The 144,179-nt window shown below is 43.5% G+C and overlaps 4 protein-coding genes across 5 annotated transcripts; 2 read left to right on the forward strand and 2 right to left on the reverse strand.

Moving 5' to 3' along the window:
- The first annotated feature begins 25,418 nt into the window (after positions 1-25,418).
- On the forward strand, positions 25,419-30,517 carry LOC135506784 (uncharacterized). The gene is made up of 2 exons (XM_064926161.1): positions 25,419-25,555; positions 27,392-30,517. Exon 2 carries the CDS (start codon positions 27,406-27,408, stop codon positions 28,444-28,446), a length of 1,041 nt encoding a protein of 346 aa, XP_064782233.1. The 5' UTR covers positions 25,419-25,555; positions 27,392-27,405; the 3' UTR covers positions 28,447-30,517.
- A 14,916-nt stretch (positions 30,518-45,433) lies between these two features.
- LOC135506785 (pericentriolar material 1 protein-like) lies at positions 45,434-87,919 on the forward strand. The gene is given in 41 exon segments (XM_064926162.1): positions 45,434-45,601; positions 48,615-48,738; positions 49,538-49,789; positions 58,369-58,692; positions 59,344-59,514; positions 59,873-59,992; positions 60,351-60,531; positions 60,662-60,771; positions 61,154-61,282; positions 61,284-61,440; positions 61,727-61,919; positions 65,028-65,237; positions 65,569-65,735; positions 65,851-66,062; positions 68,437-68,573; positions 68,761-68,890; positions 69,093-69,278; positions 69,530-69,717; positions 69,912-70,115; positions 70,593-70,869; positions 72,651-72,796; positions 73,394-73,623; positions 74,536-74,707; positions 76,793-77,112; positions 77,780-77,944; positions 78,110-78,166; positions 78,787-78,959; positions 79,214-79,342; positions 80,162-80,297; positions 80,466-80,618; positions 82,140-82,243; positions 82,628-82,762; positions 84,359-84,589; positions 84,712-84,768; positions 85,158-85,260; positions 85,543-85,688; positions 85,768-85,843; positions 86,148-86,350; positions 86,518-86,610; positions 86,739-86,862; positions 87,085-87,919. Coding segments are annotated over 40 exon segments (6,432 nt in total). The 5' UTR covers positions 45,434-45,601; positions 48,615-48,633; the 3' UTR covers positions 87,111-87,919.
- Positions 87,920-88,141: 222 nt separating this feature from the next.
- LOC135506786 (acid ceramidase-like) lies at positions 88,142-93,862 on the reverse strand. Its single transcript, XM_064926163.1, has 14 exons — positions 93,705-93,862; positions 93,530-93,576; positions 93,091-93,181; positions 92,906-92,992; positions 92,702-92,780; positions 92,504-92,578; positions 92,322-92,367; positions 91,959-92,103; positions 91,738-91,792; positions 91,566-91,647; positions 89,980-90,111; positions 89,149-89,272; positions 88,980-89,036; positions 88,142-88,854 (listed from the first exon to the last, which is right to left on the reverse strand). The coding sequence occupies exons 1-14, from the start codon at positions 93,768-93,770 to the stop codon at positions 88,765-88,767; spliced, it is 1,176 nt and encodes a 391-aa protein (XP_064782235.1). The 5' UTR covers positions 93,771-93,862; the 3' UTR covers positions 88,142-88,764.
- Positions 93,863-94,409: 547 nt separating this feature from the next.
- Positions 94,410-112,293, reverse strand: LOC135506787 (protein FRG1-like). Of its 2 annotated transcripts, none has more exons than XM_064926165.1 (9): positions 112,164-112,293; positions 111,877-111,944; positions 111,653-111,775; positions 98,236-98,293; positions 97,822-97,936; positions 97,418-97,522; positions 97,093-97,184; positions 95,509-95,619; positions 94,410-95,102 (listed from the first exon to the last, which is right to left on the reverse strand). In XM_064926165.1, the coding sequence occupies exons 1-9, from the start codon at positions 112,220-112,222 to the stop codon at positions 95,066-95,068; spliced, it is 768 nt and encodes a 255-aa protein (XP_064782237.1). In that variant the 5' UTR covers positions 112,223-112,293; the 3' UTR covers positions 94,410-95,065. The 2 variants fall into 2 exon arrangements, with proteins under 2 accessions (XP_064782237.1, XP_064782236.1); XM_064926164.1 differs by having other exon boundaries at positions 111,644-111,775.
- Between the last annotated feature and the right edge of the window lie 31,886 nt (positions 112,294-144,179).

Raw genomic sequence — 144,179 nt, forward strand, 5'->3', positions numbered from 1 at the left:
GTTTGGCTTCCACCGCTTCTTCAATAACATAGAGGACAGTGATGTCTAAGGTTGCTAACTGCTCCCAAACCAGGATTTACCGTACTAAGAGGTGGGCAGTTTGAATGAACTAGGGTCTGAGAACCACAGACATTATTTTTTGTTACATTTTTTGTTTAAAAAATGTGTTAACTATAATTGTTTTTAAATTGTGTGTGTGAGACATACTGTCAGGTTTATGGTCTGTGTGTGTCGCTTCAAGAGAGAGTGCTTAGCTTCAGAGCTTGAGATTCACTGTAGGGCTGCTATTGAACTCAACCTGAGAATACTTCATTCTTTATTTTCAGAAACATTTTCAGTGTAAACAAGAACACAGACCCTGGCCTCCTGTCTGGCAAAGACCCCCTCCACAGCTGTCAGAAAGGAGTTCATCTTGGGACTTCACGGGAACATTAATCAAAGCAGATATACCTCTTGAGAAGAGGCCCAAGTTCTACACATTTCTGAAGAAACACTGCAAGCAGAGAGGTTCTATCCCAGCGCCATCCCATCTGCGCACAGAGTACCTTCCAGAGCTCCATCCACAATATCCAGCCCAAGTGGTAGGGGCAAGAAAGGACAATAAGGACTATGTCCATGCCATCCCTGCTCTGAGCCAGGTATCTGCAAAGGAGTGGCACAGACACATGGGTATCGACAAGGCAGACGCTATGGAAGTGAGTGCAGTGGGCAGCAAGGCAGGACAGGATGCTCGCCTTAGATCACATTGTTCCTCCCCACTACCTCAGTGCATGTAAGTGAGACTTCTCTTAAATTATCAGATGCTACTTAGTCAGCGTAGAAGGAGCCTCACATATAATCTTTTAAAGATGTTGATGGCAAAGGACAAAGCATTGAGCACTAAAAAGCATGTCAGTCACACACCTACCAACTCTCCCAGTTTTTCTGTGTTTTGGTTTGAAGCAATTTGATAATAGTTATATGGTGAATGGAATGACGAGACAAAATTGTTAATCTAATATATTTGGTGTTTATTGATGGATTCATCAATGTATTATTTTTATTTATGTACCTTTGCACTTTGTTGATGACGCTCTATTTCTTATCATATTTCTTATATTTTTCCATAAGGAAACGTTTACAATAAAAGGATCATATAAAGATTGTGTCTGTGTCAAGGTTATTTTTAATTGAGCTTTAGTAGAAGGATATCCACAGGTTCATGGTCCTCTAATACACAAACTTAAGCATTTATTTACATCAAATCATGTTCCCAATGTTATTAAATAATGTTAGTACTTTCTCCCCAGGCCAAGGTCATAAAACAGGCATCGGTACACTTAATTTCTTTTGAACCTAATATCTGATGTTCAAATTCAAAATCTTGAACTTATTTTTTTCTTCTTAAAAATGGTTAATGTTGTGAGAAATTTTGATAAAGGGTCTTGTTTTCAGATCTTTCACTTCCTGCCACAGTTAATGTTTTTTTTTTGTCTTTCCCCAACCATTTCACCTGCAACAGTTGTGTGTGTTTGTGAATTCAGGATTGGGTACTAATGGCAAAGTTAATGGAGTACAACTGTTCTGATGGGAGGGAAGCAGCTGTCATTTGTCTGTTATGGTTTATGCTCTTAAAAAATACATATATTAGATCAGCATCTGGGGATAATTTAATCCTACTCCATACAACCCTCAGCTGCAGAGATAATGCTACTCCACAGCACCATGAGGCGACAAATTAACAGTGATACGTTTTGTGGTTATTTCAAGTGAATAGAGATACAGTGGATTGCTTGCAGATTCCATCTCTAGACTCTGAGGTCTCGAGTTTCCATCATTGTTATTAAAGGCCTAGTGCGGTCAAAACTGTGATTTACCTGTGTTGTATATATCGCCACACTATGAGGTTGGAATAATAAATTAAAATAGTGATATTGCCCTTTTAGTGTAAAAGCGGTTTGAAAACATCGGCTGAAATTTCAGCCTGACATCACTAGTTAATAGACCAATAAGAAAGATATCTCTAAACCTTTCTGCTAACAGTTTGTTTTCAGTTTTCCCCTCCCCACTCAGATCACCCCAACACAGTCTTAGCAAAAATTCTTGCCTGAGAAATTGGTCTTTGCTAAGCTATTTTTGTTTATCTTTGACCATTTTAAATGAAAACAACAAGAGTAAGGTACTTAATTGTTACGCAGAAATGATTTGATATTGAGATCAAAACGGCTACATTGGGCCTTTAAATCTCGACTCGAGAACATAATAGAACAGTGGTCCTAAAGTCATTCCTGGGGGACCCATAATGAGTGCACATTTTTGTTTTATTGGAGCACTATTATACATGTTCATAATAAAATGCTTTATTAGTTCATTAGTAGTTAAAAAAAAGTTCTCTCAATCACCTTAAGAGACCGGGAAACTCCTGTTTCGAACAACGTGAAAACATCCACACCATACTTTGAACAACAGCCTGTACTGTTTGATCATTATTCAAATAAAAGCAAACATGATTTACATAGAACATTTTACAAAATTAAATGGAATCACATTATCAATGTATTTGAAACCTACAAGATGAATGACCCAGAGCTGCTTTGCTTTCTTAACAGTCTTGTCCATATCCTGCTTCTTATTCTCATCTCCTGACAGAAGATCTTGGTGTTTTAATTGTCTTTCTTCTTTCCACTATCTTCCTGTTTTCTTTCTTTGTGGATGAACAGCATATGCCTGTTGAGGTTAACCTTGTAATTGAAGCTTTTTCCACATTCTCCACATTTAAAAGGTTTCTCTTCCATGTGAATCATTATATGTTTGGTTAAGTCACTCTTTTGCTTGAAGCTTTTCCCACAGTCACCACAGGTAAATGGTTTCTCTTCCGTGTGAGTCAGTAAATGAGAAGTTAGGTTCCTCTTCCTGTTGAAGCTTTTCCCACAGTCACCACAACTAAATGGTTTTTCTCCTGTATGATTCTGGATATGATCAATGAGGGTCTCCTTGCGATTGAAGCCTTTCCCACAGTACCCACAATGAAATGGTTTTTCTCCTGTGTGAATCATTTTATGTCTGTTCAGGGTCTGCCTGCGAGTGAAACTTTTCCCGCAGTCACCACAACAAAATGGTTTCTCCCCTTTCGCCTTTCCATTTTCGCACTGTGTTCCTTCTTTGTGGACAAGCAGTATATGCCTGTTAAGAGTAAGCTTGCGATTGAAACTTTTTCCACAGTCACCACAGTTAAATGGTTTCTCTCCCGTGTGAATCACTATATGTTTGGTTAGTTCTCCCTTCAGCTGAAATCGGTTCCCACAGTCTCCACAGCTAAATGGTTTCGCCTCTGAATGAATCCTCGAGTGCATCTTCAGTCGGCCAACCTGAGTGAAGCATTTGCCACAGTCAAGGCAGCAATGAGGTTTTTTAGACGTGGTGCTGCTTTTTGTATGTTTCCTCAATGGTGGGCTGCTGTCAAGTCCTAATGGGTTGCTGCTTATGGCCGAGCTGTGGCTGGAGGTATTACCTTCATTATCTAGAGGGTTACACGAACTGTCAATACCCTTTATGTGAGCCACAGTGCCAAAAGGGTTGTGATCCAACAGTTTAAAGTCACTACCCCTGTCCTCCACGGTTTGGGGAAGATCACATTCACTTTTCACACAAGGAGGAGTGAATATGAACTCTATGGTGTCCGTCTCCAGGCCTTGAAGCTGCCCTACCTCCTGACTGGTCCAGATTTCCTCCTGTTCCTCTTTAATCTGTGTGAGCGCTGGTTTCTCCTGACTCAAACTGGGGCTCCACTCCTGCTCACAGTGCTGCTGCTCAGGGTTTTCTTCCTCTTTTATCTCTGTTGTGATCCGCAGAAGTCTCCGTAGCCGGTCATTCTCCTCTTTAGATCGGGAAATTTCCTCCTGGTACTTGGCTACCACTTTCTCTACAACGTCAAAAATCTCCACAGCCGCCACTGTTAAACGCTCATTAACAAATACACTCAACGACTGGAGTTTAGCCATTTTCAGAAGACTGCGAATTCGGTATTAAGTTTCGTGTCTTCCTTGGTCGACACAATGACTGTTCGATATCAAAACAAACTCGCTTCCAAATCGATTTCCGTGTTTTCTTCTTCTTTTATTCTTTCAGTGGGTGCCGAGTCCAGAAAAGGAAAATAGCGCCAACAGCTGGATGGAGTTCTGAGCTGCAATAGGTGATATTGTGAGTGTGAACCAAGAACCGGATAGAGCCCCACGGTGTAAGTCTATAATACCCATGAAACCTAACGATCAAACAGTGAAATGGTTCTAATCGATTTCCATCATTCATTTTTCACATAGGGAATTTTAGAAACACTTCAAATCAGGGCTGTGTTTTGTGTAGGCTTACCCTAGCGTGACGTTTTGATAACCGTGTAAATCTCTCTCGGACAAGGATGCTTTTAACAATATATTCGGCTTTATTTACTCTGTTTTGAAAAAACCCTAATTAACATCAAAGTAGACATTATGCAAGACTACAAATCCCTGCAAGCTCCTGCACATCATCTGTAGCTGACATCTTTGCTAACAGCTATTGTGTCAGTTGAAAACTTGCACAAGACATTTCACAGAATATTCCATTTAAAGAAATGTTGCTAATTTCTACCCTGTCGCCCGTATTCACATCCTACCATACCTTTGTCTGTACATTATACCTTGATGCTATTTTATCGCCCCCAGAAACCTCCTTTTACTCTCTGTTCCAGATGTTCTAGACGACCAATTCGTATTGCTTTTAGCCGCACCCTTATTCTACTCCTCCTCTGTTCCTCTGGCGATGTAGAGGTGAATCCAGGCCCTACAGTGCCTAGCTCCACTCCTATTCCCCAGGCGCTCTCTTTTGACGACTTCTGTAACCGTAATAGCCTTGGTTTCATGCATGTAAACATTAGAAGCCTCCTCCCTAATTTTGTTCAATTCACTGCTTTAGCACAATCTGCAAACCCGGATGTTCTAGCTGTGTCTGAATCCTGGCTTAGGAAGACTACCAAAAATTCTGACATTTTAATTCCAAACTACAACCTTTTCAGACAAGATAGAACTGCCAAAGGGGGCGGTGTTGCAATCTACTGCAAAGATAGCCTGCAGAGTTCTGTCCTACTATCCAGGTCTGTACCCAAACAATTTGAACTTCTACTTTTAAAAATCCACCTCTCTAAAAACAAGTCTCTCACCGTTGCAGTCTGCTATAGACCACTCTCTGCCCCCAGCTGTGCTCTGGACACCATATGTGAACTGATTGCCCCCCATCTATCTTCAGAGCTCGTGCTGCTAGGCAACCTAAACTGGAACATGCTTAACACCCCAGCCATCCTACAATCTAAACTTGATGCCCTCAATCTCACACAAATTATCAATGAACCTACCAGGTACCTCCCCAAAGCCTTAAACACGGGATTCCCTCATAGATATCATCCTAACCAACTTGCCCTCGAAATACACCTCTGCTGTCTTCAACCAAGATCTCAGCGATCACTGCCTCATTGCCTGCATCCGTAATGGGCCAGCGGTCAAACGACCTCCACTCATCACTGTCAAACGCTCCCTGAAACACTTCAGCGAGCAGGCATTTCTAATCGACCTGGCCGGGGTATCCTGGAAGGATATTGATCTCATCCCGTCAGTAGAGGATGCCTGGATATTTTTTTTTAAATGCCTTCCTAACCATCTTAAATAAACATGCCCCATTCAAGAAATTTAGAACCAGGAACAGATATAGCCCTTGGTTCTCCCCAGACCTGACTGCCCTTAACCAACACAAAAACATCCTATGGCGTTCTGCATTAGCATCGAACAGCCCCCGTGATATGCAGCTGTTCAGGGAAGCTAGAAACCATTATACACAGGCAGTTAGAAAAGCCAAGGCTAGCTTTTTCAAGCAGAAATTTGCTTCCTGCAACACTAACTCAAAAAAGTTCTGGGACACTGTAAAGTCCATGGAGAATAAGAACACCTCCTCCCAGCTGCCCACTGCATTGAAGATAGGAAACACTGTCACCACTGATAAATCCACCATAATTGAAAATTTCAATAAGCATTTTTCTACGGCTGGCCATACTTTCCACCTGGCTACTCCTACCCCGGTCAACAGCACTGCACCCCCCACAGCAACTCGCCCAAGCCTTCCCAATTTCTCCTTCTCCCAAATCCGTTCAGCTGATGTTCTGAAAGAGCTGCAAAATCTGGGCCCTTACAAATCAGCCGGGCTAGACAATCTGGACCCTTTCTTTCTAAAATGATCTGCCGAAATTGTTGCCACCCCTATTACTAGCCTGTTCAACCTCTCTTTCGTGTCGTCTGAGATTCCCAAAGATTGGACAGCAGCTGCGGTCATCCCCCTCTTCAAAGGGGGGGACACTCATGACCCAAACTGCTACAGACCTATATCTATTCTACCATGCCTTTCTAAGGTCTTCGAAAGCCAAGTCAACAAACAGATTACCGACCATTTCGAATCTCACCATACCTTCTCTGCTATGCAATCTGGTTTCAGAGCTGGTCATGGGTGCACCTCAGCCACGCTCAAGCTCCGAAACGATATCTTAACCGCCATCGATAAGAAACATTACTGTGCAGCCGTGTTCATTGATCTGGCCAAGGCTTTCGACTCTGTCAATCACCACATCCTCATCGGCAGACTCGACAGCCTTGGTTTCTCAAATGATTGCCTGGCCTGGTTCACCAACTACTTCTCTGATAGAGTTCAGTGTGTCAAATCGGAGGGTCTGCTGTCCGGACCTCTGGCAGTCTCTATGGGGGTTCCACAGGGTTCAATTCTTGGAACCGACTCTCTTCTCTGTATACATCAATGAGGTCGCTCTTGCTGCTGGTGAGTCTCTGATCCACCTCTACGCAGAAGACACCATTCTGTATACTTCTGGCCCTTCTTTGGACACTGTGTTAACTTCTTGAAACTCCCCACCCCGGATCCGGGTTTGTGACTAAAGCCTCAGGCTCATTAGCATAACGCAACGTTAACGATTTCTGAAAATCGCAAATAAAATGAAAATAATGCGTCTGCTCTCAAGCTTAGCCTTTTCTTAACAACACTGTCATCTCAGGTTTTCAAAATATGCTTTTGAACCATAGAAATTGACTAATTTGTGTAAGAGTATGCAAAGCTAGCATAGCATTTTGAGTAGCATTTAGCACGCAACATTTTCACAAAAACCAGATAACCAAATAAATAAAATCATTTACCTTTGAAGAGCTTCTGATGTTTTCAATGAGGAGACTCTCAGTTACATACCAAATGCGCAGTTTTTCCTGAAAGCGTCTGTATGTAGGAGAAATCGTTCCGTTTTCTACATTGCGTCTGGCTACCGAAACGAACCGAAAATTCAGTCACCTACAACGTAAAACTTTTTCCGGATTAACTACATAATATCGACCGAAACATGGCAAACGTTGTTTGGAATCAATCCTCAAGGTGTTTTTTCACATATCTCTTCATTGATATGCAGTTCGTGGAAGCTTGCTTTCCTCTCTGTATCCCATGGAAAAATACTGGCAGGTGACTTTTGCGCACCAATTTCGGCGCAGGACACCGGGCGGACACCTGGTAAATGTGGTCTCTTATGGTCAATCTTCCAATGATCTGCCTACAAATACGTCACAATGCTGCAGACACCTTGGGGAAACGACAGAAAGGGCAGGCTCATTCCTCTCGCATTCACAGCCATATAAGGAGACAATGGAAAACAGAGCCTCAAAAATCCTGCTCATTTCCTGGATGCCATCTCATCTTGGTTTTGCCTGAAGCTCACGTTCTAGGGCACGCACAGAGAATATCTTGGTAGTTTTGGACACGTCAGAGTGTTTTCTTTCGAAAGCTATCAATTATATGCATAGTCGAGCATCTTTTTGTGACAAAATATCTTGTTTAAAACGGGAACGTTTTTCATCCAAAAATGAAATAGCGCCCCCATAGATGCAAGAGGTTAACAACCCTCCAGGCAAGCTTCAATGCCATACAACTCTCCTTCTGTGGCCTCCAATTGCTCTTAAATACAAGTAAAACTAAATGCATGCTCTTCTACCGATCGCTACCCGCACCAACCTGCCTGTCCAACATCACTACTCTGGACGGCTCTGACTTAGAATATGTAGACAACTACAAATACTTAGGTTTCTGGTTAGACTGTAAACTCTCCTTCCAAACCCATATCAAATATCTCCAATCCAAAGTTAAATCTAGAATTGGCTTCCTATTTCGCAACAAAGCATCCTTCACTCATGCTGCCAAACATACCCTTGTAAAACTGACCATCCTACGAATCCTTGACTTTGGCGATGTCATTTACAAAATAGCCTCCAATACCCTACTCAACAAATTGGATGCAGTCTATCACAGTGCAATCTGTTTTGTCACCAAAGCCCCATATACTACCCACCATTGCGACCTGTACGCTCTTGTTGGCTGGCCCTCGCTTCATACTCGTCTCCAAACCCACTGGCTCTATAGGGTCTACAAGACCCTGCTCGGTATAGTCCCCCCTTTTCTCAGCTCGCTGGTCACCATAGCATCTCCCACCTGTAGCACACGCTCCAGCAGGTATATCTCTCTAGTCACCCCCAAAATCAATTCTTTCTTTGGCCGCCTCTCCTTCCAGTTCTCTGCTGCCAATGACTGGAACGAACTACAAAAAGCACTGAAATTGGAAACACTTATCTCCCTCACTAGCTTTAAGCACCAACTGTCAGAGCAGCTCACAGATTACTGCACCACCTATATTTTAGCCCAAACAACTACCTCTTTCCCTACTGTATTTCATTAATTTATTTATTTTGCTCCTTTGCACCCCATTATTTTTATTTCTACTTTGCACATTCTTCCATTGCAAATCTGCCATTCCAGTGTTTTACTTGCTATATTGTATTTACTTTGCCACCATGGCCTTTTTTTGCCTTTACCTCCCTTATCTCACCTCATTTGCTCACATCATATATAGACTTGTTTATACTGCATTATTGACTGTATGTTTGTTTTACTCCATGTGTAACTCTGTGTCGTTGTATGTGTCGAACTGCTTTGCTTTATCCTGGCCAGGTCGCAATTGTAAATGAGAACTTGTTCTCAACTTGCCTACCTGGTTAAATAAAGGTGAAATAAAAAGATACAAATAAATTGAAGGAGATTATCAGTGGTCTTGTATGTCTTCGATTTCCTAATAATTGCTCCCACAGTTGATTTATTCAAACCAAACTGCTTACCTATTGCAGATTCAGTATGCCCAGCCTGGTGCAGGTCTACCATTTTGTTTCTGGTGTCCTTTGACAGCTCTTTGGTCTTGGCCATAGTGGAGTTTGGAGTGTGACTGTTTGAGGTTGTGGACAGGTGTCATTTATACTGATAACAAGTTCAAACAGGTGCCATTAATACAGGTAATGAGTGGAGGACAGAGGGGCCTCTTAAAGAAGAAGTTACAGGTCTGTGAGAGCCAGAAATCTTGATTGTTTGTAGGTGACCAAATACTTATTTTCCACCATAATTTGCAAATAAATTCATTAAAAATCCTACAATGTGATTTTCTGGATTTTTTTCTTCTAATTTTGTCTGTCATAGTTGAAGTGTACCTATGATGACAATTACAGGCCTCTCTCATATTTTTAAGTGGGAGAACTTGCACAATTGGTGGCTGACTAAATACTTTTTTTGCCCCACTGTATATAGGTGGGTGCCGGTACAGAGTCAATGTGCGGGGTTTAGTTGAGGTATTATGTAAATGTAGGTAGGTTTAGGGCCATGTTTTAGGGCCTTCCTCTGACACTGCCTGGTATACATTTACATTTAAGTCATTTAGCAGACGCTCTTATCCAGAGCGACTTACAAATTGGTGAATTCACCTTCTGACATCCAGTGGAACAGCCACTTTACAATAGTGCATCTAAATCATTTAAGGGGGGGTGAGAAGGATTACTTATCCTATCCTAGGTATTCCTTGAAGAGGTGGGGTTTCAGGTGTCTCCAGAAGGTGGTGATTGACTCCGCTGTCCTGGCGTCGTGAGGGAGTTTGTTCCACCATTGGGGGCCAGAGCAGCGAACAGTTTTGACTGGGCTGAGCGGGAACTGTACTTCCTCAGTGGTAGGGAGGCGAGCAGGCCAGAGGTGGATGAACGCAGTGCCCTTGTTTGGGTGTAGGGCCTGATCAGAGCCTGGAGGTACTGCGGTGCCGTTCCCCTCACAGCTCCGTAGGCAAGCACCATGGACTTGTAGCGGATGCGAGCTTCAACTGGAAGCCAGTGGAGAGAGCGGAGGAGCGGGGTGACGTGAGAGAACTTGGGAAGGTTGAACACCAGACGGGCTGCGGCATTCTGGATGAGTTGTAGGGGTTTAATGGCACAGGCAGGGAGCCCAGCCAACAGCGAGTTGCAGTAATCCAGACGGGAGATGACAAGTGCCTGGATTAGGACCTGCGCCGCTTCCTGTGTGAGGCAGGGTCGTACTCTGCGGATGTTGTAGAGCATGAACCTACAGGAACGGGCCACCGCCATGATGTTGGTTGAGAACGACAGGGTGTTGTCCAGGATCACGCCAAGGTTCTTAGCGCTCTGGGAGGAGGACACAATGGAGTTGTCAACCGTGATGGCGAGATCATGGAACGGGCAGTCCTTCCCCGGGAGGAAGAGCAGTTCCGTCTTGCCGAGGTTCAGCTTGAGGTGGTGATCCGTCATCCACACTGATATGTCTGCCAGACATGCAGAGATGCGATTCGCCACCTGGTCATCAGAAGGGGGAAAGGAGAAGATTAATTGTGTGTCGTCTGCATAGCAATGATAGGAGAGACCATGTGAGGTTATGACAGAGCCAAGTGACTTGGTGTATAGCGAGAATAGGAGAGGGCCTAGAACAGAGCCCTGGGGGACACCAGTGGTGAGAGCGCGTGGCGAGGAGACAGATTCTCGCCACGCCACCTGGTAGGAGCGACCTGTCAGGTAGGACGCAATCCAAGCGTGGGCCGCACCGGAGATGCCCAACTCGGAGAGGGTGGAGAGGAGGATCTGATGGTTCACAGTATCGAAGGCAGCCGATAGGTCTAGAAGGATGAGAGCAGAGGAGAGAGAGTTAGCTTTAGCAGTGCGGAGCGCCTCCGTGATACAGAGAAGAGCAGTCTCAGTTGAATGACTAGTCTTGAAACCTGACTGATTTGGATCAAGAAGGTCATTCTGAGAGAGATAGCGGGAGAGCTGGCCAAGGACGGCACGTTCAAGAGTTTTGGAGAGAAAAGAAAGAAGGGATACTGGTCTGTAGTTGTTGACATCGGAGGGATCGAGTGTAGGTTTTTTCAGAAGGGGTGCAACTCTCGCTCTCTTGAAGACGGAAGGGACGTAGCCAGCGGTCAGGGATGAGTTGATGAGCGAGGTGAGGTAAGGGAGAAGGTCTCCGGAAATGGTCTGGAGAAGAGAGGAGGGGATAGGGTCAAGCGGGCAGGTTGTTGGGCGGCCGGCCGTCACAAGAAGCGAGATTTCATCTGGAGAGAGAGGGGAGAAAGAGGTCAGAGCACAGGGTAGGGCAGTGTGAGCAGAACCAGCGGTGTCGTTTGACTTAGCAAACGAGGATCGGATGTCGTCGACCTTCTTTTCAAAATGGTTGACGAAGTCATCTGCAGAGAGGGAGGAGGGGGGGGAGGGGGAGGAGGATTCAGGAGGGAGGAGAAGGTGGCAAAGAGCTTCCTAGGGTTAGAGGCAGATGCTTGGAATTTAGAGTGGTAGAAAGTGGCTTTAGCAGCAGAGACAGAGGAGGAAAATGTAGAGAGGAGGGAGTGAAAGGATGCCAGGTCCGCAGGGAGGCGAGTTTTCCTCCATTTCCGCTCGGCTGCCCGGAGCTCTGTTCTGTGAGCTCGCAATGAGTCGTCGAGCCACGGAGCGGGAGGGGAGGACCGAGCCGGCCTGGAGGATAGGGGACATAGAGAGTCAAAGGATGCAGAAAGGGAAGAGAGGAGGGTTGAGGAGGCAGAATCAGGAGATAGGTTGGAGAAGGTATGAGCAGAGGGAAGAGATGATAGGATGGAAGAGGAGAGAGTAGCGGGGGAGAGAGAGCGAAGGTTGGGACGGCGCGATACCATCCGAGTAGGGGCAGTGTGGGAAGTGTTGGATGAGAGCGAGAGGGAAAAGGATACAAGGTAGTGGTCGGAGACTTGGAGGGGAGTTGCAATGAGGTTAGTGGAAGAACAGCATCTAGTAAAGATGAGGTCGAGCGTATTGCCTGCCTTGTGAGTAGGGGGAAGGTGAGAGGGTGAGGTCAAAAGAGGAGAGGAGTGGAAAGAAGGAGGCAGAGAGGAATGAGTCAAAGGTAGACGTGGGGAGGTTAAAGTCGCCCAGGACTGTGAGAGGTGAGCCGCCCTCAGGAAAGGAGCTTATCAAGGCATCAAGCTCATTGATGAACTCTCCGAGGGAACCTGGAGGGCGATAAATGATAAGGATGTTAAGCTTGAAAGGGCTGGTAACTGTGACAGCATGGAATTCAAAGGAGGCGATAGACAGATGGGTAAGGGGAGAAAGAGAGAATGACCACTTGGGAGAGATGAGGATCCCGGTGCCACCACCCCGCTGACCAGAAGCTCTCGGGGTGTGCGAGAACACGTGGGCGGACGAAGAGAGAGCAGTAGGAGTAGCAGTGTTATCTGTGGTGATCCATGTTTCCGTCAGTGCCAAGAAGTCGAGGGACTGGAGGGAGGCATAGGCTGAGATGAACTCTGCCTTGTTGGCCGCAGATCGGCAGTTCCAGAGGCTACCGGAGACCTGGAACTCCACGTGGGTCGTGCGCGCTGGGACCACCAGATTAGGGTGGCCGCGGCCACGCGGTGTGGAGCGTTTGTATGGTCTGTGCAGAGAGGAGAGAACAGGGATAGATAAACACATAGTATAGAGGTCCTGGATGGCAGGAAGCTTGGCCCCAGTGATGTACTGGGCTGTTTACACTACCCTTGCAGTCGGAGGCCAATTAGCTGCCATACCAGGCAGTGATGCAACCATGCTCTCGATGGTGCAGCTGTAGAACCTTTTGAGGATCTGAGGACCCATGCCAAATCTTTTTCCATCTCCTGAGGGGGATTATGTTTTGTCTTGCCCGCTTCACGACTGTCTTGGTGTGCGTGGACCAGGTTAGTTTGTTGGTGATGTGGACACCAACAAACTTGAAGCTCTCAATCTGCTCTACTGCAGCCCTGCCGATGAGAATACGGGCATGCTTGGTCCTCTTTTCCTTTAGTCCACAATCATTTCCTTTGTCTTGATCACGTTGAGGGAGAGGTTGTTGTCCTGGAATGTACCGCACCGGGCTATGCACCCGCACCGGGGACACCGTGCGCTCCACAGCATAACATGGTGCCTGCCCGGTCCCTCTCGCTCTCCGGTAAGCACGGGGAGTTGGCGCAGGTCTCCTACCTGGCTTCGCCACCCTCCCCGTGTGCCCCCCCAATACATTTTTGGGGCTGCCTCTCGGGCTTCCTACCGCGCCGCCGTGCTGACTCCATTCGCCGGTATCCCTCCTTACACTGCTCCAGAGAATCCCAGGTGGGCTCTGGCACTCTACCTGGGTCGACCGCCCACCTGTCTATCTCCTCCCAAGTAGTGACACAGTCCAGATCTCGCTCCCATGTCCAGAAATCCTGACATCGCTGCTGCTGCTGCCCATTACCACGCCGCTTGGTCCTTTTGTGGAGGGTGATTCTGTCACGGTTGTCGTCTGGTGATAGAGAGGAGGACCAAGATGCGGCGTGGTAAGTGTTTGTCATTTTAATGGGAAAACTGAACACTACAAAACAACAACGTGACAACCATGAAGCTAATGCCCAATCGTGCTGACACAAACACTACACATAGACAATCACCTACAACCCACAATGACAAAACAGGCTACCTAAATATCATTCCCAATCAGAGACAATGACTAACACCTGCCTCTGATTGAGAACCATATCAGGCCAAAGACAGAAACAGACAAACTAGACATACAACATAGAATGCCCACTCAGATCACACCCTGACCAAACAAAACATATAAACATACAAAGCAAACTATGGTCAGGGCGTGACACATACACTCAATTGGTATTTAGTAGCATTGCCTTTAAATTGTTAAACTTGGGTCAAACATGTCGGGTAGCTTTCCACAAGCTTCCCACAATAAGTTGGGTGAATTTTTGGCCCATTCCTCCTGACAGAGCTGGTGTAACTGAGCCAGGTTTGTAGGCACCCTTGTTCGCACACGCTTTTTCAGTTCTGACCACAAATTTTCTATGGGATTGAGGTTAGGGCTTTGTGATGACATTTTTGTCCTTAAGCCATTTTGCCACAACTGTATCGGAGGACGCATGACTTTCAACCTTTGTCTCTCCCGAACCAGTACGGGAGTTGTAGCGATGAGACAAGATAGTAGCTACTACAACAATTGGATACCACGAAATTGGGGAGAAAAAGGGGTAAAAAAAAAAAAAAAAAAAAAAAAACTTAATGTATGTAAACTTCTGACCCACTGGAATTGTGATACATTGAATTATAAGTGAAATAATCTGTCAGGACCCGGTTACGAACCTGGGTCTCCGGAGTGAGAAACAGTCACTTAACCAACTGAGCCACGAATAGTCAGCAGAACCCAGAAGATGAGGCAGACACAGCAGTACTTAAGACGGTGTATTTAATAAAGTAAAAAGGAGAAGTTCTTCAATACAAAAAATGGCAAATCCAAAAGGTGGTAGGAATAGCACAAAAAAGCCTCAAGAGATACTCGAAAACAAAAACAGAATCCACAAGAGCATCCACCGGAATCGACAAGAATACACAGAACACTAGGGCTGGGTGCTAACATACAAACACAGAGCACAAAACTGAGGGAAACTAAGGGTTTAAATACAATCAGGGGAAACGAGGCACAGGTGCAAATAATAATGGGGAACAAGGGAAAAAACATAAGGTCAAAAAGCACAATGGGGGCATCTAGTGACCAAAACCCGGAACAACCCTGGCCAAATCCTGACAATAATCTGTCTGTAAATAATTGTTGGAAAAACTACTTGTGTCATGCACAAAGTAGATGTCCTAACCGACTTGCCAAAACTATAGTTTATTAACAAGAAATTTGTGGAGTGGTTGAAAAATGAGTTTTAATGACTCCAACCTAAGTGTATGTAAACTTCTGACGCAACTGTAGGTGTTCCATTTGTCCAGGTGGGAAAGGGCAGTGTGGAGTGCAATACAGACCGCATCACCTGTGGATCTGTTGGGGTGGCATGCAAATTGGAGTGGGTCTAGGGTTTCTGGGATAATGGTGTTGATGTGAGCCATGACCAGCCTTTCAAAGAACTTCATGGCTACAGATGTGAGTGCTACGGGTCGGTAGTCATTTAGGAAGGTTACCTCAGTGTTATTGGGCACAGGCACTATGGTGGTCTGCTTAAAACATGTTGGTATTACAGAGTCGGACAGGGAGAGGTTGAACATGCCAGTGAAAACACTTGTTCGTTGGTCAGCGCATGCTCGCAGTACACGTCCTGGTAATCCGTCTGGCCCTGCGGCCTTGTGAATGTTAACCTGTCTAAAGGTCTTACATCAGATGCGGAGAGCGTGATCACACTGTCTTCGGGAACAGCTGGTGCTCTCATGCGTGTTTCAACACACTCTCACCATGAATTTATAGTACATATAAGATTTTCTGCTAGCTGTGAAGTCTGTATTGAAATGCAAATTCCTTGGCAGTCCTCTTGAGGACATCACAATTTAGGCTCAGTAGGTTGATCACGTGATTGCCTGTTTAATGACAGCTAAAATATGAAAGGGAGAAGGGATTTTGTATTAGGATTTTTATTTATAATTATATGTTGATTAATAAATAATAACCCAACTGGGATACATTCACACTACCCATAACCCCAATACTGATCTGCCATTGATGATGAAAAACATCTCACCCTATCGAATTGTCTTCTGTCCTAATACTAGGCTACCTGTTCCTTAGGTCCACAGTCCCTCAGTATATTTGCAGCCCACAACTTCAGTCTGCCTGTAGTGTCCTTTTCTAGTCCTAGGACCTACTGTATGTCTCATGCCCAGTTAGGCTCCTAGTCTCCAGCAGTTTGTGCCCTTAGTAATAGCTGGCTATGAGTCCCTTGCCTTGTCAGGCCCTAGGCTTCCCGCCCTGCTAGGGTCTCAGCCACCTGACTTGGGGTACCCACCATTTACTGACTCGGTGGGCCTGCTGCCTTCAGGCATGTGCACCTGTGCAGGTACCTTCCTGGATGCATGGTCCCGAGAAATTATACTACTTCTCTAGTTTTACGGCCACATGCAACTTGACTGTCCTGCTGTTGCCCACACATTTGATTATATCCCTTTTATTGTTCAGATTTCCATTGAAGGGAGGATAGGCAGAACAGCAAAAGGACCATAAGGGTGAAGTCCACCTCGAGTTAGTGTTTGTTTCTGTCGTGTTGAGAAGAGGATGCAACCATTTTCTCAAAGACCACTCTGAAGAGACAATGACAGAAAAGGTCCAAACAGTTAAATAAATGTTTCACTCAAACCCACTCTTATTCTCTCTTTCTGTCTCTCTCTCCATCTTTCCACCTTGCCCTCCCTCCTAAGGTGTTTGGCTTCCACCGTTTCTTTGACAACATAGAGGAGCATGATGGCCAATGTAACCAACTGCTACCAGACCAGGGTTTACCATACTACCAAGTGGGAAATCTGAAAGGCCCACGGTCTAAGAACATGCCGGATTATGTCAGCCAAAACCACACGAGACAAAATGACGACAGCAACATAGACCGAATTATCATTAGCCTCAAGTCAGACCTGGTGTTGGACAGAATCTACGTGACCCAACATGATCATCACAGAGGTGCTTTTGACCCCCAGCGCACCTATCGCATCAGTAAGGGGTTGATCATTATCATCCGTAATCTGGACCTGGATGAGCTCCTGGAGAAGACTGGATACTCTTAAGACTTTTCCCAACTGGCCAAGGGAGTATAGACAGAGGCATCGTACACATAATCTGATGGTCAAAATCAAGATCTTAAAATTAATTATTTTCTTAAAAATGTATACTAGGCATTTGTGTTTGCTAGACTCACATAAGTTGCTTACTGACCAAGATCCATTTTATTTCAGTAACTTTAACTCAAGTCTAAGGCTGGGTTTCTTCTAAGTTTACACATGGAATTATTTTAAGATCGTCATACCAAGGATCATTTAGCTATTTAATTTGGACTTTTAGTACCCTTTTATGTATCAAAATATACAGTATATACTGAACAAAATTATAAACGCAACATGTAAAGTGTTGTTCCCATGTTTTACGATGTGAAATAAAAGATCCCTGAAATTTTCCGTTTGCACAAAAAGCTTATTTCTCTCAAATGTTGTGCATACATTTGTTTACATCCCTGTTAGTGAGCATTTCTCCTTTGACAAGATAATCCATCCACCTGACAGGTGTGGCATATCAAGAAGCTGATTAAACAGCAGGATCATTACACAGGTGCACCTTGTGCTGGGAACAATAAAAGGCCTCTCTAAAATGTAGAGTCAGAGGTGTAAAAAGTACTCAATTGTTTATTTAAAGCATAACGCACCAATCCACTCAGTGGCCTTGGGGTTAGTGTCGGCCATGAGACTGGAAGTTTGAGTTCGATCCCCAGTTCATTCATACCAAAGATTCTCAAATGTGGGACCAAATGCATCTCTGCCTGAAACTCCGCATTAAGCAGATGGATTCGGTGTAAGGCATTGTGATAGACTAGCTTCCTGTCCAGGGGGTATACTTGTGTATTAAGTTGCTTTACACTACTGAAACAGGAGATAGGCTTCTGTCTTATGGGCTGTTATGACAGGGAGAAGGCTAATTATAATGCACCCAGAGGTAACGTTTTTTCCCCATACATTTTTCATCAAACCTAAACTTCTTAAGCTTGTTGATTTATCTTTATTACGTGAAATGCAACATTTTCAACATTATTGACACCAATTGATGGTGAAACTGAATTCCGACTGCGGTACATGCTCTGGAAGCAGTGTCATTGGTCAGGTACATGCTCTGGAAGCAGTGTCATTGGTCAGGTACATGCTCTGGTCTTGCACACCCCGCCAGCCTCAGACTGCAGTTGTCCTTTCACTACACGAGCAGATAACCAGCCTGCAGCGTGAGAGTGCTGTTCCACTGAGGACCATATGCCTGTCATTCAATTTTCCTCATAGGACACTAAGTCATCCCTTTTATAATCTGATTCTATAATGTGTCTACTTTGTTTGCAAAGGTTCATAACCAAATTCCTGTTTTGATAAACAGATCTGTCATAGAAGCCAAGCGCTACTTATATGTGAAGATGCATTTGCTGCATGTGTCGATGTCCTACTCTGATGGAATGCAGTAATGAATCAAGAGTGTCTTTAAGTAACTCTGTTCATTCACTTCAGGGAAGAGACTTGTATACTGCCCGAATGTAATATGCACTGCATCTTAACAAGAACTTCCACTTCCATTGTATGTATTGCTGTTTCTAACTTAAAGTGAAAGCTAAACAAGTATATATTGGTGATGGTATCATTGTATGAACGTTGTGGTGGAAATTCTACCTTTAACTAATAATGAGGAGAGGCAAAATCAACAATCAATCAAGGTATTACTTATTAAAAACGTATTATAAATCAGGAGGCTGGTGAAAACAACTGGGTGAAAAGGTTGCCTCAGTCTGTTCCAACTGAGAGAGGACGACAGGGGCCAGAATGACAGGGAGTCACTCCAGATACACTTCCTCTAACAGTAGCTCAACGGTTCTAGAAACAGGCTCCAAATAGATTAATAGCTTTATCACTGGTGTGCAGAATATAACACTTTTCTCTGTCTCCAGTTAAACTAAAAGGAACCAGTTAGTTTCTGTCAGATCTTGGCTGAGCGCCCAGGTATCATGGGGTCATTCTACACACACAGAACAGTTAGATCGGGCCTCTTATTAATACACACACTTTTCTGTCTATTATGAGTTAGTTTCTTCAACAATCTCAAGCCCAATGCCTAGGCTTAAAGAAGTATATTTTAGTACACAAGCATTCGTAATGTTCAACAGAAAATGTCCTCACAACGCCCTCACAAGTGTCAGGACCCGGTTACGAACCTGGGTCTCCGGAGTGAGAAACAGTCACTTAACCAACTGAGCCACGAATAGTCAGCAGAACCCAGAAGATGAGGCAGACACAGCAGTACTTAAGACGGTGTATTTAATAAAGTAAAAAGGAGAAGTCCTTCAATACAAAAATGGCAAATCCAAAAGGTGGTAGGAATAGCACAAAAAAGCCTCAAGAGATACTCAAAAACAAAAACAGAATTCCACAAGAGCATCCACCGGAATCGCCAAGAATACACAGAACACTAGGGCTGGGTGCTAACATACAAACACAGAGCACAGAACGGAGGGAAACTAAGGGTTTAAATACAATCAGGGGAAACGAGGCACAGGTGCAAATAATAATGGGGAACAAGGGAAAAAACACAAGGTCAAAAAGCACAATGGGGGCATCTAGTGACCAAAACCCGGAAGAACCCTGGCCAAATCCTGACAACAAAGTGCTCCAATGGGGATTATAGAGATGCGACTCTCTAATATTGGTGCTGAAAGATATTGATCCTTCAGAAAATAAATCTGTTGTCTATTTGAAATCTATCTCAGGCACATCAGATACAACTGATTGCATTAGGCTGTATCAAGGGCTTTGTGATTCGTTGGCCACTCAATTCAGGTGTGATCATGGCTGGATGGATAAAAATGCTTTCTCACAGTTCACTTGGAAACTAATTAGGAAACATGGTATCACTTTGTTCTTACGTAAGAACTGCAATGTAAGTGCTGTGTAATTAAAGTCTAGCGGTATTGGTTGTTAGATAACACCACAACTCCAACCAACGTGTTTCAGAACAATGTTGATACTGCATTTATTACTGTGTACTAGTTATATAGGTTTGAGGGCAGCTTGATTTTGGTGACTGCTTACATTGGCATCCATCTCACAGCTCCTGAATGATTATGGATTGATAAGTGATTTGTAGTGAACCGCATAGTTTTAAGTAATAGATTTCTGAATACAATCCACTTATGATTCAAACCACGGACCTCATTCCTGTAAATCACTCATTAATGTGCAAAAACCTTCCTCAACCATGAATGCTTACTGTCAGAAGAATCCATATACCTCCTACCCCTGGGCGAGATAATGCAACATCACAAAGTTCACTTCCACTGCTATGCTGATAACTCCCAGCGCTACCTCTCCACCAAACCCACTCTCCCTCCCACCTCCCTCGTCAGCTGTCTTCACGACATCCAAAGCTGGATGAGCATGAATCTCTTCAAACTAAACAGCAACAAGACAGAGGTCATGCTCATCTGCTCCAATCCTTTCTCTCCAAGCATATCCACAGATTGTTTCCCGGTCCCTCTGTAAACACAAGTCAAAATCCTCGGTGTCTCCCTGGATAGTTCCCTCTCTTTCGAACCCCACATGAAAACCAGCACCCGGACAGCATTCTTCCATCTACTCAATATCTCCAGGCTCCGCCCCTCACTGTCACTCTCCAGCACCGAAACCCTCTACCATGCCGCCGTTACGTCCCGACTAAAATACTGTAACACTCTCCTCACCAGATCCCCCACCAAACTCAGCAATCGACTCCGAATGGTTCTGAACTCTCCAGAATCCACACCGGATCAACTAAACACATCAAACAAATCCTTATCAATCTACACTGGATCCACCTACCTCTCTGATCTTCTCCCAGTCTATGCCCCCCCCCTGCTCCCTCTGCTCCTCCTCTGAAGGTCTCCTTACCCTAAATCGGGGTTGTATCCTCTTTCCAACCCCCCCCCCCCTTGTCTGGTCATTTGATTTGAGATGGTTTAGATTTTATATTGCCCTGTTGATTGATGCACTTGATGTATCTGAGAGAGAAAAAACACACAAAAGAAGAATGTCGTTGGCCAGTTAATATCATTGTTTAAATAATACTTGGGGTGGAAATTAAATATGAATTACATAGTATACTGTTAATTTGACACACTATGCTGTTTTTACTTAGAGAATTGTCTATTATGTTTTGTTAGTATTTTTACTGACACAAGCTTCAAATCAAATCAAATAAAATTTTATTTGTCACATACACATGGTTAGCAGATGTTAATGCGAGTGTAGCGAAATGCTTGTGCTTCTAGTTCCGACAATGCAGTAATAACCAACAAGTTATCTAACTAACAATTCCAAAACTAATTTCTTATACACAGTGTAAGGGGATAAAGAATACGTACATAAAGATATGAATGAGTGATGGTGCAGAGCAGCATAGGCAAGATACAGTAGTTGGTATCGAGTACAGTATATAGATATGAGATGAGTATGTAAACAAAGTGGCATAGTTAAAGTGGCTAGTGATACATGTATTACATAAGGATTCAGTAGATGACAGTGTACAGTATATACGTATACATATGAGATGAATAATGTAGGGTATGTAAACATTATATTAGGTAGCATTGTTTAAAGTGGCTAGTGATATATTTTACATTTCCCATCAATTCCCATTATTAAAATGGCTGGAGTTGAGTCAGTGTGTTGGCAGCAGCCACTCAAAGCTGTTTTTCAGTCTCTCTGTCCCAGGTTTGATGCACCTGTACTGACCTCGCCTTCTGGATGATAGCGGGGTGAACAGGCAGTGGCTCGGGTGGGTGTTGTCCTTGATGATCTTTATGGCCTTCCTGTAACATCGGGTGGTGTAGGTGTCCTGGATGGCAGGTAGTTTGCCCCCGGTGATGCGTTGTGCAGACCTCACTACCCTCTGGAGAGCCTTACGGTTGTGGGCGGAGCAGTTGCCGTACCAGGCGGTGATACAGCCCGCCAGGATGCTCTCGATTGTGCATCTGTAGAAGTTTGTTAGTGCTTTTGGTGACAAGCCAAATTTCTTCAGCCTCCTGAGGTTGAAGAGGCGCTGCTGCGCCTTCTTCACGATGCTGTCTGTGAGGGTGGACCAATTCAGTTTGTCTGTGATGTGTATGCCGAGGAACTTAAAACTTGCTACTCTCTCCACTACTGTTCCATCGATGTTGATAGGGGGGTGTTCCCTCTGCTGTTTCCTGAAGTCCACAATCATCTCCTTAGTTTTGTTGATGTTGAGTGTGAGGTTATTGTCCTGACACCACACTCCGAGGGCCCTCACCTCCTCCCTGTAGGCCGTCTCGTCGTTTTTGGTAATCAAGCCTACCACTGTTGTGTCGTCCGCAAACTTGATGATTGAGTTGGAGGCGTGTGTGGCCGCGCAGTCGTGGGTGAACAGGGAGTACAGGAGAGGGCTCAAAACGCACCCTTGTGGGGCCCCAGTGTTGAGGATCAGCGGGGTGGAGATGTTGTTGCCTACCCTCACCACCTGGGGGCGGCCCGTCAGGAAGTCCAGTACCCAGTTGCACAGGGCGGGGTCGAGACCCAGGGTCTCGAGCTTGATGACGAGCTTGGAGGGTACAATGGTGTTGAATGCCGAGCTGTAGTCGATGAACAGCATTCTCACATAGGTATTCCTCTTGTCCAGATGGGTTAGGGGAGTGTGCAGTGTGGTTGAGATTGCGTTGTCTGTGGACCTATTTGGGCGGTAAGCAAATTGGAGTGGGTCTAGGGTGTCAGGTAGGGTGGAGGTGATATGGTCCTTGACTAGTCTCTCAAAGCACTTCATGATGACGGAATGGAGTGCTACGGGGCGGTAGTCGTTTAGCTCAGTTACTTTAGCTTTCTTGGGAACAGGAACAATGGTGGCCCTCTTGAAGCATGTGGGAACAGCAGACTGGTATAGGGATTGATTGAATATGTCCGTAAACACACCAGCCAGCTGGTCTGCGCATGCTCTGAGGGCACGGCTGGGGATGCCGTCTGGGCCTGCAGCCTTGCGAGGGTTAACACGTTCAAATGATTTACTCACCTCGGCTGCAGTGAAGGAGAGACCGCATGTTTTCGTTGCAGGCCTTGTCAGTGGCACTGTATTGTCCTCAAAGCGGGCAAAAAACTTATTTAGTCTGCCTGGGAGCAAGACATCCTGGTCCGTGACTGGGCTGGATTTCTTCTTGTAGTCCGTGATTGACTGTAGACCCTGCCACATACCTCTTGTGTCTGAGCCGTTGAATTGAGATTCTACTTTGTCTCTATACTGACGCTTAGCATGTTTGATAGCCTTACGGAGGGAATAGCTGCACTGCTTGTATTCGGTCATGTTACCAGTCACCTTGCTCTGATTAAAAGCAGTGGTTCGCGCTTTCAGTTTCACGCGAATGCTGCCATCAATCCACGATTTCTGGTTAGGGAATGTTTTAATCGTTGCTATGGGAACGACATATTCAATGCACGTTCTAATGAACTCGCACACCGAATCAGCGTATTCGTCAATGTTGTTGTCTGACGCAATACAAAACATGTCCCAGTCCACGTGATGGAAGCAGTCTTGGAGTGTGGAATCAGCTTGGTCGGACCAGCGTTGGACAGACCTCAGCGTGGGAGCTTCTTATTTTAGTTTCTGTCTGTAGGCAGGGATCAGCAAAATGGAGTCGTGGTCAGCTTTTCCGAAAGGAGGGCGGGGCAGGGCCTTATATGCGTCGCGGAAGTTAGAATAACAATGATCCAAGGTTTTGCCAGCCCTGGTGGCGCAATCGATATGCTGATACAATTTAGGGAGTCTTGTTTTCAGATTAGCCTTGTTAAAATCCCCAGCTACAATGAATGCAGCCTCAGGATGTATGGATTCCAGTTTGCAAAGAGTCAAATAAAGTTCGTTCAGAGCCATCGATGTGTCTGCTTGGGGGGGAATATATACGGCTGTGATTATAATCGAAGAGAATTCTCTTGGTAGATAATGCGGTCTACATTTGATTGTGAGGAATTCTGCCCTATTCTCCTTGTCGTGTGACTTAGTCATAAGCCTGGATGTACAGATAAGAGCCCTTTGGGACACAACTGCAGTATGTGACATTCTGTTTTACCAATCGACAAGAATTCAGATGTGTGGAAACATGCTGGAGGGAACAGACATCGGTGGCAACGTCAACTATCTTCATCTGCATAGACAAAACTGTTGTTTGAAAGAATCGGCAGTCTCTCTTCCTGTAGAATTTCTCTGACGTACTCTTCCTTTTACATACAACCCCCTTTACAACCCCTTCCATCAGGATATTTTATAGAAAAATATATTATATTTTTTTGGACAAAAAAGGATTTTTGTGGAAAGACGCATCATGAAATGGAGAGAGTAATTCTCGACATGTCACATCAGATTGTAGGATGACATTTTTGACGTTGGAATACATGTTAATCTGAGAATATATATCTTTCCCCTTCAGCACCTCTTCGCAAAACAAGTTTTTAGAAAGACACACTGCGCTTATAACCAGCAGCTGTGCACATTTGGGTGTTGCAGGAGGCGTTAAGTAAACGCCCATAGTTACAAATCCCAATTGTGTAATTTGAAAGGAAAGCATTGTCATTAGATGTAGCTCAACTAAAAACATTCATGCATAACACTGTCTAACTTCTGTGTTGATAAAATGCTGTTTATAGTCCTGGAATTAAACATGATTTTACACTGTTGGTTATTCTGCTAAACAGGTTCTTCGTTGTCACACTGACACATGAATGAATGATTCAGGGCAGGCAATGCAAAATATGTTGTTTGCATTACCTTCCCCGAGGCATTGATTCTCTCATGTGTCCGTGTGACAACGAAGAACCTCTTAGTACAGTTTGTCCTCTTTCAGGTCAAGTTTTGTGACTGTGTGACATGGAAACAAAAGGTTGGCATTCAGCATTCCATGTACCTCTTATGTCAGAGACATCTCTGAATCTGGTTTGTATTTGTCATTAATCCCCTCCAGAGAGAGTACCAGTATGTCAATATGTACACATTAATTTAGAATCAACTCAGTATTTAAGACATGAGTCATACTTTCAATGCCACATATTCTTTATATGTGGCATTGAAAGTATGACTCATGTCTTAAATACTGAGTTGATTCTAAATTAATGTGTACATATTGACATACCGGTACTCTCTCTGGAGGGGATTAATGACAAATGCAAACCACACAGTGTGGTCGCTTTACAATTATTACAAGATTTGAAAAGGGTGGCATGCTGCTCATCGTTTTCAGCCTTCTATGAAATGTATTGTGATTACCGACTTGAATTTCATTTTGGACAGTTGAACGCAAGCCATTTCAATTCATGTATTGGAATTATTTTCAGATCCAATTAACAGATTGGAGTTTGTATATTGTGTTACTAAGCATACTGATAAACTGTGATTTTAGTTGAGAGTTGGCAACAACAAAAACATTTTTACAAAATAACATTAGGAGATTATAGTGTTAAATAGCCGTGGCTTTTTGCCCATGGAACTTTGGGGAGTGGTTAGGACACGTCTACATTCTGCATATAAACAACTCGGCAGGCTAAAAGTGAAACTATTGCTATACAATTGTAACACCATACCAGTCTAGCATATTACCACTTCACAAACATTGAATATACTTCATTCGAAATAGGTAAGTTGTTCATTTTAAACATTTATTTGCATTCAATGTACAATTTGTAAACATGTCCTTCTGCATAATGATGGACATAAGGAAGTAAGCTGGTTGGTTACAGAAAGTCTTGGTTGTTTTATTAGACGAGTTGGACAAGACGTTCAAGGTTTGCTCAAAGACGGTCTCTTGCAATGAGGCTTGACTGATTTAAGACAACAATGTAGGCCTAAATGTTTTCGAATTGTTTTACAAGCACGCCTTACCAGCTTTTTTTTTTGTTAAGTTCCTTAAATATGCTGATAATGTACCAAAGCCAAGCCACTATCCTTCAACATTCCCAGGGAAGGATGTTTGCAAAATAACCATAGGACAACAACACTCTCACCATGCTTTATGATTCTTAGAACGTTTTGTGCTAGCTGATAAGTCTGTATTGAAATGCAAATTCCTCTTGAAGACACATTTCAGGCTCAGAAGGTTGATCACGTGATCACCTGTTTAATGATGGCTAAAATATGAAAGGGAGAGGGGATTTTGTATTGGGACTTTCATTTATAATTATATGTGGATTAATAAATAGTAACCCAACTGGGATACATTCACATTACCCACAGATCTAGCCTCAGATGACCATAACCCCAATACTGATCTGCCATCGATGATGAAAAACATCTCACCCTATCGGATTGTCTTCTGTCCAGTTACTAGGCTACCTGTTCCATAGGTCCACAGTCCCTCGTTCGATTTGAAGAAAAATAGCAAGGCATTTCACTGTACTTGTGTATGTGACAATAAAGCTTGAAACACATCCCGTAGTGTCCTGTCCTGTTCAAGTCCTAGGCCCTACCGTATGTCTCATGCCCAGTTAGGCTCCTAGTCTCCAGCAGTTTGTGGCCTTAGTAGTAGCTGGCTATGAGTCCCCTGCCTTGTGAGGCCCCAGGCCTCCTGTCCTGCTAGGGTCTCAACCACCTGACTTGGGGTACCCACCATTTCCTGAACCGGTGGGCCTGCTGCCTTCAGGCATGTATACCTGAGTCGGTACCCTCCTGGCCTCTATGAATGGTCACGAGAAATTACACTGCTCCTCTAGTTTTACAGTCAGATGCAACTTGACTGTCCTGCCTTTGCAGACACATTTGATTATATCTCTTTTATTGTTCAGATTTACATAGAAGGGCAGATAGGCAGAACAGCAAAGATACAATGAGGGTGAAGTCCACCTGTAGTTAGTGTGTGTTTCTGTCGTGTTGAGAAGAGGTGTAACGGTTTTCTATATGCGAAGGAGAGTCGGACCAAAATGCGGCGTGGCTATTGTGATTCATATTTTAATGAAACAAGGAAAAACACAAATCAATACAAAAACAACAAACGTAACACGAAAACCGAAACAGCCTATACTGGTGCAAAGTAACACACGACAGAATCACCCACGAAACACTCAATGACTATGGCTGCCTAAATATGGTTCCCAATCAGAGACAACGATAAACACCTGCCTCTGATTAAGAACCACTTCAGACAGCCATAGACTAACCTAGAACACCCCACTAAGCTACAATCCCAATTCCTGTGAAAAAACCCCAAGACAAAACACACCACATACAAAAACCCATGTCACACCCTGGCCTGACCAAATAGATAAAGAAAACACAAAATACTAAGACCAGGGCGTGACAAGAGGATGCAACCCATTTTCTCAAGGACCACTCTGTCGAGACAATGACAGAAAAGTGTGTCCTCTTTCACTTAGAACAGTTCAATAAATGTTTTGCTAGCACTCTTTGACAATCAAAACCCACTCTTATTCTCTCTCCATCTTTCCACCTTTTCTACCTTGCCCTCCCTCCTTTCTAGTGAACATCATAACCATGGAGACACTGAACGAAATAGATCACCTCCAATCGTCTGGCTTTGGTAGACCCCGGCCCAGACACGGCCTTCAACTCCTTCACTGGTTCTCCAACGACTATGTCACATTCAACAACGACAGCGAGATGGTGACAGTGCGCAACCCTAAGAAGAAGGCGTTTGGCTTCCACCGCTTCTTCGACAACATAGAGGAGCATGATGGCCAATCTAACCAACTGCTACCAGAACAGGAATTACCATACTACGAAGTGGGTAATCTGAATGATGCAAGGTCTGAGAACCTACCGCATGATGTCCGCAAAAACTACACAAGACACAATAACGACAGCAACATAGATCGTATCATTATCAGCCTCCAGTCAGACCGTGTGTTGGACAGAATCTACGTGACCCAACATGATCATCACAGAGGTGCTTTTGACCCCCAGCGCACCTATCGCATCAGTAAGGGGTTGATCAGTATCATCCGTAATCTGGACCTGGATGATCTCCTGGAGCAGACTGGATACTCACTTCCTTGTCCTTCCTCCATGGACACACTTAACGAAATGAGACACCTCCAGTCATCTGGCTTTGGTACACCTCGACCTAGACACGGCCTCCATCTCCTTCACTGGTTCGCCCACAACTACGTCAAATTCAACAAAATGGGTGAAATGTTGACAGTGAGCAACCCTGAGAATAAGGTGTTTGGCTTCCACCGCTTCCTCGACAAAATAGAGGAGCATGATGGCCAATGTAACCAACTGCTACCAGACCAGGGCTTACCATACTATGAAGTGGGAAATCTCAATGCCCCTGGGTCTAGGAACATACCGCGTTATGTCCGCAAAAACTACACAGGACACAAGGACGACAGCAACATCGACCGGATCATTATCAGCATGCAGTCAGACCGTGTGTTGGGCAGAATCTACGTGACCCAACATGATCATCACAGAGATGCTTTTGACCCCCAGCACACCTATCGCATCAGTAAGGGGTTGATCAGTATCATCCGTAATCTGGAGCTGGATGAGCTTCTGGAGCAGGCTGGATAGTCTTAAGACGTTTCCCAACTGGCCATTGCGCATTTCGACAGAGGCATCGTACACATAATTATTCTTTAACCTCATTTCTGATGGTCAAATCCAAGATCTCTAACCGAATGATTTATTTTCTTACAAATGTATACTAGGCATGGGTATGACACTGTGTCTTTGATATTCCCCATACATGATGTATTGTAGGAAATTGTGAATGTTTTTATTTAGATAAAGGGCCTTGTTTTCAGATGTTTCACATCCTGCCACGGTTTTTTGTTATTTTTCCCCAACCATTTCACCTGTGTGGTGGAATTGCTACCTTTAACTAATAATGAGGAGAGGCAAAGTCAACAATCAATCAAGGTATTACTTTTATTAAAAACGTATTATAATCAGGAGGCTGGTCACACCACCCACGAAAGTGAAATGGAGTGGGAGCCTCCAGTACAAAGAGTACAGGAACATTTATATAGTCAAACTACCCCAAGCAAGCATCTGCAAAACACGTGATCCTATGTATGTGTTTGTGTGTGTGAGGGGAGGAAACCGGGTGAAAAAGTTGCCTCAGTCTTTTGCAACTGAGAGAGGACAACAGGAGCCAGAATGACAGGGAGTCACTCCAGATATACTTCCTCTATGTATGGTCGTACTGGCCACACACACAGAACACACACACACACACACACACACACACACACACACACACACACACACACACACACACACACACACACACACAAAACATGAATATTTCGCCCAGAAACATGCCCTTGTTGCAGTAATCTCCCTGTACACCAAGTCAGAACCGTAGGATAAATAAAGACAGCTTATAAGCAGACAATGAAAGCTCTTACAATATTTTATGATGACATTTTTCAAAAACAGGCTATAGGCTACGTGTGCACCACCAAGTCAGAACAGTAGGCTAAATTATGAACAGCTTACTACACAACATACACTTCGTATTACTTTCTTAGCTGCAGGATACATATCTCCCTGTCATATTACATAATTTATGCAGCAGCATACAATACATTTTTTGACTCACCCTGTTCTACTGTGATCACTGGAAAAGGAAGGTCCCCAAGTTCCCGACTTGGAATTCCGAGTTTAATGACCGTTCAAAACGTATTTTCCCAGTTGTCTTAAACTCACTGAAGTCTGACATTTCCCAGTTCTGAATTTCCTGTTGTTTGATTGCGGCAGACGTCATGCTGGACAGCATGGCTCATGTTGAATGTTCTTTCTTTTAAGCTTGGAAAAGAAACCCTTAAATATCCAATGGTCGATGAGCACCGATAAGTTTTATCTATAATGTCTCTTCATAACTTCTTTTCATATGACAAGGATTGAAAAGGATTTTCAAGTCGATTATTGACTTGATTCATGATGATGACTGCTAGCTTGCTACTAAGATCTTGAAAGTATGATGTTGTCATGATCAGTCCAATCAAAGCTATGGTAGAGATAACATGATTTGACGTCATTTTATCTGTGGCCCATGACTTTGAGCCTTCTTGGATGGGCACCTATAATGTAACTCTATGGAAGCATCGAAGGGGCTTAAATTTTCAAGCTCTCCCCGTAGACTTTGCTGTGATGTGTTGTCCCCATGAGTGACAGAACACTGAGCCAATCACGGGGCAACTAGAGAACATTACCAACCCCTACACTTCGTATTTTCTGCTGGCTGCCCCACCACCACAGACTGCACTGAGCTAGGCTGAAACTCCTGCATTTTGGAGCAGCCTTACTCAAGAAAGCAAAAAAAAGAGACCATTTTTGTATGCAGATTTATTAACAATTTATTGTATTTACATTGTTTGCAAACTGATATGTGACACGTATCAATGCCAAAACAACATGCAAAACAGCACATGCATGCTAAACAGGTGGGTCTCAAAACAGGTGGTTCTCTGCACCACCTGCCCTGAATGACGGGTTGCCACTGTGTGCTGCATTCAAACAATTAGCAAGTCAGAAATGTCTGAGTTTCCTAGTTCCGACAAGCATGTGAACACGGCATAAGTGTGTGTGTGTGTGTGTGGAGGGATACATGTTTCTAATAAAATAATAGATTAGTTAATGAGTTGTTTTTTATTAAAAAATGTTTAGTACAAAATGTTGAATGTATCAATAACAGTCTCAAAACATTCCAAAACCAATGACTGGAAAATTCTGCTTTCTAACGTGAAAACATCAACACCACACTTTGAACAACAGCCTATACTGTACTGTTTGACCATTATATCATTATTCAAATTAAATAAAAACTTATTTACATAGAATAATGTTTTACAAAAGTAAATAAATCCATTTATCTGAAACCTGGGTCATTCCACCAATTAGGTGCCTTTTGAGTAGTGTAACCTAATTTGAAAACTCACATGTTCTACTTAACTCCTTAAAGTCTAAGGCACCACAATGGAAGTCACACAACCAGTGCTGGACATGGAGCCAACATGGAGAACCTAACTTGCTATTTATCTAACTTTCCTATCTCTGCAATTTTGTGTTTGCCAAACTCACGTAGGTTTCTAGCTGACCAAGATCTGTTTTATTTCAGTAACTGTAACTAAAGTCTAAGGGCACGGGACTGGGTTTCTACTAAGCTAACATATGGAATTATTTTAAGATGTTCATACTAAGGATCATTTAGCTATTTCATTTTTATGTATCAAAATATATTTAGGAAATTATTTGATGAAACATTGAATTTGGTCTTACTGCTATTAGCCCATATAAAAACATGATTTAACGGATTCTGACATGGAAAAACAGTCAAAAATAAATCTAAAGGAGTTATGCATTTGAAGTGTCTGTGCTCTATCTGAGAGAGATAAGAAAACTCATTTAAAAAAAACAATAATTAGTGTAATTACCCGTATACCTTATTCACTTCCATTCATTTTTTCCGTCCCGGTACAGTGACACCTTCAGATGAGTCCCATGACTCCTTGTGGGGTTGTAGAGCAAAACACAATCATGCTCATGAGAGTCTTATCTTTCATACAGGGATCATATGAGTTGGGACGCTACAGATGTTTTCGTGAGAAGAAAGATTTTCGGGATGTTTCCTGGTCTGACAAACCCCGCTGAAGCACTGCCACCTTCCACCACAGACGTGGATCGGCGGATGGGATAGATTGAGACGCAGCCCGTGCCAAAAAATACACATCTCATGCTGAAACAAAGAGATTTTGATAATAATGATAAATAACAATAACACTTTTCCCATCTCAAAAAAAATACGATAGTGACTATTAAGTGCAAAATAAGGTAATAGGGGTGACAAATGAATCTTAAATCAGCCATAAATCCTCTTGTGATGCTTTTACACTATGATTTGACAATTAGATGTTAATTTGACTAGTAGAAGAAAATAACATAGTTACACCATATTAAAACAAGAGTTCAGCTCACGTAACAGGGTTGACCTTAAAATGAGGGACAGGTAATAACTTCTGAAATAACTTTGTCAAAGCAACCAAATAAATAGGGCTTTACAATGATGGTGAAAACGTATATTGGGGTTAAGTGGGTTAAAATCTTCCTAGAAGTCACAGATGATGCACAAAGGGACATACATTTGAAGTCGGACGTTTACCTAGACCGTAGCCAAATACATTTAAACTCAGTTTTTCACAATTCTTGACATTTAATCCTAGTAAAAAATTCCCTGTCTTACGTCAGTTTATTTTAAGAATGTGAAATGTCAGAATAATAGTAGAGAGAATTATTTATTTCATCACAATCCCAGTGGGTCAGAAGTTCACATACACTCAATTAGTATTTGGTAGCATTGCCTTCAAATTGTTTAACTTGGGTCAAACGTTTTGGGTAGTCTTCCACAAGCTTCCCACAATAAATTGGGTGAATTTTGGCCCATTCCTCCTGACAGAGCTGGTGTAACTGAGTCAGGTTTGTAGGCCTCCTTGCTCGCACACTCTTTTTCAGTTGTGTCCACAAATTGTCTATAGTTGAGGTCAGGGCTTTGTGATGGCCACTCCAATACCGTGACTTTGTTGTCCATAAGCCATTTTGTCACAACTTTGGAAGTATGCTTGGGGTCACTGTCCATTTGGAAGACCCATTTGCGACCAAGCTTTAACTTCCTGACTGATGTCATGAGATGTTGCTTCAATATATCCACATAATTTTTCTGTCTCATGATGCCATGTATTTTGTGAAGTGCACAACATGATGTGGCCACCCCCGTGCTTCACGGTTGGGATGGTGTTCTTCAGATTGCAAGCCTCCCCTTTTTCCTCCAAACATAACGATGGCCAAACAGTTCTATTTCTGTTTCATCAGACCAGAGGACATTTCTCCAAAAAGTATGATCTTTGTCCCCATGTGCAGTTGCAAACCTTAGTCTGGCTTTTTCATGGCGGTTTTGGAGCAGTGGTTTCTTCCTTGATGAGCGGACTTTCAGGTTGTCGATATAGGACTCGTTTTACTGTGGATATAGATACTTTTGTATGTTTCCTCCAGCATCTTCACAACGTCCTTTGCTGCTGTTCTGGGATTTATTTGCACTTTTCACACCAAAGTATATTAATCTCTAGGAGACAGAACACGTCTCCTTCCTGAGTGGTATGACGGCTAAATGGTCCCATGGTGTTTATACTTGCGTACTATTGTTTGTAAAGATGAACGTGGTACCTTCAGGCGTTTGGAAATTGCTCCCAAGGATGAACCAGACTTGTGGAGGTGTACAATTTTTTTCTGAGGTCTTGGATGAATTCTTTTGATTTTCCCATGATGTCAAGCAGAGGCACAGAGTTTGAAGGTAGGCCTTGAAATACATCCACATGTACATCTCCAATTGACTCAAATTATGTCAATTAGCCTATCAAAATCTTCTAAAGCCATGACGTCATCTGTTTAAAGGCACAGTCGACTTGTGTATGTAAACTTCTGACCCACTGGAATTGCGATACAGTGAATTAAAAGTGAAACAATCTGTCTGTAAACAATTGTTGGAAAATTACTTGTGTCATGCACAAAATAGATGTCCTAACCGACTTGCCAAAAGTATAGTTTGTAAACAAGAAATTCCCGGAGTGGTTGAAAAATGAGCTTTAATGACTGTAACCTAACTGTATGTAAACATCTGACTTCTCGCAATGTAGCAAGTCTTTCTCCATTAAAAAAACCCCGGATTTATTGAATTTTCCATGTGATCTATGATATATTACAGGGCATGTAATTTAATGAAACAGGCTTAACAATTCAATATTCATACACAAAATCTACTTAAAATATCAAAGGGACGCAAAAGGCACTAATTTCATGGAACGACACACCTACAAGATGAATGATCCAGAGTTGATTTGCTTTCTTAACAGTCTTGTCCATATCCTGCTTCTTATTCTCATCTCCTGACAGAAGATCTTGGTGTCTTAATTGTCTTTCTTCTTTCCACTATCTTCCTGCTTTCTTTCTTTGTGGATGAACAGCATATGCCTGTTGAGGTTAACCTTGTAATTGAAGCTTTTTCCACATTCTCCACATTTAAATGGTTTCTCTTCCATGTGAATCATTATATGTTTGGTTAAGTCACTCTTTTGCTTGAAGCTTTTCCCACAGTCACCACAGGTAAATGGTTTCTCTTCCGTGTGAGTCAGTAAATGAGAAGTTAGGTTCCTTTTCCTGTTGAAGCTTTTCCCACAGTCACCACAACTAAATGGTTTTTCTCCTGTATGATTCTGGATATGATCAATGAGGGTCTCCTTGCGATTGAAGCCTTTCCCACAAAATCCACAATTAAATGGTTTTTCTCCCGTGTGAATCATTTTATGTCTGTTCAGGGTCTGCCTGCGAGTGAAACTTTTCCCGCAGTCACCACAACAAAATGGTTTCTCCCCTTTCGTCTGTCCATTTTCGTTCTGTTTTCTTTCTTTGTGGACAAGCAGTATATGCCTGTTAAGGCCAACCTTGTGAATGAAGTGTTTTCCACAGTCACCACAATTAAAAAGTTTATCTTCTGTGTGAATCAAAATATGTTTGGTTAGTTCTCCCTTCAGCTGAAATCTGTTCCCACAGTATCCACAGCTAAATGGTTTCGCCTCTGAATGAATCCTCGAGTGCATCTTCAGTCCGCCAACCTGAGTGAAGCATTTGCCACAGTCAAGGCAGCAATGAGGTTTTTTAGACGTGGTGCTGCTTTTTTTAGATTTCCTCAAAGGTTTGAGATCCAACAGTTTAGAGTCACTCCCTCTGTCCTCCACAGTCTGGTTCTGGGGAAGATCACATTCACTATTCACACAAGGAGGAGCGAATATGAACTCTATGACGTCAGCCTCCTGTTCCTGAAGCTGCCCTACCTCGTGACTGGTCCTGATTTCCTTCTGCTCCTCTTTAATCTGTGTGGGCGCTGTGCCCTCCTGTCCCAGACTGGGGCTCCAATCCTGCGCACAGTGCTGCTGCTCAGGTTTAACCTCCTCATCGGAAACAGCGAGAGAGAACTGGAGGGAGTTGATTTTACGTAGTTTTATCTCCGGTGTGATCCGCAGCAGTCTCTGAAGCCGGTAATTCTCCTGTTTAGAACGGGAAATCTCCTCCTTGTATCCCTCTACCATTTTCTCTACTACGTCAAAAATCTCCACTGCAGCCACCATTAAACGCTCACTAACAAACACACTCAATGACTGTAGTTTAGACATTTTTAGAGTACTGAGAGTTCGGTATTCAGTTCACTGCAACTAAACCCACGCAAAAAAAAAATATGCTTAGTGCAAAATCTAAACAATCTTCCCTCTAATTCTACTTCCTATTGTTTTCTTCTTTTGTGTTAGTCAGCGGTTGGCTAGTCCCAAAAAAAGAAAACAGCGCCCCTAGCTGGATGGTTTAAAGGTTGATATGGCGAGTGATCATGTAAAATGTTAAAAAGAATCAATATAATAATGGAATTTATACAACGGGTGGCTCTAATTCTGAATGCTGGTTAAAACCGCATTCCAGCCGGTGTCTTCCACAATAGACATCTATGATGTTAAAATGCCTATGTACTCTGTTCCATCTGACTGAGCAATCCACTGTCTCATCAGCCCAGCAAAGCAATTTATAAACTTGATCTCCACTATAAAAAGCATCTAGACATTATCTCACATTTATTTTAGACTAACATTTTGTTTTAAACAGCAGAGATTTGTATAAACCTTTCTGTCTGTCTCTCCGACATTTGCAACATTGAATATTGAAACAAATTCGATCTCCAGCTGTCCCATAGTAATGTATGTATTGGGAGTCGGGACAATGAATCAGCTGTTATAATTTTTATGGATTTACACAAAGATATGTCAATTGAAAAAAGATCAAATGATACGAATGTCAGCTCGTTTTACCGGAACCGATAGAATGATTGACCAGCCGGCTTCGATAGCAACCCTAGATTTGTGTCGGGACTATATCTCGTAGAAGGATGAAATAGTATGAATAAATTCATCAAAATAACATTGTTAATGAAAATATGTCAATCATTATTTTAATATGTTGGTAACTCATAATGTTTCATCTTATCTGTTACTGCATACTGGACATTTAAGTGATAATGCCCTCGAAGCCGGTGTTTGGAGGATATATTGGCACGGTTGGCCGGCCCTCGACTTCATCTCGTGACTATCAACACCAGTGCCAATATATCCTCCAAACACCGGCTTCGAGGCCATTATCACTTAAATATCCAGTATGCAGTAACAGATAAGATGAAACATCATGAGTCTGTAGAGATGCCGTTGAAATACAAACTATTGGGAATAAAAACCGTCTGTACGTCAAACCAGATGGGTTATTGAGATGAGAATGAACATCCTTTCAGGAAATGCACTGGGGTAATAATAACCAGAGTTGATTATCTTGAGATATTGAAGAATCCTAGTACCGAGCTCTGCAACGTTCCACTCCTTGTACTCCGTCTTTGGCATATTACATGGGGTACAAGGAGTTGAATGTTATAGCCGAACAGAGAATAGCAAGCAAGCTAGACAAATCTCACACATGCTGATGAAAAACAAAATAATTATGACTTCGTTAGATTAAGAAAGCAACGGTTACACCTACGTGCCACAGAACCATAAGGAGAAAACGTAATCGATATTGTCTGTTTCATGGTTAGCCTATTTCTTTGTAAATCAACAGATATCGTGGAAAACAATGGGTCATTAAAAGGACTGGTTGATCAAAGTAAAGGAATTAAATCTGGAAAGGAGTGTGGATTGTTGGTACATGAGTGCACATTTTAGTTTTAGCTCTGCACTATCACACGTGTTTCTAATCAAGTACATGATAAGTGGTTAACTAGTTGATTTTATTCGCAACATCAGTTATTAATAACGTCAGCTCAACAAGTATTCGGCCCCCTTGAACTTTGCGACCTTTTGCCACATTTCAGGCTTCAAACATAAAGATATAAAACTGTATTTTTTTGTGAAGAATCAACAACAAGTGGGACACAATCATGAAGTGGAACGATATTTATTGGATATTTCAAACTTTTTTAACAAATCAAAAACTGAAAAATTGGGCGTGCAAAATTATTCAGCCCCTTAAGTTAATACTTTGTAGCGCCACCTTTTGCTGCGATGACAGCTGTAAGTTGTTTGGGGTATGTCTCTATCAGTTTTGCACATCGAGAGACTGACATTTTTTCCCCATTCCTCCTTGCAAAACAGCTTGAGCTCAGTGAGGTTGGATGGAGAGCATTTGTGAACAGTAGTTTTCAGTTCTTTCCACAGATTCTCGATTGGATTCAGGTCTGGACTTTGACTTGGCCATTCTAACACCTGGATATGTTTATTTTTGAACCATTCAATTGTAGATTTTGCTTTATGTTTTGGATCATTGTCTTGATGGAAGACAAATCTCCGTCCCAGTCTCAGGTCTTTTGCAGACTCCATCAGGTTTTCTTCCAGAATGGTCCTGTATTTGGCTCCATCCATCTTCCCATCAATTTTAACCATCTTCCCTGTCCCTGCTGAAGAAAAGCAGGCCCAAACCATGATGCTGCCACCACCATGTTTGACAGTGGGTATGGTGTGTTCAGGGTGATGAGCTGTGTTGCTTTTACGCCAAACATAACGTTTTGCATTGTTGCCAAAAAGTTCAATTTTGGTTTCATCTGACCAGAGCACCTTCTTCCACATGTTTGGTGTGTCTCCCAGGTGGCTTGTGGCAAACTTTAAACAACACTTTTTATGGATATCTTTAAGAAATGGCTTTCTTCTTGCAACTCTTCCATAAAGGCCAGATTTGTGCAATATACAACTGATTGTTGTCCTATGGACAGAGTCTCCCACCTCAGCTGTAGATCTCTGCAGTTCATCCAGAGTGATCATGGGCCTCTTGGCTGCATCTCTGATCAGTCTTCTCCTTGTATGAGCTGAAAGTTTAGAGGGACGGCCAGGTCTAGATTTGCAGTGGTCTGATACTCCTTCCATTTCAATATTATCGCTTGCACAGTGCTCCTTGGGATGTTTAAAGCTTGGGAAATCTTTTTGTATCCAAATCCGGCTTTAAACTTCTTCACAACAGTATCTCGGACCTGCCTGGTGTGTTCCTTGTTCTTCATGATGCTCTCTGTGCTTTTAACGGACCTCTGAGACTATCACAGTGCAGGTGCATTTATACGGAGACTTGATTTCACACAGGTGGATTGTATTTATCATCATTAGTCATTTAGGTCAACATTGGATCATTCAGAGATCCTCACTGAACTTCTGGAGAGTTTGCTGCACTGAAAGTAAAGGGGCTGAATAATTTTGCACGCCCAATTTTTCAGTTTTTGATTTGTTAAAAAAGTTTGAAATATCCAATAAATGTCGTTCCACTTCATGATTGTGTCCCACTTGTTGTTGACTCTTCACAAAAAAATACAGTTTTATATCTTTATGTTTGAAGCCTGAAATGTGGCAAAAGGTCGCAAAGTTCAAGGGGGCCGAATACTTTCGCAAGGCACTGTATATTCCAAAACCAATGACCAATGATGATTCTCTTTTCTAAAAACGTGAAAATATCAACATAACAGCTGCGTGACTTTCCTTAGAGCAGGACTGGTTTCCTACAATACTCTGCACTGTTTGATAATTATATTGTCATTCAAATCAAATAATACTTTATTTACATAGAACGTTTTACAAACGTAAATATCTGAAACCTACATGAAGGATGTGGAGTTCCTTTGCTTTCCTAACAGTGTTGTCCATATCCTGCCTTCTTATTCTTAAACCTATTCCCCCTCAGGAGACTGAAAAGATTTGGCATGGGTCCTCAGATCCTCAAAAGGTTCTACAGCTGCACCACTGGTTGCATCACCGCCTGGTATGGCAACTGCTCGGCCTCTGATTGCAAGAATCTACAGAGGGTAGCTCGTACGGCCCAGTACATGAGCCAAGCTTCCTGCCATCCAGGACCTCTATACCAGTATACCAAAAATTGTCAAAGACTCCAGTCACCCTAGTCATAGACTGTTCTCTATGCTACCGCATGGTACCGGAGCACCAAGTCTAGTTCCAAGAGGCTTCTAAACAGCTTCTACCCCCAAGCCATAAGATTACTGAACATCTAATCAAATGGCTACCCAGACTATTTGCATTGCCCTCCCCACCTCTTTTACACGGCTGCTACTCTCTGTTATTATCTATGCACAAGTCACTTTAATAACTCGACCCACATGTAAATATATTACCTCAATTACCTCGACTAACCGGTGCCCCCGCACATTGACTCTGTACCTGTACCCCCGTATATAGCCTCGCTCTTGTTATTTTACTGCTGATCTTTAATTATTTGTTACTTTTATTTCTTTTTTTTCTTCTTTTTCTTAAAACTGCATTGTTGGTTAAGGGCTTGTAAGTAAGCATTTCACTGTAAGGTCTACTACACCTGTTGTGTTCGGGGCATGTGACAAAATGTGATTTGATTTGATCTCGGCGATTCTATAGTAACGTCAACCTGAGTTACAAGGAAGTTTGACATTTCCAAATAAAACCATGGTTTCACCCGCAGAAGTTCAGATCCTTTCCTTGACACTCCCACCCAAGGGGTTCTATAGACACAGCAATCAAAAGTTGCATTGATGTTATTTGTCCATTCTGTGAGACATTTTTGTTTGTGATCTTGTGTGCAAATGTCACATCCATAACACTGGAATTGCTCCTCTGTCTCAACTGTCTTTCTTCTTTCCATTTTTGTCCAGGTTTTCTTTCTTTGTAGATGTTCATGGTCTTGGCTCAATTTGTTTCTAAAGCTTTTCCCGGCAATTACTCTCCTGTGTGTTAAGAATAACCTTGGCCTGTTAAGAGTAACCTTTTCATTTAAGCTTGTCCCACAGTCACCACAGCTAAAGGGTTTCTCTCCTGTATGAGTCCATATGGGCCTTTTCAGGGGCCCCTTAAGATTGACATTTTTTCCCCCACTGAGGTGTCTTTTAGATGTGGTGTTGGGTTTAGTGCTGGGTTTCTTCAATGGAGGGTTTGGAACCCAACGGTGGGCTGATGTCAAGTCCTACTGGGTCGGTGCTTGTGGCTGATCTATGGCTGGATTACAAGAAAACATGAGCAATGTTCAGAGAATGTCATTTAAAAACATACTCGTTCTGTTCGCAGGATGAACAAAACTCTATCTCATTAAAGTGCCCACTAATTGGCCACACCTGATCTAGAAGTGCTGGTTTCCTTTGAAATGGGGTTTGTTGGAATCGACTGATATGAACAGCTTTGTATGAGTTACAAAGACATGGCACGCTATCTCCATCCTGACGGCGCAGTGGACTATAGAGAAGAGAAGATCATAGGTTTGAATCTCACTGATGCCGTGCCACAATACAAAAATGTATGTTTGTATGACTGATGCCTAAGCAAATTAAATTCCATGTGTACTATCTGTGCTTGTTATTAAACGTTTTATTGAAACATGTTCTCATAATGTTAATTATTTTCAAATAACTTACAATTTCCATTCTCAGAACGTTACTAAAACCTCCCAGGAAAAAAAAAAACTTTCAGGGAACCATAGTAAAAAGTTCTCAGAACCTCCCTGCCACCTAAAAGTTCACAATCCCAGCACAGGCAAATGTTTGACTTCCATTCTAAGAATGTTGAAAACATGTTGTTTTTTATCGGTCAGGAAACGTATGGCTTTGTTCCCAGAACCAATAGGAAACCAAAAGTGATAGGTGGGTAGTGGCTGTTTAAGAAACCTGAACCATGGATTACAGCTTCTCTTGGCCCATAGACCACTTTCAGGGTGAGGAACAGTCTAACATCAAGTTGTAAAATACTCTACTACTTCTTTAACATCCTTTCAGAGAACTTACTGGAGTAATAATAACCAGAGTTGATTATCTTGTGATGGAAAAAAATCCAGCTCAAGTGAATATTGATGCAAAACAAAACAAACACCAATTAAATTAAGAAAGCAACATTTACACCTATCATCCACAGCACGAGGAGAAAAATGATGTTCTATGTGAAAAAAATATGTTCTATGGTTATTTATTTGTAAATTAACGAAGATAATATATTGTGGATTTTTGGTGCGTACATAAGTTCTAGGGAGATTCTCAATTGGCTTCTCAAGTCCGTCCTCTCCTCGACTCAACCATCCTCCTCTCCTCTGTGACCCAGAAACTGAGTGGATTCGATTAATGCCTCAGGTGAACCCGGGATAGCGTTGATTGCATGCCTCATGATGTGCAAGTGGAGACACCTCTCCTCGTTGACCTTTTTCAAAAAGAGGCGAGGAGAGGACGGAGGTGAGGACGCGAGGAGTCAAGCACCCCAATTGAGATATTCATGTTGTTTGCATCCCAATTCTTCATACTTCTCTCAAAGTATGCACTTGAACACTCCCCGTAAAGGATTTCAAAGCATTGGGATGGTGAAAGCATTGGCTGGAAGGAGTTTCCATCATTATCAAATCCATCAGGACTCTAGAATCTAGCAAACATAACAGAACAGTGTTCCTCAATACATTCCCGGGGGATCCCCAGGGAGTGCATATTTATGTTTCAGCCCAGCACGACCACAGCTGTTTCTAATGAGGGACTTGAATCAATGATTGGTTCATTAGTTCACCCCACTCTCCTTTCCCCTGAACATTATAACATGTTTAATATATTGATTACATCAGTCTTGCCATTCTCTCACAGCCCTGAGAGACATAAAAAAACATCCAGGAATTCCTTTTTCTAATAGGGTGAAAACATCAATGTACTTTGAACAACAGACATGTGAGTTTCCTCACAGACCAGGACTGGTTTCCTACAATACTCTGTACTCTTTGACCGTGAAATTAAATCGAACTAATTTTACAAAAGTAAATGAATCACACATACAGTACATTTATCTTAAACCAACAACATGAATGGTCCAGAGCTGCTTTCCTAACAGAGTTGTCCATATCCTGCCTTCTAATTCCCATCCCCTGATCTCTGTCTTCCTTGTCTTTATTTTATCCAATTTTGTCCTGTTTTCTTTCTTTGTGGATGTTCTATATATTACTGTCTATATATTCAGCCAGTTCAGTCAGTGTCTGAAGCTCATCACACACTCAACACAGCGAAATGGTTTCTCCCCTGTACCTTTGATAGTCTGCATATGCACAGGTAGGTTTTCCTTGAGTCTGAAGCTTTTCTCGCTGTCAACACAGTTAAATGTTTTTTTCTCCTGTGTGTGTAAGTAAATGAACAGTTAGGTTCCCCTTCTTGTTGAAACTTTTCCCGCAGTCGCCGCGGGAAAAGTTGGCTTCTCTCCTGTGTGAATCAGTGCATGTTTGGTTAGGTCTCCCTTATGCTTGAAGCTTTTCCCACAGTCGCAACAGCTAAATGGTTTCTCTCCTGTATGAGCCCATATATACCTGTTAAGGGTAACCTTCTGTCTGCAGCTTTTCCCGCAGTCGCCACAGCTAAATGGTTTCTCTCCTGTATGAGTCAGTAGATGCGCAGTTAGGGTCCCCTTGTGTCTAAAGCTTTTCCCACAGTCACCACAGACAAATGATTTCTCTCCCGTGCGAGTCTGCATATGACTGTTAAGGCTAACCTTCTGTCTGAAGCTTTTCCCGCAGTCACCACAAACAAATGATTTCTCCCCTGTGTGAGTGAGTACATGCCTTTTAAGAGAAACCTTTCGATTGAAGCTTGTCCCCGAGTCAATACAGCTAAACGGTTTCACTCCGGTGTGACTCCGGATATGCTCAGTTAGGTTCTTCTTGTGTCTAAAGCTCTTCCTGCCGATATCACAGCTAAATGGTTTCTCTCCTGTATGAGTCTTTATATGCTCATTTAGGGTCCCCTTGCGATTGAAGCTTTTCTCACAGGAACCGCAACTAAAGGGTTTCTCTCCTGTATGAGTCTGTGTACGCCTGCTTAGGGTCCCCTTGCGATTCAATCTCTTCCAGGTGAGAGGTTTTTTTAGACATGGTGCTGGGTTTCTTCAATGGTGGGTTGGGATCCAATGGTGGGCTGCTGTCAAGTTCTACTGGATCGCAGCTTGCGGCTGATCTGTGGCAGGAGCCATTGTCTTGGTTATCTGGAGGGTCACAGGGATTGTCAAGGTGGGTCACAGTGACAAAAGGTTTGAGATTCACTGGTTTAGACCCAGTCCCTCTGTACCTCAACGTTTGGTGAAGAGTCAAGGACTGAAGGCGATCCTCTTGATCACATTCATTTTTTCACACAGGGAGGTGTGAGTATGAACTCTATGATGTCAGCCTTCAGTCCCTGAAGCTGCCCTACATCCTGACTGGTCCCGATTTCCTCCTGTTCTTCTTTAATCTGTGTGGGCTTTGTGTCCTCCTGCCCCACACTGGAGCTCCACTCCTGCTCACAGTGCTGTTGCTCTGGGGTGGGGGGCTCTTCCTCAGAGACAGCAAGAGAGAACTGGAGGGGGTCTATTCTACATCGTTTTATTCCGGGTGTGATCCGCAGCAGTCTCCCTAGCCGGTCATTCTCCTCTTTAAATTGGGAAATCTCCACCTGGTACTCCTCTACCACTTTCTCCATTACTCCCAAAATCTCTATTGCAGCCACAGTTAAACTAGCAAACACACACAAAGACTGTAGTTTAGACATCTTCAGTGGATTGATAATCCCTGGTTTAGGGTCACTCTCTCTGTGCTTCCCCGTTTGGGGAAGAGTCAAGGACTGAAGTTGATCCTCCTGATCACATTCACTTTCCACACAGGGAGGAGTGTATATGAACTCTACGAGGTCAGCCTCTAGCCCTTGAATCTTCCCAACCCCCTGACTGGTCCTGAGATTCTCCTGTTCCTTTTTAATCTGAATGGGAGCTGCTGCTCAGGGATTACCTCCTCCTCAGAGTCAGCGAGAGAGGAATGGAGGGAGTCTATTCTACGTTGTTTTATTTCTGGTGTGATCCGCAGAAGTCTCCGTAGCCGGTCATTCTCATCTTCAGATCTGGGAATCTCCTCCTGGTACACGGCGAAGACTTTCTCTACAACGTCTAAAATCTCCACTGGAGCCACTGTTAAACGTTCATTGACAAACACAATCAAAGACTGTAGTTTAGCCATTTTCAGAGGACAGGTAGTTCCGCATTCAGTCGAAACCAAACTCGCCTCGACTTGCAGAATTGCTTGCGCTGCCGTCTTCTTTTGAGCTTTCGGCGGGTGGCGAGCCCAGAAATAGACAACAACGCCACCCGCTGGATGGTGTTTTGAGCTGGTGAGTGTGATGTAAACGGAATCAATATAATAATCTATCTCCCGTATATAGTAATAGTTCAGATGAATGATAAGGCTGTACAGATATCGTTGAAATATAAACAATTATATTGGGCATAAAATAAAAAACTTAGCAGGAGAGAAGATGTTACCGTGTCATTCTGTTTTCACTATTTTACAACTTGAAGTTAGACTGTTCCTCGCCCTGAAAGTGGTGGGCCAAAATAAACTGTAAACCATGGTTCAGTTTTCTTTAAACAGCCACTACAAACTTCAGATAACCTTAGCAGTGGTGTAAAGTAAGTCGTCTCTGTACCTTACTTTACCTTTAACTTCACCACACTCCCAAATAGAAGTATTTCGCCATACATTTTCACTGACACCCAAGGGTACTCGTTACATTTTGAATGCTTAGCAGGACAGGAAAATGGTATAATTCACACACGAATCAAGAGAACATCTGTTGTCATCCCTACTGCCTCTGATTTGGCGGACTCACTAAACACATACTTCCTTTGTAAATTATGTCTGGGTGTTGGAACATACCCCTGGCTATCCGTAAATAAAATAAAAACAAGTAAATGATGCCGTCTGGTTTGCTTTAGTCCCAATCAAAACTCGCCTACACCGATGTATGCTCGCCTCCAATTCTACTTTTGCGCTGTCGTCTTCTTTTGTGTTTTTCATCGGATGGCAGAGCATCTCGCTGGGTGGAGTTGTAGCAAAGAGTGCAGTTGTAAATTGGTGGTCGGGCACATCATTCTGTAAACTTAAGCAGATCTTGCGGTGTTTTTTTATACTTCTCTCCGGTCTCAATGTATTATTAATATATATTTTAGGGAGAGAAAAAAATGTATGTGTATGTGCGTGGCAAACTTTCAGCTCAGATGATAAGGGTAGGTTCTATTGATTCACAAAGGGGTCTGTTTGCTTATCATATAATTACAGCTAGTAACAGTTTGAATATTTACACGCTTCCATGACACTAGTGTGAGTGAATACTGTAAGTCATTGGCCGATTTGATTAAATTTAATTAAAATTGATCTGTTCAAAATTAAACTTTTAGGCTAAACACTGACATTATTGCAACGTAACGTAACAATAATTAACCATCCGAGAGCCCAAATAGTACCTTATTCAATAGGGGTGCCATTGCCTGTACATTTGTCTAACAATATTGTACACACAATTACAGGCACTTTGATATACTCCTTACATCTGTGTGTGTGTGCATTTGAGGAAAAACATAACCGTATTGATGATGAGGTTCTCTTGTGCAAGTAGCACTACTATTTTATATCACTCCGCCTCTTTGAACAGGGAATATAATGGCTGACACTGGGCGGACAACGTACATTGACTGAGGGGATTCATCAACAACACCGAAGCGACTTATTTCTATTCATTGAGAAACCAGCCTTCTCATGGCCCTTAGAATGAGCCGTTGATCATAACGTGTTACGATAATTTCTCAAAAAACTCACTGAGGTAATTCATTTATTTCCACTACTTTTATTAGCCAAGGCAAGTGGTTCACCACCAGCTCGCTAACTTAGCATCATCACGCAGCTCGCTAGCAAGTTAGCTACCCCCTTACCCAAAACAAAACTCGGTTGGTGCTCTATTTTCGAGGAGTCATGATTAGCTAATGTATTTAACGAACTACGTGTACTCACTTTGAAACGGTTATAGCAAACAATAACTAAGTAGGTAGCTAGCTATCTTGTCAGGCCGTGAAATCTTGTTTGTTTTTAGCTGGCCAGATAGCTAACGTTACCTAGAAAGGTCACGTTAGCTACTAACAAGTTGACGTTACCTACGCCAGTGCCAGCAAGGTATTGTAATTCCTAGCTAACTTTAAATCCTACTAGCAAGTGACAGTACCCCCCCCCCCCCCGAATTGAACATAAGCTTTTGTTTTGAACATCAATTGTTCAAACTTTCCAAGGGCAGTGAATGCAACAATTAACGTTAGTTAGCCTTCAACGTATTTTCCATTATCGGAATTTCACCCCCAGTTTTCGCGAGGAAGGTAGGGGGTGTTACCATGGCGTTCAACTTCATGTTGCCAAACAGTGACAAAGCCAAATGTAAACTAGTTTAGAATTGCATAGCTACATTTGATATCCCACATGATGAATAGGCCGCATCGATTTGTCCCCATACTTTGTTACGTTAGAAGTTCTCAGAGGGGGGCTAGTTGTTGCTAGTGACAGTTGGCTCCTGCGAACTCACAGAATTGGAGGGAATTTCGTAAACTTGACCGGGACTTCTAGTAGTCTACACTGCAGAGGTTTAACGCAAATCCATCTAGACTAAACCGCGCCTTTTGTCGTGAAGTTAGCTAACTACTGTTAGTCATCAAGAAATCCTTACTCAATCCGCTACCTCTCCAATAGCAAACCAACCAATTAATAGTGGGTGACTGAATACACCGCACAGGTAAGTAATCGATAGGTAAGGTAACGTTATTGAAATCGGTAATGTTTATTACTATTAGCTTTGTCATAAATAAGTCATACACTGGTTTGTGGCAAGCTAGTGTTGGTGTGTTGGATTATTAACGTTATGCTTCACATGTTATGGTTTAGTTTACTCTAATACTTGTCCTAGGGGAAAGGTCTGTGAATGTTGACTGTTGCTTAGTTGCAGGAACATTCCTCCGAACAAGGCACCGTTTCGGACTGGAGGCTGTTTCTGAAAGCAACAAACAACACTAGAGTCATGCACTCTGTTAATGTCATAACGAATGTCATAACGATGTAGATACTAAAGAAACACACCTCTGTATATTTTCCATTTGGAAAATGTGTCCCAGACAACGTGACCTGATATGTTTTAATTTGCTTTCAATTTGAGAAATGTTCCTGAGCTATAATGTTATGCATTGTGTGTATAACCCATTAGGACGTCCACTCACTGTGCTCAGAATGACAAACATTTTGATTATGGTATTCATCTTAACAGAACATCCAACTCCTTTAATGAAGCAGACACTAAAGCATTATTTTCAAAAATGTGCTAAAATGCCATTTTTGGGAAAACAACACCATTACAAACAGCGCACCTGATGCCAGCGGTTCTATATGTGACAGAGATGACGATCTCTGTTAGAAACTTAGGTTGCTAATATAACTGGGATTTGATATGAAACCCAACAGGAGAGATGCTGGTTTAAATGGCATATGAGGAAGTATTTTTATAAAAAATAATTGATTCCATGTTTCTATGGTCAGATTTTTTTCTAGGCTACTTTGTAGCAATGTTAAACATGCCACATAATATGAATAAACATTTTTAGGTTTCAGACAATTATGTATGTTTTCCAAATGCATACTGCCGCCAGCTCACATTGCCAAGTGGTGGGTGACGTGTAGATCATATGCTTACTGTTACCTTTGTACTTAAATGGGAGGCACGTTGCAATTGTCAGTTGAGAAATAAAAATATTAGATATTTTTAATTGTGGCCATCAAAACCGTTTTGAACAGGTGACTGTGTTAGAATTGTTGCCCAATGACTGGTCTTATTAAAGTACATGTTTTACTCCAGCAACAACGAGCTGAGGAGCTGCTTGCAGCTCTAGTGCAGTCGACAAGCGTTATTCTGCTCAAAATAGGCGCTGTGTGCAGGTAAGAAATTATACATTACAACCAATGTATCTGCTGTAAGTTAGTTTTAATAGTGGCCATGTGTGTAGGCAACTGTGGCTATTTGATCATAATGTAGGCTGCCAGAGTGGCCTAGCATCAAACAATGACACATGCGTCCCATAACATTTTAACATGGAAATAGCTGTTCTCTCTCAGCCTACAGTAGCAGCCAATGTGTGGTATTCAGTGTAGGATTCCATGAGACTTTTGGGAAAAAAACATGCAGGGCTTGACAATAACCTCTCAATCAACTTGTCCTTCAGACAAGGTGACTGAAAATGCTGTTTGACGCAAGAAACGACTTTACAAAATAAAATGCGTTATTGTCATACCATTATTACAGCGAATCAGAGATAATGATACCCTCTGCCTATTGGCTACTTAGCTTATTCAAGCCTGTCTCAATTTTCTTTTTATACAAAAATTCATGTTACTCCTGTGCACAGAGTACGTTGGAGGTCGATCATGATTGACCGGTTGGTGACCACTGCTCTAGAAAGTTGAGTGAAGTTATGTGAGCTGATATTTCTGCGCCACAGACCCCAATTTTATTTCCACTAAATTTAACAAAATAACCTAATAGACAATTAGTACGACTGAAATGTATTTCCATCAATTAATATAAGCATTATTTTTGCACTGGGAGGATTTTATTTTATTCTCCTGCTCAATTTGGCTGGCAACAATTTTATCTTCTTAATTGTCCTAAAGCCAACAATTACCGGCTAACGGAAAACCTGGTGAGTGTGTGAGTAAATGAGTTGTTTACAGTATGCCAGTAGGAAAGAGTCTCCAGGCCAAAGCCGTTCTATAGTGTTGACTGATGATGCATGTCAACGACCCAACAGTTGCGGAGCGGAGGAGGACATGGCGACAGGGGGCTCCCCCTTTGACGACTGCGCAGACGAGCAGGAGCTTCACAACTGGACCGTTACCAATGGCAGCAGCCTGGAGGACAGGCTCAACAACATGGTACAGAGGAGACGAGAGACAATGGTTGTGTCCCAAATGGAACCCTTTTCCTGATGTAGTGCACTACTTTTGACCAGAGCTCTATGGGTCCTGGTCAAAGTAGGGTACTGCTGAATAGGGTGGCATTTGGGACCATTGAGAATGGACACTTAAAGGCTAAATCCTAACTGGAGATTTGCGAAAGTAACAATCTTTGTGATTGCATAAGTCGTTTGTGGATATATAGCCCCACAGTGGAGGTGTCATAATACCCATAGCCTAGAGGTCAAACAGGGAAATGGTTCCAATCAGTTTCCCACCATTCATCGACACGAAACAGTCCTTATTTGACGTGTTTCTAAAAACCCTTATGGGGAAAAATGAATGGTGCAAAAACAGTTGGAACTATTTCCCTGTTTGTCCGCTAGGTTTTATGGGTATTATGTCTCGTACTGTAGTATCTACAGCTTTAGTAAGGATTCATCCCCCTCACTGACTAGCTCTAGTCTTTCAGTCTACCTACAATGCTGACCAAAGCAAGACATGGATTTGAAATAGTGTATTACAAGTTTATTGTAGTGTGTCCTCTTTGGGCAACCATGATGTGCAGTACATGGCATTACATAAAACATGTGGATATGAGCTTCTGTCCTTGAACTCCAGGTTCAAGTTTCCCCTAGGTAAATGTCAAAGATCAGCATCCCCCTCTCTCAATCCTAACCTGAAACCTTTGTGGGGAGGAAATGCAAAACTGACCCAAGATCAGTGTTTAGGGATAACTTCACCCTACACCCCTTTTGAGCTTCCTGTCCCCCCTCAGGACTGGGGTATCCAGCAGAAGAAGGCCAACCGCTCGACGGAGAAGAACAGGAAGAAATTCTCAGCCGGCAGTGTGGCGGAGAGCCGGCTGACCAATGACATCTCACCGGAGTCCACACCTGGCACGGGGCGGAGAAGGACAAACACCCCTCACACCTTCCCCCACGTCAAGTACGCCACCCAGATGTCGGTGCCCGATCAGGCCGAGCTGGAACGTCTCCGGCAGAGGATCAACTTCACTGACCTCGATGAGGTGAGAGGATTCTCCCTAGAGTTTTCTGAACTATGCATTTCTTGGTGGATTCATCTGTGATTGTTGGGGGTTGGTGTCTGGAAGGGGGTAATAGTTCATCCGGAAATGTGTAGAGTAGTGATGCACCGATATGACATTTTTGGCCGATACCGATATCCAATATTTTCTTTGCCAAAAAAAACTGATACTGGTAATAAAAAAAATGTAACCTTTTATTTAACGAGGCAAGTCAGTTAAGAACAAAATCTTATTTACAATGACGACCTAGGAACAGTGGGTTAACTGCCTTGTTCACAGGCAACCTTTCGGTTACTGGCCCAACTCTCTAACCACTAGGCTACCTGACCGATAACTAGGGTTGCAAAATTCCGGTAACTTACTCAATTCCCAGGTGTTCCAGAAATACTGGTTGGAAAACTCCAGGAAATCCAGGAATCTTCCAACTGGGATTTCTGGAAAACTTGGAATTTGTTTTTGCAACCCTACCGATAACCAATATTTTACATTTCTGTGGCATTTTAAGCAGTCTAGTTAAATAGTTATCACACACACGGACACATCGGTCTAAGGCACTGCATCTCAGTGCAAGAGGCATCACTACAGTCCATGGTTCGAATCCAGGCTGTATCACATCCAGCAGGTATATTTCACTGGTCATCCCCAAAGCCAACACTTCATTTGGCCCCCTTTCCTTCCAGTTCTCTGCTGCCAATGACTGGAACAGATATAAGGGAGATTGAAATGTATCTCCCTCTCTAACTTTTAAGCATCAGCTGTCAGGGCAGCTTACCGATCGCTGTACCTGTACACAGCCAATTTGTAAATGGCACACCCAACTACCTCATCCCCGTATTATTACTTACCCTCCTGGTCTTTTGCACCCCAGTATCTCTACTTGCACATGATCTGCACGTCTATCACTCCAGTATTAATGCTAAATTGTAATTATTTCGCCTCTGGCCTATTTATTGCCCACCTCCCTTCTCTTCTATATTTGCACACACTGTATGTAGATTTTTCATTTTTTTCCCCTATTGTGTATTAACTGTACGTTTGTTTGTGTAACTCTGTTGTTTTTGTCGCACTGTTTTGCTTTATCTTGGCCAGGTTGCAGTTGTAAATGAGAACTTGTTCTATCTGGTTAAACAAAGGTGAAATAAAAATCATAATTAACATCTGGCCGTGGTTGGGAGTCCTACAGGGCAGCGCACAATTGACCCAGCGTCGTCCGGGTTTGGAAGGGGTAGGCCGTCATTGTAAATAATAATTTGTTCTTAACTGACTTTCCTAGTTTAAGTAAAGGTTACGCACACTGACAGATTTTTTTTTATATATATATATATATATATATTACACCTTTATTTAACTAGGCAAGTCAGTTAAGAACACATTCTTATTTTCAATGACGGCCTAGGAACGGTGGGTAAACTGCCTTGTTCAGGGGCAGAACAATATTTTTATCTTGTCAGCTCAGGGATTCAATCTTGCAACCTTACGGTTAACTAGTCCAACGCTCTAACCACCTGCCTCACCAGGAGCCTGCCTGTTACCCGAATGTAGTAGAAGCCAAGGTAAGTTTCTAGCTAGCATTAAACTTATCTTATAGAAAAAATCAATCAATCATAATCGCTAGTTATTACTACACATGGTTGATGATATTACTAGTTTGTCTAGCTTGTCCTGCATTGCATATAATCGCTGCGTTGCGCAGTCGCGAAAAAGGACTGTCGTTGCGTTGCTCCAACGTGTACCTAACCATAAACATCAATGCTTTTCTTAAAATCAATACACAGAAGTATATATTTTTTAACCTGCATATTTAGCTAAAAGAAATCCAGGTTAGCAGGCAATATTAACCAGGTGAAATTGTGTCATTTCTCTTGCGTTCATTGCACGCAGAGTCAGGGTATATGCAACAGTTTGGGCCGCCTGGCTCATTGCGAACTAATTTGCTAGAATTTTACGTAATTATGACATTGAAGGTTGTGCAATGTAACAGCAATATTTAGACTTAGTGATGCAGTTAGATAAAATACGGAACGGATCCGTATTTCACTGAAATAATAAATGTTTTACATTTACATTTAAGTCATTTAGCAGACGCTCTTATCCAGAGCGACTTACAAATTGGTGAATTCACCTTCTGACATCCAGTGGAACAGCCACTTTACAATAGTGCATCTAAATCATTTAAGGGGGGGTGAGAAGGATTACTTTATCCTATCCTAGGTATTCCTTGAAGAGGTGGGGTTTCAGGTGTTTCCGGAAGGTGGTGATTGACTCCGCTGTCCTGGCGTCGTGAGGGAGTTTGTTCCACCATTGGGGGGCCAGAGCAGCGAACAGTTTTGACTGGGCTGAGCGGGAACTGTACTTCCTCAGTGGTAGGGAGGCGAGCAGGCCAGAGGTGGATGAACGCAGTGCCCTTGTTTGGGTGTAGGGCCTGATCAGAGCCTGGAGGTACTGCGGTGCCGTTCCCCTCACAGCTCCGTAGGCAAGCACCATGGTCTTGTAGCGGATGCGAGCTTCAACTGGAAGCCAGTGGAGAGAGCGGAGGAGCGGGGTGACGTGAGAGAACTTGGGAAGGTTGAACACCAGACGGGCTGCGGCGTTCTGGATGAGTTGTAGGGGTTTAATGGCACAGGCAGGGAGCCCAGCCAACACCGAGTTGCAGTAATCCAGACGGGAGATGACAAGTGCCTGGATTAGGACCTGCGCCGCTTCCTGTGTGAGGCAGGGTCGTACTCTGCGGATGTTGTAGAGCATGAACCTACAGGAACGGGCCACCGCCATGATGTTGGTTGAGAACGACAGGGTGTTGTCCAGGATCACGCCAAGGTTCTTAGCGCTCTGGGAGGAGGACACAATGGAGTTGTCAACCGTGATGGCGAGATCATGGAACGGGCAGTCCTTCCCCGGGAGGAAGAGCAGCTCCGTCTTGCCGAGGTTCAGCTTGAGGTGGTGATCCGTCATCCACACTGATATGTCTGCCAGACATGCAGAGATGCGATTCGCCACCTGGTCATCAGAAGGGGGAAAGGAGAAGATTATTTGTGTGTCGTCTGCATAGCAATGATAGGAGAGACCATGTGAGGTTATGACAGAGCCAAGTGACTTGGTGTATAGCGAGAATAGGAGAGGGCCTAGAACAGAGCCCTGGGGACACCAGTGGTGAGAGCGCGTGGCGAGGAGACAGATTCTCGCCACGCCACCTGGTAGGAGCGACCTGTCAGGTAGGACGCAATCCAAGCGTGGGCCGCGCCGGAGATGCCCAACTCGGAGAGGGTGGAGAGGAGGATCTGATGGTTCACAGTATCGAAGGCAGCCGATAGGTCTAGAAGGATGAGAGCAGAGGAGAGAGAATTAGCTTTAGCAGTGCGGAGCGCCTCCGTGATACAGAGAAGAGCAGTCTCAGTTGAATGACTAGTCTTGAAACCTGACTGATTTGGATCAAGAAGGTCATTCTGAGAGAGATAGCGGGAGAGCTGGCCAAGGACGGCACGTTCAAGAGTTTTGGAGAGAAAAGAAAGAAGGGATACTGGTCTGTATTTGTTGACATCGGAGGGGTCGAGTGTAGGTTTTTTCAGAAGGGGTGCAACTCTCGCTCTCTTGAATACGGAAGGGACGTAGCCAGCGGTCAGGGATGAGTTGATGAGCGAGGTGAGGTAAGGGAGAAGGTCTCCGGAAATGGTCTGGAGAAGAGAGGAGGGGATAGGGTCAAGCGGGCAGGTTGTCGGGCGGCCGGCCGTCACAAGAAGCGAGATTTCATCTGGAGAGAGAGGGGAGAAAGAGGTCAGAGCACAGGGTAGGGCAGTGTGAGCAGAACCAGCGGTGTCGTTTGACTTAGCAAACGAGGATCGGATGTCGTCGACCTTCTTTTCAAAATGGTTGACGAAGTCATCTGCAGAGAGGGAGGAGGAGGGGGGGAGGAGGATTCAGGAGGGAGGAGAAGGTGGCAAAGAGCTTCCTAGGGTTAGAGGCAGATGCTTGGAATTTAGAGTGGTAGAAAGTGGCTTTAGCAGCAGAGACAGAGGAGGAAAATGTAGAGAGGAGGGAGTGAAAGGATGCCAGGTCCGCAGGGAGGCGAGTTTTCCTCCATTTCCACTCGGCTGCCCGGAGCACTGTTCTGTGAGCTCGCAATGAGTCGTCGAGCCACGGAGCGGGAGGGGAGGACCGAGCCGGCCTGGAGGATAGGGGACATAGAGAGTCAAAGGATGCAGAAAGGGAAGAGAGGAGGGTTGAGGAGGCAGAATCAGGAGATAGGTTGGAGAAGGTATGAGCAGAGGGAAGAGATGATAGGATGGAAGAGGAGAGAGTAGCGGGGGAGAGAGAGCGAAGGTTGGGACGGCGCGATACCATCCGAGTAGGGGCAGTGTGGGAAGTGTTGGATGAGAGCGAGAGGGAAAAGGATACAAGGTAGTGGTCGGAGACTTGGAGGGGAGTTGCAATGAGGTTAGTGGAAGAACAGCATCTAGTAAAGATGAGGTCGAGCGTATTGCCTGCCTTGTGAGTAGGGGGGGAAGGTGAGAGGGTGAAGTCAAAAGAGGAGAGGAGTGGAAAGGAGGAGGCAGAGAGGAATGAGTCAAAGGTAGACGTGGGGAGGTTAAAGTCGCCCAGGACTGTGAGAGGTGAGCCGCCCTCAGGAAAGGAGCTTATCAAGGCATCAAGCTCATTGATGAACTCTCCGAGGGAACCTGGAGGGCGATAAATGATAAGGATGTTAAGCTTGAAAGGGCTGGTAACTGTGACAGCATGGAATTCAAAGGAGGCGATAGACAGATGGGTAAGGGGAGAAAGAGAGAATGACCACTTGGGAGAGATGAGGATCCCGGTGCCACCACCCCGCTGACCAGAAGCTCTCGGGGTGTGCGAGAACACGTGGGCGGACGAAGAGAGAGCAGTAGGAGTAGCAGTGTTATCTGTGGTGATCCATGTTTCCGTCAGTGCCAAGAAGTCGAGGGACTGGAGGGAGGCATAGGCTGAGATGAACTCTGCCTTGTTGGCGGCAGTTCCAGAGGCTACCGGAGACCTGGAACTCCACGTGGGTCGTGCGCGCTGGGACCACCAGATTAGGGTGGCCGCGGCCACGCGGTGTGGAGCGTTTGTATGGTCTGTGCAGAGAGGAGAGAACAGGGATAGATAGACACATAGTTGACAGGCTACAGAAGAGGCTACGCTAATGCAAAGGAGATTGGAATGACAAGTGGACTACACGTCTCGAATGTTCAGAAAGTTAAGCTTACGTAGCAAGAATCTTATTGACTAAAATGATTGAAATGATACAGTACTGCTGGAGTAGGCTAGCTGGCAGTGGCTGCGTTGTTGACACTACACTAATCAAGTCGTTCCGTCAAGTGTAATAGTTTCTACAGTGCTGCTATTCGGGGGCTAGCTGGCTAGCTAGCAGTGTTGATTACGTTACGTTAAAAGAACGACAATAGCTGGCTAGCTAACCTAGAAAATCGCTCTAGACTACACAATTGTCTTAGAACAAAGACGGCTATGCAGCTAGCTAGCTACGATCAAACAAATCAAACCGTTGTACTGTAATGAAGTGAAAATGTGATACTACCTGTGGAGCGAAGCGGAATGTTGACCGGGTTGTTGAAGTTAATTCGGTAGACGTTGGCTAGCTGTTGGCTAGCTAGCTAGCAGTATCTCTTACGTTAAGGACGACAAATAGCTGGCTAGCTAACCTCGGTAAATTAAGATAATCACTCTAAGTCTACACAATCTAAACTACACAATTATCTTGGATACGAAGACAGCAAAGACAACTATGTAGCTAGCTAACACTACACTAATCGAGTCGTTCAGTTGAGTGTAATAGTTTCTACAGTGCTAGTAGACGGTAGACGTTAGCTAGCTGCTGGGCAGATAGCAGTGTAGACTACGTTAGGACGACGAAATACGATAATTACGCAATTATCTTTGATACAAAGACGGCTATGTAGCTAGCTAAGAAGAAATTGCTAAGATTAGACAAATCAAACCGTTGTACTATAATGAAATGTAATGGAAATGTAATGAGAAGTTATACTACTTTTGTTTTCGAAATGATAGTTTCTGGATTTGACCATATTAATGACCAAAGGCTCGTATTTCTGTGTGTTATTATGTCATAAATAAGTCTATGATTTGATAGAGCAGTCTGACTGAGCGATGGTAGGCACTAGCATGCTCGTAAGCATTCATTCAAACATCACTTTCGTGCGTTTTGCCAGCAGCTCTTAGCAATGCTTCAAGCATTGCACTGTTTATGACTTAGCCTATCAACTCCCGAGATTAGGCTGGTGTAACCGATGTGAAATGGCTAGCTAGTTAGCGTGGTGCGTGCTAATAGAGTTTCAAATGTCACTTGCTCTGAGACTTGAAGTAGTTGTTCCCCTTGCTCTGCAAGGGCTGCTGCTTTTGTGGAGTGATGGGTAACAATGCTTCGAGAGTGGCTGTTGTTGATGTTTTCCTGGTTCGAGCCCAGGTAGCGGCGAGGAGAGGGATGGAAGCTATACTGTTACACTGGCAATACTAAAGTGTCTATAAGGTCATCCAATAGTCAAAGGTTAGTGAAATACAAATCGTATAGAGAGAAATAGTCCTATAATTCCTATAATAACTACAACCTAAAACTTACCTGGGAATATTGAAGACTCATGTTAAAAGGAACCACCAGCTTTCATATGTTCTCCTGTTTTGAGCAAGGAACTTAAACGTCAGCTTTCTTCTCCAACACTTTGTTTTTGCATTATTTAAACCAAATTGAACATGTTTCATTATTTATTTGAGGCTAAATTGATTTTATTGATGTATTATATTAAGTTAAAATAAGTGTTAATTCAGTAATGTTGTAATTGTCATTATTACAAATTCATTTAAAAAAAAAGGTAATTTAATCGGTATCGGCTTTTTTTTGGGGGGGGGGGCCTCAAATAATCGGTATCGGCGTTGAAAAATCATAATCGGTTGACCTCTCGTTTCAATGCCATGTGGTGGTTCATTTCTTTACTATCAAATGAGGAGAGACAAACTTATCACACAAGTCAGAGTTATACTTAAACTAAATCTTTAATCACTTATTAATAATAGCGCAGGTCAATACAACGCACACGCATATAAAGTGAATCGATTGAGTGCTCTACGATAATCATGGCTGGTCGTCGATTCACGGTCAAATGATTCGTTGAGAGCCGTGAGACAAAGATATTTTATATCCAAGATACACCCCTTTCAACCTACATGACTAACGACAGATATATATAATGGGTCACAAGGTTAAGATTTGTATGAAAGATAGTGTTTGCTATGTATTATAGGTATCTGTTGTGTCAACAGTTTTCATTGTATAGAGACCAGTGTCTGGCCCTCCGACTCCAAACTGGAACCATCTCTCCCTGGTACGGTATAGAACAAAAACATTAACTCACGCTCTGGAATGCTCTTTAGGTTTTATCACCCAGAAGACATCGTAAATTTCCTGTCAGTGTTATCTCCCAGAGGCCCATCCTCAGTAGAACACACACACAAAAGTTAAGAATACTATATTCTGTTGACTAAAACAACCATTTGATGCAATAAGTTTTATAACATAATCTTGCAATTTTGCTCTCACAGCCATGACAAGAGGGTGTCACGTCTACTGCAGGCGCAGTTGATTCGCTTATTTCTCGAGTCAGTTGTTCGTATGGAGCTAGCTAGTGTGTTCATGGTTCCAAGTTTCAAACATGTTCTCAAATGCCATTGAAATGGCAGCAGTGGTATGACAACCAGCATTTTCATGAGCATGCAATACGACTTTCCTCAGTAAGAAATCCTCGACGACCCATTGTGATGTCAGACTCGGCACGCTCATGGGGTTGATATCGCTGGTCCAAATGTCAGTCGTGAAGCTAATAGCAGTGACATTATTAGTGTGTAACTCCGGTAGGGCAACATCTGAAATCTAGCACACTTGGTATTGAGTACGCCGTGCTCAACCGGTCGGCAAAAGCCAACTTCACCCACAACAGAGAACTGTTGATTGTCAAGGGCAATGAATTCTATTATCTTGCCGTTAATGGATTTCGCCTTTTGAGTTGTCTCGCTGAACTTCTCTTACTCTTTCAAATGACTGCTTGACTTGTTGACTGCTCGATCCACACAGCAGACGTTGTGTGGGCTAGATTAGGAATGCTGTGTTGCACGTGTAGCGCAAAATTTTACATAGTGTCAGTATGACATTATATAGGTATACACGTCAGCTTTGACATCGGCGGTACCGACGATGGCATTTTTAGCTAATATTGGCCGATTCAGATATATCGTGCATCCCTTGGGTCAATTTCACCAAAGATGTTGTGGAAGGGTACTGTTCTTGTTAAAAATGTGCAATTGTTCTCTTTAGGAATGTGAATAGTTAAACTTTCAATGTTCCAAATAACCTTCTTTCCAGCTTTTTATATCGCAGAGGTTCTGCTGCGTTGTTCTGTTTCATAGTATTGGAATTTCGTCTGGAAGCCAGGTTACTGTAATATAGACTGGAAGCCAGGTTACTGTAATATAGACTGGATGCCAGGTTATGACACATCCCTCGCTCTCTGTTTTCTCAGAGGAGCGTCGGCAGTGACTCCCAGGGCCGTGTAACAGCAGCCAACAATCAGCGAGAGCTGGCGACGGAAAACAAAAAGCCCTTCAAATTCCTGCCGCTTCACGTGAACACCAACAAGAGCCGGGAGGCGCCCTCAGCCTCGGCTCCCGCAACCCCCTCCGTCGCCGCCACAGCCAAAAAGCAGAGCCCTGGCCTGGGTCTCAGGGACGCGTTCACCCCCTCCCAGCCCAGCAATGACACCCCCAGGCTAGGTAGAGGGGCCGAGAGAGTGCTCCTTCCCCCTAGGGAGGATGGGAGAGGAGAGCTCAGCATCGACAGTAGCCAGGTAGGCAACGTCTAGGCACTTGGGATTACTGAAGGATTAGGGCTTTTCAGGACTTGTATTTTAGACTACACACAGACAGTGTATGTTTTGTTTGATCAACTACATATTGCACAATGCAAATTATTGAAGTTTGTAGTTTCAATACTTAGTTAAAATAGAACAGACATAGGAAAATGCATACGATCAAGGTAGTTTAGTTGTGGGTAAATTTGTCCTACTCAGTAACCCATTTTGGACAAATCTATATAAGTAGCATACCTTGGAACAGCATTTTCACCATTTAGTATGCTTGCACTGAACTGATCGTCCTGTACTGGCTGCAAACGATCACATGGCATGCTGTGTTCTCGCTCCTGTAAGAAAATAAATGGTACAACAAGGATGGGAGCCTAGGTGAGCAAGATGACGATGAAAGCAGTGTGTATTGAGGGCAATTTTAAAAATATGCCACCACCGCAGGTTCCCAAGTGAGTTCTACCCTCGTTTAGCTCAGTCTGCAGTGAGCGGCCTGGTATCTGCACTCTCTCACACTATTTCTATCTCGCTCTCTCTATCATTTACACTCACACATGCTCTTTCTCTCTGTTGTCACACTATCTCATACACACCCTGTCCCTCACACACCCTCACATTCTCTGGTGTCCCTGTCAGGTGGTGAGCAAGCTAGTTCAGATCCGGGAGTACATCGGCAAGGCCAGCTCCATGAGGGATGACCTGGTGGAGAAGAAGGACATCCCGGCCAACGTGGAGCGCCTCACCCACCTCATCGCCCACCTCAAGGAGCAGGAGAGGTCCTACCTCCGCTTCCTGCAGAAGATGCTGGTCAGTACAGTACGCTGGCTTATCCCGGCTTTCTCACCGTCTCTCTTTCTGTGTCTCCTTGTTTTTCTCCTTTTATCTCGCTTTGGCTTGATCTGTCTCATTATTTACATTTTTTAAATCTCTTTTGGCCTATCTCTCTTTTCATCCTCTGGCATTTGTGAGTAATTATCAGCAGTCCTTCTATTTTCATTATTGTATGCTCATTTTATCACTCCAACCACTGTTCAAGTATTACATTGAAAGGGAAGGAAATGCTTGAGGAGACCTGGTTTCCATAGTCAGTATAGGTCAGGCCAAAGAGGGGGCCCGTGCTTGCAGTACATGCCTACTATTTTACTGACCGCCCCCTCTTCCGTAGGCGAGGGAGAACGAGGAGGACGAGGCGGGAACACTGGACTCGGCCGTGGGTTCAGGCTCATTGCCAGAGAGCGCCTCCCTCAACATGGAGGTGCGCTCCTCGGACGCCGCCAACGCCAATGTGAGTAGCCAATCCTTTAGTTCCGACAGCCCCTTCTGCTTCAGCTATTTTTTTTGTACAATTATTTTTTTTTTTGTAGTAGAGGAGTTTGGATTGGTCACAAATGAGATCATCTGATACGCTGACTAGGGATTTGCATTACAATCTCTACCAGATAGTAAGACGCTGCTTCTAGAAGTAGACACTCAAGCAGACTGAGGCTAATTTTATTGCCCACCATCCCTCCCTCCCGTCATTTGCTCTCCCCCCCCTCCCATTGCCGGTGTAACACCAGGAAGTCTGCGCGGTCAGCTTCTGACGCACAACCAGTTTTGCTTGTGCTGGCGATTTTTTTAATGTGTGTGTGTGTCTCCAACAGGGCCATGTTGCAGGCCGCAGTGAACAGAGGGAGGAGCTGGAGAACTTGAGGAAGCAGCACGAGCTCCTGAAGAAGATGCTGGAGCAGCAGGAGCAGCTCAGGGCTCTACAGGGCCGCCAGGCAGCACTACTGACCATGCAGCACAGCTCTCAGCACGCCTCCCACACCATGGCTGACACCGGTGAGACACGGGCCATATAGAGAGGGCGCATGCAAAGGAGCACATACACTGACTGGACACACAGCGCACATGCGAAGCAGGTAGCGACACACACACATACGTAACCTTTTTCATTTGGTGTGTGTTCCAGTGCCGACAGAGACCACAGGCAGTGTGTCAGGGCTGAGCATCACCTCGGAGCTGAACGATGAGCTGAACGACCTCATTCAGCGCTTCCACAACCAGCTGCACGACTCCCAGGTACCAGCAACATACAATACCTGGTCGTATGAATTAGGGCACACTGTAGCCAAAAGTATTAGCGTTTTCTTCTGTCTGATGCCTAATGAATTCAACCCTGGCAAACATCAAAAGGTAGCACTTTACGCCACAGGCTGATGTGGTAAGACCAGGGTATTGTTACCCCTCTATTACAGACGTGGTGTATAACCCTGTAACTAGAATGATTACATGAAGGGATAACTGGGCAAAATGAAGTCTTCATGTTGAGTAATTAGAACTTGTTACCATGTTATTGTAACTTTACCCCGTGTGGTAATGTGAAGTGCTACCCATCAAAGTAATATATGCTGAGTTTGTGGTTATTCACCCACTAACATCCTGTGTGCCTTTCCTTCCTCAGACCAAGGCCGCAGTCCCAGACAACCGCAGACAAGCCGCGAGCCTCTCCCTCTCCCGGGAGGTCTGCCGCTCTCGCTCCCCCCAGCCTTCCCCTCCTCCCCGCTCTGCCGCCTCCTCCTTCCTCCGTCCCCCCTCTCACCTCCCTGACCTCCATCACCCTTACGCCGGCCTCTGCGGCGAGCGCCAAGCTGACCAAGCTGCAGGAACTGCAGGACAAGAAGCAGACAATGGACAAGATCCTGCAGGAGCTGCACTCGCTCCGTGACCAGACCCTCAACAACAACTCCTGTAAGTTATGGTTTGTCTCTGTAACTGACTAGGAGTAGGTTAACACCGTCAGGGATGGAGGGGGGGGGTTAATTTTATTATTTTGCTTACTTGAACACCTGCAACTGCCATTTCCTGCAATCTAGAGCAAAATATTGCCTTCAATCATAACAAACTTATATGTTCTTTTTTTTGTTGTGGCGCAGCTCCCATCTTACATTCTTTGGGGAGAACCCTGGTGCATATGATAGAAGCTTGTAAGTTTGCTGTCGTGCATGTGTGAGTGATGTGTGGGTTGGTCCCTCAGGTCGCAGCGCCAGTGTGCCCCTGTCCTCTCAGCATAGCCTGGCTCTGGGCGCGGACCCCTCCTCGAACCGCCCGTCTGCCCTGTACAGAGAACCCAACGGGGCCTCAGCCATAAGACGGGATGCCTCCACCTTCCACCCCTCCACACACACCCAGCAACCCCAGCATGAGGACGCCCCAGCTGACAAACTCTGGTACTAAACTCAAACTATTATTATGCTCAGTGCACATCACACCACAGTTGTATTCATGGGGCAACAAAAGGAAGAAAACTGACAAACGCAGAGGGACTTCCTGGACTTGCCCAAATCAAGTTTTATTGGTTGCATACACATATTTTGCACATGTTTTTGCGGATGTAGCAAAATGCTTATGTGCTCCAACAGTGCAGTAACATAAAACAATTCACAACAATACACACAAATCTCTAAAAGAATGGAAATGTATAAATATATGGACGAGCAATGTCCGGAGTATGAGTATGTATGTACACTACCGTTCAGAAGTTTGGGGTCACTTATACATTTCCTTGTTTAAAGAAAAGCATATTTTTTTTGTCCATTAAAATAACGTCAAATTGATCAGAAATAGAGTGTTGACATGGTTAATGTTGTAATTGACTATTGTAGCTGGAAACAACTTTAAAAAATAATAACAAATTATGGACTATCTACAGAGGTCCATTATCAGCAACCATCATTCCTGTGTTCCAATGGCATGTTGTGTTAACTAATCCAAGTTTATAATTTTAAAAGGCTAATTGGTCATTAGAAAACGCTTTCGCAATTGTTAGCACAGCTGAAAACTGAAGATTTCATACAACACCGTGTACTATACCTTTCACAGAACAGCGCAAACTGTCTCAAACCAGAATAGACAAGAGTGGGATGCCCCGGTGCACAACTGAGCAAAGAAGACAAGTACATTAGTGTCTAGTTTGAGAAACGGACGCCTCACAAGTCCTCAACTGGCAGCTTCATTAAATAGTACCTGCAAAACACCAGTCTCAAGGTCAACAGTGAAGAGGTGACCCCGGGATGCTGGCCTTCCAGGCAGAGATGCAAAGAAAAAGAAAAGGGGTTTTCTAATAAAAAAATGATAAACTTGGATTAGCTAACACAACATGCCATTGGAACACTGGAGTGATGGTTGCTGATAATGGGCCTATGTAGATATTACATTAAAAATCAGCCCTTTCCAGCTATAATGGTCATTTACAACATTTACAATGTCAACACTGTATTTCTGAGCAATTTGATGTTACTTTAATGGACAAAAAAATGTTCCTTTCAAAAACAAGAGAATTTAGAAGTGAACCCAAACTTTTGAATGGTGATATGTGTACACTGCATTCGGAAAGTGTTCAGCCTTATTGTAAAAGGGATTAAATAGTCCCCCCCCTTAATCTACACAGAATACCCCACAATTAATTACAAAGGATATATATTTTTTTTACATTTTGCAAGTGTATTAAAAAGAATGAAAATATTACAAATACTTAAGTATTCAGGCCTTTTAGTCAGTACTTTGTAATCGCTGCCAAATCTGCTTCAACAGCCTCGAGTCTTCTTGGGTATGACGCTACAAGCTTGGCACACCTGTTTTTGGCGAGTTTCTCACATTCTTCTCTGCAAATCCTCTCAAGCTCTGTCAGGTTGGATGGGAAGTGTCGCTGCACAGCTATTTTCAGTTCTCTCCAGAGATCTTCGAGCGGGTTCAAGTCCGGGCACTGACTGGGCCACTCAAAGACATTCAGAGACTTGTCTCAAAGCCACTCCTGTGTTGTCTTGGCTGTGTGCTTAGGGTTGTTGTCCTGTTTTGAAAGTGAACCTTCGTCCTGAGCGCTCTGGAGCTGGTTTTCATCAAGCTTCTCTATGTACTTTGCTCTGTTTAGCTTTCCCTCGATCCTGACTCCCAGTCCTTGCGTCTGAAAAACATCCCCTACAGCGTGATGCTGCCACCACCATGCTTCACCGTAGGGATGGTGCCAGGTTTCCTCCAGACATGACGCTTGGCATTCAGGCCAAAGAGTTCAAGCTTGGTTTTATCAGACCAGAGAATCTTGTTTCTCATCGTCTGAGAGTCTTGAGGTGCCTTTTGGCAAACTCCAAGCGTGTTGTCATGTGCCTTTTTTACTGAGGAGTGGCTTCCGTCTGGCCACTCTACCATAAAGGCCTGATTGGTGGATTGCTGCAGAGATGGTTGTCCTTCTGACAGGCTCTCACCATCTTCACAAAGGAACTCCAGAGATCTCAGACTTGTTGGTCACCTCCCTGACCAAGGCCCTTCTCCCCTTTTTGGTACCCTTCCCCAGATCTCCGCCTCGACATAATCCTGTCTCGGAGCTCTACTAGCAATTCCTTTGACCTAATTACTTGCTTTTTGCTCTGACAACTGTGGGACCTTATATAGACAGGTGTGTGCCTTTCCAAATCATGTCCAATCAATTGAATTTACCACAAATGGACTCCAAGTTGTAGAAACATCTCAAGGATGATCAATGGAAACAGGATGCACCTGAGCTCAATTTTGAGTCTCTCAGCAAAAGGTCTGAATACTTATGTAAATTATGTATTGTGTGTAGACTGAGTAATTTTGTTGTATTTTGTACATTTTACAATAAGACTAAAGTATCAACATGTGGAAAAAGTCAAGTGGTCTGAGTACTTTCCAAATGCACTGTATGTTATGGGATGTATAGACATTGCAGATTGTATAATATTCTATCCACATACTTTCTGCAATAGTTGAATAGGATGGCATTGACTAGAATACAGTATATACATCTGAAATGAGTAAAACAGTATGGAAACATGATTAAAGTGACCAGTGCTCCATGTCTATTGGGACTACCTGGACTTGTGTGCCCTAATGAATACAACTCAGTGCCGATGAAGCAAAGGAGACTAGTAGAGGGAACCAACTGACTATTAGCATGCACCCTTTCTATCTCTCTGGTACCGGCAGCTGAAGATCCATACTGCACTGTTCCTTCAGACAAACTCTACCATCCATCACCCTTGTCCCTCTTATTTATTCATCAGTTGGCGCAACAATTGATCCAATTAGTCAAGTGTCTCTCCTTCATTGATTTCAGTTGTCCGTGTATCAACCTTGGTCTCTCTCCCACATTCCATTTCTCCCTATTCATTCCCCCACATTCTCTCTGAAATTTGACTCAAAAGAAAGACTTGGGATGCTTTCAATCCTGGGGGGGTGTACACTTTGGGCAGAAGGCCAATCCAATGCTTTTAAATCCTTGAGGTGGAGACATTTAAAACAGAATCCCCCTCCCATCACAGGAAGCTGAAGGAGGTGCACAAGCGTTTGAATGAGCTGCGTGAGCTGGTACAGTACTACGAGCAGACATCGGACATGATGGTGGACACGGTCAACGAGAACGTGAAGGAGGAAGAGGAGGAGGAGGTGGAGACTGAGGAGGACGGCTCCATGCTGGAGACCATGTTCGACTCTGAGCAGGAGAACCGCCGGCCTCCCATCACAAACATCAGGTACTTAAGGGACACAGACGGAGTTGGGTGAAGTCATTATTACTCATTAGAGCTGTTTATTAGTGGGCCTTGTCCATTTCTGTTACTAAGCATCATTTGAACCGGCAACCATTGACAGTAGCTGGTTAGCTTCAAACCAAGCATATAATATGTTCCCTTCATGTGCCCCACATTAACAGGTATTTATTGTAAAAGATAGCCAGGCAAGTCATTGAGAACAAACTAAGAAATATTATTAAGGTTTAGATGAATACAGTTCCCAAGGGTAAATCATGGCAGAGAGTGAAATTGAGTCTTGACCCTCTTCTCCATCTCTCTTTCCCCTGGTCAGAAACCCACAGCATTCTGGGAACTGGACAGAAATGAACAGTCTGACCAACTGCCGCGGAGGAGGCAACACCAACAACCACGCTGACGGCAGGCTCAACACCGAGTGTGAGATCAACAACCGCTCTGCAGCAGTCAACCTCCGCAGCCTCAACATCCCCTCAGCCATAGGTAGCGCAACGCACATTACATGCTGTACACCCCCCCCCCCCCGGGCCCCCTGCTGTTTTCACACATACACACAACCCACTCATCTCAGTAACCCTGATTTCTCTGGCTCCACAAGAGTGCCAGTACAACCGGCCCTACAACCAGGTTGATGATGACGATGCCCTGGAGGATGAAGAGGTGCGGGGGGCCAGGGGCCGGGACAGCGAGGGGTCGAGCAGGAGGAGCAGCCTGGGGAATGATGACGCAGACTTCTCCCACAAAGTTCACCGGCTGCAGACGGCCAAGCAGAAACTACGGCAGCTCCAGGAGCTGGTGGCCATGGTGCAGGTGAGAGGACTGACTAGAAGCAGAGAAACATAGCATAGTTCAAGTCAGTGGGACCAATAGGACCAATCTCATCCCAAAATTTGACTCAAGTTTGCCAAAAAGCACCTGGATGATCAAGACTCTTGGAATAATTTTCTATGGACAGATGATTCAAAAGTATAACTTTTTGGATGGCATGGGTCCCGTGATACCTGGCGAAAACCAAACACTGCGTTACAAAGTAAGAACCTTAAACCAACAGCCAAGCATGGTGCTTTGCTGCCTCAGGACCTGGACTACTTGCCTTAATGGAAGGAACCATGAATTCTGCTCTATATCAGAATTCAACAGGGAACTGTCAGGCCATCTGTCTGTGAGCTGAAGAGCAGCTCGGTCATTCAGCGAGACAGTGAGCCAAAATACACAAGTCGACATGAAAATGTCTTAAATAAGTAGAGGTCGACCAATTATGATTTTTCAACGCCGATACCTTTATCTAATTATTGGAGGAACAAAAAAAGTCTTAACGATTAATCGGACAATTTAAAAAAACATTTTTTTTTACATTTGAATTATTTGTAATAATGACAATTACAACAATACTGAATGAACACATTAACTTAATATAATACATCAATCAAATCAATTTAACCTCAAATAAATAATGAAACATGTTCAATTTGGTTTAAATAATGCAAAAACAAAGTGTTGGAGAAGAAAGTAAAAGTGCAATATGTGCCATGTAAGAGAGCTGACGTTTAAGTTCCTTGCTCAGAACATGAGAACATATGAAAGCTGGTGGTTCCTTTTAACATGAGTCTTCAATATTCCCAGGTAAGAAGTTTTAGGTTGTTATAGGACTATTTCTCTCCATACCATTTGTATTTCATTAACCTTTGACTATTGGATGTTCTTATAGACACAATTTAGTATTGCCAGTGTAACAGTATAGCTTATACGCCCCTCTCCTCGCTCCTCCCTGGTCTCGAAGCAGGAACACAACGACAACAGCCACCCTCGAAGCAGCAACCCATGCAGAGCAAGGGGAACAACCACTCCAAGTCTCAGTGCGAGTGACGTTTGAAACGCTATTAGCGCGCACCCCGCTAACTAGCTAGCCATTTCACATCGGTTACACCAACCTCATCTCGGGAGTTGATAGGCTTGAAGTCATAAACAGCGCAATGCTTGACGCACAACGAAGAGCTGCTGGCAAAACGCACGAAAGTGCTGTTTGAATGAATGCTTATGAGCCTGCTGCTGCCTACCACCGCTCAGTCAGATACTTGTATGCTTGTATGCTCAGTCAGATTATGTGCAACGCAGGACATGCTAGATAAACTAGTAATATCATCAACCATGTGTAGTTAACTAGTGATTATGATTGGTTGATTTGTTTTTTATAAGATAAGTTTAATGCTAGCTAGCAATTTACCTTGGTTTACTGCATTCGCGTAACAGGCAGTCTCCTTGTGGAGTGCAACGAGAGGCAGGGGGTTATAGCGTTGGACTAGTTAACTGTAAGGTTGCAAGCTTTGATCCCCCGAGCTGACAAGGTGAATATCTGTTGTTCTGCCCCTGAACGAGGCAGTTAACCCACTGTTTCTAGGCTGTCATTGAAAATAAGAATGTGTTCTTAACTGACTCGCCTTGTTAAACAAAGATTAAATAAAGGTGTTAATAAAAAATCGGTGTCCAAAAATACCATTCCGATTAATCGGTCGACATCTACTAAAAAGCAATACATTTGATGTTGTGGACTGGCCTAGTCAAAGTCCAGACCTAATCCCAATTGAGATGATGTTGTGGCAGACAAGAAACGAGCAGTTCATCCTTGAAAACCCACAAATGTCATGGAGTTACAGCAGTTCTGCATGGAAGAGTGTTCCAAAATTCCTCCACAGCGATGTGAGAGACTGATCAACAACTACAGGAATCATTTGGTTGGAGTCATTGCACAACCAGTTATTGAGTGAAGGGGGCAATACATTTTTTCAAACGGGGGCTTTGGGTGTTGTATAAGTATGTAATTGTTGTGTTATTTGTTCACTCAGGGTCCTTTGATCTAATTATTAGGTTTTGGTTGAAGATCTGCTAACATTCAGTACAAAAAAAATGTGTGTGTGTGTGTGTGTGTGTGTGTGTGTGTGCAAAAGCAGATAATTTAAAAGGGGGCAAATACTTTTTCACAGCACGTGCGAGTAGGAACATATCAACACACACAAATAAGACAATAATACAAAATAGACCACATGGTACAGAATCTAAAATGACCATGGTGCAGTTGACTGGTCTAGACCCTTTTACAGTCCAAGAAAATAAAGAGCTGGAATTTGAGCTGTTGAAGACGGGCAATGGCCTTACGGAATAGTAACCATGTGACTTTGTCTCCCAGAGTGACGATACAGACGCCACCACGGCCAACGAGGACGAGGGCCTCCACCAGCAGCCCAACAACACCAGAGGTGCTGCTGCTGGCTGCTCCTCTGCAACCCGGAGCCCCAGAGACCTCACCCTCACAGACAAAGCCAGGTTAGGAGACTCACTCACACCCATACGGAGCACTAACACACACCTGCGGTAGAAGCCGTTGAACCATGATAAGTGTATGAAAGTATCTCTGTCTATTTATATCGGAGTGAGTGCATTTCTGCCTTTAAGCGTGTGAGAATTACACCGCCGGTGATTCTGTTTGAATCTAAAATAAGTTGTCTCTCAGGGAGAAGCTGTATGAGGAGAAGCTTCGTCAGCAGCAGCAGGAGTTGCAGCAGCTTCACGAGGAACGCCAGCGGCTGATGGAGATCCAAGACCAGATCCAGGACCTGCAGTGGGCCTGCCCCGACCTGCAGGTAACACACACTGAGCACACACCACTCTGTTTCCTGATTGATTGTGTTGAAAGGCTTTGGTGTCAGAACTTGTTTCTGACATTTTAACCTTAGTGCTCTATATCGGGAATAGGGTGTTATTTGAGAGAGCCTCGCTCTTCCTCTCTCCTATCATTCTCTCGCATACACGCTCTACCTCTCCCTCCCATCTTCTCCTCTCCAGTCGTCGGTGTCCAGCAGCACAGTGAGTCAGCAGGCCCTGATGAGAAAGGTCCCGGCTGCAGCTTCCACCCCAGCCCCTCCCCCTGCTCCTGCTGCAGCCCCCAAAGCGAATGCTTCTCCTGCCGCCACCACCACGCTCAAACCCACAGCCCAGGCCGCCGCGAACGCCTCTGTCACCGACAACGAGGTGGGTTATTGATTTGACAGGGTCAGTTCACAGTAACGTTAAGGATCGTATGCACATCCCACGAACTTGATGGCTCGCCAAAATCATACAGATGACTTGTAACCACCCGCTCAGTGCAAGGCTTTTCCTGAGGGTTAGCATGACCGAGTTAGCCGTGGCTGGATGTCAGGGAGCTGTATAGGAGAGTGTGAGTTATCATGCAGATGTAACCATGAAAATAACAGCGCTCATTTACCTTCATGTTTCCCCAGCAGCTGTGGTGTGAGATGCGGCGCCACCAGATCCTGCGGGAGGAGCTCCGCCAGCGGAGGAAGCACCTGGAGTCCCTGATGGCCGAGCACCAGAGGAGGAGCGGCCTCAGCGACTCCCCCTACAGGATGGAGGACCCCGAGTGTCACGCCGCCGCCACCGCCACGCAGCCACTCAGCAGGGACGAGAGGTGAGCTAAGCATCACCCCCCCCCCCTCAAATAAGACCCCCAAATAATCGGGTGAATTCCATGACATGTAGATATGAAAGCAGGTGATGGCTAAAAAGCATCAATCTTCTTCGATCTGATACATTCAGAACGCTTTACGAGGTATTGTTGTCGTCTCTGGGTTGGGCCTTAAATGACTTTGTTACTCTCCTCAGGACCATGGCCACATGGGGCGGCTCCACCCCCTGTCAGCTGGACGAGGACTGCTACCCCTCTGAGTTGGGCGCTGAGGAAGAAGAAGAAGAAGAGGAGGAGGATGATGAAGAAGAAGACGGAGCAGAGTCCAGCTCCAGCGATGACCTGCATTGCTACTCCACGAGGAAGCAGAGATCCTACAGCAACAGGAAGACACTGGGCAGGTCTGTGAAAGAGGCATACAAGGAAACCCATTGTTTTTCAATTACGCATAAATATACAGAGCACAATAGTGTTAACCTCAAAGTCTATTTGATTTTGATTTTTAGGAACCCTTTAGGTATAAAAAAACACTATAATATACATCGGCACATATTTAACCCCATATTTTTTTGGGGCACAAAACTACCTTTGTGCTTCCATGTGTTTGTAGAGTTTACTTTCAGACGATTTACTTTTGTTCGTATTCGTATTTTTTACCGTTCTCTATTGTTGTCGAGGAGGAACCTGCAAGTATGCACTTCGTTGGACGATGTATACCATACGTAGCCCCCCGTACATAATTCAAATAAAACTTGAATCTTGGCATCATGAATGTTCTGTGGGGAAAATTGGTTCTTGCATTCGCAGCAGCACCCACAACTCGCTGGACACCCAATAATACAAATATATCACTCTCTCCCTCCGTTCTTTTTCTCCAGCAACGTTCTGAAGCCGCCCCAACAATTCGCATCCGAAGCTAGTGGCCGTCCCTCTCCCCGTTCTCGAGGCAAACAGCAACAAGCCCACGGCGGCGTCAGCATCGGGGGTGCGAGGCGCCAGGAAAACCTACGCTGGGCGGCTGAGCTGTCCTTCCAGGAGGGTTCTGGCCCTGGGTCTGGGTTGGCATCACGCCACTGGCAGGAGCAGGTGGGCACACTACAGAGGCAGCTGGACTTCAGCACCAGCATGTGTCAGACCCTACTGCAGGATCAGCAGGTTGGTATAGCAGTTGGCTCACACTTCAGTCACCTCACACCAATACGTAGGCTTATCTCAAACGTTTGACATGGTTGAGACGTGCCTGATTTAGCTTGTCAGCTGGCATGAGGAGTTTGGTTCCATTGTTGATTTTTTTTTATTTATTTCACCTTTATTTAACCAGGTAGGCAAGTTGAGAACAAGTTCTCATTTACAATTGCGACCTGGCCAAGAAAGCAAAGCAGTTCAACACATACAACGACACAGAGTTACACACGGAGTAAAACAAACATACAGTCTATAATACAGTATAAAACAAGTCTATATACAATGTGAGCAAATGAGGTGAGATAAGGGAGGTAAAGGCAAAAAAAGGCCATGGTGGCAAAGTAAATACAATATAGCAAGTAAAACACTGGAATGGCAGATTTGCAATGGAAGAATGTGCAAAGTAGAAATAAAAATAATGGTGTGCAAAGGAGCAAAATAAATAAATTAATTCAATACAGTAGGGAAAGAGGTAGTTGTTTGGGCTAAAATATAGGTGGGCTATGTACAGGTGCAGTAATCTGTGAGCTCCTCTGACAGTTGGTGCTTAAAGCTAGTGAGGGAGAAGTGTTTCCAGTTTCAGAGATTTTTGTAGTTCGTTCGTCATTGGCAGCAGAGAACTGGAAGGAGAGGCGGCCAAAGAAAGAATTGGTTTTGGGGGTGACTAGAGAGATATACCTGCTGGAGCGTGTGCTACAGGTGGGAGATGCTATGGTGACCAGTGAGCTGAGGTAAGGGGGGACTTTACCTAGCAGGGTCTTGTAGATGACATGGAGCCAGTGGGTTAGGCGACGAGTATGAAGCGAGAGCCAGCCAACGAGAGCGTACAGGTCGCAATGGTGGGTAGTATATGGGGCTTTGGTGACAAAACGGATTGCACTGTGATAGACTGCATCCAATTTGTTGAGTAGGGTATTGAACCTGACGAGCTCAGATGTATCAAGGGAACCTCGCATGTTCACATTTTGGAATTTATTGATTTTGGCGTGTCTGGCATGAGGGGTTTGCACCATTTTTGTTCTTTGTACCTTCCAAGCTAAATTAAGTACCTCAAGTATTTTAAATGTTTGGAGTACACATCCGATCCAGGTCTGAATTCTCTCTTACCAAATGAGGTACTTGAGGTTAATTTAGCTTGCCTGGCACCACGTGGAGTTTGTTTCCATTTTACATGACCAGCTAAGCCAAATAAAGTACACCAAGTATTTCAAATATTCTGGATATGTTGTATTTGCCCCCTGGTCTGTTTCACCTGACCCTATAGAGAAGGTAGCAGCAATGTTTGTCATTTCTGCTCACTTTCCTTTCTGTTCAACGTCTATTACGTTTTCATAAAGTAAGTTAATAAAGAAAATGTATTACTCACGCCAGTCTTGTGTTAGAGGTGCCTAAATGGATTTTCTCCACGTTGTCATTGATATAGCTCGGTGGCGGTGACACTTATTAACCTATAGGGCATGGTGTTGAATTTATTCCGCGTGTGTCGTCCTGATGGAAATGCCAACGCTGCTATTCCTTTGTAGAAATCAGCCGTTGGCTTGAGTTCCTTTTTGACTGGGTGTCAGAACTTGTATGTGGAAACCAACTGACGGACAGGTTCATGAATACCATTCTGTTCTCTCTCTCTCTCTCTCCCTCTTTCTCCTGCCCTTCTCTCTCTATCCGTCTTTCAAACTAACTTTCTCTCTATACACACACACACACATTCTTTCTACATCCTCTTACTCTTCTACCCGTTTCCCCCCCTCCAGACGTTGTCCTACATACTCCAGACCCTGCTGACAGGACCGCACAACGCGCTGCCCAACAACCTGTCCTCCCCCCAGGTTCACCTGGTCATGCACCAGCTCAGCCAGTGTTACACACAGCTGGCCTGGCAGCAGAACAACGTCGAAAGGTAGACCGAACACACCGCTACAGACCCCCAAAAAATAGACTAGAAAAACATATTCTATTGGTTTATTTACATTTTTGTCATCTAGCAAACGCTCTTATCCAAAGCGACTTACAGTAGTGAGTGCATACTTTTTCGTACTGGTCCTCCATGGGGATCGAACCCACAACTCTGGCACTACAAGCGCCATGCTCTACCAACTGAGCCACACGGGACCCATTTGACACAGATGATGTACAACAAACATTGCACCATATTTTAGCAATATACTGCAGCTAATTCTCATCTGAAGTCCCCAGAAATGTTACTAATATGTTAATGTCACTGGCTGAATGTACTGAATGAGGGATATTATCAGCGTCTGTTTTCCAGACCTTACAGTTCAGTTTATGAACATTTTATTTATTGCAGCTTTGGTTTGTTAGGTTCACACGCATGTCATGTCTACGTTAATGTATAGTTCTAAATGCATAGTCAATTAACTGTGATTGGCTATCTGCAGTATATGTGAACATAACATCAGGCTTAAACATGACTTGTGAATACATGAATGTGATTTAGGTTTTAACATTAACTTGCCTGTATCCTGTTTGTCCCCAGACTGAAACTGGTGCTGAGCGACCTGCTCCGTCAACAACAGCAGCAGCCGTCTTCCTCTTCAGGTCAGCAGCCCCAGAACCAGGGCTCCACGTCCCGGGACTCCGGCAGTGCCTGTCCCCCCCTCTCCCCCACCAGCCTCTATCTCCCCTTCACCACCTCCATGCCCGCCTCTGTCAACCAGGCCCTCAACCTGCCTCCCGGCCTGGCTGGATTCTCGCCCTTCTCCTCCGGTACGCCTTCCAACACCCCTTCAAACTTCCATCCTTCAATCCAATGTTTTTAGATCCTTCCTCGATGTTATGAAGTATCTGTTTTTGTATGAGTGACAGTTTTCTCAAAGGAATGTAAAATCCAAGAGTATACCCCGACTATACCGAACATACCCCCCCGTCAGAACAGCCTGAATTTGTCAGGGCATGGACTCTCTAAGGTGTTGAAAGCACTCCACAGGGATGCTGGCCCATGTTGACTCCAATGCTTCCCACGGTTGTCAAGTTGGCTGGATGTCCTTTTGGGTGGTGGACCATTTTTGATACACACTGGAAACTGTTGAGCGTGTGAACCCCAGCAGCGTTGCAGTTCTTGACACAAACCAGTGTGCTTGGCTCCTACTACCATACCCCGTTCAAAGGCACTTAAATTCTTGCCCATTCACCCTCCGAATGGCACACATACAAAATACATGTCTCAAGGTTTAACCTGTCTCCTCATAGCTCTCATAGCTGAGAAGCTCTGGCACAGAGGGCATACTGGAATACTTGGAGAAATTCCTGATTTGATACACTTGTAATAAAGTTGTTTCCAGATCACAATATACGCAGGTTGATGTTTGTCCAGGAGGCAGAACTGAGCTATTTTATTTTTTAATTTTAATTTTTTTTTCCCCTTAAATAAGCCAGTCAAAATGGTCTTTATTATAATCATTCAGAAAAGCTTTTGGTCTTAATTTAAGGTTAAGGTTCGGCATTAAGGATAGCAGTTGGGGCTAGGTTTAAAATGAGATTTTATGACTTTGGTCACGAGCTGCCACAGCCGCACTCTGTAGATCTGCCTCCAGAACCAGATTCATAATGGAAAAACCGCTAACCTGCACAATATACCTCAATATGTGTGCTCACTTCATTTCTTTCTCTCCTCCACAGGGTTTAACTTCAACCCCCTGTTCCCTTCTGCTATGGGTGAGTTCCTTCAGAGTGCTGGTGGCCAAGCCAGCCCAGACAACCAACAGCAGCAGCAGCTGGATCCCAACACCTCAGAGTACTTGAGCTTCCCCCCGCCCCTACAACGCTCCCCACTCAACACTGTAGACAAAAGGTGTGCCTAGTGATGGGAGGAAAAAATCCATAGTTGCATGTGGTGATATTATTTTTGGACAATAATATCAACGTTTGACTCCCAAGTATCAATTTTGTCAAATCGAAGTATGTTGCGTTAGCTAGCGCTAGTCGGCTGTACATGTGCCCAAAACTCCAGTATTTTTCATGTTCTGTCTTTTTTTTAAAGTAGTTAGCCAACATGTTTTCAGCACTTCTATTTCCCTGACTGACCAAAACGAGTTTTCTCATGCTCTCTCTTGTCCCTCTGTAGCAGGCATATGGTGAGCAATATGTTTGGAACATCAAATCGCAGTCGAATCGCATTACATATTGTATTGGCACCTAAGTATCGTGATATCGTATCGTGATGTCCCTGGCAATTCCCAGCCCTAGTGTGTGTGTATGCAAAGAATGAAAGGCATACAGTGAGGGGAAAAACGTATTTGATCCCCTGCTGATTTTGTATGTTTGCCCACTGACAAAGAAATGATCAGTCTATAATTTTAATGGTAGGTTTATTTGAACAGTGTGAGACAGAACCACAAAAAATCCAGAAAATATGTTGATTTGCATTGATAAATTGATTTGTATTTTAATGGGGAAAAAGTATTTGACCCCTCTGCAAAACATGACTTAGTACTTGGTGGCAATCACAGAGGTCAGATGTTTCTTGTAGTTGGCCACCAGGTTTGCACACATCTCAGGAGGGGTTTTGTCCCACTCCTCTGCAGATCTTCTCCAAGTTAAGGTTTCGAGGCTGACGTTTGGCAACTCAAACCTTTAGGTCCCTCCACAGATTTTCTATGGGATTAAGGTCTGGCTAGTCCACTCCAGGACCTTAATGTGCTTCTTCTTGAGCCACTCCTTTGTTGCCTTGGCCATGTGTTTTGGGTCATTGTCATGCTGGAAGACCCATCCATGACCCATTTTCAATGCCCTGGCTGAGGGAAGGAGGTTCTCACCCAAGATTTGAAGGTACATGGCCCCGTCCATCGTCCCTTTGATGCGGTGAAGTTGTCCTGTCCCCTTAGCAGAAAAACACCCCCAAAGCATAATGTTTCCACCTCCATGTTTGACGGTGGGGGTGGGGTTCTTGGGGTCATAGGCAGCATTCCTTCTCCTCCAAACATGGCGAGTTGAGTTGATGCCAAAGAGCCCCATTTTGGTCTCATCTGACCACAACACTTTCACCCAGTTGTCCTCTGAATCATTCAGATGTTCATTGGCAAACTTCAGACGGGCATGTATATGTGCTTTCTTGAGCAGGGGAACCTTGCGGGCGCTGCAGGATTTCAGTCCCTCACAGCGTAGTGTGTTACTATTTGTTTTTCCTTGGTGACTATGGTCCCAGCTGCCTTGAGATCATTGACAAGATCCTCCCGTGTAGTTCTGGGCTGATTCCTCACCGTTCTCATGATCATTGCAACTCCACGAGGTGAGATCTTGCATGGAGCCCCAGGCCGAGGGAGATTGACAGTTATTTTGTGTTTCTTCCATTTGCGAATAATCACACCAACTGTTGTCACCTTCTCACCAAGCTGCTTGGCGATGTTCTTCTAGCCCATTCCAGCCTTGTGAAGGTATACAATCTTGTCCCTGACATCCTTGGAGAGCTGTTTGGTCTTGGCCATGGTGGAGAGTTTGGAATCTGATTGATTGCTTCTGTGGACAGGTGTCTTTTATACAGGTAACAAACTGAGATTAGGAGCACTCCCTGTAAGACTGTGCTCCTAATCTCAGCTCATTAACTGTATAAAAGACTCCTGGGAGCCAGAAATCTTTCTGACTGAGAGGGGGTCAAATACTTATTTCCCTCATTAAAATGCAAATCAATGTATAAAATTTTTGACATGCGTTTTTCTGGATTTTTTTGTTCTGTCTTTCACTGTTCAAATAAACCTACCATTAAAATTATAGACTGATAATTTCTTTGTCAGTGGGCAAATGTACAAAATCAGCAGGGGATCAAATACTTCTTTCCCCTCACTGTACTTCATTACTACTTAGTTCTCTGTTACTCTCACACAAAAAAATATCCTTCCTTAGTCCAACCTTCTTTCTCTGTCTGTATCCATCCCACCAGGCCCCAGAAGCAGAATGAAGGAAGCAGCAGTCGTGGCCATGAATCTGGCTGGCTCAACGTCTCCCAGCCGCCAGCTCCTATCAACGAATCCCCCTCCCCTCTACCCTATAGAGGGGCTAACATCCCCCGGCCCCAGGCCTTCGACCAGGCCTCTCAGGAGAGCTTCAGCAGCATGCCGGACCCAGCTGACCCCACCACTGTCACCAAGACCTTTAGGGCAGGACGTAAGGTCTCTGCCCAGGCCTGCCTGGCCTCCCGCGACAAGACGCCAAACTCTAAGAGGAGGACCCGGCGGGCCAAGGGACACCACAAGAACATGGGTACGGGGATAGTGTCGGGACATGCAGTGGTTTATATTGAGCGCTTTTTCTCGAACTTGACATTTTCCTTCCGGCAGCTAAGTTAGGAAGGCCGGGAGGTAACTCGCTCTAACCACCACCACTGTGTAGCACCTGCCTGTTGATATATTTTTTAAATTATTTTTTTATTTATTTCACCTTTATTTAACCAGGTAGGCTAGTTGAGAACAAGTTCTCATTTGCATCTGCGACCTGGCCAAGATAAAGCATAGCAGTGTGAACAGACAACACAGAGTTACACATTGAGTAAACAATAAACAAGTCAATAACACAGTAGAAAAAAAAGGGTCTATATACATTGTGTGCAAAAGGCATGAGGAGGTAGGCAAATAATTACAATTTTGCAGATTAACACTGGAGTGATAAATGATTAGATGGTCATGTACAGGTAGAGATATTGATGTGCAAACCCTAAGAATGGATATTTGAAGAACTCTCAATATTTAGGAGACAAGCTGAAATGGTATTGCTCAAGGCGACTTGGTCAACGCTATATGCAAAAGACGAATGCAGAATTTTTTTTTATTTTTTAACAAATGATGTGTAAATGTTTTGTTTCTGTTTTTCACACATTCTCCCCTCGATTTGTTTTGAATGTTTCTGTTTCCTTGCTTGTGTGCATCTCCAGGAGTGGAGAGTGACAGCGTGTCCAGCTCGGCTGACTTTGTCCAGGAGAGGGCGCCGCAGCCCCATCGCCAGCGGGATCAGAACCAGAGCCTGCTAGACAAACTGACCCAGGAGAAACTGGACAGCAAGACCAAGACCGGCAACAAGCCCAACGACCTCTCCTCCGGTACAAAACCTTGACCCGATCACACCACACCACACCTTGTCCACTCACATCTTTAGTTTAATTATCATTTTTTAAATTTGGTTTATGTCCTCACCTTTTCGTAATGTGACCACATTTTACATTTATTTATGTCGTCACTTTTTTTGTTGTTGATTTTCCTCACAGCGTATGCTTGGAGAACACCTTTCCTTTCTAACAGAATTGCATGCACTGAAGTGCCAGGTAAACTCACTCCTAGCACACAGCTAAGCACCAGCTAACACTGATTCAAGTTCTGAAGTTTTTTTTTTTTTTACAACTTTTGTTTAATATCGGTCTTACAAGCACCTCGTGAGTGTAAAACTTTTAACGGACTCAGTAAAACAGTAAAACTTTTAACGGACTCTAACTAGATCCCAACCTTTGTAACCTTGGAATCTCTGGCTTGATCTAAATATACTTGGCATTGTAATTGGCTTTAAAATATATATATATATATATATATATTTTTTTATGCAATTGCTTTTTCTTTCACATTTAAGAACATATAACCTGAAATCTGGTACAATGTATTGGATTGTACAGTATCATTGCCTTTGATTAAAACCGTACATTGCTCTAAGAGAACTACTCGGTGTGCAGGCTTTTTCTTCAACCCTCCTCTTGACACATCTGACTCAGCTAATCAAGGTCCTGATGGAGGTATGTTTCAGCAGGGCTGGAGCTAAAGCCTGCAACGCCACCGTTTCACTACTGGATGGAAACCTGAGATTATATCCCCAATAGACTGCCACATATGACTGCTTCTTATTACTTGTGACAACATCTTCTAGAGTGTCTGTCTTGCGGTTTAACACCTCCAGGTGCCAGCAGTGACTTCTCCCTGTTCGAGGCCCTTAGGGAGACCATCTACTCAGAGGTGGCCACACTCATCTCCCAGAACGAGTCGCGGCCCCACTTCCTCATCGAGCTCTTCCACGAGCTGCAGCTGCTCAACACCGACTACCTGCGCCAGAGGGCACTCTACTCCCTACAGGTGAACACGTCCGATTGAGGATCTTGTGCTGATCCTGGACCAGCACTCCTACTCTTGAGACTGTAAATATTATTTCATACAATATATGGGTGAACCTCATAGGAATGGATACAAGCTACAAGAAGCTGCTGATAAAGATCTGAGGGGTTGAAATGTTGTCAATTTATTTTTTTCTCATAATGTACATCTCCTTGTAACCTTCCTTGTTGTTGGATTCTCATGTTTAACCATGTCTCTCTGCTGTTGACCACTAGGACATAGTGACCAGGCACTTGACGGACAAGAGTGCGGCCGAGGACCAGGCCTCCCTGGGTCCCGTGGCCTGGGCGGCCGGCTCCCAGTCAGAGCTCACCCCAAGTGAGAGCCTGGCCACCAGCGACGGGGTGAGACAGACGGATATACGCACACAGGAATATATATATATATATATATATATATACATACATACACACCTGCTGCCTCATTAAATCACTTGGCTGTCATATCTCCCACTCCCTCCTTTCTCTTGTCAAATTTTCCCCAGCTCTCTTTTCTCTAGCTCGCTCTCTCCCATAGCTCATTCTCGACACCTCTCACTTTCTCTCAACATCTCTCGCTCTCTCCAGCCATCCATCTTAAACACTCTGCCCATCTATTTCTCTCTCTCTATACCTCTCTCTCTCTACCTCCTTTGTTCTCCACCCCCCACTCTCGTCTTTGATATCCAGTGTTCCAGTTGTCAGAAAGGCTGTGCCTTGCAGCCCATCCGTCAATCTGAGCGAAGCGTTGCAGTTGCTGCCTGCCGGACAGATTAGATGTGTGGCTGTGCAGGTCTTTGTTCTAGCCCAGGTCCCCGGAGGTTTTGCTAAATTAGAACCATCCCTTTTGTAAATCACTCCTTTGTTCCCCAGTGATGGATGAGATGCCCGATTCCCCATGTTAGGAGAAAAGGATACAAGGGAAGATGCTCTGCCCATTGTTTTTAGTCTATTGCATCCCTCACTGATTTCACGAGAGAGAACAGGCGCGAAATACGTCAAGGGAGTTTAGCAGAGTTGTCTCTGAAATGAATCAGTTTTTTGTGTTTTTTTTTTCCCTTGTTCGAGACCATGATGGATGAATGGGTTCTCATTTTGGAAATGGTCTTTTTTCCTCCCTTTTCTCTAAATCGTGTTTGTGGTTGAGTAGTGTAACTGAATTCCCTTTTTACCTCTGTCTCTCAGGACGTGTCGGAGAAGAATATCCGGGTCATCAAGCATCACGGCCCGAGTAAGAGGCGGAATGACGCAGAATCGGTGGACAACGAGAGCACCCTGTCCACCACCTCCAACCTGGAGCCGTTCGCTAACGACGATTTAGGTAAAAAAATAAATAATGCGCAGTCAAAAATGCACACAGTGCTCTAATATACAGCACATTAGGTCAAAGGACAACTTAGCTTGTGGTAACTTTACGTGAATGTATTATCCCTCATTGCTCTTCTAATATCCTTCTCTTGCTCTCTCCTGCCCCTTTCTGTGCTGCTAGGTAACACAGTGATCCACTTAGACAAGGCTCTCGCCAGGATGAGGGAGTATGAGCGCATGAAGCTCAAGGCTGAGCTTAGTCCCAACACCACTGCTGCTACTGCCTCTGAGGCCTCTGCTAACTCTTCTGCTAGCGCTGCTCAGCTGCTGGAAGGTACACATCTCTCTGCGGCTCTCGCGCTCTCTCTCTGCGGCTCTCGCGCTCTCTCTCTGCGGCTCTCGCGCTCTCTCTCTGCGGCTCTCGCGCTCTCTCTCTGCGGCTCTCGCGCTCTCTCTCTGCGGCTCTCGCGCTCTCTCTCTGCGGCTCTCGCGCTCTCTCTCTGCGGCTCTCGCGCTCTCTCTCTGCGGCTCTCGCGCTCTCTCTCTGCGGCTCTCGCGCTCTCTCTGCGGCTCGCGCTCTCTCTGCGGCTCTCGCGCTCTCTCTGCGGCTCTCGCGCTCTCTCTCTGCGGCTCTCGCGCTCTCTCTCTGCGGCTCTCGCGCTCTCTCTCTGCGGCTCTCGCGCTCTCTCTCTGCGGCTCTCGCGCTCTCTCTCTGCGGCTCTCGCGCTCTCTCTGCGGCTCGCGCTCTCTCTCTGCGGCTCTCGCGCTCTCTCTCTGCGGCTCTCGCGCTCTCTCTCTGCGGCTCTCGCGCTCTCTCTCTGCGGCTCTCGCGCTCTCTCTGCGGCTCTCGCGCTCTCTCTCTCGGCGGCTCTCGCTCTCTCTCGCTCTCGCTCTCTCTCGGCGGCGGCTCTCGGGCGGCCTCTCTCTCGGCGGCTCTCGCGCTCTCTCTCTCTCGGCGGCTCTCGCGCTCTCTCTCTCGGCGGCTCTCGCGCTCTCTCTCTCGGCGGCTCTCGCGCTCTCTCTCTCGGCGGCTCTCGCGCTCTCTCTCGGCGGCTCTCGCGCTCTCTCTCGGCGGCTCTCGCTCTCTCTCTCGGCGGCTCTCGCGCTCTCTCTCGGCGGCTCTCGCGCTCTCTCTCGGCGGCTCGCTCTCTCTCTCGGCGGCTCGCTCTCTCTCTCGGCGGCTCGCGCTCTCTCTCGGCGGCTCGCTCTCGTTCTCTCGGCGGCTCGTTCTCGTTCTCTCGGCGGCTCGTTCTCTCGTTCTCTCTCGGCGGCTCGTTCTCGTTCTCTCTCGGCGGCTCGCTCTCTCGGCGGCTCGCTCTCTCGGCGGCTCGCTCTCTCGGCGGCTCGCTCTCGGCGGCTCGCTCTCGTTCTCTCTCGGCGGCTCGCTCTCGTTCTCTCTCGGCGGCTCGCTCTCTCGTTCTCTCTCGGCGGCTCGCTCTCTCGCTCTCTCTCGGCGGCTCGCTCTCTCGTGGCGGCTCGCTCTCTCGTTCTCTCTCGGCGGCTCGCTCTCTCGGCGGCTCGCTCTCTCTCGGCGGCTCGCTCTCTCGCTCTCTCTGGGAGGTGCCAGCACGTTCGAGTCGAGACGTTGACCTCGACCGCGCTCTCGTCGTGACGTCGACCTCGCTCTCCGTTCTTGTGGTCGGAGGGTGTGAGCACTCCCACTAGTGGTTCCAAGTGCAAAGCACTTTGGCTGTTTGCAGTCTCATATAGAGGCTGTGAATTGTGCCATCTCACCCTCTTAGTAAAGAAAAATGGGACGTGGCAATGGTGTGCTGAGCTGCTTAGTTTTCTCTTGATGCCAGCTTACAAAACGCACACCTCTGATGGGAGATAATAAGTGTGCATGTGTGTAAAGGTGCAGGAGTCTGGTCAGGTGACGTCCACTGTCCCCAGATCGACACCCAGCAGCTGGATCGACAGATTAAGGCCATCATGACTGAAGTCATCCCCTTCCTCAAGGTAGGACACTCAATACTCTATAGTGGTCTCCCTTTTGTCTCCTCTCCATTTATACTAGGGGTGGTCAATCCTTATCCTGGAAAGCTACTGGTCTGGATGTGCAGGCTTTTGTTCCATATTTATTCTACATTTGGAGTGAGTCACAATATTCTTATGTTATGTCTTGTGACTTGAGCAATGATTCACATTATGTTCTAGGAACAGACATTTCACGCTTGGCAATGTTAAAAGCCCTTGTTTCTGCCTTAGCCAACCTGTTGATGTCCCAACAAACAATTTGACAAAGCTAGCATGCTTGAATCCAGCAGCAATGTGGTACCCAGGCTAGCAATGTAATATGTTGTTAAAGGCAAAGCCCTGACAGAGGTTGTTGTGGTCTGTCAGGAGCACATGGACGAGGTGTGTTCCTACCAGCTGCTGACGTCGGTGCGGCGCATGGTGCTCACCCTCACCCAGCAGAACGACGAGAGCAAGGAGTTTGTACGCTTCTTCCACCGACAGCTGGGAGGCATACTGCAGGTATGATAAGCATTTTTTTCCCACCTTTATTTAACCAGGTAGGCTAGTTGAGAACAATTCTCATTTACAACTGCGACCTGGCCAAGATGAAGCATAGCAGTGTGAACCGACAACAACACAGAGTTACACATGGAGTAAACAATAAACTAGTCAATAACACAGTAGGAAAAAAAAGTCTATATACATTGTGTGCAAAAGGCATTAGGTAGGCAATAAATAGGCCATAGGAGCGAATAATTACAATTTAGCAGATTAACACTGGAGTGATAAATGATCAGATGATCATGTGCAAGTAGAGATACTGGTGTGCAAAGGGGCAGAAAAGTAAATAAATAAAAACAGTATGGGGATGAGGTAGGTAAATTGGGTGAGCTATTTACAGATGGACTATGTACAGCTGCAGCGTTATGATATTATAGCAAAGTTAGGGAGAGGTTTTCCCCATTGCGACTCTCAAACCTCAGATTAGTCTGGTAACTGTTTATTTTGGTAGAATAACAGCTGAAAACGTCCACCCGAACAAGTTAACAAAGTGCAAACTAACGTGTGTGTGTGTAATATACACTGCTCAAAAAACAAAGGGAACACTTAAACAACACAATGTAACTCCAAATCAATCACACTTCTGTGAAATCAAACTGTCCACTTAGGAAGCAACACTAATTGACAATAAATTTCACATGCTGTTATGCAAATGGAATATACAACACGTGGAAATTATAGGCAATTAGCAAGACACCCCCAATAAAGGAGTGGTGGTGCATGGAGGCGCTACCAGGAGACGGGCCAGTACATCAGGAGATGTGGAGGAGGGCGTAGGAGGGCAACAACCCAGCAGCAGGACCGCTACCTCCGCCTTTGTGCAAGGAGGAGCACTGCCAGAGCCCTGCAAAACGACCTCCAGCAGGCCACAAATGTGCGTGTCTGCTCAAACGGTCAGAAACAGACTCCATGAGGGTGGTATGAGGGCCTGATATCCACAGGTGGGGGTTGTGCTTACAGCCCAACACCGTGCAGGACGTTTGGCATTTGCCAGAGAACACCAATATTGGCAAATTCGCCACTGGCGCCCTGTGCTCTTCACAGATGAAAGCAGGTTCACACTGAGCACACGTGACAGTCTGGAGACGCCGTGGAGAATGTTCTGCTGCCTGCAACATCCTCCAGCATGACCGGTGTGGCGGTAGGTCAGTCATGGTGTGAGGTGGCATTTCTTTCTTCACATATTCAACTATGTGAAGAAAAAAGTATTTAATATTTAATTCATTCAGATCTAGGATGTGTCATTTTAGTGTTCCCTTTATTTTTTTGAGCAGTGTATATTATCCAGAAATATTGGTTCAGCCATTTTATAATAAGTAGTATCAGCAAAGATTTGTATAACTAAACCAAGATAGGCTGTGGTCTGTCGTTTCCAATGGGAACAAATGAGCCATAGTGGTCTGAACAAGCAAGGCTGGGGGCAGAGCCAAGCCACACAGTTGTATCGGTGTGCAGCGTTCTTAGATTTTCTCAACACCTATACTGTCTATTATCTAGTGCTGTTTTAGCTTAACGTTGTCAAAATTGAGCCAGATGTTTCTCCCTCCCCCTCAGGACTCTCTGAGTAAGTTTGTAGGACGTACTCTAAAGGACTGTGGCGAGGACCTGCTGGTGGAGATCTCTGAAATCCTGTTTAACGAGCTGGCCTTCTTCAGACTCATGCAGGACCTGGACAGCAACAGCAGTAGTACTGCTACTATAGCTAACTCCCAAGCCAGACACAAGACCCACAGGAGACAATCCCCTAATAATAACCAAGTCAAGCGTGAACACAGGAATAATGAGGTAGGTGGGGGGGGGATAGGGGTGAGTGTGTTTTCATATTGGATTTTGTGTGTGTGTGTGTCATTTGATCTGACTAAATAAGGGAATCAATTTCAAGACTGAACATTTCCATCTACTTTCAGGAGAACAAGTCGCCGGCGGTCGAGAAGTCCTTTTCCCCAGTGTATCTTGAAGACAAAGTGAGGAAATCAACATTCAACATCTGATTTTCTAGTGTGGTTTCAAGCCAGATCTCTCTTTTTAGACTACACATTGTGTAGCACAGGAGTGTCAAACTCATCAAATGTTATATTTCTTTGTCGTCAAACTTAACAATAAAATATACGTTTTTGGCATTTTCGACCCTCCCTAAATGTGTAGCTTTAATTTCAGTGATTATTAGCTGGACACTGTAGGTCCATTATAATTTTACAGTTTCAATTTGGTTTAGTCATTTGAAAGTATATTTAGTTTGTTTTCTACCCCCAACAAATGTTTAATAAAAAAAGTAATTTGACACCCCTAGTGTAGTCTAAAGGTTGGGGTTAAGGATAGTGTAAATAACTTTACATCTCACGCTGTGTGACAGGATGAAGACGAGACAGAGCAGAAAGAGACCGAGAGGAAGGACGGCAGGAGCAGCGAGACCTCTGAGATGGAGGACGATGGAGAGAGTCTGCCTCTCTCTATTAGTGAGTGAACACTACAATATGAGAAGCCACAATTAGCCTAAACGCTTCTCTGCAAAGTGAGTTAGTTCAACCACTGCAAACATTCCTAGTGACCGTAACTACTAAGAGGAAGCTTGTGATCGACTGTTCTGCAGGTTCACAATGGAGGATTTGTTGTGAATCTTTCTGGTCAAATCGCTACAACTCCCGCCAATCTATTTCCAACCAAGTAAACCCCTACTAGGATTTATGACGAGTACCACACCCTAGACTAGTCATCTCCCAGTGCTTGTTCTTTGCCAGGTCTGTCCAAGGCGGAGACCCAGGCCCTGACAAACTACGGCAGTGGGGAGGATGAGAACGAGGTGGAGGAGATGGAGGAGTTTGAAGCTGAGCCCCAGGACGTCCAGACCTCCCTGCAAGCGAGCAATGATGGAGTCGAGCAACGGGTTAGGACACATGCCCACACACACTCAGTACACACACCTCCACTAGACTCTCTAGTTACCATCTTCTCCTGTATTTCAGGGAGCAGCAAATGAAGTCCCAGCAAATGGAAACCGAGAGACAAAGTCAGACCAAGAAAGCTCTGAGAGTAACGATGGTAAGAACGCTCACTGTTGTGTGTTTCCTCTCTTTAGTTTTTAGTCAACCACAATACTACCTGTTTTTCTTTTCATCTACCTTTTGCTGTGTACATTTTCCACATTTTGATAAATGGCTGTCGGATGTTTTCATTATAGCAATGTTTGGTCTGATGGATGCCTGTGTGTTTTCAGCCCCTCTGATTCTCAATTAACCCCATTCCCCCCCTCCCCTATTCTTTGTCTTTCCCTTCCTCCTTTTTCCCTCACCTTCTCCTCTCTATCCTAAACTTTCCTGCTTGCTTATCCTCCCGCCCCGCCCAGTCAAGAGCAGTAAGTCCGAGTCCATCGAGGTGGTGGACTCCCCAGAGGAAGAGGGGGAGGGTGTGGAGCACAGGAGGCCAGAGGAGGAGAGCCAGGGAGGTGCGGCCTCGGCCACCACCAACTACCAGGAGGGCTCCCACTCCCAGGGCTCAAACAGCAGCAGCAGCCCTGACACAGAGTCACCCGTCATGGTCAACATAGATGTAAGACCACGACACAGGCCTATGGTCCTTTTTTTTAAACTACAAAAATCTATTTAAAAAGATTGATTTTATTTATATATTTTAAATGTGTATTCCGATGCCTTTATTACATTTCCAATTCTTTATCATTTTATATACTTTCTAATGCTTTCATTTAATTCATGCAGGAGGTGGGATCAGGAAACACGAGCCAGAAGTCCGACGAGGAAGACTTTGTCAAAGTGGAGGACTTACCCATGCAGCTCAGTGTCATATGTGAGGTGGGACAAGACAGAATGACTCCATTTCCCCTGTTATCAATACGTCCACTTCCCTTTTTCCTCTTCTTACAAACTCTGATCATTGGTCTTGTGAAATCGAATAATCTGTGTGTGTGTGTGATGAACAGGAGGCGCTCCAGAAGAGGATAGTCGAGGAACAGCAGAATAATAATCTGTCTGCTGAGATCCTCAATGGGAACACTGACACACTGGCTGGACTAGTGGGCAATGGACACACACTCAAAGAACCAGGTAGGTACACACCGTGCCTAGTGAAACGATTCACTGTCTACCGGTTTCATAAAACTGCCAGAGTGCAACTTCTTAACAGAATGTCCAGGTAAATAAATGTTGCAGAACTAATATTATTCTGTCATGTAAATGTTGGCTATATACTATCCACTATCTCCTGTGTTTGCGATATCTCCAGGAAGAATGATTCTTCTACTTTTTTTCTCTTCATCTTTCTTACAGAAACGATAGGTGCACAAAGTGCATGAAAAGAATCTTGCACGAACATTGTCTGATTGACCACTACAGAATCATCCTAAAGATGTTCAGACTCCTATTTGTACTTAATGATTGATTTATTGGATGGCGAGACAGTCATGACGTGCTAGTGACAGTGTCACTCAACGGTTAGAACAACTAAAACTGTAATGTAACCAACACTGTTTTTGTTTATTTCTACTCCCGAGGCTGTATCTATGAAGCACATCAGAGTAGAAGTGCTGAAGATCTAAGATCAGTTTGGTCTTTTAGATAATACATAGTGTATGGACAAGTTGGACCTGATCCTAGATCAGCACCCCTGCTCTGAGACGGTTGATACATACTGCCCCTGATTCCTGAATGTGTTCTGATTTGTTGCTAATTTGGGGTTTTAGGGCGGGGTTTCTCTCTCGATCAATGCTGCTGTTACAAGCCTCGTTTGAATCCTCTAAGTCTAGTAAACTTGTTAAATCACCTTAGTTCTGTTTTTTACGGATATGGAATCTGTCATTTTTTTAATTGTTCTGTCTTCTTGGCCTCGTTTAATTCTCTCTCGTTAGCTCCCATGCTTTTCTAAGCATCTGACCCTTTGAACTGGAACTACAACTTCAAACTACATTCAGCCTGCTGGTGAGGCGTTTCATCCTCTTTGGCTGTAACGACCACATTGTCACCTAATTTCCTCATTTCATGGGGCTGTCGGTCATCTTTACACGTTACCTTTTTGCAGGCATGTTGACATTTTGTTTTGCTTGTTTCTTGGGGCAGTTTCCCACTGTATGTAGTTAAGAATAAAATTATGGAACTTTGCAAAGTGGTGGCTTGTCTTTGGGTTTTACTAGAATGCAAATAATTTGAACTGCTTTCATGAGGCCAGTTTATTCCTGGGTGAAAATCATCCTCTTCTCTGATTTGTATAGAATTGGTTAATGAGGTGTTTCCTTATCCCTACCGCAGTAGAAAGGCTAATACATGTTAATTTGGAACAAAGCAGTGAGGTGCCATTTGACCTATATAGAAATGAAAGTACAACTGAATCCAAAGTTTACACATGATTTTAGTCATTTAGTGTACTTTGTATAATCTCAAATACATCCAGTATCTAGACTATTCTTGGAAAATGTGGGGTAACAAGTGTTAGGCTTTCAAGGAAATTCAGAGAAACCGATTGAAAAATAAATTCACTGCTGCACTCAAGACTTCTATGCGCACAAATTACAAACAAATGGGATCACTTTTCAGAATAACCACGTATGTGTCATCTTGTAACGTTACGTGCACATTCAATCACAGGTGTTATGGGTTGCTTGTATGATGACAAAGCTATTAATCCTCAATGTCTCCTCATTCAAAATACATAGACCAAAAAGTTGCCCAACTTCTTGTTGCGCAGTGCAAGTTCAAAATGGCTGTCAGTCAACCCACACAGAGCTGTGAATCAGAACATGAGCTCTGTCAGGTATAGCATGTTACTGTACATCCACTATGTTCCAATTTAGGTGCTTATTAGTGCCCACGGGTTAAGCAATTGAGGTTGAGACAATATTTGGATCAGAGCAGTTAGTGCAAAGACTTGAACTATGTACAACATGATTATCCAGTTTCTGAATCAGTTAAGCGCAATAGTTAATTTAGAAACCGATCTGAGGTCTGTTGGAGGCTTCACCAGGGCATGCAGGGGTTGGGGCAATCACGGATGTAGGATTCCAGTTTGCCCTCTTTCACATCCATCAACGTGGTGTATGTGGTCAACTGCAATGACAAGTCAATGTCACTCGGGTGGTCTTGTTGAAAAATACTGACAGGATTTATGCATTAGATTTATTTCATTTGATGAATTGTGAAAATGGTTGATTCTACAGTAAATAAGGACTCACCTTGTTCAAGACTGGTTTTGTCGACAGCACGTCATACACCGTCTTCAGTGAGATGTTCTGAGGAGAAAGTGAAATAATCTTAGCACTGAGTCAATTTGTACAGGAAATATAATGTAAGGAGCAGAGCTGACCCTTTTTGGTCAGCCATGGAATGGTTTGTAATACTCACTGCCTGCATGGTCTGGTTCATACACTTCATGGCTGGAGTCCTTCGGTTGTCCAAGAACAGAGGCTCCTTCCAGTGATCGTAGTTGGTTTCCAGAACGTACCAGCGGCCCAGCTTCAGCTCAATCCTTCACAACAGGAGTACAATGTTTCCTGATTAAATCAAGAATATCTAGGCATCCCAGTGCTAGAGGTGTCACTACCTATCCGGGTTCGATCCCGGGCTGTGTTGCAGCTGACCGGGAAACCCATGAGGCGGCGCACAAACCCAGTGTCATCCGGATTAAGGGAGGGTTTGACTGGCTGGGATGTCCTTGTCCCATTGCGCTCGAGTGACTCCTTGTGGCGGCTGAGCGCATGCACACCAACTTTGGTAGCCAGCTGTGGTATTTCGTCTGACACATTGATGTGGCTCTTGACCTTCGCCTCTCCCGAATCCGTATGGGAGAAGACCAACTCCCACTTGGATATCACAAAATCGGGGAGAAAGTAAAACCAAGAATATCAGCTAGACATTTCAGATTTCCCTTTTTGTCATCTTGATCACATCCCTGAAGGTTTTACAAACCAAGTCTTTTAACAATATGACTAATGTGATGCAAGGTGATCTTGGGCATCATCTACTTTCAGAAGTAGAAATTTGGACTCTAAACGCATGTGGGATTTCGTTCCACCTCAGCACCTTTTCAAATCAGACATGCTAGTGCTGGGCTGGAACAGAAGCCTGCCCATCCAGTATTTCTCCATGACACAAGTTAGAGACCCCTGCTGCACTAGAAATGTGTTATTGATAGGGTATTTGAAATTGGATACTAATGTGTTTTTAACCACTCACTCCCAGATGTCGAGGCTGAGGACTCTGGAGCGGGTGATGACACAGCCCTGGCCCGTCTGGTTCCCTCCCAGGATGAAGTAGGCCGGGGCCAGCAGCTTGGTCTGGGCCAGAAGTTTCTTTGCCTCCTCGTAGCTGGACACACACAGGGTTAAAAGAGAAGGTGTGTTTTTGTGAGACCAAAGAAATGTCAGTTTCAAAATGCTGGTCTTGAATGTGCTCAGATTTTCCTCCATAATAGAGCCCTAACCTCAGATTCCACTTCGCTAAGTATTGCCATCATATTAATTTATGGCTGGGGGCAGTATTGAGTAGCTTGGATGAATAAGGTGCCCAGAGTAAACTGTCTGCTACTCAGGCCCAGTTGCTAATATGCATATTATTTGTAGAAGCTTTTAAAACTGTTTGAATGATGTGTGTATAACAACTCATATGGCAGGCAAAAACCTGAGAAAAAATCCAACCAGGAAGTGGGAAATTTGAGGTTTGTAGTTTTTCTACTCTTTGCCTATTGAATATAGTCTATGGGGTCAAATTGCACTTCCTAAGGCTTCCACTAGATGTCAGTCTTTAGAACCTTGTTTGATGCTTCTACTGTGAAGGAGGGATTGAGTCAGGTCTGGCAGAGTGGCATGAGCATTAGCTTGAGTTCCATTTGCATTTCTGAAGACACAGGAATTGTCCGGTTGGAACATTATTGAAGATGTGATTATAGATTCGACATGTTTCTACGAATGGTAATAACTGACTGTCTGAACTAAGCGATTGAGCATTTGGATTACTGGGCTAAACGCGTGTACAAAAAGGGAGGTATTTGGACATAAATGGACTTTATCAAACATTTATTTTGGAACTGGGATTCCATTCTGATGAAGATCAAAAGGTATGTGAGGTATTTATAATGCTATATCTGACTTCTTGACTCCAACATGGCGAATATCTGTACGGCTTGATTTGTTGTCTGAGCTGTACTCAGATTATTGCATGGTTTGCTTTTTCTGAAATTTGACACAGCGGTTGCATTAAGGAGAAGTATATCTAATTCTGTGCATCTTATATTAAAGTTGAGTATTTCTGTAAATTGATGTGGCTCTCTGCAAAATCACCAGATGTTTTGGAACTACTGAAAATAACGTACCAATGTTCTCAGATTTGTGTATATAAATATGAACTTTATCAAACATACATGTATTGTGGAACATGAAGTCCTATGAGTGTCATCTGATGAAGATCAAAGGTTAATGATTAATTTCTCTTTCTGCTTTTTGTGACTCCTTTGGCTGGAAAAAACACAGCCATTTTCTGTGACTAGGTGCTGACCTAACAATCGTTTAGTGTGCTTTCGCTGTAAAGCCTGACACTGGTGGGATTAACAAGTTTTTCTTTAAAAATGGTGTAAAATACTTCTGTTTGAGGAATTTTAATTGAGATTTATTTTTTGAATTTGGCGCCCCGCACTTTCACTGGCTGTCATATCGATCCTGTTAGCAGAATCTAAGCCATAAGAAGTTTCAAAGCAAGAATATGTATTACCTTCAATAACAAAAAAAGAACAGTCATTTGATACTTCCATGAAAGTAGAACAATACCTGGTAGCATTCTCTAAGACGGAACGAGTGAGGAAACTCATCCACATCCCATCTCTATGCCCCAGGATCCACTCCACGATCCCTGAGAGAGGACAGAAACACAACATTCCCCACTCTGCATTCATCACAGGTCTATAATGTACTGATTGAGAGACAGTCTTGGTTGGCTCACCGATGTATCCGCCGTCAAGGCTGAAGCGCTCATTCATGGTCAGAGTGAAAGCATGCTTCAAAGAAAATGAGATGTTAATTCTAGTTAAAAATGACTCACAACTACCATGATATTAAAACAGATGTAAGAAAGCAATTTTGTCATCATTGGTTAAAAAGAGCACTTCAGGGTCACATTCAAAAGATGATGCTGAATTCAGCCCGGAGCAGACTGGAACTCACCGGCTTGATGCCAGTCAACATGCCCACGTAGCCGGCAAAGTTAGTGGACTTGAAGACCGTCTTGTTGCCTCTCTGGAAGTCGATGTTGACCACCAGAGGCTTGAGTTTCTCTGTTATTAACCAGGACCTGTTTTTCATGTCCCACCTGGTAGAGAAAGAAACAAGAGCATTACTTTCCAGAAAATAAAAAAAAAGGTGTAGCAACTGGGAAAAGGTGAAAAATGAATGGTTAAAGAGGTATCATTCACCCAAATTACAAATGCACACCACATGATCTAAAATCAGTGACCGACTAGCAATTTGGGTTTGTAATAGCTCCTATCAGCACATTGCGTGGTAGGACCCTTCATGTGACATTCTTACCCCATGAATAGTCCAAAGTCCATATTCCTCCCATGGATAAGGTTACCTATGGACAATGCAAGGAGAAACCAAAATGGTGTGTACATGAACTTCAAGCGTCACATCCTGCCACGATGACATGTACTTTCTGCATGACTAAAGTATTGATTGAAATGTGTCATAATAAAACATGAGCTACTTGCCATTTGAGTCCTCTGCCACTAGAGAAGTGCACACCGTGAAGACCTCATAGAAGATGTTGAAGAGGACAACCTCGCCTGGAGTGAAACATGTATAATAAAATCAGAATAGAGGCCGATGAGACAGAAACTAGAGACTGAATGATAGTGATGTTGTGGCCATGGGTTGGAATAAGGCAATTGTGGGTTAATGTATATTACCAAGGGGAACACCGGAGGTGGTCGCGATTCCTTTTATTTCCTCGTTGAATGGGTAGGGAAGGGTATTCACTATCAAAGGCTGCAGAACACAAAACCATGAGTCATGGATCAGAAACAGTTACATGGTTAAATCAAACAATAATTGAAATTATTTCATGTGACGAGGTGTAATCGTTTTCCAGTGAAATGACCAAACGCTCTCACCAAGTCCTTGTCAACCAAATCTATCAGTTTCCCACTAGGAACCAAAGCATTTGCCAAATCCCTGATAGCTTGGATCAAGGTGACCAACTGAAGAAAACCAGACAAATTGTGAATAAGAAAACAGTAATGTAAATACATTTATGTAATTTAAAAATGGATACAAACAAGACATGTAATACTCTCACCTCAGCTTTTTTGTCAGTCATGATTAGCTTCCATCTTTCGCTGGGGGGCAAATCCAGGTCTATTGTGTACCAGGTGACAGACCCTTTGAATCTGATCAAAATCGTGACATGATAAATGATTGATGCACAATGACATGGAGGTCACTTTTACTATCCCCTGAAAAGTGGTATTGTACAATATTGTCATGTGAGATTCATTTTATGAGAATACAGTAGTCAATGTTGCCCTATGGACAGAGGCAGGTAGCTAATGACAATACGCACCTGTTATACACAATACAAACACTTCCTGTTAACCTTCCATAATGTATGCCGCCTCATGCATGAACGAACTTATGCCAGGTGTTACACAATGTATGCAAGTTGTTTAGATGTTATGGACATTTGACAGCACCTTGGACAACCAGCTAACATACTCTAACTAATAGCAAATACTTACGTTGGACCTTTGGGAGGGTACATGCCCGTCTGACATTCTTCGGTATACTGTTTGAGGGCGAAAGAAAGAAAAGCTTTGTTCATGTGCAGACGCACTTTCTAGCTAGCACTCAGGCTAACTAATATTTGGCAGACAGTTTACGATTACAGAATAGTCATTATTTGGATGCACTTACCGGTGGTATAAACTGTGTCGATACTCCAGATATCGACACCAAGAGAATACAACAAAATCTATCCATATTGTGCCCCGTTTGTGTGCGTGAAGCTTCTCCCGACTTTTAGTCCGCTTCAAAATACGGAAGTGCATGCTTTCCTCGTGATTTGAGAGGAGCGTACCATTACACTATAGACGAGCGGATACAACAGATTTTACACATGGCATTTTCTCTGATTCAGATACATTATTTGTTTTATGTAGCGTATTAAAAATAAGTGGTTAAGTGTATAAATAGGCTCCTACTGATGTGAAATTATATAAATATTTCCTCCCACCCCTGATACTGGTACATTCCTGATTGTTTCACTTCAGTATAACAATGACATGACTGGCAATTTAAGATCAATGGAGTGGGATAATTGTAGTTAAAGTTCGTCACAGGTTACTCATGAAACAACTAAGGGGTTGTGACATGACTTTTTAAAGCTAATTCGCTTGTCAACAAAAGCTGTTCAAAATAGGTTGAAAAGTATATGAGGCAAAACTGCGGCGTTTTGTCATATTTACACCTTGAAGCTGTAGGGATAAGTGGGGTACATGAGCTACATTTCTTTTTCGGAAACCTGAACACAATTAATAATTTGATCAAATATTTAGAAAGAGGTAATAATTTCATGAAGTATGTGAAGGAAGAAACCACATGGCGAAAGTAGTAAGCAAGTTAGGTTCAATTGCCAAGAGAATGTTTAATAAGCTATGTTTTCAAAAATGTATTTTTTTTTTTACATGAATTCTGATTATTTCCAGGGATACACAACATCCTGAAATATATGTAGATATCTTTGTTAGAAAGAATACATCAAGGGAAATATAGTAGTGATGCTGAAAGCAAAAACAAAATTCTCAACTTACCCCACTCTCCCTACAGTATTGCCTAATACACAAACATCAATGGACTGTCCCAAACATCTAACAGATCTACTGATCTGACGTTTTTTAGGGAAAAACAAAGATAGTGGTGGTAGGCATGTTAACAATGATTTACAGGAAAATTGGTCACTGGGTAATCTCTCAAATACAATCCAGTTCACCATAACCACTACTGCTGTTTATTATCTGAGATGGGAAACTCAGTGAAACAAGGTATTCAGTCTTCTGAGGAGCCTGCTAGGGAAGGGGTTTAGGGATTGAAATGACAATAATCGCACAGTTTTACTTTCTCTTAACCAAATAAAATGTATTCATGATAAAAAGTTCATTCAAAACAGATTCATCAATGCCAGTCAAACAATAAAACTAATTTAAAAAAAAAGAGCCCTTTGAAATTCTTATGTGAAAATCAAAAGACGAGTGAACAATCCATAAATTCTTGTATCTTCACTTGCAGTATCGGTCTGCTTTCATCTTGGCTCTCCTGTGGACAAACAAAAAAAGTATCCACCAGACAATGTGATTAGGTATCATGTGACAAATCAGCTTGTTGAATCACATGTTGAATTGAAGCAGGTTTGCGCAAATAGGTTTAGAGTATGTTGGCAGTTTGACCAGTTACGTGACCGAATCCTGCTATTAAATGGCCATCAGTAGGAGTCATGTCAACAGTAATTTGGACCAGTTCCAGAACGATTTCTTGGAAAGGAAGTTTGTGTTGATCATTAAAACCAATTTGTGTGCGCGGGTTGTTTCCTTTGGGGTAGCTACCACCACTGGAATCAAAATTTCACTTAGCCATGCATTGATGTCAATGGGAGACTGAATGAAAATTAGACTTAAGTGGAAGTTTAGGATTTGCCTCTTTTGTGAAGATGTTTTTCCCCCACCTGTCTAACAGCTCCTCGTGGAACTTCCCGTCTTTCCGGGCCATCTTCAGCGTGTTGCTGTCGTCCTCGTTCACCCTCAGCCGCCTGTCCTGGAAACTCTGGAACTTCTTTCTGTAACATCAGAAATCTGTGTTCAGTGAGACATTAACACGTGATAAGACACGGCAGGACCAGTCACACGCCACTATCAAACACAAAGAATAACATCGCGGAGCAGAAATCTAATCACAGGTGTAGTGAAATGCTTATGTTCCTAGCTCCAACAGTGCAGTAATACCTAACGATACAAACCCCCCCAAAAAACATGCAAATCCCCAAAATAAAATAGTTAAGAAATATTAGAAAGTGCAATGTCAGAGTTCGGAATATAAATAACAATGCACTCTGGGGCATAAACCTGACGACTATTATCAATGACAAATGCTCTATACACATTTGTATACACAACTTACACTCGCAAGTACCGTGCCATTTCATTGACGTAAACAGCCCTGATAGTAGATACATACAGAGTGCAATAGGCCCTCTAGCAGTGGTTACAGTCTGTCAGTGGTTTATGATTCACGGGCAGCGCTCTGTTCATGCAACACGCTCTGGGATGCTAAGCACTACATCACGATGACGGGCTCAAGGGCAGCCATTATCGGCACGTCAACATGATGAGTCCATTTCCCCCGTGTTTTTTCCTCCTCTAAAATAAAAAACGCTGGAGAGGGGGAAGATAAAAAAACATAAAAAATAAAAATGGAACACGAAGTTGAGGTGGGAAGAGGAGAAACGGAACACAATGACAGCCCTGTTCACGCTTAGCTCTCAGAACTTAATGGGCCGCCGTGGGCCGTAAAAGCGGCAGCGGTGGTTCCGTCCTCGTTCCCATTTCCATCCCCGTAGCGTTGGCCCATCAATCGGCCTTTTAAGGGAGCGGGATTGATGAGGTGGCGCCCCTACGCTCCCCCCACCAGCACCCTCCTCCTCCTTGTGCATTAGTTGTCAAAATCTCGCAGAAGCAGAGTGGAAGGTTGTCAGATGAAAATGGAGGGAAATCACTGTCTGTCTACGGAAGGTCACAGAGTTCATCCCATCCACCTTCCTAGCCGTCTTTTCTACATAAAATGCCCCCCTCCCCCCCGTGAGAATTGGTAGGTGAAGTTTAAAGGAAAAATCCACCCCAAAACTATTTGTCAATTGTTGATATAATATGTTTTGCATGTCAACAATCAAGTTTAAGATATAGAACTTTCAAAAATACAGATATGGAGCCAGTATGAACAATATCGGTATAATTGCAGTACTGCACAGCAATTTAGGATAACAGTCCACTGTTGATCCTTGTTGGGCATTACTGACAAAAAACGTCTGTCTTAACGTTTTTCATAAATGCATAAAACATTGTCGTGATATAAGGGCAGGCCATGGCATTTCCGATACCTTTACCATTACTTATGTTCATTTGGACAAGATCAGCCATACAACAGGGGTTTACAACCTCTAGACTAGAGAGCATGGAATCACAGCCTTGTACGATTGCCGCTGCAAATGTTGCTGCCACTGTGAGTGTGATTTAGGCCGACAGACGGTACATACACGTAGTTGAGCTCGCAGTTCTTCACGTTGCCCCTGTCCTCGTCGGCAATGTCGTCGTTTCGCTTGACCTCCCTCTCCGCGCATGACCGGATCTGTTCATCATCATGAGAGAGAGAGAGACAGAGTGAGAGAGAGAGAGAGGCAAAACACAAAACAGTTGAATAGCAATATCCTGCCCCCCCCCCCTAATGTTCGGAGACATTTTGTTTTTTCATCCCGTTACCAACTTCACACTGCCCCAGTGGGATGTAATTGGGATGTAATTTCTGTAGTATAGATGGGGAGGGGTGGGTTATGGAGCGACCTTGTGAAATATATACATCACCTTAACCATCTCGTCATCCCCCGCCAACTTGCCCTTGGCCTCAATGTCCCCACATTCACTGTAAGAGATAAAACAGCTATTTGCTGCCATGAGAGCCATTTTTCCCTGGAACGGGGAAAGAGAAGGAAATTTGTAAACAAAAAAAAGGAAGACAAACAGAAATGAAATGAAGAGAATATTTGACAGATGAGTTTCACCTCGCGAGGTAAAAGCTCATATGCAGAGAGCGTCAAGCTTTCACTCCAAACCACATCAACAAAGCAACAAGCTTGTGAGGAAAACGAGGCTTATCTATATTTTGGGTTACTATGCAACAAGATCTATATGAAATGGCATTATATCACAGTCTTTGTATGCATCGACTTTGACCATTTTTATTTTTGATTGACAGTTGCTTCACTCACGTCCTGGAAAACAGGCTCCCACTGTTCGCGGGAGCCGATGGCGTCGGAACGCCCCACCACGACCCCCTCCGAGGTGATCCCTAGATACTTCCCATAGCCAGACTTCAGGGCTACCCTAGGGAGAAAAACACAGGAGAACAAAATTCATGCCTGGATACTGGCAGGTTGATTTGAGTGTCTAAACTTTTCCAAAGACTATTCAAAGAAAGACCATTTGAACGACAGAAGTGATGCTCCTTTATAACGTTCTCATTTAAATCCAATTTTGTATTTATAAAATTGTAAACCTGCAGAGACTGTAATTGTTCTTCCAAAGTCTATTATAACTCACCAGGGGACACTTTCTATTCAGATTTAGAGAGAAGAAGTCAACATAAAATGTGCGTAGGTGATATTTACTCCTTTCATTCGTACCTAGAGTCTGACAGCTTGATGGCAGTGAACTGCTCCGGGGGGTCTGGCCCTTCATCGTCTGGAAAATATCAAAGAAAACATTTCCCTTTTAAGAATCACGAAACCCTGATTGATATTCTAAAATCAGAGCATTTTCACTTTTTTATTTTCCTTATTTTTATCCGAGAGGAGCTTTAGTTTTGGTTTAATGAGGATTAAAACTAGATGACTCTATTATCACTTCAAACATTTGGGAGCTCGGCTCTGCCGACTTAACATTCAGAGTGTCGAAACGTCGGGCACGATTAGCATTTCTCACATTCTCTCGCCAGGGTTGTGATCTTGAGGAAGAAAAATAAATCTGTTTCAGTGGTGCCAATACAATGCATTTGATCTAGAATATATTAACGTACAATAATGATGTGTCATTCTGAGAAACAGGCCATTTGCATAATTTCCTCTACCCTTGAGACGTACTGACGTAGAGCCTTCATGTTTTACTAATGCTTCATGGTCCTTAATAACACACAACCTCGGGCTACACAATGTTGCTGTTGTGTGCTATCGATCGCCTACACCCACCCTACTCCATGAAACCCAGACCTCAAATCTTGCGTAATTGCATCAGATGCTCGATTAGGTTCTTGGAGAGATGTATGAGAACAGATACTATAAGACTAGAGAAATCTCCACCCCCTTAAAAAAAATAAACTCTCAGCTAAAGGCTCCCACCCCTTCAGAAAATGTTCCACTTGAAATCATTGCCCCAATTTAAGCACCACCCTAAATGCGGTGACACCCTGTGGAGATCGGCCACGGGAGTGTTTCGGTTACTCTCAACTTATCGTTTGATTGGTCAATGGTGGTTGGTTTTGGGTTGAAAGGTTACACCTTCAGATGTTATAAATAGAATGAAATGCCTTTTTTCTCTCTCTTGTCCTGTATCCAGTCCATGGAGGAAGGTTGCATGATCAATTCTCCTTTCCTAGACTTCTAGGTCTCTGGCTTAGTAAGCCTTTCTTTGTTCACGCGTTGTCCTGCAAGTTCACCTTAGGATCTATATGCTTGGAAAATATTGCCTAATGCTTGTTTGTATATTCATTATCCATTATCATTATCTTTATGGAGTCGGATAAACATTTTAATATGCTAGTTGATGATGGATAAAAGTTGTGGATGGATTTCTACCCTATTGCTTTGTCCTGCCAGATCAGGGGCCTTTGTTGAAAGGAAGCTAGTTAATCATACAGAGAAACACACTCCGTAAGGATGTGACCATCACAGGTTCTCACAACTTTAGGGAAGGGGGGTGGAAAGAGTCTGTCAATTTCAAGGACAGGCTGATGCAAATGTAAATTGGGAAACCACACCTCTGTGTGCAATCATTGGGCATTGGGATAGCAAATAAATTCCCTAGGCTCACATACATTGGGGCAAAAAAGTATTTAGTCAGCCACCAACTGTGCAAGTTCTCCCACTTAAAGATGAGAGAGGCCTGTAATTGTCATCATAGGTACACTTCAACTATGAAAATCCAGAAAATGACATTGTAGGATTTTTTATGAATTTATTTGCAAATTATGGTGGAAAATAAGTATTTGGTCAATAACAAAAGTTACTCAATACGTTGTTATATACCCTTTGTTGGCAATGACAGAGGTCAAAAGTTCTGTAAGTCTTCACAAGGTTCACACACCGTTGCTGGTATTTTGTCCCATTCCTCCATGCAGATCTCCTCTAGAGCAGTGATGTTTTGGGGCTGTTGCTGGGCAACACGGACTTTCAACTCCCTCCAAAGATTTTCTATGGGTTGATATCTGGAGACTGGCTAGTCCACTCCAGGACCTTGAAATGCTTCTTACAAAGCCACTCCTTCATTGCCCGGGTGGTGTGTTTGGGATCATTGTCATGCTGAAAGACCCAGCCACGTTTCATCTTCAATGCCCTTGCTGATGGAAGGACGTTTTCACTCAAAATCTCACGATACATGGCCCCATTCATTCTTTCCTTTACACGGATCAGTCGTCCTGGTCCCTTTCCTTTGCAGAAAAACAGCCCCAAAGCATGATGTTTCCACCCCCATGCTTCACAGTAGGTGTGGTGTTCTTTGGATGCAACTCAGCATTCTTTGTCCTCCAAACACGACGAGTTGAGTTTTGACCAAAAAGTTATATTTTGGTTTCATCTGACATTCTCCCAATCTTCTTCTGGATCATCGAAATGCTCTCTAGCAAACTTCAGACGGGCCTGCACATGTACTGGCTTAAGCAGGGGGACACGTCTGGCACTGCAGGATTTGAGTCACTGGCGGCGTAGTGTGTTACTGATGGTAGGCAGCTTTGGTCCCAGCTCTCTGCAGGTCATTCACTAGGTCCCCCCGTGTGGTTCTGGGATTGTTGCTCACCGTTCTTGTGATAATTTTGACCCCACAGGGTGAGATATTGCGTGGAGCCCCAAATCGAGGGAGATTATCAGTGGTCTTGTATATCTTCCATTTCCTAATAATTGCTCCCACAGTTGATTTCTTCAAACCAAGCTGCTTACCTATTGCAGATTCAGTCTTCCCAGCCTGGTGCAGGTCTACAATTTTGTTTCTGGTGTCCTTTGACAGCTCTTTGGTCTTGGCCATAGTGGAGTTTGGAGTGTGACTGTTTGAGGTTGTAGACAGTTGTCTTTTATACTGATAACAAGTTCAAACAGGTGCCATTAATACAGGTAACGAGTGGAGGACAGAGGAGCCTCTTAAAGAAGAAGTTACAGGTCTGTGAGAGCCAGAAATCTTGCTTGTTTGTAGGTGACCAAATACTTATTTTCCACCATAATTTGCAACTAAAATGTGATTTTCTGGATTTTGTTTCTCATTTTGTCTGTCATAGTTGAAGTGTACCTATAATGAAAATTACAGGCCTCTCTCATCTTTTTAAGTGGGAGAACTTGCACAATTGGTGGCTGACTAAATACTTTTTTGCCCCACCATGTTTCTCAGACCACAATAGTCAGACAGACAGGTTAAATTGTAATTATATTCTATCCCCTAAAGCAGGCCTATATCTCCCCGTGACCCTTGACCTTACAGAGAGCATTCACAAAGTCTCCTGCATCCAGTGACTAAGCATCTTGAGGGCTTTTCTCAGCTTGAGAGGGCTAAACTATTCTAGACGGGGTTCCTTCTTACTGAAAATCCCTTAAAAGTGCAGAAACATCACCTCTCTGTCCCTGTAACTCAATTTCTCTTTCATCTCATTTAAATGAGCCTGCCTCCCAAGTTAGAGCCTCACCAAGGGAATATGAATAGTTCACGTTTTATTCTCCTGGCCATTTTCCCTCTTTCTCCCTCTTCAATGAAAAACAGTGAGCTGAATCCCAGGTCTGCGTTTCTGTCTTTGGAGGGTGGATGGGTTTTATTGAACATTTCTCAAAACATCGCTCGCCTTAGGGCAGAGAATTTTTGCCTGGAAACTCCCATTTAGACTAGCTTGGCTAGTTAGGTTAGGTGTTCCACCCCCAAGTTGAGGCCTTTTCCCTGAGGCTCAGGGGCTGGTGTAATGGGGCTCTGGCTTGCTAGTCAGTGGGGCTAACAGTGGGGAGACGAAGCATATCGTCTGCGAGCCTGGATTCAAAGATGTGATTCAAGCACACGTTGGCAATATCCCTCTAAATTGTCATGCACGCCAACTTTGAATGGTAAACATACAATCGAAATGGTTGGTGCCGACCTTTCCCGTTCATTTTAGATTGTGGACTACACTTTTCACCTTAAACTACCCAGTGGGTCTGGATCTATTGTGGACCCTAGACACAATACCACCTGGTGGTATGAAAACGTGACCAATTTATATGTTGTGCTGAAAAACTATGCATTTAAGAGGCAAAGAATCACAATGACATTAGGTCAATGATACTCATGTGGATCTTGATATCCATAAACCATGAGCCTGTTACCTTGTTGCATTCTAACCCATCACAGAGCTGTGCAATACATTTCCTCCAAATATTTCATTGTCTTCCTGCCTCTGCAAATGGATGGGCACCATAAATCGTAGCTAGCACCAGATTCATATTGATGATATCCAATAACGTGCTTGAGAGGACAAAGAAATAGATTAATGCCTGGTGTGTGTGTGTGTGTGTGTGTGTGTGTGGAGGAGCAATTCCAGCTTCCTCGCTAAAACCATTACCCGGCAAGCTGTGCAGAAATGAATGTCCTAATAGCTTCTGGAACAACATAGTAGTTCAGTTCTCCCTTTCATTTTCCGTGTCCACTCTCTCAGAGTGTGATTTCAAATTGATTTAGAACGAAACGCTAAATCCTATACCGTTTAGGACAAAATTGGTTTAGATTTCAAAACGCCTGGTACCGCACGCAGGCAGCCATTGAATGCGGCGGTCATCGAAAAAGCAAGAAAATAAAGTTGGAAGAAACAATTAGTCAACCCCCCCCAATTCTCCACAATGACACAAAACATTCCCTGCCACTTTGCCAGGCTAATGGAACGTGACGTCCATTACGGCTCTTTGGTTTCCTCACTTCGTATTGGAATAGAATGGAACTTGAGAAAACTGGGCTTCATGAGGGAGATTTTCTTCCATTCTCTTCTGGGATTCATTAATTCCAGACGATTACCAGCTCCATTTGCTCTGTCTATAATGCCGAATTACAGAATCCAACACAGACCCCAAAAAAGTGTATTTACATTTTTTGGTGATATCAAATTGATACTTACAGTCTTGGAAATCACTGCAATTCCCATACAGACTCCGGTGAGAAGGCCATTCATCCTCTGAAACACGACCCCGCCAAGCCGCACTGCTCGCTTAACATGGAAGCCAGTCGCACCAATATGTAGGAGGAAACACTGTACAGCTGGCGACCAAAGTCAGCATGCATGCGCCCGGCTGCCACAAGTTGCTAGAGCGCGATGGGACAAGGACATCCCAGGCGGCCAAACCCTCCCCTAACCCGGATGACGCTGGGCCAATTGTGCGCTGCCTCATGAGTCTCCCCATCGCGGTCGGCCCCCGACACAGCCCGGGATCAAACCCGGATCTATAGACCGCTGCGCCACTCGGGAGGCCCCGATGCAGACAATTCAAGTGAATGCAAGTGACATGCTGGGCAGGCTTGCATTTCAAAAATGACTTTATAAGAGGGAACAATCAACAGGACCACTTTAGATTTCTCTCCCTCTCCTTCATTTCAATCTTGTCAGTTCAAATTGCAAAGGGAAATCATTTAAGAATTTACAGCCATTTTAGAGTGACTCATTCTGACAACTTGAGTGAAGTTGCCATCTAAACGGTTGCACAAGACACCACACCGCCTTGACTTAAGCAGATTAAGTTCACAAAACAACGTGTGCTCATGACCATACCTTACAATAACCATCATTTATGATAATCATAATGTATGATGATAATAAGTAAATCAAGTTCCAATTGAAACTACGGTCCCATTAGTTGTTTTTTTTGAGACATGAAGATGCCTTTAGTTTAGTGGGCCAACCTGTTGAGCTGTGCAGACCATCCAAGTTGGTAACATTGGTGCAAGTCACTTGAATCACAGTTGATTTCAGCAGCTGAGCTGCTAGGGATGCGACAGAGATGTGGGGATTCAAGAAGTGTTTTGGCGATAGCTTGCCAAACTACCCTCTCAAAGCTCCTGCAACATCTGGCTGACATTTAACTGTGTCTGTGGTTACTAGCCTGGCTCCACAGCTACATCAGCGGAAGAAGGCAGAGGGTGATGATGAATGGCACATTCGGCCACTTCTGGTGTGCCACAAGAGGGCGTCGTCTCACCATATCCGTTTATCCTTCACATGTCCAACCGAAAAGTTCAGTGACACTGGGTATACTGATGATGTAGGGCTGTCCCGAGCCATATACAACTAACCAGCACCCACACTTCCATGGGCTTGGAGGCAAAGCAGCTGGAAGAGTGGGCCACATCCAACAACATGCTCCTGAATGGGAAAAAGTCAGTGGAAATTCAGATATGTTATTTCTAGAGACCATCCACAACCCGCAACACTAATCCTAGAAGGACAGGAAGTACCAGTGGTAACAACAACTAAATATATTGGTTTTCATCTAGACTCTAACCTCAGTGGTGACACACATGTTGAGCAGTCAGTGAGGAAGGCCTCAAAATGTCTGCACTTTTTGAATGGTCTTGCCAGAAATGGCCTACCCACTGAAGATCTGGTCACAGTCTATACTATACTGGTCAGACCTTGTCTGGAATATGGTGGAGTGCTGTTAGTTGGATGCAGTAAAAAGCAGCAGGCCCAACTAGACAGGGTGCAGAGGAGGGCCTTGAGGATCATCTCCATTGTTGGAGCAGTCCAACCACAGCTCCCCTCGCAGTGCATCTGGCAAGGAACATGCACACTCTCGAACAACCCCTGCATGACCCTCTCCCTCTAAGGGAGGTGACTGCACCACCAGGCTGCTGAGAAAGACAGTCCTGTGTTACTGCCCGTATTATAAAACAACAAAAACACCACTCTACCCACTGCTGTCAGACTGTACAATAACTTTAGCTCTTACAGACTTAATCTTAACCATTCAGTTTGACCATCATGAAAATAAATGTCAAATAAAAAATATATATATATATATATATATATACAGTGCCTTGCGAAAGTATTCGGCACCCTTGAACTTTGCGAACGTTTGCCACATTTCAGGCTTCAAACATAAAGATATAAAACTGTATTTTTTTGTGAAGAATCAACAACAACTGAGACACAATCATGAAGTGGAACGACATTTATTGGATATTTCAAACTTTTTTAACAAATCAAAAACTGAAAAATTGGGCGTGCAAAAGTATTCAGCCCCTTTACTTTCAGTTCTGCAAACTCTCTCCAGAAGTTCAGTGAGGATCTCTGAATGATCCAATGTTGACCTAAATGACTAATGATGATAAATACAATCCACCTGTGTGTAATCAAGTCTCCGTATAAATGCACCTGCACTGTGATAGTCTCAGAGGTCCGTTAAAAGCGCAGAGAGGATCATGAAGAACAAGGAACACACCAGGCAGGTCCGAGATACTGTTGTGAAGAAGTTTAAAGCCGGATTTGGATACAAAAATATTTCCCAAGCTTTAAACATTCCAAGGAGCACTGTGCAAGCGATAATATTGAAATGGAAGGAGTATCAAACCACTGCAAATCTACCAAGACCTGGCCGTCCCTCTAAACTTTCAGCTCATACAAGGAGAAGACTGATCAGAGATGCAGCCAAGAGGCCCATGATCACTCTGGATGAACTGCAGAGATCTACAGCTGAGGTGGGAGACTCTGTCCATAGGACAACAATCAGTCGTATATTGCACAAATCGGGCCTTTATGGAAGAGTGGCAAGAAGAAAGCCATTTCTTAAAGATATCCATAAAAAGTGTTGTTTAAAGTTTGCCACAAGCCACCTGGGAGACACACCAAACATGTGGAAGAAGGTGCTCTGGTCAGATGAAACCAAAATTGAACTTTTTGGCAACAATGCAAAACGTTATGTTTGGCGTAAAAGCAACACAGCTCATCACCCTGAACACACCATCTACACTGTCAAACATGGTGGTGGCAGCATCATGGTTTGGGCCTGCTTTTCTTCAGCAGGGACAGGGAAGATGGTTAAAATTGATGGGAAGATGGATGGAGCCAAATACAGGACCATTCTGGAGTCTGCAAAAGACCTGAGACTGGGACGGAGATTTGTCTTCCAACAAAACAATGATCCAAAACATAAAGCAAAATCTACAATGGAATGGTTCAAAAATAAACATATCCAGGTGTTAGAATGGCCAAGTCAAAGTCCAGACCTGAATCCAATCGAGAATCTGTGGAAAGAACTGAAAACTGCTGTTCACAAATGCTCTCCATCCAACCACACTGAGCTCGAGCTGTTTTGCACGGAGGAATGGGCAAAAAATTCAGTCGCTCGATGTGCAAAACTGATAGAGACATACCCCAAGCGACTTACAGCTGTAATCGCAGCAAAAGGTGGCGCTACAAAGTATTAACTTAAGGGGGCTGAATAATTTTGCACGCCCAATTTTTCAGTTTTTGATTTGATAAAAAAGTTTGAAATATCCAATAAATTTCGTTCCACTTCATGATTGTGTCCCACTTGTTGTTGATTCTTCACAAAAAAATACAGTTTTATATCTTTATGTTTGAAGCCTGAAATGTGGCAAAAGGTCGCAAAGTTCAAGGGGGCCGAATACTTTCGCAAGGCACTGTATATATATGCACACACACACACACACACACACACACACACACACACACACACACACACAGTGGGGAGAACAAGTGTTTGATAACCTGCAAAATCGGCAGTGTTTCCTACTTACAAAGCATGTAGAGGTCTGTAATTTTGATCATAGGTACACTTCAACTGTGAGAGACGGATTCTAAAACAAAAATCCAGAAAATCACATTGTATGATTTTTAAGTAATTAATTTGCATTTTATTGCATGACATAAGTATTTGATCACCTACTAACCAGTAAGAATTCCAGCTCTCACAGACCTGTTAGTTTTTCTTTAAGAAGCCCTCCTGTTCTCCACTCATTACCTGTATTAACTGCACCTGTTTGAACTCGTTACCTGTATAAAAAGACACCGGTCCACACACTCAATCAAACAGACTCCAACCTCTCCACAATGGCCAAGACCAGAGAGCTGTGTAAGGACATCAGGGATAAAAGTGTAGACCTGCACAAGGCAGGGATGGGCTACAGGACAATAGGCAAGCAGCTTGGTGAGAAGGCAACAACTGTTGGTGCAATTATTAGAAAATGGAAGAAGTGCAAGATGACGGTCACCCTCAGTCTGGGGCTCCATGCAGGATCTCACCTTGTGGGGCATCAATGATCATGAGGAAGGTGAGGGATCAGCCCAGAACTACACAGCAGCACCTGGTCAGGAATGAGAGGTCATGTGGTCTGATGAGACAAAAATAGAGCTTTTTGGTCTAAACTCCACTCGCCGTGTTTGGAGGATGAAGAAGGATGAGTACAACCCCAAGAACACCATCCCAATCGTGAAGCATGGAGGTGGAAACATCGTTCTTTGGGGATGCTTTTCTGCAAAGGGGACAGGACGACTGCACCGTATTGAGGGGAGGATGGATGTATCGCGAGATCTTGGCCAACAACCTCCTTCCCTCAGTAAGAGCATTGAAGATGGGTCGTGGCTGGGTCTTCCAGCATGACAACGACCCGAAAAACACAGCCAGGGCAACTAAGGAGTGGCTCCGTAAGGAGCATCTCAAGGTCCTGGAGTGGCCTAGCCAGTCTCCAGACCTGAACCCAATAGAAAATCTTTGGAGGGAGCTGAAAGTCCGTATTGCCAGTGATAGCCCCGAAACCTGAAGGATCTGGAGAAGGTCTGTATGGAGGAGTGGGCCAAAATCCCTGCTGCAGTGTGTGCAAACCTGGTCAAGAACTACGGGAAACGTATGATCTCTGTAATTGCAAACAAAAGTTTCTGTACCAAATATTAAGTTCTGCTTTTCTGATGTATCAAATACTTAATGTCATGAAATAAAATGCAAATGAATTACTTAAAAATAATACAATATGATTTTCTGGATTTTTGTTTTAGATTCCGTCTCTCACGGTTGAAGTGTACCTATGATAAAAATTACAGACCTCTACATGCTTTGTAAGTAGGAAAACCTGCAAAATCAGTGCATCAAATACTTGTTCTCCCCACTGTATTTATGTATGTATGTATGTATGTGTATATATATATATATAATTCTGTAATATATATATATACATATATATATATATTACAGAATTATGTGGACATCCCTCCAAATTAGTGGATCAAACTAAAGGCTACTCAGTACCACAGTTGCAAAGGGTAGGAAACTTTCCGGAAATGTTTTGAAAATTATCCATGGGAAGTTAAGACTGGGAATTTTGCTTGATATCAAAAAAGTTAGCTTATAACAGTGAACCTTTTATGGGATACACATAAGGCAATTCTAGGTCTTGTGGCATATTTTGGTTAAACTATCCACAATTCAATGGAATTGCAACCCTCTGCATGCACAGTGCATTCTTCCATCACATGTACAGCTGATTCTCAAGATCTTGCACACTAATGAGATGCTATTGAGCTCACACTACTACACTGTCTGAGCCAAGGACTACATGCTTTCCGGTAAGTTTTGCTTACTGGGTAGGGTGAATATTTTATGACATACATGATTTTTTGTAACTAGTAAATAGTAGCCTACAGCAAAGTGTGTTTAAATCATTTATAACTTGTTAACAATTTCTGCTACTTAGTTTTTGCTACCATGTGGGTTTTAGCTTGCTTGAGCCTGCTAACAGAGGAGTGTTAATACACCTGTTTCCATACCTGTTCCATTTTAAAACATTTATCTTACAAAGGAGTTGTTTAATCTAACTTCTTAACTATTTATCTGTACATGGAATTGTATTTGTTGTTTTTCTAACTCATTTCTTTCTAATCTTTACAGAAAAATGCCACTGGCACTCTGATGTGTGGAGACATTTCACTGCAGCTAATGTAGAAGGAAAAGCTGTGTACATTTGCAAATACTGTGCCAAATCATATGTGAAGAATGCAACAAAGATGCAGAATCATCTGGCCAAGTGCATACAGTTTCCTCAGTGCTCACAACAAGCAACAGGCAATGTGTATTGAAGAGATTTTTGTAATGTTCTTCACCCAGCATACACCCCTCCAACCAGACATGCTTTATCTACTCATTTGCTAGATACAGAGTTCAACAGAGTGAAGGTCAAGAAAATCAGAGAAAGCAGACCATATTGCAATCATCTATGATGGGTGGTCTAATGTCCGTGGGCAAGGAATAACTAACTATATCATCTCCACCTCTCAACCAGTATTCTACAAGAGCAAAACATGGGACAACAGACACACCGGTCTCTACATTGCAGAAGGCAGTCATCAATGACTTTGGACAACAGAAGGTATTTGCACTGGTGACAGACAATGTTGCGAACATAAAGGCTGCTTGGTCTAAAGTGGAGTCCTACCCTCACTTCACACCCAATGGCTGTGCTGCTCATGCATTGAATCTGCTTCTCAAGGACATTATGGCACTGAAAACAATGGATACACTCTACAAGATAGCCAAGAAAATGGTTAGGTATGTGAAGGGTCATCAAGTTATAGCAGCAATCTACCTCACCAAGTGAGAAGAATAAGAGCACCACATTGAATCTGCGCAACAACACACGTTGGGGTGGGGTACTCATGTTTGGCAGTCTCCATGAGGGGAAGGAGGCTCTCCAACAAATTGCCATATCACAGTCTGCTGATATGGACAGCCCCATCAAGAGGAGCCCCCCTTGATGATGTATTTTGGGAGAGAGTGGTAAGCAGCCTGAAACGTATAGCAGTAGCCATTGCACAGATTTAGGGAGACAATGCCATCCTGTCTGATGTTCAGACCCTGCTTGCAGATGTAAGAGAAGAAATTCATACTGCCATGCCCACTTCACTGTTGCTCCAAGCAGAGGAAACTGCAGTTCTGAAATAAATCAAAAAGTGTGAACACGTCTGCGTGAAGCCCATACATGCCGCAGCGTACATGTTGGACCCCAAGTATGCTGGCAAGAGCATCCTGTCTGGTGCAGAGATCAATAAGCCATATGGGGTTATCACTACAGTGTCTCGCCACCTTGGGCTGGATGAGGGCAAGGTTCTTGCCAGTCGGGCGAAGTATACTTCCAAGCAAGGGCTTTGGGATGGAGATGCAATATGGCAGTTGTGCCAACATATCTCATCAGCCACCTAGTGGGAGGGACGTTGTGGATCTGAGGGTCTTTCCCCTGTTGCCTCCATCATCATCCAAATCAGAGCGCAACTGGTCCTTGTTTGGGAACACACACACCAAAGAACACAACAGGCTGACCTATACAAGGGTTGAAAAATCGGTGGCCATTCAAGCAAATTTGAGGCTTTTTGAGCCTGATAACGAGCCATCCTCAACCAGGTTGGAAAATGACAGTGAAAGATGAGACCTCAGAGGCTGATGTTCAGAGGTGGACATTGAGGAGGTCCAGGGAGAAGACATGGAAGCCTGAGAGGAAGACAAGCAAAGCTTTAGTTTCTAGATTATCATTATATAGATGTCTGTTGAAAATGTTTTTGGGAGATGCGATGGATCATTGGGGATCATTCAATATTTCCTTTCTTTTGTTGTTCAGTGAAATCATCCCATGTGAAGAGTCAAATCATTTAATTAAAGTTCAATTCGTGACTAAATCGTTTAAAAACATTTTTTTTATTTCTTTTGAAATGATTTAATAATTTGAAATTATATCATCTACTTATGATAAGGTAAAAGGTTTCTGTTTCTGTCTTTATATGATATGTAAATATATCCAATGCAAAAAAAAAAAACATCTACATTTAAATGGTATTAATTTGCATATATATTTTTGTTCATTCCCAAATATTCCTGTTAATTCCCACCTCTGAATATTCCCCAAAATGTGCAACCCTACTCAGTACTGTCTTGTGATGAGTCACCCTGCCCCAAAGATTCGTGTTAGGGGTCAATCCATTTAAACAAAACTTTCCATACATGTTTGCCCATGGAAACATTTGTCAGAAAGGGACTTTTTGAACCTGAGTGCCAAAACATTCAGGAGATAAAGGTGCTCAAAGTTGACACATTTTTTGCACATCCCACCATACCATGAGACATCCATGTCTTCATCACTGGAAAAGAAAAACGGTTCATTTAAAAGCTTTCAAACGATTACAAAAAAAGTTACTTTCTGAGCACTTCCACAAAGGACAAATACGTATGGAAGGTTTACTTTAAATCAAAAGGGGTGCTGTTAAAAAAAGTGATTGAATTCAAAAGGATTTTCCCTTAGGTCTTGAATTGTGCATAAGCCCCCTATTTGATACCTGTGGTTTGCAATCTCTTCCAGTGTTTGTCTCATAACAGTCTAAAACAGTCATCTGTATCTAAACAAATCAAAATTTCCACTACGTTCAACCTCCCTCCCTGCCCCCTGGTAACAGGTGGAGCAGGAGAGTAAGAGCTGTAACAGGGACTCGACTGTACCACAAAAGCCTCTGGGTTGAGTCAGTACAACGCTCCCATAACGCCACTTACTCAAGCATAACATTTTGATCATGCCCCTATCGACTCAATGATGTAACAAATGGCAAAAAGTCTCTCGAAACACTTCCCCCTGTCCAATCAAGTAGCAAAACAACCTAGTATGGCATACAGCAAATTGTGTGCATCATCATCATGCATTAATGACAAAACACATAACACCCTACTCCCTATATTATTGTGCACTACGTTTGACCAGAGCTCTATGTAACTTGGATTAGAAGTAGTGTACTACAAAGGAAATATTGGGTGAATTTAGCTAAAGATAGTCTCTCACTTTTCTTACCTTGATGTGGTGCACCAACTGTGAACAGACCAGTATCCAGGGCATGGATGTAGGAATTAGTCTGCATCTCTATTGCAACCGTTCCCGAAATCTCCCCAAAGCCACTGATACACCACCATCCACCTAGAAAGCAGAAAAAAACATGATTGTTTGCTACTTTGTGGAGTATCATAAGAACCCTTTTCAACTAACTAGCTACCAAGAATGACCAGCAAACAACATACCAACAATATCCGGTTTATCTTGTGCATCGTCCCTTTTTCTCTTCTTATCCTTGTGCTTCTTCTTCTTTCTACAAGACAATTGTGGATCAACATTAGCAAGGGCAAATTAGAAATTGGGAAAAAGGAAAATAGCAAACAGTTAGCTAGCTAACAATAGCCAGTAACTAACTGTTAATGCCTGGTAATAGTCGATGAACGATAGCTCGTTTGATAGCATTATTAGCCAGCTTGATTCGCCATCTTCCACACAAACAAATATTGAATTCGATGTTGAGGAATAAACTCACCCCTTGTTAAGTCCCTTCAAAACAAGTTTTGTTATCTTCACTTTTGAATAGTCAGCCATATCTTCAGATTATGGGAAACTAGCTAGCCACCAAGCTAACAACATAAACAAACAAAAACAACATGTGAGTACGGTGGCTGTCGAGGTAAAAACAAATATCAGTTACCAAACGAGCGACATCTGTTCTTTGGAGAATATATTAACATTGTATGTGTTCATAAAATACATTGACTAATGCCTTGTTTGTTTAGCAGAATTTTTTTTTGTTCAATGTAAAAGGTGTTGTGTTATTAATTATGTGTTACTAAGTGTGACAGAGAGTCATACACACTCTATATAAGCTCACAGTAATTTAATGGGTAAAGTAAACCATCAACATTTCTTCTGGGTTACTATGGTCATTGGTTGCAGTAATTGCACTATTTGTCTACATAACCTGGTTCAAGCATTCATGACATTACCCTGAAGAAGGCACAGTGATGCCAAAACGTTTGTGGTTTACCCAATACATTACTCTGAGATTATATAGAGGGTTTGTGACTCTATTTTCTATAGCCTACAGTTCTCGCTGTTACAGTAGTCAGCACCTATACTAACATTTTTGGGTGTGCAACAGCTCATGCTTTTCACTAGACTAATTGTCCCAGAGAATCACACACACACGTGCACTTTAAACTTGCACACACTCACAATATCACCCCAACTCCACACACATCCATTCATGCCGTAGTCAAGGAGCAGCTTAAGTGGCCATGTTTAGAGTCTCTGCACAGTCTCACATAGAGTGAATCTCTGTAAACTACCCGAGTCCAGGCCAAGGCTGGCAGTGAGTGTGAGGGAAATTTACTGTCTGTCTCCTGGCTCAGAGGTGTACTGGAGTTTGGCTTTTCTCTCAATAGACGGTGTGTCTGCTGTCTCTGACCAGCAAATTACTGTAAATTACTACCCAGACATTGGTTCTGTTTTTTCATTCACCAAGACTCCTGGAGGGGCTGAAAGAGAGCATGAACACAGACCAATGTATACACACACACACACATTCTCTTTTATGCACACTCTCACACACTGGCACTCACACTCTCTCTTTCACACACACGCAAAGTATCTCTCACTCACACACACTCACACACAAATTAATTCTACTTCAACGAACACGCATATGTGTGCTGCTCAACATCACACAATGCGCCAGAAACATGAAACACTGACTCCACCGACTGCTAACAGGTACATGGCGTTGTGTCAAATTCCTGCACCAATTCCTCCCAGAGTCTTCATTGAAACAACCGACATGTGAGCCATAGCAAGTATCGACCTAGGTGAGAGGGGTGCACTCAAATTAAGGTTTATACTAATGGCACCCCATTAAGGAAGAATAGGCCAATCAGGAAGCCTGTGACAGGAGGTAATAAATCATTGGATGACAGTGTCAGGAAGTAAAATTAATGAGACAGAAGCCTGCCCTTTGTGGTAAAGCAAAGCGCTACCAGGCAGCGGTGTTTCTCAGAGCTGAAAAGTCACACAGACAAAGTGGAGAGACTCAGATGATGTGGGATCACTGAAGTCAATTAAATGCTTTCAGTGATGATAAATGGTCATTTTAGAGAGTTGTATAACTTACGATCAATCAATCAAATGTATTTTATATAAAGCCCTTTTTACATCAGCAGTTGTCAAAGTACTTTAAAGATACCCAGCCTAAAATCCCAAAGAGCAAGCAATGCAGAGTCAGAAGCACAGTGTCAAGGAAAACTCCCTAGAAGGCAGGAAGCTATAAGAAACCTAGAGAGAAACCAGGCTCCAAGGGTTGGCCAATCTTCTTCTGGCTATACTGGGTAGAGATTTAAGACAAATCACATATTTTGTTTCAAACTACTCTACTCTATCATATTAGCTAGTATAGCCATTGTACTCCTAACCAGTTACTAGTGATCTGCAAGGACATGCCAGGGTGCAAGCAATATGGTGGAATTCCCTCACACCCTTCCACTTACCTATAGTTTGGAAGGAAATTAAGACATTTGATTGGATCACAGCCCAGTAACATTTCTCTAATGGGAAGATTGTAGTGAATGTTCTCTGGATGTGAGACTTAAAAATAATTCAGATATATTGCAGTGATAACAAAATGTGATTATAAACATTGCTGCTTTTGAAAATGTTTGCAATGTGTTTGAGTCAGTGGAGCGAGTAATCCCAATCAATTTGCAAACATGAAAGTTAGTCTTGTTTTCATAAATATTTTTTTGACAATTAGAGTCATTTGCGAGTGTGAACCAAATGAGAATCAAGATTTAAGCCTCAATTAGCCGAACGCTCGGACAAAACTAAAGATGTCGCTGGATGGAAAGAGAAGTCACTGCAGCTTAGATTTGACTGTTTTTGACAAAGTTATTAAATCGGTTTCAAGCAAACACACAACTGAAGATGCTCTCTGTAGAGGTTTAGATTGTCTGTGTCCCAAATGGTACAGTGTTCCCTTTGTAGTGCACTTCTTTTAACTAGGGCCTATAGGGCTCTAGTCAAAAGTAGAGCATTACAAAGGGAGTAGTATGCATTTCGGACTCAGACTCTGCCTCTTGGTAATTGAGCTCTGTGATGTTCCCTTTCTGTCCTTAAAATGCATTTGATCTAATAAGTCCTCCTGCTCCATTAGCTGCCTTTCAGCTGTGAAGGAAAATTCATTGTCCTTTATGTGGCCAAGACCCAAAACAAGGGGAAAAAAAATTGGTTTAGGAAATAGTGTTTCAGAGAAAAGAGAGATGTTTGTGGCATTTTAGTTTGACTTCTAAGCGTGAAAGGATTGTGAAAGTAAACTATGACAAACCATTGAAAGTTAATGTCAAAGTGCACGCACGGGCATGAGCACCCACAAATATACACACACACGCACCACAGTAAACTATGAACCCTATGATGGTGGCTATGCACAGAGTGAGTAGTTGAACGCCAAGGAAAGCAATCCCATTTGTAAAATGATGAGATTGACCAGAGGTGTTCCTAAATAACAGCTATCCAGTAAAAAGCCTCTAGAGGACTGAGTGTTCCGTCAGATAACGGCAGACAGTTCGAGACGTCTCAATTGATAGGAACTGACATGCAAACACTCCCCTCTCTCTCTCCCTCTCTCCCTCTACCGCTCTCTCTCCCTCCTTCTCTCCCTCCTTGTTCCACTCCTTCTCTCCCTCCGTTCCTTTCCCCCAAACCATTAGCACTACAGTCCCTCAACTCCTGTTCAGCCTGCCTTGCAAACATAAGTGCCATCTACTCTCCCCCGCAACCACCTCCCTCCCTCCTCTCTCTCTCCGCTGTCACTCAAACCCTTCCTGCGAGGACTCGGGTGATTCAGGGTGAAGTGACTGACAGCGACCGAGCAGGTATCCCCGACTCCCTGTTAAGTGACGGCGTGCAGCTACACTCCCCTATGGGCCCCTCTCACTTTGTCAATGTCACCGTGCCCCGCTGACGGCTGCTCTTCAGGGATTACCAACTCCTGTAGCGCTCTTTAATGTGGGTGACATTGGTGAGACGGAGAGAGCTTGAGTAACGGATTCTTAAGATGTGGTCCCGAGGGGCCCACTGAGTTAAAAAAATGACACAGTGATGTCATCTCCTGGCCGGATGGTGGTGGTGGTGGTGGGGGGGTGTCTTTGTCATTTGAGAGGGGCGTAAACCCATGGCCTGATTATTATAGTAGCTGTTGGGGACTTTCCAACCTATGGATACATGGCCCAGTCCAAAAACAACCCTTAGCCTCTAAATCAAAGGCACTTTCTGTAGACCTGAAAAAAGTGTGTGATTATTCCCACAATATGGTAGTAGCTCCATCTTGCACTCTTTGGTAGTTTGGCCCACTAAGATTTACATGCTAAAATCGCCACTGCTTAAATTGGACAGATTTTGGTCAGAGATAGACCACTAGGTACAGACGTGTTCAACTATTTCAACTTTTTATCTATTTTGGATTTACATTTGGTTGAGTTGTCAACTAATGTGAATTCAACATTAAATAAATAAAACAATTTGCCAGGTCATTGGATTTAGGTTAAAAGTTGGGCATAAAAATGGATATTAAATGGATGTTAACTTTTTTCAAGTCCAATCATTTTCCCACGTTGATTCAACGTCCTCGCAGAGATTTTTTGGGGGGCGTTGAAATGAACTGGAAACATAGCTTCACCTCTCTCTGTCAGTACCAAGCCTTCCAAAAAGATAGAAGAGGACAGCAACACAAGGGTGGACCCTCAACCATAGACTCTATGGGTTGGTTTCCCAGATACAGATGAAGCCTAGTCCTAGACTAAAAGGAATGTTCAATGGAGATTCACGACTAAAAATACTTCATCTGTGTCTGGGAAACGGGCAATATAAGCATAGCAAGCTGTTAACCATGTGGCAAGTTATTGATTTGTGTAGTATAAATTCACTTCTGCAAATGAGAGTGCAATGGAACAGAAAAACTCCAGAAATACACACCTGTTCAAAAGTTTGGGGGTCACTTAGAAATGTCCCTGTTTTTGAAAGAAAATCACATTTTTTTTTGCCCATTAAAATAACATCAAATTGATCAGAAATACAGTGTAGACATGGTTAATGTTGTAAATGACAATTATAGCTGGAAACGGCTGTGTCACGTTCTGACCTTAGTTCCTTTGTTTTGTCTTTATTTTAGTATGGTCAGAGCGTGAGTTGGGGTGGGCAGTCTGTGTTTGTTTTTCTATGTTGGTTTCTGTGTTCGGCCTGGTATGGTTCTCAATCAGAGGCAGGTGTCCTTAGTTGTCTTTGATTGAGAATCGTACTTAGGTAGCCTTTTTCCACCTGTGTATCGTGGGTGTTTATTTTCTGTCTTTGTGTATGTCGCCAGACAGGACTGTTTCGGTTTTCGTTCAATTTATTGTTTTTTTTTGTATTTCAGTTTTGATTCATTACATATTACATCATGAACACTTACAACGCTGCAAATTGGTCCTCCGATCCTTCTCGCTACTCCTCCTCAGAAGAGGATGAGATCCGTTACAGGCTGATTTTTTTTATGGAATGTCTACATAGGCGTACAGAGGCCCATTATCAGCAACCATCACTCCTGTGTTACAATGGCACCTTGTGTTAGGTAATCCAAGTGTTTTCATTTTAAAAGGCTAATTGATCATTAGAAAACCCCTTTGCAGTTATGTTAGTACAGCTGAAAACTGTTGTTCTAATTAAAGAAGCAATAAAACTGGCCTTTAGACTAGTTGAGTATCTGGAGCATCAGCACTCCTCTTTCTATTCTGGTTAGAGTCAGTTTGCGCTGTTCTGTAAAGGGAGTAGTACACAGCGTTGTATGAGATCTTCAGTTTCTTGGCAATTTCTCGCATGGAATAGCTTTCTTTCTCAGAATAAGAATAGACTGACAAGTTTTCAGAAGAAAATTATGTTTCTGGCCATTTTGCCTGTAATCGAACCCACAAATTCTGATGCTCCAGATACTCAACTAGTTTAAAGAAGGCCAGTTTTATTGCTTCTTTAATCAGAACAGTTGTCAGCTGTACTAACATAATTGCAAAAGGGTTTTCTAATGATCAATTAGCCTTTTAAAATTATAAACTTGAATTAGGTAACACAACGTGCCATTGGAAGACAGGAGTGACGGTTGCTGATAATGGGCCTATGTAAATATTCCATTAAATATCAGCCGTTTCCAGCTGCAATAGTCATTTACAACGTTAACAATGTCAACACTGTATTTCTGATCAATTTGATGTTATTTTAATGGACAAAAAAATAAGCTTTTCTTTCAAAAACAAGGACATTTCTAAGTGACCCCGAACGATTGAACGGTAGTGTACATTTAGTTCAAGCTTCACTAAGCTCAAACAAAGCTAGCACTTTGTGTTTCCCCATGATGTCTGTGGGCCCTGCATTTCCAATTCTGTTTCAAGATAGAAGAGAGCGCAAATAAAAAGCTAATTAACGTTAACTGAAGATGTGCTGCGCAGTCTACTCTCAAGTTGAAAAACAGATTAACTCAGGAAGAAAAAGGGGTTCAGATGATAAAAGAAGTAAGAAGCAGTCCAGGGACTAGTGTTTTGGAGCGAGTAGAGTACTTCTCTCATGGTGTGCTGGACTGTGGCATTACCTGACTTCATGGGGCTGTACTTCTGGAAATTGACTACAGTCTCTAGTCATTTGTGGGGCTTATGGCAATTTGGCCGCAGGCTATGGAAGATGGGAGTTCAGAAAATGGATAAACAGCCGTGAAATGTCCTTTCAGGACCTTGTTGGAGGTAACAGATAACCCATTTCCGCTTTGTTTCTCTCCCCACCCTTCCTTTTTCCCGCCTGTATTTTTCTTAACGCTCACTCGGAGCGTAGGGAGGACGAGAGACTTTGCACTCTCTGGGGACGAGTGTCGCTAGCGACGCCGCAGGGAGGAAAACAGAGGTAACCACTTTATGGGTTCCTTGTGAAGAGGTCAGATGTTGGTGATAGGAAAAAAAACAAGTAGTAATTCCCATAAGGCCAAGTGAGAGACAAGTCAACGGTGGTCTCACTTCGCTAGATATGCCATTTCACGGTGGCGCACCTGACAAAGCCATTTCAAACAATGGACTTGATGGAGAACTAACATATGAAGGGCTGACAAACAAAAAGGTCCTTGGTGAGAATTGTAATAATCAAAATGGCTCCATCCATGGTCATTTAAAACAGGGTCGCTCCTAATTTTAAGGGTTCCTACACAAGGACTTCATTACACATTCATCATTCCAACATTATACATTCATGACAGTAGCCTACTTCAGTATTTCATAACTACTCTCGTTCCAGGTGACTAAATGAGAGTGGTTCATTTCATTAATGCTTTTGTCAACAAATGCATACCGATAATTGCAGTAGTAGTGACATTGATGTACAAATATATTAGTTTACATTTACATTTACATTTAAGTCATTTAGCAGACGCTCTTATCCAGAGCGACTTACAAATTGGTGAATTCACCTTATGACATCCAGTGGAACAGCCACTTTACAATAGTGCATCTAAATCATTTAAGGGGAGGGGGGTGAGAAGGATTACTTTATCCTATCCTAGGTATTCCTTGAAGAGGTGGGGTTTCAGGTGTCTCCGGAAGGTGGTGATTGACTCCGCTGTCCTGGCGTCGTGAGTTAGTTCCCCATATTAGTGGTTTGGAGAAAAACAGTGATTTGAGAAAATCCTTTTACAACCGTCTTCTACGATTCCATATAGTGCCACGGACCACGGTTAAATTTAGGCCTGTAGCTGGCTCTCTGTAATTACAAACTGTGGAGTGGACATTGAAGAAACCAGTCCTTTTGGTGTCCAGTTTAAAGTAAAAAACACGAAAAAAAAATCATACAAATGTCTTCCCTTCTCTTTGTCAGAGTACAGTAATACTCCATTGTACACACTAGTGACACTCCGGTTTCTCGCAGGTTACCCTGCAGTAGATGTCCTACAGTACGCATGCATACAGACAGACCCACACTCCCCAGGTACACCTCAGCATGCCTTCACCCTGGCAGGTGCTCGCTGTGTGGGGACTCTGAATGCCGTTGGCACATACTCCCGTTCCTGCTACACAACCCCCTCACCCTCTGTCACTCTCTCCTTCCCTCCCTCCTTCCCACCCTTGTTCCACTCGTCTTGTGCTGGTTCCTCGACCCTTTCATCCTTCCAGACCTAAAGGTTGTGCTTCATCAGTTGTGAATGTTAAAGTGATTAATTTAGCAGCCAAATGGGTCTTGTTGCTGCTGGGCCAATGAGATGAGACTGTAGAGTCCAGTCAAAGTGTGTGTGTGTGTGTGTGTGTGTGTGTGTGTGTGTGTGTGTGTGTGTGTGTGTGTGTGTGTGTGTGTGTGTGTGTGTGTGTGTGTGTGTGAGAGAGAGTGCATGTTTGCGTGTGTCTGTGTGTGTTTAAAATTCAGTTTCAATATTTTATCATAGTCTACCCTCACCCCTGTCTGTCACATGCCAACACTAGGGGGCAGTGCCACCTCATAGATACTGTACGTACAAACCACTAAGGTCAGTGCTATCTGAGTTCCTTGGGATGTCCCTACCCCTAACCTTAAGCCTTACCCTTACCTTAACCATAACCATAACCAGGTCTTACCTAACCCTCACCTTAACCATTTTACAATTCTACTTCAATGGGGTAGGGATGTCTCACGGATCCAGGATTGCAGAGCTCTGTGCTCATGCACAGTGCTTCATGTTGCCAGCCTGCCAGAGTGTGCCACTGAGAATTAGGTAGCATTCCAAAGTAAATCATACTGAAATGTATTTGGGCTATGCATATCTGAATGTGTAATTCAGAGGAACATCTTTATATTTCAAGGAAATCTTATATGGCTTGTGATTGGAGTGTTGTGTAGAGGGTGCAGGACCAGCTATCTGGAAAGAGAGGAACTGGTTTAAAAAGCACACATGATATTCATTGAGGCCATTTTCAATGGCATTAGGTGCAGGTTGTAGGTGGTGAACAGATTCATATTCTGATGGAGTTTGAGTTTGTCTACTGCTGATTGTTATGAAAGACACACAATCTGATTGTTCAGTATATATTGCAGTGTGGTAAGTTACTTCGACCTCATAAAAAATAACTAACAGGTCTACATCAATTATTGTCGACATCCTATGGACATCCTAAAGGTTTTGAGAAAAATACTGTGTAGGGTTGTGTTCAGAAGGGTATACTGCAGCAAAAGGTTTTGCAACGGAATTTATGATCCTCCAATCACACAGTCCTCCTCTGTAGAAGGCCCTGTAATCACAAGCTTTCATGTGTGTGTGTGTGTGTGTGTGTGTTAGGGTTGAATATTTTCAATATTTTCCAACAAATCTTTGAGCCTGATGAGCCATACATTAAATATGTTTTATGAGCAACATTTATTAACAACATTTAAAAAGCCCAAATAATTGTGCCGTTATCCAATACATATATGATATAGGCTACTGCACATTTTGCACGACAGAAAAACATAACAGCCCATAGATGTAGCTGGCTATACGCTCTCTTTGGTATATAAATGAAACTTGCTCCAGTGGGCTAATCTTTTTGAGTGTGGACTGTATTACTGTACTGTACTGTATTATACTGTATTATGTGGACTGTATTACTGTACTGTATTATAGTATATTACGTGGACTGGAATCACGTACATTGTTCAAACCATGATAAAAACAGAAGAGAACATGCAATTCTGGTGCAGCACATGCAACCTACAAAGTTACAAGTATAGGCTAGCGAATTTGATTTTAATTGTGAAATATAACAGGGCCTTTCATAATATTTCCCCTAATGTTATTAGCCTATTGTTGCTTTGTTTCTTCCTGCCTTTCAACAGTTAGGCTAAATGAAATAAGTGAATCATTCTCATGACACCCTTGAATAATATAATGTAAGGTAAGAATTAGATGCAGAAGGCGTTCACTTCTCTACACAAAGATCGAATGGTTATGGGTCTGAATAAATAACTGCTATAGCCTACCGCCATTGCGTTCACTTTTCCTTCAAACTACCCCTTGAGTTCTATTGGCTGCTGTAAAAAAAGGCCTACCTGTCACAAGAACAAAAAGTTACCGTGAGACGATAGGTCTACATGTCTTGTGAACTGTGCTCCATACTGAGATGGGTCTCTCCCCACCCTGAGCGTTGATTCATCGTGTGATGGAGAAGCCAGATTTAGACATTGCATATAATTTAACAGTTCGTTTTCACGCTATGCTGCTCATATAAATAATTTATACAAATTTACCGGTTTCTCGCAATTATTTATCCCTGGAAAAGGGAGTGGTTTTGGCCGGTAAATCCCGGTAAATCTCAGTAACCGGGTTCCCGCTATTCAACCCTGGTGTGTGTGTTGCATGCATATACGTGTGTGTGTGTGTGTGCAAACCTGACGTGAAGTGAAGATACACTGAATGATTAACAGTATGCCAGTCTCATAGCAGCTGGAACATGACTCACATCTCTCTGCATTATACATGTATGGGGAGGTTTAAAAAAAACACAGGTTGGTGAATAATTCAGCCCCTCCCTCTCACTCTGAGTGATTTTATCCTGAAATGTTTGTTTGTGTCCCAAGTTCCCTATGTAATTAAAAATATTTTTTACAACTCTTTTCTCCCCAATTTCGTGGTATCCAATTGGTAGTTACAGTCTTGTCTCATCACTGCAACTCCCATACGGATTCGGGAGAGGCGAAGGCCGAGAGCCGTGCGTCCTCTGAAACACAACCCAGCCCAGCCAAGCCGCACTGCTTCTTGACACACTACTCACTTGACCCGGAAGCCAGCTGCAACAATGTGTCGGAGGAAACACCAAACATCATACACCGTGTCAGCGTGCACTGCGCCCGGCCCACAACAGGAGGCACTAGTGTGCGATGGGACAAGGACATCCCTGCCGGCCAAACCATCCCCTAGCTCGGACGACGCTGGGCCAATTGTGCGCCGCCCCATGGGTCTCCCGGTCATGGCCAGCTGTGACAGATCCTGGAGTCAATCACTGCGATGCAATGCCTTAGACCCTTGCGCCATTCGGGAGGCCCTAGTGCACTACTTTTGACCAGAGGCCATAGGGCTCTGGTCAAAAGTAGAGCACAATGTAAGGCTTAGGGTGTATGGGAGTTGCAGAATTTGGAAAAAGCAAAGGCTTTTAATTATTGTGAAACATATGGACAAGGGCATGTCAAATTGGGTGTCAAATGAAGCTGAGTCTGTATTTGTAAGAAATTAAGGCATATACACATGTTTCAACCAATTTCCATCCTAAAAATTAGGAATACGCAAAGACTTGTTAAACAGGGTCAACCAGAAAACATCCACCGGGAAAGTCTAAAAAGTTTGACCTCTGTCATTGCCAACAAATGGTATATAACAAAGTTTTGAGATAAACTTTTGTTATTGACCAAATACTTATTTTCCACCATAATTTGCAAATAAATTCATTAAAAATCCTACAATGTCATATTCTGGATTTATTTTCTCATTTTGTCTGTCATAGTTGAAGTGTACCTATGATGAAAATTACAGGCCTCTCATCTTTTTAAGTGGGAGAACTTACACAATTGGTGGCTGACTAAATACTTTTTTTGCCCCACTGTATATATGAGGGAGGAAAATTCACAGGTGTAACAAGTAAAGGTAGACCTACCAATTAGTTATTGTTTTTACTGATATAAATTTGGTTTATGAACTATTAAATGATTTTAAAAAAAATGCTAATTGCTAAACAGAATTTTACGGAATTTCTGCAATTTAATTGGCTACAGTGGGATATCATAAAAGTTACAAACCATAGTTGGGTTCACAAGTTGGAACAGCACAGTACACTACAGTAAAGCACAGTACTACACAGTAGAGTTCAGTTAAGTGGAGTATAGTTTAGTAGCACAGAACACTACAGTAAAGAACTAGAGTTTAGTTCAGTATAGTACTGTACAGCACAATAGAGTTGAGTACTCTATAATGTACTGTATTGTACTGTATATAGAAGTGTACTCTACTTTACTGTACTGCACTCTAGTCTAATGTTTTCTACTGTACTGTACTCTACTGAGCTCTACTGTGCTGTACTTTGATGTCCAAATGTGTGAAATACAGACGTGTATAATTTTTTTCACATTTGGTATGGTCTGGACCAACCAAATTGGGTCTTGTTTGGTGGCGGAGATCATTAAAATAATAGCCATTGTGTAGAATAATCCCCAAGTATGCAAGGGAGGATATTGCATATTTCTACCTTTGTGTACCTATTTCATGAAGAGAATAACGTTCATATCTATAATCATGCACTTACAGTTTGAAGTTTACATACACTTAGGTTCAACCACTCCACAAATTTCTTGTTAAACTGTAGTTTTGGCAAGTCGGTTAGGACATCTACTTTGTGCATGACACAATACATTTTCCCAACAATTGTTCACAGACAGATTATTTCACTGAAAATTCACTGCATCGCATTTCCAGTGGGTCAGAAGTTTACATACACTAAGTTGACTGTGCCTCTAAACAGCTTGGTAAATTCCAGAAAATTATGCCATGGCTTCTGGCTAATTAACATCATTTGAGTCAATTGGAGGTGTACCTGGGGATGTATTACAAAGGCATACCTTCAAACTCAGTGCCTCTTTGCTTGACATCATGGCAAAATCAAAAGAAATCAGCCAAGTCCTCAGAAAGAAAATTGTAGACCTCCACAGGTCTGGTTCATCCTTGGGAGCATATTCCAAATGCCTGAAGGTACCATGTTCATCTGTACAAACAATAGTAAGCAAGTATAAACACCATGGGACCACGCAGCCGTCATACCGCTCAGGAAGGAGACGCGTTCTGTCTCATAGAGATTAACGTACTTTGGTGCGAAAAGTGCAAATCAATCTCAGAACAACAGCAAAGGACCTTGTGAAGATGCGTGAGGAAACAGGTACAAAAGTATCTATATCCACAGTAAAATGAGTCCTATATCGACATAACCTGAAAGGCCGCTCAGCATGGAAGAAGCCACTGCACACGAGGGCAAAGATCATACCTTTTTGGAGAAATGTCCTCTGGTCTGATGAAACAAAAACAGAACTGTTTGGCCATAATGACCATTGTTATGTTTGGAGGAAAAAGGGGGAGGCTTGCAAGCCAAAGAATACCATCCCAACCGTGAAGCACGGGGGTGGCAGCATCATGTTGTGGGTGTGCTTTGCTGCAGGAGGGACTGGTGCACTTCACAAAATAGATTGCATTATGAGGAAGGACAATTATGTGGATATATTGAAGCAACATCTCAAGACATCAGTCAGGAAGTTAAAGCTTGGTCGCAAATGGGTCTTCCAAATGGAGAATGACACCAAGCATACTTCCAAAGTTGTGACAAAATGACTTAAGGACAACAAAGTCAAGGTACTGGAGTGGCCATCACAAAGTCCTGACCTCAATCCTATAGAAAAGGTGTGGGCAGAACTGAAAAAGCATGTGCGAACAAGGAGACCTACAAACTTGACTCAGTTACACCCGCTCTGTCAGGAGGAATGGGCCAAATTTCTCAGAACTTATTGTGGGAAGCTTGTGGAAGGCTACCCAAAACATTTGACCCAAGTTAAACAATTTAGAGGTAATGCTACCAAATACTAATTGAGTGTATGTAAACTTCTGACCCACTGGGAATGTGATGAAATAAATTAAAGCTGAAAGAAATAATTCTCTCTACTATTATTCTGATATTTCACATTCTTAAAATAAATTGGTGATCCTAACTGACCGAAGACAGGGACTTTTTACTAGGATTAAATGTCAGGATTTGTGAGAAACTGAGTTTAAATGTATTTGGCTAAGATGTATGTAAACTTCTGACTTCAACTGTATGTGTAGTACAGATCAGGGACCCACAATGTAAATCCTTTACCATAATTCTGTTACCAGGTGTAAATACACATATCCTGAGGCTGCATTTATTGTAGTTGGGGATTTTAACGAGGCTAATCTGAATACAAGGCTCCCTAAAACAAATGTGCCTATCGAATGTGCGACCCGGGCCGGCAAAATCCTGAATCATTGTTATTCTAACTTCCGCGACGCATACAAAGCCCTCCTTTCGGCAAATCTGACCACGACTCCATTTTGTTGCTTCCAGCCTATAGACAGAAACTAAAACAGGAAGCTCCCGCTCTCAGGTCTGTTCAATGCTAGTCCGACCAATCTGATTCCACGCTTCAAGATTCGATCATGTGGACTGGGATTTGTTCCGGATAGCGTCAAACAACAACATTGATGTTTACGCTGATTCGGTGAGCGAGTTTATTAGCAAGTGCATTGGTGATGTTGTACCCACAACGAGTATTAAAACCTTCCCCAACCAGAAACAGTGGATTGATGGCAGCATTCGCGCAAAACTGAAAGCACGAACCACTGGTCGCAAGGCTGCCCTCCAGGACACCTACACCCGACGTCACTGGAAGGCCAAAAAGATCATCAAGGACAACAACCACCAGAGCCACTGCCTTTTCACCCCGCTATCATCCAGAAGGAGTTGTCAGTACAGGTGCATCAAAGCCGGGACCGAGAGACTGAATAACAGCTTCTATCTCAAGGCCATCAGACTGTTAAACAGCCACCACTAACATTGAGTGGCTGCTGCCAACATACTGACTCAACTCCAGCCACTTTAATAATAGAATATTTATGTAAAAAAATGTATCACTAGCCACTTTAAACAATGCCACTTCATATAATGTTTACATACCCTACATTACTCATCGCATATGTATATACTGTGCTCTATACCATCTACTGCACCTTGCCATCTTTATGTAATACATGTATCACTAGCCACTTTAAACAATGCCACTTTTGTTGTTTACATACCCTACATTACTCATCTCATATGTATATACTGTACTCGATACCATCTACTGCATCTTGCCTATGCCGTTCTGTACCATCACTCATTCATATATTTTTATGTACATATTCTTCATCCCTCTACATTTGTGTGTGTATAAGGTAGTTGTTGTGAAACTGTTAGGTTAGATTACTCGTTGGTTATTACTGCATTGTCGGAACTAGAAGCACAAGCATTTCGCTACACTCGCATTAACATCTGCTAACCATGTGTATGTGACCAATAAAATTTGATTTGACACTGTCCAATCAATGGGCTTTGGTCCTTGTGCATTGAGTTTTGTGACGCTATGGAGTCAATATTGAAAATAACAGTTCGTATATTATGGCATTATGATGAATATCCTTTGTATTCTCCCAAAGTTCATTTTGTTTGACAATTGAAATGTTGAAGTAAGGTTCTGGACGACAGCTTCAATTGTTTTCATTTTACATTCCTGTGACCGAGCAATGCCTCTTTAGCAGTCCAGGAAATATCTGAAATCCTGGCTAGTGTCAGTACACTACAACTATAAAGATAGATTAGACAATTGTTAAGCCCCACTGTTCTCAGAACAGAGAATTGTCTTATCAAATCCTCATGTCAGAAGCATTTTCTGCAATTAGTCGATGAAATAGTAGTGTGGAGCATCACATCCACTATTCAAAACAAATTACAGAGAGGTACTGCATTGCAAATGCATTATTCATCCCATTCTGAATCAGACACACAGCTAGGAGGTAGGAAGGCTCATTTGTATTTCTCTCTGTTGCATTTGAGATGATGCAAACATCCACTCTCACTCTAAATGTCAACATTCTAGAAACCAAAAAGCATATCTGAGACAACTGAAGTTTTATAATACTCAGGTTAAGAAACTCTTTCGATCTGATCTTAGATCACTTTTGATTCTGAAGTTGTATTCTGAGAGGAGAGATGCCGAGAATGGGTTGGAAAGAGAGATATAGAGAGAAGGGGAGAGAGAGAGAGAGAGAGAGAGAGAGAGAGAGAGAGAGAGAGAGAGAGAGAGAGAGAGCAAAGAGAGGAAATGGTGGGGAGTGCGAGGCAAGAAGGAAGACTAGGAAAAGGGAGATGGAGCGAGAATGGGGGGAGGGGGTATTGAGAGAGGGAGTGAGATAGGGAATGAGAGGAGAAAGCGGAGAGGAAGAGAGTATAAGCCTTCTGCAAAATAAATATTCTACTTCAAACAAAGCCAACAGAGAGGATGTGCTGTGAAAGGTAATGGTGTGAAGGAGATCCAATCTGACATAATTTGGTGTCAATGGGATTTAGTGAATCTAATGTTTGGCTGTGTGAACTTTTTGCCTTGGACAAATCGCAATAGTGGTGTTATATGGACAGTACATGATGAAAACACAGATTTAGAGCAAGAGAATTCCAGTAAAATAGGTTATCAGAATTTTTCATGTTTGATTAAAAATGTTTAATGTATTCCAGCATCTCCGCTCAATATTAGGAAGATGTTCCTAATGTTTGGTATTCTCAGTGTATATGAAAAGCTAACCTGTACTAAAATAGGCTATACTCTGAATCACTATTCACAATTTCCCCACTGTGAGGGAAAACTTGGGTCAGTTCTCATAAACCACCAGCAAAAAAGCCACAATTTGCATGATGCTTATGAGTGCATTTCACACAACTTTTGGATTATAAGGCTCATATGAATGTCCTGCTTAATATAGTGTTTGTGTCATCGTCGTAAATCAACTACATTATACTTAAAAAACACTTCAACTTTAATCAATAAAATGGTTGAAGCTTTTAGCCTATTCTATGTCAGTAAGTGTTAGCATTCTAGCTAACAACTGCTGCATCCAAAATAGGTATTTTGCTATCACAGACAAGCACAATCTTATCAGCTTTTCAAGCAATAATCTAAACAACATTGTAAGCCTGTGAGAACCCCAAAAAGTTTAGAAGTAATATCTACTTAAATATAGGCTATGTCGAATGGGCATAAATGGTGAAAGTCAGTTGTTCTCCTTCAGGGTGGCCATTGTAGGCCTTGTTTATGAGGTGAACAGCAACTTGGAGTATAACAAGGTTCTATGGTTACCATGGTGCGGTGAGGAAGCCTAGGCAGAGAGCTCTATAAATATTGAATATGTGTGTTTTTTTTATAACCTTTTGAGGGATTAGCTAAAATATCTGGTGGCGCTGCGGGGTTTATTCAAGATAGTCTTTAAAGAAGTAGAGTTTCAGATGTTTTCAGAAGATAGGAAGGGACTCTGCTTTCCTGACATTAGGGGGAAGCTTGTTCCACCATTGGGGTACCAGAACAGAGGAGAGCTTTGACTGGGCTGAGTGGGAGATGCCCTCCCGTATCGGGTGCCAGGATAAAGTGACTAAGGGGGCAGTTGAAATCGGCGAGGGGAGTTCTTGCATTGGAATTACACTGAATCCTGCTGATATACTGTAACCACGCTATAACACAAGAAACATCAAGTTTAAATGCAGAGACTCTGAGATCATCTAGTCCTTTTGAAATCTCTGCTGCGCTGTACTAGCACAATGGACAGCACCCTACAGCTAGGCCATTTTGGTAATGAATATAGGCTACAAGATAGATAAGCCAATTCGCCAATTACAAACAGCCTATTTGAATGCAGCCATACACATAGCTGTTTTGCCAAAATAATGCAAACTTAATCCTGAAAGTAGTAGCCTAGTTATTCATGCATGCAAACAAAAATACTGAATAACAGTTTGGCTTAGAACTGCAAATGCAAATTTATTTAACTAAACAAAACAGAGCTCCCAAGTAGTAGGTCTAGTAAACAAAATATCAGATCGATAAAGGCATGACACAATCTCTATTTAGGCTAGTTACATTAACAGAAAACAAACGCAGTAAACAAAAGGCGAATGGGGATCCAAATCACCAAAACATGGCCTACAGCCTACTACAGTGAGATGCAGCCATGCACAGCTGTCTTGACAAATAAATAGGCCTAGGCCTAAATAAGCCTTCAAACATGGAAAATCATGCTGCTCAGTCATGAGTTCAGCAACACATTGTGATATGGCACAATACAGTTATGTGAATCAAATTTGACCCAAGTAATGAATTTGGCAAGGTTGAATACCAGGCGTGTTGCTGCGTTCTGGATAAGTTGCAGGGGTTTGATGGCAGAAGCAGGGAGCCTAGCTACCAGAGAGGTGCAGTGGTCTAGATGGGAGATGACAAGTGCCTGGATTAGTACAGTTTTTTTTTACATTAACATTTTAGTCATTTGGCAGACGCTCTTATCCAAAGCGACTTACAGTTAGCGAATTACATTCATCTTAAGATAGCTATGTTGGACAACCACATATCGCAGGCATTACAAAGTACATTCTTACTCAATAACGTAGCTATCAGCGGAGTCAGAGTTAGAAGGGGGGTGGGGGGGACAATTTCAAGTGCTGGTTATTTTGTTTTTGTTTTTTAATTGGGGGGGGGTCGAGGTGAGAAGAAGGATTATTTAAGACTGTTTGAAGCGGTAGGGTTTCAGATGTTTTCGTAAGATGGGCAGGAACTCTGCTGTCCTAGCGTCAGGGTGAAGCTTGTTCCACCATTGGGGTGCTAGGACAGAGAAGAGCTTTGACTGGACTGAGTGGGAGCTGCCCTCCCATAGAGGTGGGAGGACCAAGAGACCAGAGGTGGCAGAACGGAGTCCTCGGGTTGGGGAGTAGGGTTTGAGCATAGCCTGAAGGTAGGGAGGGCCAGTTCCTCTTGCTGCTCTGTAGGCAAGCACCATGGTCTTGTAGTGGATGCAAGCTTTGACTGGAAGCCAGTGGAGTGTGAGGAGGAACGAGGTGACATGAGAGAAATTGGGAAGGTTGAAAACCAGGCCGGCGGCAGCGTTCTGGATATATTTGCAGGGGTTTGATGGCACAAGCGGGGAGCCCAGCCAACAGCGAGTTGCAATAGTCCAGACGGGAGAGGACGAGTGCCGGGATTAGAACCTGCGCCGATTGATGGGTGAGGAAAGGTCATACTCTAAGGATGTTGTAGAGCTTGAACCTGCAGGAGCAGGTCACTGCTTTCATGTTTGCAGAGAATGACAGGGTGTTGTCCAGGGTCACGCCAAGGCTCTTTGCATTCTGGAAGGGGGGCACCGTGGAGTTGTCAACCATAATGGAGAGGTCTTGGAGCAGGCAGGGGTTCCCCGGGAGGAAGAGCAGTGCCATCCTGTCGAGGTTGATTTTGAGGTATGGGCCGACATCCAATCTGACACGTCTGCCAGGCATGCAGAGATGCGTGTCACCCCCTGGGTGTCAGAAGGGGGGGGAGAAAATTAGTTGAGTGTTGTCCGCATAGCAGACCATCTCCCATCAACTGCAAGGTTCCTTTAAAAACAAAATGAAGTGACTGAGATTCTGTATGAAAAGCACTATTTAAAATAATACATTATTGTTATGGTTATATGAACTATTACTAGGACCCCTGAAAAGAAAGCTTGTACACTGTAAGTGCTGTAAATGCAACGTTGAAGTTTTTACAGTAATCGTGCACCCCCTTGGGTGCAGACTATGTGCTGTGCACACTTTCTTTCTTCTTAGTCTGTTTTTGACTCTGAACCGGTGTGAATATTTGGGATGTGCACATGTACAGGTAATGCAGAAGGGCTTCAATATACAGTTGAAGTCAGAAGTTTACATATAACTTAGCCAAATACATTTAAATTCAGTTTCTCACAATTCCTGACATTTAATCCTAGTAAAAAAATCCTGTTTTAGGTCAGTTAGGATTACCTATTTATTTTAAGAATGTGCAATGTCAGAATAATAGTAGAGAGAATGATTTATTTCAGCTTTAATTTTTCCATCACATTCCCAGTGGGTCAGAAGATTACATACACTCAATTAGTATTTGGTAGCATTGCCTTCAGATTGTTTAACTTGCGTCAAACGTTTCAGGTAGCCTTTCACAAGCTTCCCACAATAAGTTGGGTGAATTTTGGCCCATTCCTCCTGACAGAGCTGGTGGAACTGAATCAGGTTTGTAGGCCTCCTTGCTCACGCACGCTTTTTCAGTTCTGCCCACAAATGTTCTATAGGATTGAGGTCAGGGCTTTGTGATGGCCACTCTAAAACCTTGACTTTGTTGTCCTTAAGCCATTTTGCCACAACTTTGGAACTATGCTTGGGGTCATTGTCCATTTGAAAGACCCATTTGTGACCAAGCTTTATCTTCCTGACTGATGTCTTGAGATGCTGCTTCAATATATCCACATAATTGTCCTTCCTCATGATGCCATCTATTTTGTGAAGTGCACCAGGCTCTCCTGCAGCAAAGCACCCCCACAACATGATGCTGCCACCCCCGAGCTACACGGTTGGGATGGTGTTCTGGCTTGCAAGCCTCCCACCTTTTCCTCCAAACATAACAATGGTGTTTGGAGATTGCTTCAGGCGTTTGGAGATTGCTCCCAAGGATGAACCAGACTTGTGGAGGTCTACAATTTGTTTTCTGAGGTCTTGGCTGATTTCTTTTGATTTTGCCATGATGTCAAGCAAAGAAGCACTGAGTTTGAAGGTATGCCTTTGTAATACATCCCCAGGTCCACCTCCAATTGACTCAAATGATGTCAATTAGCCTATCAGAAACTTCTAAAGCCATGACATAATTTTCTGGAATTTCCAAGCTGTTTTAAAGGCAGTCAACTTAGTGTATGTAAACTTCGGACTCACTGGAATTGTGATACAGTGAATTATAAGTGAAATAATCTGTCTGTGAACAATTGTTGAAAAAATGACTTGTGTCACGGACAAAGTAGATGTCCTAACCGACTTGCCAAAACTATAGTTTGTTAACAAGACATTTTGAGTGGTTGAAAAATGAGTTTTAATGACTCCAACCTCAGTGTATGTAAACGTCCGACTTCAATTTTTTAACTATATGACCTGCAGTCAATCATGAACATGTGTTCAACCTATTTTGACAAATGTTTTTTCCTCTGTTACACACATCACAGATTGCCCACACACTCTTCAAAAGGTGTCTCCACCTTGTACAGTCATTGGTCTCCACCCAGAGCATACAATACCTCACTGTAGCAAACACACAGGTTACAGTGAGGTAGCTCAGGTGTGTATACAGCCATTGCTTAGAGACAGAGGGGAGGAGTTGCTGTGTGGTCCTTAGAACTGAACTTCAGTTACATCAAATTCCATGTTGTTATTTCACGTGGCTATAGACTTTACAAAGGGAACATACACTACATGACCAAAAGTATGTGGACACGTGCTTGTCGAACACCTCATTTCAAAATCAAGGGCATTATGGTAATATGGAGTTGATTCTCTTTCGCTGCTATAACAGCCTCCACTCTTCTGAGCAGGCTTTCCACTAGATGTTGGAACATTGCTACAGGGACTTGCTACCATTTAGCCACAAGAGCATTAGTGAGGTCAGGTACTGATGTTGGGCGATTAGGCCTGGCTCGCAGTCGGGGCTCCAATTCATCCCAAAGGTGTTCGATGTGGGTGAGGTCAAGGCTCTGTACAGGCCAGTCAAGTACTTCCACACTGATATTTACAAACCATTTCTTTGTGGACCTCGCTTTGGGCACAGGGGCATTGTCATGCTGAAACAGGAAAAACAGCCCCAGACCATTATTCCTCCTCTACTAAACTTTACAGTTGGCACTATGCATTCCTGGCATCCGCCAAACCCAGAATCGTCCGTCAGACTGCCAGATGGTGAAGCTTGATTCATCACTCCAGAGAACGTGTTTCCACTGCTCCAGAGTCCAATGGCGATGAGCTTTAAACCACTCCAGCCGACACTTGGCATTGCGCCAAGGCTTGTGTGCAGCTGCTCATCCATGGAAACCCATTTCATGAAGCTTCCGACAAACAGCTATTGTGCTGACGTGGCTTTCAGAGGCAGTTAGGAACTCGATAGAGAGTGTTGCAATCGAGGAGAGATGATTTTTACACGCTATGCACTGGATCACTCGCCGGTCCTCTTCTGTGACCCTCTGTGGCCTTACTACTTCTTGGCTGAGCCATTGTTGCTCCTAGACGTTACCACGTCACAATAACAGAACTAGCAGGGCAAAAACTGACTGGTTGGAAAGGTGTCATCCTATGATGGTGCAACGTTGAAAGTCACTGCGCTCTTCAGTAAGGCCATTCTATTGCCAATGTTTGTCAATAGAGATTTCATGTCTGTGTGCTCGATTTCATACACCTGTCAGCAACGGGTGTGGCTGAAGTAGCCAAATCCACCAATTTGAAGGGGTGTCCACATACTTTTGTATATGTAGTGTAGTTCAACATACACTACCTCACTGCAGCAAACACACAGGCTAGAGGCAGATAAGGTGCAATAGCCATCGATTAGAGGGAGGGAGCAGTTGAGTTTTGGTCTTTATCCTGAATTTAATGTGGTTTAACAAGTTGACTCTACCCAGAACATACTATTTTTTTCACCTTTATTTAACCAGGTAGGCTAGTTGAGAACAAGTTCTCATTTGCAACTGCGACCTGGCCAAGATAATGCTTAGCAGTGTGAACAGACAACACAGAGTTACACATGGAGTAAACAATTAACAAGTCAATAACACAGTACAAAAAAGGGGAGTCTATTTACATTGTGTGCAAAAGGCATGAGGAGGTAGGCGAATAATTACAATTTTGCAGATTAGCACTGGAGTGATAAATGATCAGATGGTCATGTACAGGTAGAGATATTGGTGTGCAAAAGAGCAGAAAAGTAAATAAATAAAAACAGTATGGGGATGAGGTAGGTGAAAATGGGTGGGCTATTTACCAATAGACTATGTACAGCTGCAGCGATCGGTTAGCTGCTCAGATAGCACAAGTTTGAAGTTGGTGAGGGAGATAAAAGTCTCCAACTTCAGGGATTTTTGCAATTCGTTCCAGTCACAGGCAGCAGAGTACTGGAATGAAAGGCGGCCAAATGAGGTGTTGGCTTTAGGGATGATCAGTGAGATACACCTGCTGGAGCGCGTGCTACGGATGGGTGTTGCCATCGTGACCAGTGAACTGAGATAAGGCGGAGCTTTACCTAGCATGGACTTGTAGATGACCTGGAGCCAGTGGGTCTGGCGACGAATATGTAGCGAGGGCCAGCCGACTAGAGCATACAAGTCGCAGTGGTGGGTGGTATAAGGTGCTTTAGTGACAAAACGGATGACACTGTGATAAACTGCATCCAGTTTGCTGAGTAGAGTGTTGGAGGCAATTTTGTAGATGACATTGCCGAAGTCGAGGATCGGTAGGATAGTCAGTTTTACTAGGGTAAGTTTGGCGGCGTGAGTGAAGGAGGCTTTGTTGCGGAATAGAAAGCCGACTCTTGATTTGATTTTCGATTGGAGATGTTTGATATGAGTCTGGAAGGAGAGTTTACAGTCTATCCAGACACCTAGGTACTTATAGGTGTCCACATATTCAAGGTCGGAACCATCCAGGGTGGTGATGCTCATCGGGCATGCGGGTGCAGGCAGCGATCGGTTGAAAAGCATGCATTCGGTTTTACTGGCGTTTAAGAGCAGTTGGAGGCCACGGAAGGAGTGTTGTATGGCATTGAAGCTCGTTTGGAGGTTAGATAGCACAGTGTCCAAGGACGGGCCGGAAGTATATAGAATGGTGTCGTCTGCGTAGAGGTGGATCAGGGAATCTCCCGCAGCAAGAGCAACATCATTGATATATACAGAGAAAAGAGTCGGCCACTATGTCTTTGTAGAGGTGGAGATGTGTCCCGAGGCAATCAGAAAATGTTAACTAATCACATTCTATCTGATTTACAGCTCTTGGGAAATAAATAGACCTGTGGATTTAGTACCTGGTTTACTCATAATCTGACACACCAAGACATCAACACACAGAATTACATACAGTGCAAAATCATTTCTATACTGTATGTCTCATTCAATCCTACATAAGCGGCTTGAGCCCACACTTTGAAGTGATAGATATAGGCCTATATGAAACTGAACATTGCGTACGTTGTCCATATTAGGACAGCCTCAGTGTCCGCAGGTTGTCCTAATATGAACACCATACATTGCAGACTGGGTCACATTGGCCACATCCCACTGCGCACACAGTGGTTGAATCAATGTTGTTTCCACGTCATTCGATGAAATGACGTTGAACCAACGTGGAATAGAAATCTGTGCCCTGTGGGATGGTTCTATAAATACTCTACCAGTTATTTTCCCCCCTCAATCCTAATCCCATGGGAACTGTGTTGGGATTATACACAAAAGGCGCATCTTTGACATGGATTTGCATGTTTGGATTAGTAAAGCCGTGTAGTAGAAGCTTGCAGAAAGCCATCATATTGTTCTGACATACATCAACGTGATGCTTGGTTCCCTTTTAATACATATATTTTACAAACAGACGCTACTCATCTGAGTCGAGTGTGAGGGCCAAGGATCATTTCTGTTCTGAAAAATAGAACTTAACATAAATATTATTTTCTTGCGTCTATCTACGTGAGGCAGATGAAGGGGTCTTGAGACGCAATTATCAGCCTTGCGATAAAGCTCCTCACCTCCGACTATCTATCGTAAAAAAAACAAACAGACAACCAGATCAAATGGTCCAATTTGCATCTCGGACTCCTCAGAAGTGAGGAGATAGCGTGGATTGAGGATTCTTTGAGTTCTTGAGGGCTGTCCAGCTGTTTCTCTGTTCTTCACAACATGTGTTTTCCTTGCGCACATTCTGTACACATTTCCAGTCGATTCTTACTCTGCCCACAGCATATCCTTTCACAAATCACGGTGAACAAAACAACAAGTTGCAAATAGCAGGTGCCCCTTAGTAGGGCTGCGTTTATTCAAGCTACACCATGATATTCTCTTCTCCTTCTTCCCCCTTCCTTTCTTTGACAAAAACAAGCCAAATGTACTGTTCTGGGCGATCATGTATTATGCATCTCCACACACATTTGCTTATCTAATAGGAGCGTATCGTTTCTGTTATTTAGGAAGCTTAGGGAAGAGACCACCCTGGGCCTCGCCTGGTTCACATCTTCAGATCTGGCTCATGATGTCACATCGGTCCTGGGAACGGGAAGCTACTCAGTGGCTCAAGGCGACGACTGGTCTCGTAGCGTAAAGTGACGAGGCTTTATATGTTGCTTAAAGTTACAGTCTGCAGTTTGAAAACAACAAAACAGGGTGCCCTAGATGCAAGGACTGACAGTCCATGACACCCAAGACATTGTTTGTTTACGTTCCTGTTTTTGTTGTTGTAAAAGAAATAGATCATATAACCTTTGAAATTATTAAACTCGTGAGGCATTTATGAGTTATATTCTTCAAGAATCATTAAGTCAATCTCAAGAATTTAAATGACAATGAAAGAGCTTCGTTAATCCCATATTTCCCCGTTTAAAGTCAGAGAGAGAAAAGACTCTGAAAGGCCTTAGCAGAGACAGTCCACATGATTGGGGTTTTGGTCCTCATAGTGCCTGTAGGGCGAGATAATACTCCCTGTATCATCACATCTATCTCTAGACTAAAGACACGCACCATATTGGCATTACAAAGGATTTTTCTTCCAAATCTCTGGTTGGCATAGATCAAGGGCTGACGTTTGTGAAATGTAATAATTAGCTCCCATGTGAAACCTTTAAAAGGACAGTCATTTGTAGGTTAATTAACACGGGTTTATGAGAATATTGACGTATATAATGTCTTTCTTTCAAATATTAAAAAGCTGCTAACCCGATTTCGTTTGAATGGGTACAGAATGAATAACTGTTCAGGGGGTTAGTAATTAAGCTAACATTGAAAACTCATAGACCATCCCCATGAGCTGAGTTGCGAGTCACTTCCTTGGATATCCTCCCAGGCCAACATGACATTGCCTTCAGCGTTTCCCAGTAACCAGTCTTAACAAGGAGCACACCTCTGGGCAATACAAAGGGTTAGCTGTTCTCCTGAGCAGTATTTCTCAAACTCTTTGGAAGACCGAACAATGCACTGTTTTGTTCTACCTCACCAATAACAGCTTAACAGGTCATTGTGAAAGATCATTTGTTTTCATTGAGTAACCTGGCAAAAGTACGATTTAAACACCTGATTTAACAAGTCAACTAATCACCTGATTCAACTAATCAATGCATCATCAAGCCCTTGGTTCAACCAGGTGTGTTAGAGCTGGGCTAGAGTAAAAATGGCCAACCCAATGGATCCTGTTTAAGATTGAGGACGTGTACTCATGTTACATCAAGTGTATTCATCCATTCCACCTGGGAGGACAGGTGCAGTCGTCAGGACAATAGGCTGTTCAGCACATACAGTAGTAGGAGTGGATTACTGTTTATTTGCGTGCAGTGGAGGGGAAAAGTCCCAGCATATGACCCAGCGCTGGAAATCACAGCCGGGAACAGAGAGACAAATCAGTGGAGCAGCATGGAGACGGTGGCATTCATCAATGATAGATGGGCCTCACTCCCAGCCAGCAGCCAGCACACTGTGGAGACCACAGTACGGTAGGGAGCATGCTGAGAAGCACACAGAGATGCATTCACACACAAATACATAATTACCTATTCTTCTTGTTTATTGGAGATCCCACGTTGGGGCCGTATCAGAAAATATCTGATGTACGGTGTCCATATTAGGACAGTCTTAGTATCAGCAGAAGGCTGTCATAATAGAGACACTGTGTATTTGTGCCATGGAAAACCATTATGTCCAGTCATTATTATAAAAGGGTCATCAGGTTGGAGCTGAGACCGGTAAAAGCCTCAAGTTCTCCAGTATTTCATTGTCATTGACTTTTGTGACCAATTGGCTTATCAACTCCCGTCAGAAGGCAAGACCTTCAGGCTCGGGAGAAAACGCTCAGGTCTGTTTTTCCTTAAAGGAAAATTCCACCCAAAAAGTATTTTTTGGTATTTGTTTCATTATATATTATATATATATATTAATTAATTAATGACTGTTAACCACTTTTCTGAGTCCTCTTCAGCCTCTGGGCACCATGGTGTCCATATTAGGACTTCTTTGACTGCTGAGTCTGAGGGAGTTCTAATATGGACACCATGCTGGTAGAAGATGGTCTTCCTCTCTGAAGCAACTGCAATTCTAAAGTCTTGAATGAATTTTGAGGTGGAATTACTTCATGACAGCATACCACACGATAACAGCACTCCTGCGGAAGAAAATAAAGAAAATAATGTGTGCAAGACAAGGAGAGGTCAACACCGCAAGGCACAAAAGGTAAACTCTGAATATTCTCAAATGATCCTGCAATTGTTTTCCACACTCCAGTCAAATATTCCATGCTGCTGAACAGACTTCCTACTCATTACCTAAGGCCCTGATAAAACTTTCTCTACTGATGCAAACTTAACTTAAGCAAATTAGCCTTGTTCTACTTCGAACACAATCTGTCACGCTGCAAATGTATTTGCTGGAGCTTAAAAATGGATGAATGACTTGTACCCACAAGATCTGACACCACAAATGAAGTTCCCTCGGGAAGAATAAAGTCCATCGCAATTATTCATGTAACTTCAAGTAACTGCCTTCATCTGACTGTATTATTTGTGAAGAAATGTACACAACGTTTCAGGGTTTATCTATACTTAGAATCCCGTGGAATACACACTGCTGCAGGGAAAGGAATCTCCAGTAGTTAGTAGATGCTTATCGCAGCGTGACAGGTACTTGTCGTCAGGTTAATATGGGGATACAAAGCATCAGTTTCAGTAGGGTGGTCAGATTCTGCTCTGGGTGCATGTCAATGCCTCTGGAAAGCTTGTGGCCCAAATCGCACCCTATTCCTACCATGGTGCACCACCTTTGACCAGAGCCCTGTGGGTTGTGTCCCAAATGGCACTCTATTCCCTAAATAGTGCAACCGAATGGTTGCCGGTTTGAAAACCCGAGCCGACTTGGTGAGAAATCTGCCGATGTGCCTTTAAGCAAGGCACTTAAGCCTAATTGCTCCTGTGAGTCGCTCTGGATAAGAGTGTCTGCTAAATGACAAATGTTTACATGTAATAGGAAATAGGGTGCTATTTGGGACGCACCCATGGAATTCCCCTTGGAGTGTGTTATATCTTACAGATTTATGTTAAACCTGTGATATGGGTTCATATGGAGGTTAGGACACTTCCAGAGTAAAAGGGGGGTTTAAATTGTGCAGGGAGTTTTGTTTTCATGCAGGCTAAGATTCTCGATGTCAGGAGGTTGTCCATGATAACAATAGAGCCCCACAGTGGAGGTGTCATAATACCCATAAAACCTAGCAGTCAAACAGGGAAATGGTTCCAATCCATTTTTCCCACAGGGGATTTTAGAAACACTTCAAATGTGTACTTTGATGCTAATTAGCGTTTTCCAATCTGAGAGTAAATAGAACCGAATATATTGCTAAAAGTCACCTTGTCCTAGAGAGATTTTACAGTCATGCCAGCGTAAGCCTACACGAAACACAGCCCTTATTTTATGGTGGAAAAAATGATTGGAAACATTTTTTTATTTTGTATTTTTTATTTCACCTTTAGTTAACCAGGTAGGTTAGTTGAGAACAAGTTCTCATTTGCAACTGTGTCCTGGCCAAGATAAAGCAAAGCAGTGTGACACAGACAACAACACAGAGTTACACATGGAGTAAACAATAAACAAGCCAATAACACAAACAAATCAATGACACAGTTGAAAAAACAAAGTCTATATACAGTGTGTGCAAACGGCATGAGGAGGTAGGCAATAAATAGGCCATAAGAGTGAATAGTTACAATTTAGCAGATTAACACTGGAGTGAAAAAAGTGCATAAGATGATGTGCAAGTAGAGATACTGGTGTGCAAAAGAGCAGAAAAGTAAATCAAATAAAAACAGTATGGGGGATGAGGTAGATAGATTGGGTGGGCTATTTACAGATGGACTATGTACAGCTGCAGTGATCGGTTAGCTGCTCAGATAGTTTGGGTTTAAAGTTGGCGAGGGAAATATAAGTCTCCAGCTTCAGCGATTTTTGCAGTTCGTTCCAGTCACTGGCAGCAGAGAACTGGAAGGAAAGGCGGCCCAATGAGGTGTTGGCTTTGGGGATGATCAGTGAGATATACCTGCTGGAACGTGTGCTATGGGTAGGTGTTGTTATCGTGACCAGTGAACTGAGATAAGGCAGAGCTTTACCTAGCATAGACTTGTAGATGACCTGGAGCCAGTGGGTCTGGCGACGAATATGTAGCTAGGGCCAGCCGACTACAGCATACAGGTCGCAGTGGTGGGTGGTATAAGGTGATTTGGTAACAAAACGGATGGCACTGTGATAGACTGCATCCAGTTTGCTGAGTAGAGTGTTGGAAGCTATTTTGTAGATGACATCGCCGAAGTCGAGTATCAGTAGGATAGTCAGTTTTACTCGGGTAAGTTTGGCGGCGTGAGTGAAGGAGGCTTTGTTGTGAAATAGGAAGCCGATTCTCGATTTGATTTTTGATTGGAGATGTTTAATATGAGTCTGGAAGGAGAGTTTACAGTCTAGCCAGTCACCTAGGTATTTATAGTTGTCCACATATTCTAGGTCAGAACGTATTTGGTTTTTACTAGCATTTAAGAGCAGTTGGAGGCCACGGAAGGAGTGTTGTATGGTATTTAAGCTCGTTTGGAGGTTAGTTAGCACAGTGTCCAAGGAAGGGCCAGAAGTATGCAGAATGGTGTCGTCTGCGTAGAGGTGGATCAGCGAATCGCCCGCAGCAAGAGCGACATCATTGATCTATACAGAGAAAAGAGTCTGCCCGAGAATTGAACCCTGTGGTACCCTTTAGAGACTGCCAGAGGTTCGGACAACATGCCCTCTGATTTGAAAAACACTGAACTCTGTCTGCAAAGTAGTTGGTGAACCAGGCGAGGCAGTCATTAGAAAAACCAAGGCTATTGAGTCTGCTGATAAGAATACGGTGATTGACAGAGTCGAAAGCCTTGGCCAGGTCGATGAAGATGCACAGTACTTTCTTTTATCGATGGCGGTTATGATATCGTTTAGTACCTTGAGCATGGCTGAGGTGCACTCGTGGCCGGCTCGGAAGCCGGATTGCACAGTGGAGAAGGTACGGTGTGATTCGAAATGGTCAGTGATCTGTTTATTAACTTGGGTTTCGAAGACTTTAGATAGGCAGGGCAGGATGGATATAGGTCTGTAACAGTTTGGGTCTAGGGTGTCACCCCCTTTGAAGAGGGGGATAACCGCGGCAGCATTCCAATCTTTAGGGATCTCGGACGATACGAAAGAGAGGTTGAACAGGCTGGTAATAGGGGTTACAACAATGAGAGGGTCCAAATTGCTAAGCCCAGCTGATTTGTACGGGTCCAGGTTTTGGACTTTACAGTGTCCCAAAACATTTTGGAGTTAGAGCTACAGGATGTGAATTTCTGCTTGAAAAAGCTAGCCTTTGCTTTCCTGACTGACTGTGTGTATTGGTTCCTGACTTCCCTGAACAGCTGCATATCGTGGGGACTATTTGATGATATTGCAGTCCGCCACAGGATGTTTTCGTGCTGGTCAAGGGTAGTCAGTTCTGGAGTGAACCAAGGGCTATATCTGTTCTTAGTTTTGCATTTTTTTGAACGGGACATGCTTATCTAAGATGGTGAGGAAATTACTTTTAAAGAATGACCAGGCATCCTCTACTGACGGGATGAGGTCAATATCATTCCAGGATACCCGGGCCAGGTCGATTAGAAAGGCCTGCTCGCAGAAGTGTTTTAGGGAGCGTTTGACAGTAATGAGGGGTGGTCGTTTGACCGCGGACCCATAGCGGATACAGGCAATGAGGCAGTGATCGCTGAGGTCCTGATTGAAAACAGTGGAGGTGTATTTTGGAGGGCAAGTTGGTCAGGATAATGTCTATGAGGGTCACCATGTTAACGGATTTAGGGTTGTACCTGGTGGGTTCCTTGATGATTTGTGTGAGATTGAAGGCATCTAGCTTAGATTGTAGGACTGCCGGGGTGTTAAGCATATCCCAGTTTAGGTCACCTAACAGAATGAACTCTGAAGCTAGATGGGGGGCGATCAATTCACAAATGGTGTCCAGGGCACAGCTGGGAGCGGAGGGGGGTTGATAGCAGGTGGCAACAGTGAGAGACTTATTTCTGGAGAGGTTAATTTTTAAAATTAGAAGTTCAAACTTTGGGTATAGACCTGGAAAGTATGACAGAACTTTGCAGGCTATCTCTGCAGTAGATTGCAACTCCTCCCCCTTTGGCAGTTCTATCTTGATGGAAAATGTTGAAGCTGGGTATGGAAATCTCAGAATTGTTGGTGGCCTTCCTGAGCCAGGATTCAGACACGGCAAGGACATCAGGGTTGGCGGAGTGTGCTAAAGCAGTGAGTAAAACAAACTTAGGGAGGAGGCTTCTGATGTTGACATGCATGAAACCAAGGCTTTTTCGATCACAGAAGTCAACAAATGAGGGTGCCTGGGGACACGCAGGGCCTGGGTTTACCTCCACATCACCCGAGGAACAGAGGACGAGTAGGATGAGGGTACGGCTAAAGGCTATCAAAACTGGTCGCCTAGAGCGTTGTGGACAAAGAATAAAAGGAGCAGATTTCTGGGCCTGGTAGAATAGATTCAGGGCATAATGTGCAGACAGGGGTATGGTGGGGTGCGGGTACAGCAGAGGTAAGCCCAGGCACTGAGTGATGATAAGAGAGGTTATATCTCTGGATAAGCTGGTTATAATGGTTGATGTCACATCATGTGTGGGAGCTGGGACAAAGGAGGTATCAGAGGTATAATGAGTGGATCTAGGGGCTCCGCAGTAAACTAAAACAATGATAACTAACCTAAACAACATTATACAAGGCATATTGACATATGAGAGAGATATACAACGAGGCATAAAGTAATCACATGTGTTGATTGGGAGAGCTAACTAAGACAACAACGGGTGAGACAACAACAGCTAATCAGCTAAAACAACAACAGGTAAAATGGTGATGACTGGGCAGAGAGGGTCGGTTAACTACACACAGAGCCTGAGTTCGCGGCTGGGGCTGACAGATAAAAAAATAAAAAAATAAAATTAAAATAAATAAATAGACAAACAGAATGGAGTACCGTTAATTAATTTCCCTGTTTGACCTCTACATTTTATGCGTATTATGACTCATACTGTGGTAATCTATTCATGTTAGGACCCGACGTGGGTACATTTGTCCATAATATCAGTTTATGTTAGGATCTTGTAGTCGGTATCGTTATCAATTTACTGACCGCACGCAACTCTAGTACATTATTGGTGGGAACTTAGGCATGTGACATCTCGCTGGGTCCAGCAATGAATGAGAGCTTCCATCAGAGCAGCCCACACTCAGGTTCTTTATACCTGGTGGGGGGTGCTAATTCCTGTACTCTGATTGGTGTTTCCACACAATCACACCTAATTCTTCTCCACACTAAGTAGGCCCCTCTCTTGAGCAGGGGGAGGTACCCCTAAGCAAAAACATGAAACGCGCAGGCACAACCCACTGGGCACACACTGTTTGAATCAACGTTGAAGGAAATTACATTGAACCAATGTGGAATAGAAGTCTGTGCCCAGTGGAAAGACAACATAACGGTGGGAATAGGAGGTACGGACAAACACCCATACAGACACTTGCACATGCAAACACACACACACACAC

This window comes from Oncorhynchus masou, chromosome 20 (assembly GCF_036934945.1).
Source record: "Oncorhynchus masou masou isolate Uvic2021 chromosome 20, UVic_Omas_1.1, whole genome shotgun sequence".
NCBI classification, from domain to species: Eukaryota; Metazoa; Chordata; class Actinopteri; order Salmoniformes; family Salmonidae; genus Oncorhynchus; species Oncorhynchus masou.

Coding starts and splice junctions, on each gene's coding strand:
- LOC135506786 (XM_064926163.1), bottom strand. CDS start 93,770: ATGGATAGATTTTGTTGTATTCTCTTGGTGTCGATATCTGGAGTATCG. Junction 91,648..91,737: donor CCTTGACGGCGGATACATCG/GTGAGCCAACCA, acceptor GTCCTCTCTCAG/GGATCGTGGAGTGGATCCTG. Junction 89,273..89,979: donor CTCAGCCTCGACATCTGGGA/GTGAGTGGTTAA, acceptor CCTGTTGTGAAG/GATTGAGCTGAAGCTGGGCC.
- LOC135506784 (XM_064926161.1), top strand. CDS start 27,406: ATGGAGACACTGAACGAAATAGATCACCTCCAATCGTCTGGCTTTGGT.
- LOC135506787 (XM_064926164.1), bottom strand. CDS start 112,222: ATGGCTGACTATTCAAAAGTGAAGATAACAAAACTTGTTTTGAAGGGA. Junction 98,294..111,643: donor ACCACATCAAGGTAAGAAAA/GTGAGAGACTAT, acceptor GATATTTTCCAG/ACGATGAAGGGCCAGACCCC. Junction 97,185..97,417: donor GGGATGACGAGATGGTTAAG/GTGATGTATATA, acceptor GATGATGAACAG/ATCCGGTCATGCGCGGAGAG.